Source organism: Magnolia sinica, chromosome 6, assembly GCF_029962835.1.
Source record: "Magnolia sinica isolate HGM2019 chromosome 6, MsV1, whole genome shotgun sequence".
Taxonomy (NCBI): Eukaryota; Viridiplantae; Streptophyta; class Magnoliopsida; order Magnoliales; family Magnoliaceae; genus Magnolia; species Magnolia sinica.
The window spans coordinates 42,156,534-42,300,712 of record NC_080578.1 but is presented as its reverse complement, the minus strand read 5'-3'; the positions used below and the strand labels follow the sequence as shown (position 1 = coordinate 42,300,712).

The 144,179-nt window shown below is 39.7% G+C and overlaps 2 protein-coding genes and 4 long non-coding RNA genes across 6 annotated transcripts; 2 read left to right on the top strand and 4 right to left on the bottom strand.

The window, feature by feature from the left end:
• Window positions 1–25,925: 25,925 nt before the first annotated feature.
• LOC131248705 (soluble inorganic pyrophosphatase) lies at window positions 25,926–46,141 on the bottom strand. Its single transcript, XM_058249111.1, has 8 exons — window positions 45,990–46,141; window positions 36,444–36,574; window positions 35,938–35,966; window positions 34,730–34,795; window positions 33,988–34,095; window positions 33,607–33,793; window positions 33,426–33,507; window positions 25,926–26,230 (listed from the first exon to the last, which is right to left on the bottom strand). Exons 2-8 carry the CDS (start codon window positions 36,568–36,570, stop codon window positions 26,188–26,190), a joined length of 642 nt encoding a protein of 213 aa, XP_058105094.1. The 5' UTR covers window positions 36,571–36,574; window positions 45,990–46,141; the 3' UTR covers window positions 25,926–26,187.
• Window positions 46,142–82,029: 35,888 nt separating this feature from the next.
• Window positions 82,030–82,724, bottom strand: LOC131248704 (uncharacterized). The gene is made up of 2 exons (XR_009172355.1): window positions 82,477–82,724; window positions 82,030–82,383 (listed from the first exon to the last, which is right to left on the bottom strand). It is a non-coding gene; the product is annotated as an uncharacterized LOC131248704 (long non-coding RNA).
• A 4,222-nt stretch (window positions 82,725–86,946) lies between these two features.
• On the bottom strand, window positions 86,947–88,293 carry LOC131250002 (uncharacterized). Its single transcript, XR_009172964.1, has 2 exons — window positions 87,526–88,293; window positions 86,947–87,326 (listed from the first exon to the last, which is right to left on the bottom strand). It is a non-coding gene; the product is annotated as an uncharacterized LOC131250002 (long non-coding RNA).
• A 37,668-nt stretch (window positions 88,294–125,961) lies between these two features.
• Window positions 125,962–128,602, bottom strand: LOC131250001 (beta-amyrin 28-monooxygenase-like). The gene is made up of 3 exons (XM_058250699.1): window positions 127,651–128,602; window positions 126,347–126,534; window positions 125,962–126,261 (listed from the first exon to the last, which is right to left on the bottom strand). The coding sequence occupies exons 1-3, from the start codon at window positions 128,600–128,602 to the stop codon at window positions 125,962–125,964; spliced, it is 1,440 nt and encodes a 479-aa protein (XP_058106682.1).
• A 2,331-nt stretch (window positions 128,603–130,933) lies between these two features.
• On the top strand, window positions 130,934–131,436 carry LOC131250000 (uncharacterized). The gene is made up of 2 exons (XR_009172963.1): window positions 130,934–131,038; window positions 131,277–131,436. It is a non-coding gene; the product is annotated as an uncharacterized LOC131250000 (long non-coding RNA).
• Window positions 131,437–131,687: 251 nt separating this feature from the next.
• LOC131249999 (uncharacterized) lies at window positions 131,688–132,609 on the top strand. Its single transcript, XR_009172962.1, has 2 exons — window positions 131,688–132,490; window positions 132,580–132,609. It is a non-coding gene; the product is annotated as an uncharacterized LOC131249999 (long non-coding RNA).
• The last annotated feature ends 11,570 nt before the right edge of the window (window positions 132,610–144,179 follow it).

The following is a 144,179-nucleotide window of genomic DNA, read 5'->3' as shown; positions in this document are numbered from 1 at the left end:
GAAAGGACTACAAAACTTGATTATCTAGGAAATGATAACTTAAATCTTGAAGGAAAATGATAAAAATCTACTTACAAGAGAGTTGAAATTATGGGTTGGCCGAATCAAGCATCGGCAGACTGAAGAAGAAGAAATGAAAAAATGAACAATTTGGAGTTTTTGCCCCCTTTTTTCAATCCACACGAAATTTGGCTAGCCTGAGCACATGCTCGGCTGCTGAATTTCTCAGTCAGCAACAGGTTGGAAAAAAAATCCCCAAAAATTATTATTTTTTCAATTATTATTATTTTTCATTTTTCTTTTCATGCATAACCTATTTTCAAATAAACAGAGAATATATGCAAAGAAGAAAAAAATAAAGATAAAATAATTATTTAACAATACATAGTCCAATATCATGCTTCAAGTTTGAAAACTTAACACTGTCAAGCGGCTTAGTCAGAATATCTGCAAGCTGCTTCTCAGTTTGAATGTATTCAAACATGATAGTCTTATCTTCGACTAATTCTTGAATGTAATGATATCTTATGTTAATATGCTTTGTACGAGAATGTTGAATTGGATTTTTAGAGATATTTATTGTACTAGAATTATCACAATGTAAGGTCATTGTATCTTGTAAAATTCCATAATCAGCTAGCATTCTTTTCATCCACATTAGCTGAGTGCAAGCATTCCCTGTAGCAATATATTCAGCCTCTGTAGTGGAAAGGGATACGAAATTCTATTTCTTGCTTAGCCATAATACTAGGCAGTTTCCAACATAGAAACATCCACCACTAGTAAATTTTCTATCATCCAAATTACATGTCTAGTCTGCATTAGTATAATTAGCGATTTGCATAGACATATCATTTGGATACCATAAGCCTACGTTAACAGAACTTGTAACATATCTGATTATCTGTTAAACAATGGATAAATGACATTCCTTAGGGTCAAATTGATATCTAGCACAAATGCCAACACTGAACGAAATATCAGTTCTACTAGCAGTTAAATAAAGAAGACTACTAATCATATTGCAATATAAACGAGAGTTAATACTTTTACCTGAATCATCTTTTGAAAATTTTACCATTTTCAAAACCAAATCTCTTTACTAGGTTCAATGCATTTTGGTCTGAGAGATGAATTTGTCATCTTCAAGCTATTTGACTTGTAATCCAGGGAAATAGTTTAGTTCGCCGACCATACTCATTTCAAATTTAGATTTCATAAGATCTGTAAACTCAGTAGAATGATTAGCACACATAGATCCATAGATAATATCGTCAACATAAATTTGAACAATCAGGATATCATCATTATATTTCTTGACAAGTAGGGTTTTGTCAATACTATTCATCATAAAATTATGACTAAGTAAGAATTTAGTCAATTTCTCATACCATGCTTTGGGGGCTTATTTTAAACCATAAAGAGCCTTTTCAAGATGGTAAACATTGAAAATATAGTCAACATAAATTTGAACAATTAGAATATCATCATTATATTTCCTGACAAGTAGGGTTTTGTTAATACTACCCATCACAAAATTATGACTAAGTAAGAATTTAGTCAATTTCTCATACTATGCTTTGGGGGCTTGTTTTAAACCATAAAGAGCTTTTTTTAAGATGGTAAACATTGAAAGTGCCCTTGTTTGTCAATGTACGTGAGCATTAAGTTGGTCAATTTAAGTGAACTTTTAGAAGAAGACATCAAGACCAAGCCTCAATAGAAGATGAAAGCTTTGTTCAAGATCAAACCTGTCAGCCATAGCCTCATCATCCCACAAACAAACCCTAGTAGGTATATGACCCCAAATAATCCCAACTTACCCTTTAAAATGAATTAAAACATCTTATGGTAGAGTTGATATATATAGCACTAAGAGTATAAAGGGAAGAAAGAAACAAAATCTGAAAAATCACAAGTCCTGGTCGAGTGCATCGAACTGCAATCAAGGGAGTCTTCAATCCATCGAACATCACTCAATAGCATCGAATGATCACCCATTCTGTCTAGCAATGAAATGAAAGATATGTTGTAGATCTTGATAGCATCAACTGCTATTCGATATCATTGAAGTCCATTCTTCGATAATTTCAAATGGCCCTCGATTACTTGGACCTTAAAATTCTTCCAAAGAAACAAAAAATACTCTAGTGCTCCTCGATGACATCGAAGCCCACTCGATGTTATTGAAAATAAGTTATCGATAGAATTGAAGTCAATTCGATAGAATCGAAACTTAGTTTTTTCCAGCAAGTTTTTTAAAGAAAAATCTATTTTGTTCAAGTTCATCGAATACCATTCGATATCATCGAAATTCAAACCTTAATAAATCGAAGGGGTCCCGATAGAATCGAACATATGACAAAACTGTCCAGCAACCTTTGTGTATAAAACAAAAGAAAATCTTAATAGAATCGAGTGTCCCTCAATGAATAGAAGTGCACATCAATATCATCGAAAGATGCTTGATTAAAAACAACCAGAATTTATTCTACTCTCAAATGAATATATTAAGTAGAGAGTCGATGTAATCGAAGGTACTTCGATGGTATCGAAATTCAAATTTTAATAACATCGAACACCCTTCGATAGCATCAACAATTTCAAAATTCTACCCGTTTTTTAACCGTTGGGATTTTACTTTATAAAAACACAAGTGTTGCTCTTGGTAAAATGAGCTAGAATCCAAGAGAGTTTGAGTCTGTTATTCCAAGATCTATCTACCCTCTTACTCACTCTCACCTTCACATTAGAGTTCGTCATTCAATCCCTTGCTTGAGCTTCAACTCATATCATATATGATTGGATCGAATTATGAACTCTAACATTCATGAAGTTTCCAACTAATTATAATATCTTTGGAACTTCTGAATGCCTAGCTCATAAGAACCTTCTCTACTGATTTAAAGTCCATTATTTAAATAAAGAAGATAAAAAACCCTAAACCTCATAACCTCAGAGACTTCGCAAAAACATCTTTAGCAGGTTGCAGTTCAAGGCAGCTGTAGTTTCTTCGTCATCATCGAAGATCTTCACACTGTGCGAGAACGAGACTCACCAACTTACTTTGTAAGTAGTTAGAGTCTAAAGTGTCTGAATCCCTTTCCTTGTGTAGGATCGAGATTCAGAGTTTGAGTGACAAACTTGCTAAGTCCTAGTTGTAGGCCTCCAACGGGAGAATACGTTGTATCCTTGTGTAGGACGTGTAGCCTTACGTAGGTTGTGCCTTGTGTAGGCTTAGGTTGCCTTATGTAGGCTCCCAGTGTTGTGTCCTTGTGTAGGACATGTAGCCTTACATAGGTTGTGCCTTGTGTAGGCTCCTAGTGTTGTGTCCTTGTGTAGGACATGTAGCCTTATGTAGGTTGTGCCTTGTGTAGGCTTGGGTTGCCTTGTGTAGGCTCCTAATGTTGAGTCCTTAGGTAGGACGTGTCGCCTTGTGTAGGCATCTAGGAACCTTGTGTAGGTGTCCTAGTTTAACCTTATGTAAGTTGTGAGGGTTCATGGTTAACTTGATTTAAAACCATTGATAGTGAAATCTGGTACACTTTAGGAGAGAGTGCGTCCGCTGGGAGTGGAGTAGGTAAGTAGCTGAACCACTATACATGATTGTGTTTGGGATTGTTTTGAGTACATTTACCTAATTATGCTTATGTTCGTCATATGTTTACATTGATGCATGATTTTGTTTATGTATAAGTATTGATGGAAGTCACATCCCACACACAATACACACTATCCTTATAGGCTTTGATTTTACACATGTATCTTGTATAAGCCTATGTGAATTGGACCCTCTATTGGCTTGGAAGCTATAGAGTTACTTTACCGTACTTCCCTGTTTGTAAAAGTTAGGCATAGGTTGTTATTAATAGATAACAAATTTTGAAAAAGCCCTATTCACCCCCCTCTAGGACAATTAGTCATACTTCATACTTCAGTACTAACGATTCTACCGCAATTGCAATTGATCGGGAAGTTTGGGATATTCAAAATCCTTTAGTTATTCAACATAAACTTCCTCACTTAAATCACCATTTAAAAAAGTATTTTTTACATCCATTTGATATATTTTAATTTTTTTATAACATATAATGGAAATAAATAATCTAATTGATTCAAGACGTGCACTTGGCGCAAAAGCTTCATTATAATTAATACCTTCAATCTGTGTATAACCTTGTACAACCAATTGTGCCTTATTTCTTATAATATTCCCCATTTCATCAGTTTTATTTTTGAAAAGTCACTTGGTTCCAATCACATGTTTGTCAGAAGGTCTGGCAACCAGATACCATACATTGTTTCTAACAAATTAATTTAATTCATCTTGCATGGCCAATATCCAACTTTCATCAACAAGTGCCTCATTTACATTACTCAGTTCAATCTGAGACGTAAAGCAAACATGATTACATATATTTTCAAGCTATCTTCTGGTCCGAACACCAGTGTGAGGGTTACTAAGTATTTGATCAGTCAGATGATCTTTGACTAACCTTAACTCAGTACTATCTGATTTAGATGAGGATTCTAATTGATTAACCAAGTTGATATCATCATCATCTTGATTAAGATTGGGTGTGATCGGTTGATCATCTATTACAACATTTATCGGTTCTTGTATAACCCCAGTTCTTTTGTTTAGTACCGAGTGTGTTTGATTGTTTAAAACATAACCTATGAATATTTCATTATTGTTTTTGGCTTCAAATTTTCAAGATCACATAAAATAAAACAGTTGTTTACAAAAGTTCAAAAATATTTAACAGTGGGATTTTTGTTAAACCATAGTTCATAAGTTGTTTTGTTTCTAGTTGTTCTAATATAAACACGATTAATTACATAACATGTAATAATAACAGTTTCAACCCATACATATTTAGGTAAATTCATGTTATTTAGCATTACACTAGCCATTTTTGTAAACTTCTATTTTTTCTTTCAACAACTCCATTTTGCTGAGGTGTTTTTGGAACAGAAAATTCTTGTAGTATTCCATGGTCATTGCAGTATTTTTAAAAATTGCTATTTTCAAATTCAGTTCCATTATCACTTCTAATTCTGATCACAGATAGTTCATTTTAAGTCTGGATGCGTTTTATAAGTTTTCTGACTTCGTCAAGAGCATCTGACTTTTCTCTTAAAAAAAGGCTAACTAAGAGTATCTACTATAGTCATCAACTAAAATCAAAAAATATTTCTTTCTGCCCCTACTCTCCATTCTACTTGGTTCGACTAAATCCATTTGGAGTAGTTCAAGAGGTCTTGATGTGGCTAAGGAGTTCACTTTCTTGTGACTACTTTTAATTTGCTTGCCTATCTGACAGACATCATATACTTTATTTTCCGTCTTTTTTAAATTTAGGTACGTGTTACGCCCCAGACTTGGTAATCGGACTCACAAGGAACCCGATGGCCGGTTCTAGCCGCAACAGCCTCCGTTGTACCCCATTCTCGGCTCCTGAGGCAGGTTCTGATCCTGGAATCCTACAAGGAGGATTTTCATAATAGTATAATTATTTTCAATGCGAGCAGACACAAGATCACAACAAGTACATCTGAGAATAACAAAGGCACACATCGCAAAATCCACTATAAATTTGAACTTTTATAAGTTTACATCAGGAACAAAAGAACATACATAAGGTAATAAGAAAAGAGAGAGAAATCAGCAACACTGGAGTCCTCACTGCTCAACTCTACTCTACGCCCTGCTGCTACAACGCCTGCCTAGAATCTCCTGCATGCATCAATCGTGCATAAGCTTATAGAAGCTTAGAGGGTGGTGAAAGTGTGTGTTAATGATACACAGAAGAATAGTAGGAGGTACAAGGAAAGAAACATGCTTAATGAGAATATCACCAGCCTTACTAAGGCCTATCATGAATACCATGTAATGAGTACTGGAAGCCATACCAAGGCAATGCATGAAGGGGCTTACACAGCCAATGCTAATGCAATGCAAGTAATGCCAGTGCTCATAACCAAACCATATTTCAAGTATATTTCCAATCATAAGGAAATCACCGGGGTCCATTACACTTCCAAATGACTACCGCTCTTACAGACCCCGCACAATCAAACGAGCGCAAGAGACCTCACTACCCGCCTGTGGACAGCCAATCACCAACAAGGCTTGAAGGTAGTTGACCCATTTATGAGCTGGTTAGACTCAGCCTAGCAATGCCTCCTCACACCAGGCAGGTAAGGCCACACCCCTATCCAATCAACTACACAATAGTAGGAGTCGCAGCCTAACGGTATAAGGCTCTCGTGCGCTCATAGTTTTCACTTGGTAACGGCGTTGGAGCAAATCCTTGGTACCATGGAAGTTTTGAGAATTTCACCCATAGACATCATATGCACCTGGTATGCTCAACTAATATTTTCGGTGTTCACACATACAGCCATTCACGAATATCCCTGTGGAGGTAAGGCCTTGATGAAGCAAGGGCGGATACCCACATGCGATGCAATGCCAGATGCATGAATCACATAATCACCCATGCATCAATCCCAAGCATCCATCGAGCTCCATAGGGGAAAACTCCATCCCTCGAGGAGATACCACCATGTCCTACACAATGGCACAACCATGGCCAATCACACCACAACCAAGCATGCATATGATGCATATGAGAGTGGGCCATGAAGATGAATAGGGGTGCCAATGAGGTGAAGATGAACTCTCTACCTAACCATAAAGGGTCTAGGTCCTTAACCAATCTCTCATAAGGAATACAACCTCTAGTGGGGGCCTATTTACCTGGGGTAGCCCACGAGACTAAGCATACAAGCTACGGGCCTAAATAATATAGAGATTGTTCTAGCAAGAGATTAAGGTGGGCATTTAACCACACTTAGAGGAGGTCCAAAATGGGGACATTCGACCACCATTTCTTCAAGGCATAACCAACCATAATCCATATAGCTACAAGGCCCAAGGACCACATCCAAACCACATACATAAGCCCCACATAAAGGCATGAGAAAAAGGGTCCAATACTACCTTCAACAATATGGGCCTAAGGAGGGGAATCAAGGCCCAAGGCCCAAGTCCCAATGGCCATAGGACTCATACATTTATCTGACCTTAATGGGCAGCCCATGAGCACTAAAAAAAACATGGCCTAAAAATGATTTTAAGTTGGGTGAAATGGGCCCCACTACATCAGCCCAATAACTAGCGATTTAAGTGGGCAACCAAGGGCCCAATACCACCCTTAACTCAGCCCATAAGTCAATGAAAATGGTGGAATGGAACCCCAACATATGGCTGGCCAAGGTGGGACGTTCCAGCCCAACCTGGGCCCACAAGGAAGTCCCAAAAATCTAGTATGTGTTTAGGTCCCACAAATGGTTATCAATGGGTGGCCTAATAATGCATCAATTAAGCCCAAGAGAGTACTAAAATATAAAGGGGCAGCAAATACCCAAATCCCTCAATGTGGTGGGTCCCTCATCCAATGAAAATCTAGCCGTACAATGTACATTTTGTGCCCAATGGCTAGTCTTTCAGTCCACCTAGTTTCCTGGTCCTATTGAGGCCCAGAAACTTGTCTAAATGTGTGTGAATTATTTCTAAAAGGACCAGCATTACTTATAGGGGGCCCCACCAAATAGAGGAAGGGATTTTGGCGCCCAAACTAAGTTGGCCTACTGCTGGAATGTGGGCCCAGCTACAGCCCATGGCATGGGCGTCCCAAGGGGTGGGACGGTCTAAGGCCTTACGGCCCCGCCAACCACATGCAACAAGGTGGGCTCCACATGTCCCAAGTGGGCCCCACATGGGACGTCCACCTAGGGTGGACCCTCCCATATGGGCCACTCTGAATGGGAGAACGGCCTGGATGAAACATACATCATGGTGGGCCTGCACGCTGGGACGGCCAGCCCCATGCTGGACGTCCTGCATGGACTGTTGGTCCAGCTCAATGGGCCCCTCAATCATGGCCCAACGGGCCTCTATAACATGGCCCAATGGGCCTCTATACCGTCAGATGGTGGGCCCCAAAAATCATACACAAAGTCAAATGGGCTGGGGCCCAAAAACTCCTATCATAGCAATGAGGACAGCAAGGTTCAAAGGGAAATTCTGCAATTGCATGTTACTGTCCTAAATTTGGGCACTCCATTGGAGTGGGTCTAGGGCCTCTAAAATTCTGAAAATTGAGGGCCAAGGTCCCTCATCATATATACAACAAGATGGAGTCCAGAAAAGTAGCCCACCTATAGAAGAAATGTTTATGAATTAAAGCTTTTATCAGATTACATTGCTGGACAGCACAGCAGAAAATTAAAGTAGTGTTGTCCCTGATTTGAACACCCCAAAGGGGTGGGCCCAAGTTCTCCAAAATTTGGGGAAAATTAATTATAACCTTCCCATACAAGTGCACTACAAGGTAGGGTCCACAAACGTGGCCCACCATTACAAAAACTATTTTGTATTTATGGATTTCTAAACTGCAATGTTGCTAGACAGTCCAGAAAATCTGGACTGTCCACCCCACTTGGGCCACTCCTTTGGGACCTCAATCAAGGTCAGATGGAGGTAAAATTTGGGGTACATCTAGGTGGGGTCCACACCTTTAAGAAAAGTATATTAAATGGGAGAAATAGTCCCCTAATCAGTCCAAAAATCTGACCCAAAACCCACGAGAAACTGTCCAGAAATTTTCTGGACAGCAACATGCTAATGAAATAAACCGAGTATATGCATCTAAATGGGACAACAAGTCATCACCATCCATGGAGTGGACTGCCATGGGCGTCCACCCCACTTGGACGGTCTGGATATTTCCAAGCCAAATGCTGGGCCACACACCTCAGAAAAATAAGTGATTATTAAGAGAAGAGAGAGAATCAACCACCAGAGAAGGGGCTCTGCCACATTGAGGCCCTTCCCTTCCTCACAAACCACACATCTCACTATATTGATGATATTACAAGATCTACCCGTGCATGCATCTTTAGATCAAAATCCAATGGTGGAGATGCCATCTTCACCAAGGATCAAGGGTCTAGATGACCTAAGGATCCTTCTAACTAAGAAAAGAAATCATGGTGGGGTCCATGGAGAATGGCCCCCCCCCCCCATGAGTTATGCATGCACAAAAGGATGGACCAATGGCCACATCCAGGAAGACATGGGGCCTCCACCATCATTTAATGAGCCCCACATGCTTCAAACATAAGGTGAAGAGAAGAAATAAGAAGAAGGAATGTAGATCCTAAGATTCTAAGTACATACACACCCACCTACAAGGTCTTCAAGTAAACACCTCCAGGATGGTCTTCAAGCTCCAAGGTACATGGATCTAAGGTTAAGATCTTTCTTTAAGGGTTAGATAGGAGATTATATGAGTGAAAGTGAGATGGAATAATGGAGGAAATTTGCTGGAGAAGAAGAGAAGAAAGAGGGAGAGAGAGAGAGAGAGAGGTGAGAGGGAAAAAGAGGGGATTTTAAGGCAAGAAATGATGAGTTTCTCCTAGAGAAGGGAAAAATCTGAATTTTTCTAGAAAAGAGGGGCGAAATGCATCATAGTTTTTCTAAGAAAGAGAGCAATCATTGCCTAGGTTTAGGCAAGTCCATCATACTAGCTATTAAAAAAAGGTGTAGGGTAGCTTGTAGGTTAAGCTAGGTAATGATGGGATTCCAGGGTGGGTGTCACCTAGGAAAACGTACATAAGCACCAAGTGGGTCCCGCATTATGATCAATGGCCCAAATAATACGCGGTTTACAACTTTTGATGGACACGCCGGATTCACGCACGAGACGCAACGTTGGAACCACAACGACGAAGCGGACAAGATGGCACAGGTTTCGGCTTACTCCAAATCGGGTCTACGTGACCGGACTTAAGGATGACTGCAAACACTATCCGATGGTCGTGGGTCACCAAAATTCAACCGGTAAGATCGTGGGACCAAGATGAACGAGATGCATACTCACACACATACATGCACACATGCGAACTCGAGTCGGGTCTTATAGTAAGTCACGTGAGTGATCTCTTTTGCTCAATTTATATAGATCTTTATTGTTTACATGTCCAAGACATTGATGTCATAGTTCAGTCTTATCTGTTTGGACCATGTAACATGAATGATTTGTTGAGCAAGAGTCATCAAAGACATAACAATTTTAAGATGTTCTGCGACTATTAAATATTACATGTCGTTTCTCATTAATTATCTCACATCATGATCTGAAAATTTTACACTATGTTTGTTAACACAGATCCGAGATATGCTTAGAAGATTATGTTTTAGCCCTTCAACATATAAAATATTTTCAAAGAGAGGTAAGTTGGGAAGTTGTACATTACCTTGGCCACTAATTTTACAATTGCTTCCATCTCCAAATGTAACTAATCCGCCATTAATTTGGTTGATATTTGAGAGTATAGCTTTATCACTTATTATGTGTCTCGAACATCCACTATCCAGGTACCATCTTGAATGGCTACTTACTTTGAAAGTTGTGTGGATAATAAGACACTTAACCTTTGGAACCCATTTCATTACGGTTCTAGGTTTAGGAGGATCTCTTGCTTTTTTTGTATTTACGAATTAAGATTTCCCCTGCTTCTATATACCTTATTCTTACTAGAGTTAGATTTCAATAGCTCTTTTAGAAAGTCCATAATTTTATTAGCTAAAGGAAGATTACTATTATTATTCCTCTAACATTTGAGGTATTTGACACTATTTTTTATAATGGAGACTTGAAAGGGTTTTGAATTTTTGAAGCAATTCTTTTTATAGTTTAACTCTTTTAAAGTTTCTGCTTTAGAGTTTAATGACTCTCCTTTTACAAAAGTAGGAGTAGAATCCTTCAATTTCAAAGAGTTATTTTTAATATAACTCAGTCCAGACTTGTCACCACATCGCCGAGATGAGGTTAACAGTTTTTCAAGTTTCTGGTCATCTTGGGTATATTTCCAAGTGTCCTTTAAACTCTGAAGGGAGGAAACTTCAAATTTTAATTTCTCATTTTTAGATTTAAGTTTTTACAATTCAGAAAATTTTAAGCTATCGAACTTAGTTTTTTCAAAACAATTTTAAAAATGAGATTTTTCTAAAACAACATTTTCAAGTTCTAATTATAATTTAACATAATTCTCTTTTTAAATTTTCAGTTTAGCGACAATCGTACAACTTTCTCCGTATAGGGCATCATAAGCATCTTGAAGATCATCTTCATTTTTAGAGTCACTTTTAGTTTTTCATAATCAGAATTTCACAGTCATCTGAAGAAGCGATTTTGGCTATAGTCATAAAAGGCTTTTAATTCATTTGTATTTTCCTAGTCTGATTCATCAGTTTAGTTTTAGATTCAGATGATTCATCCCAAGTAGCTATCATGCCTTTTCTTTTAGATTTATCCTTTTTAGGATATTTAGAAGCTAGATGCCCATATTCAAAATAGTTAGAACATTGGGTGTCTTTTGTTTTAGATTTCCAATAGTTTAAATTTCATTTTCTTTAGTCAAACGGTTTTTTAAAATCTATTCTTTTCTTATTTTTAAAAATTCTATAGAATTTCTTTACCAACATAGTCATATCATCTTCGTTTTCTTTAATATCAGAATTTACATTAGAATCCTTTGAATTAGATTTAGAAGATTTAAGAGCAATGAACTTGATCTTAGGAGCTTTGAAATTCAGCTCGTAAGTTTGAAGAGAACCAACTAACTCCTCAACCTTCATAGTAACTGTGCCCCTCAATTCCTATATAGCAGTAACTTTCGAATTAAACCTTTCAGGAAGTGATCGCAATATTTTTGTGCAAACCTTGCTTTCAGGGATTCCATCTCCAAGACCCCACATGGAATTCACTTTTCGGAATAGTTGTTCAAAAAGTATAAGCGGTTTCTTTCATGGATGTGGTTCCATCTTCGGCTACTACTTCCATCATAGGAGGGATCCACTTTGTCACAGTGGCTTGCCCCACACTTTCATCAATGGATTTGAGGAAAATCCTCATCCTGGCTTTCCAATATGAATAGTTTGAGCCATTAAAGGGAGGTGGCCTGGTAATGGATAAACTATCAAAGTTTGACATTTTATAACTCTGGATCTAGCTCAAGGAGGTAAATTCCCAAAAAAGGAGCAACTCTCTCTGATACTACTTGAAAAGTCGAGCTATCGATGTCCTAAAGGGGTGGTGAATAGGACAATGCCAAATAATCAAAATAAAAGTGGAGTATATAAAGAATACAAAATCTCAATCCCTCAAGTATTGAAACCTTGATTCCAAGTAATTCGTATGACAACTTTCACCTAAAATATTAGGTAGGACAACCTTATTTCACGAATGTCTTTAAAATCAATCTTTTAAACTAGTAAGAGAAAAATAAATACAACCACCACAAGAATGAAATAAATAACATTCACCACAAAAAAAAGAAATAAACATTCACCACAAGGCACAAGGGGTTATAGTGGTTTGGTGCTTAAAATAACCACACCTACTCCACTCCTAAAATTACTACCCTTGTAATTTTGGCTTTCACTATAACAATATTTTCAGGGTTCACGTTAACAACCTTATACAGTTCCTTGTAATTTTCACGGGCTCACCACAATAAAATCCCTTTTGTAATTTTCATGGGCTATCGCAAACAAAAACCTACTTTGTGATTTTCACCAGCTATCACAAATCAACCCACTGAGATTTTCACAAGCTATCTCAGAAAAACCCAAATGAAACAAAATAATAGAGTACTTATCTTAATCAAATGTAGATTCAAAAACGTGGTAGAAGCTTGTAGCAGAAGAACTTCTTTCTTGATGTAGACTATGCAGTATTCACTCAATAGAAAGAGTATAGGATTCTATAGTATTTTAGAAATGAAAAATCCAAATACTACTAATTCAATTCTCTTAAATCTCAAGAGGAGTATAGACTATTCTTTAAAGTAAGATTGAAATAATCTTGAGAAAGGGAATTGAATAAGCTTAAAAAGGATTTATAAGTACCACACAATTAGTTTGCCAAGAACCTGAGCTTCTCTCTCACTTGAAGAAGGTTTATAGTGATTTTTCGTTGTAGTTTAGAATGAGAGAAGGCATATATTTATAGCCAAAGAGCTTGAAAATTTGACTAGCCTAATAATAAGTTCAGCTGGCTGGATCTCACCAAATTTATTCTAATGGCCATCAAATTACACGGGATAAGATTTGTCCAAAATTCGGCTGGCCAAATTTTTGCGAATTCCAAAAGATTACAACGCTTGAATTTGACTTGAACTTCACTCGGGCTGGCCGAATCAAAAGTTAGGCTGGCCGAATTCCAACAAATTTTGATTTTTTAGCCCGAACTTGAAGTTAGGTTAGCCGAGGAAGTTAGGCTGTTCGAACTCCAGAGAAAATATACTTATTCGATAAAAAAGGGGGTAGCGGCCCTTCTTTAGGAAGGAAGGCTAAGAGAAAAAGGCTCAGCCTAAAGCCATAAAGGAAAGAAAAGGTCAGTGCCTGGTTGCAGGTCGCGCCTAAAGGAAGCTCTTATGTTCCTACGCGTGTACTTACCACTTGCGGTCTTTTAGGGAAGACTAAAATAGGTCTATCTAGAATCTTTCTATTATAGATAGTCTCTCCTAATGCTTAAGCCCCCCTTTTTAATAGAGGAGCTAAAATAGGTATATCTGGCTTCATATCTTTCTACATTACCCTTGGAGTCCCGCTTGGTTTTAAATATCCATTTACAACCAATTGACCTTATTCTAGAGAGAAACTCAACAAGATCTCATACTTTATTGTCCCTCATGAATTTCTACTCATCTTTCATGACATCAAACCGACGAGAAGGATCAACACTTTGTTTGACTTGTGTAAAGGATTCAGGATCCTTTTCCACCCCTATGTCAAAATCGTGCTCCTGTAAGTATACGATGTAATCGTCTCGATATACAGGCCTTCTCTCTTTTTGAGATCTTCTCAATGGTTCAGCTTATTGGGTGTGATTTTGATTTTGATTTTCCTCATCAGTAGGTTGTACGTGAGGTTCAACGTAGTGTTCTGCAGTGACTGCAGGGTCAACTACAACATTTACATCCACGTGATCTTGAGTGATTGTGACTGAAGTCACAGTCCTTTGTTCCTCAAATACAAAGTTTCTAATGTTCGTGCTCCCACTATTTTTAGTGTCTTCAATGAATCTGACACTCCCAGTCTCAAGAATCCTGATAGAGTGGGAATAACAGTAGAATCAATAACCCTTTAATCTTTTTAAATATCCAATAAAGAAATAGCTTATAGTTCTAAGATCAAGTTTCTTTTCATGCGGGTTATAGATTTTGGCCTCAGCAGGATAACTCCAAACATGTAGATATCAGAGACTTGGTTTTCTCCTATTCCACAACTCAAAAGGGGTTTTGCTTACTACTTTGCTAGGGACCCTGTTAAGTATATGAACTGCGGTTTTGATCACATCATCCCACAGAGATTCTAACAATGTCAAATTACTAAATATGCTTCACACCATATCTATAAGGGTACGATTACGCGTTTCATCCACACCATTCTGCTCTGGAGTACCAGACATAGTGTACTGGGCGACAATGCCACAATCTTGTAGGTATTTAGTGAATGGCCCTGAATTGCAACTTGATTCATCATATCTACCACAGTATTCACCACCACAGTCAAACTTGACAATTTTAATCCTTTTATCCAGTTAATTTTTAACTTCGACCCTATAGATTTTAAAAGTATCCAGGGCATCTGATTTCTCGCTGATTAGGTAGAGGTACCTAAAATGATAGTAGTCATTTATAAAGGTAATAAAATATTTGTGTCCACTCCAGGAGGCTGTAGGGAATGGTCCACAAATGTCTGTATGTATCACCTCTAAGAGTCCTATACTCCTTGTTGCACCTTTCTTTCTAGTTCTGATTTGTTTTCCTTTTATGCAACAATGCACACTTTATAGTCTGAGAAGTCAAGAGAATGAAGAATTCCTTCTTCTACAAGCCTGTCTAATCTCTCACGAGATATTTGACATAATCGTTTGTGCCACAACATGGAGGAATTCTCATGGCCTAGTATTTGTTTAGATCCTGTTTTATTTCCATGCAAGGTATTAACATTATAGCCGTATGAGGCAATCAAGTCTAATTGGTATAGGTTGTTCATCATAAAGCTGGTGGCAAATTTAATCAAATTAAAGTAAATACTGAATCCTTTATTCTTAAATTGAAACGAATATCCCAATTTATACAAACGATAAATAGAAACTAAATTACACCTTATAGAAGGCACATAAAATATATCTACTAAATCCAGTAAATAACCAGACTCTAACTTAAGCCTATAGACTCCAATTACATCTACGTCAACCTTGACACTATTACCTAGGTATACTGAGCGCTCTACATCAGTTGGTGGTCTGGCCTATAACATTTCCTACATAAAAGTACATATGTGAATAATAGTTCCCGAATCTATCCACCAAAAATTCGCCGACGCATCGGTCAAATTAGATTCAAAACAGACGAGAACAGAATGATTACCTTTCTTTATGATCAATTTCCTATACTTTTCGTAGTCTTTCTTTAGATGGCCTGCCTTTTTGCAAAAGAAGCATTTATTGCTTTTGGCCCCGTTTGTGGTTCGATCCATTACTAGATTGATTCTCATAGTTTCCTAAGAATCCATTATTAAAACCTTGGTTCCTTTTTTTCCCCTTTTGCCCATGCACATGCCCTTGCCCTGAGGTCACCATGTTTATATTATGTATTGCGCCTAACTACCTAATCCTATCCTCCTCTTGAGCATACTGAGAAATCAATTTATCTAATGTTTACATGTCTTTTAGAGTGTTATAGTTTACTAGGAATGTACCATATTGAAGAGGTAAGTTGTTCATGATCAAGTGAATCATTTGGTCATCAGTGAGTACAAGGCCTAGAGAGCGGATCTTAGATAAAACTTCAATCTGCTCTATAATGTATTCATCGATATTTCCTTTTTCATCGTAAGATGAGCGAGTTAATTTATTCACGAGAAAGCTCACTTCAGCTTTATCCGATTTCTTGTATCGGTTTCCCATTTCAGGAAGGCTTTGACCTTATCTACTTTAGTCATGGTACCTATCATGGTACCTGTCATGGACTCGAAAATCAAATACTTTATGATTTTTAGGCACATTTCATTCAATCTAAACCATGCCTCACAACAATTAATCTCTGATTCAGAGGTATTATCAGATGGTTTAGGAGGTTCTGGTTTCACTAGGGCAAGGTCTAATGTTCATAACCCTAAGTGTAGGGTCGCGATATAGTAATAATCTCGATAAGACCAAGGTCGAATCCACAGGGACTAATCGTGTGCGTTTTTAAAATTAACTCAAAATAGAACTAGAAGATGTAAAACTAATTCTAAAGTGATTGAGAGAGTAATTGTGAATTAAGTAATTAAAACTAAGAATTTAAAGGTGGGAACTAAGGTGCCAAGGATCCACTTGTAGTGATCAGGGAGCCCTCTTGCTTAATTTAAGTAACACAATTAGAATTGGAGTCATATCCTATCCAATTGGAAAATACATCAATAAAACTAAATCTGAACTTCCATTGACCTAATTCTCAATGAAGGAAAACTATGATAATCGGCAGGGATTCCATCACCAAACCATGCCTAGGAGACAATAACAAACAACAGGATTTACCAATCACATAATCTTAAAGCAGGAGAATTGTGAAGATTAGGAAGGATTCCATCACCCTACCATGCCCAAGGGACAACGGTGAACACCAGGACTTACTAATTTTACAATCTCAAATCAGGAAAAGAATATACTCAAAGCTATTACAGATTTACTATAATTTGAGTCACAATAAACCATTAAAAACTGAAAGTATTCCTTAAATATCAAATTAGAATCCATGGAGTTCAACATAAACATGAATAAAAGCAATAGAAACATCCCATAATGCTATAAGTTTTACCTCTTAGCTCTAACTAAGAGGTTTAGCCAACCATAGACATGTTGGATTTAAAACCCTAGAAGAAAGCATAAAAACAACAAAGGAAGAAGAAGAAAAACTCTTGGCGACGACTTCTCCACCCTTTTGTTCCTCTGTTTAAACCTTAGAAGATGCTTAAAAACATCCTAGGGAGTTCTATTTATAATCATGGAACTCCAACTTTCGTACCTAGTTGGAAAACTCTAGAAACTGCTTTAAATTTATGCAGTTTGCTAAAATAGACTTCACTCTATGCAGTTTCTCAAAATAGATTTCACTCTGCGTAATTTCACAAAATGACCCAGAGTTTCAGAATATGCTTTTTCAAGACGATTTCAGGATTCCTTTCCTTCACTTCAAGTCTTTGATTCTCTTCATTCCTCACTTGGTTTTCTTAGATCTTTGACATGTAAATTCTTCAATCGTAGTCTCCTAAGATCCACCCCTTGCCTTGGTAATTCTTAAGCATCAAATCTATACTTTTAGCACCCATTTAAATCCAACCTCTTAAATTCACCTTGCAACACAAACATGGGTAAACTCGAACATTAAGCATTATCATGTTCATAAAACCAAGATATAAATGGGGGATAATATGCAATATTTGACCCTCAATATCCAATTGAAGGCAAACCAGGACAACGTCAATGGATTCCTTCCAATGAATATAATTAGATCCGGTCAGGGCAAGAACGTGATGCGCATGAGTTGGAATTGAGACTGAAATGGAAGAGATATGTACTCACATTAGTGCATTATTTCATAAAACAATTCATGAAGATAAACAAATATTAGGAAAAACTAATTAATTCAGTTGTAAAGGGAGGCATCAACTAAATTATTCAGGGTGAAGATAGGCCCAACCATCACATCCTGGCGAGGATTTGTCACATCATCATCATTCTTTCTGTGGGAAGTAATGACAATATGTTAGTGACCCTCCTGAACATGAAGCTAAGCGATATCAATTATGTAAATCTTAGACACTCAATACCTATGGGTAAAATAAGTTTTTCAGCATTACATTACTGACACCATTTGCTCCACCCATTCATGTCTTTACTAAACGATGATCGTTTGTGTTTTCATCACCATCTACATGCAACCCAAACACAACTGTATGCGATCCTCTAAATCCTAAAAATTGCAAGTCTGTAGTTGTAAAAAATTTCACCGATTGAGGTCACTATGGTGGATAACATAACCGAATCCAATTCTACAAATACAGACTTAGGATTGTGATTATAATCCTGCCCTCAATGGATTATATTTAAATAAGTCTAATACAGCCCACAAGATGGTCAGTATTGATCATTGGAAAATAGAGGAACTTTAAAGAGAAACAAACAGATACATTTCACTCTCTATGATCCAATGGTCTATGTTAAGTCCTTAAGGATGAGTAATGGGCCCATAACTGAGCCAAATTAAGACTCGATATAATCTGTTCATCATCAATGAGCATTATAAGTCTGGACTTTAACACTTACATGATAGATGGTTGGCATAGAATAATTCAGATGGATGGTTAGATACTCGTATCAGTGTCCATTAGATGGACAGTCCAGACCTAATACTAAAGCTCCGCATGATTAATGGTTCATATAATTTTATTGTCTATTTAGCTAATGAAATAGATTATATGCTCATTGTGAACTAAACATATGGTCTAGATCAAGGAAACATATCTAAAAATTGTTCCCAAGAGAGGCCCCGATGAAGACTTCAAGTGATGTGATGATCAGGCCTACTAACAATCTCAATTGAATTTGAGCTTGATGGTCTGAAAGGATGGGCTGTAACCAAGATGCATACGTATTTCCTTCTGATGAGGCCCACTGTGTTATGAGAACATGGTCGAATGGACCAAGATGTGTTAAATGGGCCCATAATTAGGGTAGGCCCAACAAATCCAACAGGATTAAGGTGGATCCCGATTGCGGGTCCAGAAGGCGGACCCGAATCAATAGCAATCGGGTTCGATAACCCAATAGAATAAAAAAAAAAAGGAATAGATCCCGTTCTCGACCGAAAGGGGTAGGAAACCCTAGTGTCCTATTACAGCCGCCCTTCACCCTCTCTATGCCTAGGAGTCGCCTCTACTGAGAAAAATCATCGCCGATGCGACCACATGCAGGACTCCAGCACCCTTGACGCTCGTATAACCAGTTTTGAGTTGATGTGGATGAAAGGATGATCGAAATCCATGGTTGTGGTGATGGAGACGCACGACTGGCGACTGACTATAGATACAATAGTCATAAAGAGGGTTTTGAAAAGAGAAAGGGCAATAGACAATGCCGGTGGTGACTTAGCATCTACGGCTACCTCCAATGATGACACAGGTAAGGGTATGAAAACACTAATAATGATCGGATTTGAAACCTAAAATCTCCAATTTGGGATTATCGGATTCGAAATCTGAGCTCTGAAATTTGAAATCCAAAAATCCGAAATCCCCAATTTGATTTGGGATTGGAAAGACCGAAATTCCCAATCTGGGATTCTGGAGTCGGAATATGAAAATCCCAATAATACTAGATTTAGGGTTCAATTTTGAAATTCAAAACATGATTGGATTCAGGAACTAAAATTCTAATTCGATTTTGGCAATCAAATCTCTAATATCTACTTTCGGAATTGAATCCCTAACTGCTGGAGTAGATCATCCATATCATATGCACAATGGCTCTGATACTAACTGTTAGATTTTCCTAATCTGCAGAATTAGCCCAAGGACCTTGCTGTGGATAGAATATGGTAATCAAAAGAGGAAGAGAACATACCTATCTGAGAGGCCATAACTGAATAAATAGAATACCAGGATCTTCCTCTCCTTACATCCGAATATAGAAGATTAGATGGGACTTGCATTTCTATGATGGTGTAGGATCGGGGACCTAGCCTCATTATATAGCTGATGGGGTGAAGAGAGTTTGAAACCTATCAAAACTCTCTTCCCACGGCTCCACACATTCGTATCCTAGTAGTACTCAAATAGTTGTGCGTATCACAGCTATAGCACTCCAACCCCTTACGTGGAATGTTCCAGATTTATCACAACGCAGTGGGATCCACTGGTATACCCGATTTCGTCATCCAGCCTTAGGACAATTTAGACCGTTGATCGATGAGGCCCACATCATATAAATCTTACACGTAGATCCAAATTACAGCCAAGATTATTAGCTACTTGATTAACGCTATATATTACACTATATAATGTTACCAACTGGCAAAAAGTAAAGTATTACACTAAAAAATGTAATTGACTTGCAAAAAGGTAGAGTGATTAAACTAAGGAATGCAAAAGACGAGTAATTCAAAGGATAATTGAAATATATATTGGGTTTGATTGGGTTGGTATGAGACACATTGCTTTATTGAATTCCTTTGCTATTTATAACCTTAACCCTACCATATGAATGCTTCTATTGTTTCGATAGTTGCTATAATTGTTTTAGCACTACTGATCTTCTAGATGTTTTCCACATTCTGACGGTTTTTGTAATCGTTTCAGCACTACACAACCTTCTGGAGACTTCATTGTCACTTATCCTAGTAACCGCTCCAGGCCTCCTTGCTGACTCGACCACATTCCACTCGGCCACTCAGTTGAGCTCTTGGATGACTATCGACTACTTGATCGAACTCTTAAATGACCATTGGCCTCTTGACCGACCTCCTAGATGACTATCGACTACTTAATTGACCTCCCAGGTGAATATCGGCTGCTTGTCAAACTCCTGAATGAATATTGACCGCTTGGTTGGCTGTTTGGTTTGCTTTTGAATTCATCTCAACTGCTCCCTGTCTTATCATCCTATCAGCTATGATTCCATAAAAAAAATACTTCAAGCATTCTTAAAGATCTTTAGCCTACAATATCTTTTCATTACTATAACACATATCCTTTCCAATTGAGTTTCTTAAGAATAGTTAAGAGTACGATACAACATTGCCCCCACATCGCTTTACCTTTTGTAAAAGGTGAAGACGATGTTAATTCATTATTTGACGCAATAAATGTGATTGATGGGTCGTGTAAAAGCATCAATTTCGGCCATCTTAATCAAAAAACATCAAAATTGACTGACTTGGCCAAACTCATCCATCTTGGTCGAAAGACAACAAATTTAGCCGTTTTGGTCAAACTCGGCTATCTTGATTGAAAAAAGCAAATTCAGCCATCTCGGTTGAACTCGGCTATCATGATCGAAAAAAGATAAATTCAACCATTTTGGTCGAACTCGGTCATCCTGATTAAAGAACGACAAAATCGACCGTGACAATGGAGATTGTTGATTAGTCCATTCCGAATAAGGCTTACGGTTGACCAATGTAGTAATACATCCGCGAACTTGGCCTACTACTTCCTGAACCATTTAAATAATTTAGTTGCGATCCACTCGTGGATCATGACCTAATTGGTTTGGTCCCTCTTGAAATAATGGATTCCTAGGAAATTGCTGGAGATTTTGCCCTACTGGTAAGCCCTGATTCCGAACTTTAGAAATAAAATTCCTAGCCTCCCGCTTTAGTCGGCTGAATTCAGAAAGTGGCGAAGCATTTCATATTTCCTAAACTATAATTGGTGGTGGATTCCGCTATGGGGGAGGCATTGGTGGCGGGTGGATTGCATTGCCAATAGAACTTCCTTCGATATTATATTGTATTACCGTAGGTGTTCTTTCGGCCATCATATCCATTAATTGATGCATGTCCTTAGTCTACCTAGCCATGTATCTGTTAGTATTCTCAGTCTAAATATGAAATTGCTCGGCTTGTGCTCTTTCATATTCTTGAAAATGTTGGATACTCAATTTTACATCTCGAAGTACGACTGTTATTTCTTTAAGAAGAACGGTCTGAGAGGTAAAAGCCCCTTCATGATTCCTAGTATTGAGTGTCAAACTACTATTCAAATTTAATACTTTAGGGGCCGCTTGAACCGACACATCCTCGGTTGGAAGTGGTGTGGTTAGTATGGAAGGTTCAATCCCAACGATTCAGTTACTCCTATTATTCATTAATCCAATTGGCAATATTGCAGCGATAAATTAAAGATAGGGTCTCACCGGGTGTGCCGAGAGATATTGTGGCTTGGTTTCCGATTCTAGTCATGTGATAAGTGCAGGCGTGCCAGAATTAACTTTGCTGCTCAATTCAAATTGAACAACTATGACACCAAGCGCCGAGATAGGCAGATATGTAGTATATGACTGAGATCGAATGAGATAGATTGATTATTTAGCCACTCGCTCAATATGTAAATCGAATTATGCGATATTCAGAGGATATGATTTGTTTTCTGATGATTGCTATAACCATTTTAGCACTATTGATCTTTTAGATGCTTTCCACATTCTATCAGTTGTTCTAACTTTTTCAACACTACATTACCTTCTGAAGACTTTCTTGTCATTGTCCTATTAACTGTTCCAAGCTTCCTTATTGACTCAACCACATTCCACTTAACTGCTCGGTCGAGCTTGTGGGTGACTATCGGCTGCTTGATCAATCTCCTGAATGACTATTGATCCCTTGATGAACTACTTGATTTGCTTTTGAATTCTTCTCTCAAGTGCTCCGTCTCGTCATCCCGTAAAAAGGTACTTCAAGCATTCTTGAAGATATTTACCCTGCAATATTATTCCCTTACTATAACACATGTTATTTCCAATTGAGTTTTCCAAGAATAGACATGAATATGGTATAACACCAAATGGCATGATTTTTGCACATTTGTCTTGCCCCAAGCTATATTAACGAATGAACGGTCGAGATCGATGATAAGTCATGCTTACATCCTCGTTATAAATTATTTTTAAAAGATCTCGAGATGTTGTTAACATCGTTTTGACAAATTATTTTTAAATATGTGTATATGTAGAGGTGGGCATTGGTCCGGATCGGATCGGATTGGATCCAACTCGATCTAAACCGAAATCTCAGTGGTTTGATCTGAACCTGATTCGATCCGGGACTGAGTCCGAGCCACCTAAATCGGACCAATCTGATGTGTGGTTGGCCTGACCCGAACCGGGTCCGACTCGGCCAGGGGAACCGAGTCGGATCGGATTAGGTATGATTCGGATTACATGAATTTAATTCAACTCCTTCATATGGTGTGGTCCACTTCAGCCTTTAATATGCCTTCTTTTTGTACTCAATGCCTAAAATGATATGTCAAAATGGATGAACGACTTAGATAAAACATATACATCAAGGTGGGCCCCACATATCTCTAATGAACTTTCCATCCAACGTATCAATGTTTTTATTGGATTGTGTATCGTGCTCTGCACGAAATCGTGGTAACTTACTTTTCATGCAAGCACAACTTGCACTGGGATTGATGTTACCGAGTTCTATAGGCTTGAACATGGGGTATGTGTTATATCCAAACCGTCCATCCATTTGGCGAGCTCGTCTTAAGGCTTGAGATGAAAAATAAGACAGATCTAACTATCAAGTGGACCACAGGAAATGTTTAACAGTGAAAATCATTCTCTGCTGCTATTTGTGGTGTGGTCCAGATGATCTTTGGATATTATCCATTTTTTGGATTACCCTCTACAATGATCTCTAAAAATATATGAACAGTGTAGATATAATAAACACATCACTGTGGGGTGCATATAACTTTGATCTTATTTAAACCGTTCGTACAACTCGGAGCTCGAGGAGCGTCAGTTTCGTCTTTGCACGCTAGCTAGCATAGCTAGTTAGCTACGAAAGCAGATTGCGTACTATGTAACTCAATTCACTAAGTAAACTCTATGGGGTCCACCGTGATTTGTATATTTTACCTACTCCGTCCATCCATTTTAGCGGATAATTTTATGGTTTCCTTCCAAAAATGAGATACATCCAAATCTCAAGTGCACCTCACCACCTCACCACGGGAAATAGTGTGAATTGAAATTCTACTGTTGAAAATTTCTTGGGGCCAACAGAAGTTGTGGATCAAGCTGATATTTGTTTTTACTTTCATCCATGTCTACGTAATCTTATGAGCAGGTTGGATGACAAATAAAAATCACTGTGTGCCCTAGTAAGGTTTCAACGGTGGAAGTCATTATTCGCATTGTTTCTTATAGTGTGGTCCACTTGAGCTTTGAGAATACTTCTCTTTTAGACTCAACCACTAAAATGATCTCGAAAAACGGATGTACAGCGTGGATAACCCAATACATTCATGTTAGGCCCAGCCGAGTTTACTCTGTACGATAGAAGCGTAACGAATAACTCACTACACAATCCTATTTCCCTACTTCCTAGTTCCTAGGCTAATGCCGTAGCTAGAGTGTGCTACTGGTATTGATGCTGATGGTTGGCTACTCCTTTATTCAGTGATCTGTGGGCCCCACCATAATGTATGTATTACATCGACACCGTTCATTCATTTTTACGGATCATTTTAAGTCTTGATACAAAATATCAGAGGTATAAAAATCTCAGGTGGACCACACCACAGGAAAACAATAATGATTGGATATCCTCCATTAAAATCCTCCTAAGGTTCTGGATCGGGTCGAATTTGATCAGATCGGGTCCATTCAGATCAGGTTTCGGATCGAATTTGATCGAATCGGGTCCATTCGGATCAAGTTTCGCATTGGATCAGGCCAGATTGACCACGATCCGATCTTGATCCGAAAATCATCCAGATCTGAAATGTCTAATTCGATCCGCCCCGATCCAGACCGTCGGTTCGGTTAGGATCGGGTCGGATCCACCGGATCAGATCCATTTTGCCCAGCTCTATGTATATGGTGAGTTATTTAAATTTTAAAATAAATGTTGGTTTGGTATTGCGACGACTTTGGTGATAAATTTGTGGAAAATTAAAACCTGCGAGAAGACTTTAAAATCTGGCGATGCAATAAATACCGTTCACATTAGTTGGTCTCCTGGATCTAATAGCTGATAACGAAAGGACCCATTGCATAATGCAGATGGAAGTTGATACAGTAGATCCAGAAGGACCTGAATATGGTAGAGCTATTGGTCAAGATTATATGTGGAAGGGTTATACACAAGTCTTAGCTGTCCAACTAATGGGCCTCAACATAGATACACACACCCATCACAGATCTTTACTTTCCAGCATTATGTGTTAGCCATTGACTATTTTTCTTTCCCCTCTCGATTTGAAGGATGGCTAAGATCATCTGCACACCATATCTTGAATCAATTTGAATCTGGTCCCACTAGATTGACAATCCTGATTGAAAGATAAACCTGCCACGCGTAATGTAACAATATGGCTCTACCATTTCCCGGCTCTAAGGCATCATCTCCCATTACAGCGGGCCCCTTCAATTGGGCCAATGGAAACAAAGCACTGAAACTGTAAACCAATCCTTGCGTGTGAGATGATACAGTGGAGCCAGAAGAACGGGAATAGGGTAAGGCCATTTCTCTAGTGGCTGGGTGATTTGCAAATCAGGTCCAGGTCCACCCACATGCAGGTCTGTAGCATGGACGGTTGATGTCTAAAAAATCACACATATTAGACCATACCGTCCATCTGATCTTGGACCATAAACCAACGGTGATAAACAACTAATGGTCAAATATGCAAGGATAAAATGCACTAAAATAAACGGATAGGATCCTCGCAAGGGTTTTATTCTAAAACCTAACCCACCAAAGGGTTAGGTTTTCAAGAGCAAGGCGAGTTTCTGACCATACCCATTTTTCGTTTTGGTCGTCCATCATGGCCCAGCCATTGGAAGGTTGGTGAACATCCAATCAGTGCGACCTTTTGCCGATGGTGAGCTCAAAACTTCCATATCAGGTGTTGGCATTTCCTTTGCAGAGCCTTAAAAACCCATTGTCCTTTCCTTATAAATTGATCCAAACTGGCGAAAAGGTGGACCTTCTCTTTGTGGCAATTCCGCCAATTCCCCATTTTTGGATGGCCAAAAAGAATTCAGAGAGACAATCGCTGCAAATCTTGAACCTTGGCCCATCTGCGGGCTGGTTCAAACTAATTGACAGATTCACTAATTTCATCAATCATGTGATGTAGTTGTTATAACAAACGTATCTACTAATACAAGTAGTCGAAACTAGTGATTATATTTGTTTGGAACTCAATAAAACAGCCATCAAAATCCAAAACACAATTCAGTTGCGAAAAAGCTTAAGTCTCTCTCTCTTTCCCCAAATTCATAGGGAATTATTATAAAAGACTAATAAAATCCCATCTTATTGCCTTAGGCTTTGCAAAATATATTGAGCATACAGATCCCTGCACCACAGCAAAAAAAAATAATAAATAATAATAATAATAATTGTAAATATATACTTAGATAAAGGTACATAACAAGCAAGAAACGGCACATCTGTCGCATGTACAGATGTAAGAAATGGGCCAAAATGATATTTTGATTGGTTCACAGATGGGTTGATCTCACCCGTTGTTTCATGCTTCCCATGTCTGCATGCTGCCTCCAATGCGCATGGCTCACTCTGTGTGACTATTCACTAATGTGGACAGACGTGTGGATGAGATCAGGTGTCACGCAATGTTAGGCCTTCACTTCGAACATTACACTGATTCGAAACTCAGGTGGGCCTCACCATAGAAAGCAGTTTGCCTAAAACCTCTAAATTCATGTGGCGTGGTCCACCTGAGTTTCTGAATAGCATGATTTTCAAAGAGGCCTTCATCTTGATGAGAAGAGTCGTATGAATGGATTGGATGGCATATATAAACTACAGTTGGCCCCTGCACAACCAACAGGAGGCGTCCCATCCCAATTCTTATGGTGTGGCCTACCTGAGTGTTGGACCAATCTAACTTTTGGTTTCCAAGGTGAACATTTGGCAGTTCACCTATGGAAGGCATGGATCTCATGCATGTTCTCCCTTGACGTGGTGCTCGGTTTGTTGCAGGCATGCCCTCTATGATATGTAGGCCAAGGTGTGCAAAAACGGTTATATATTGGCCGTAACAGCCAATACATAATGCGTTACGGGGTCGTAATGGTGACCCCCTCAATTTTTGACACATAACGGCCATTACGGGCCCCCATAATTGTCAAGGCGTAACGGTCAGAAAACAGTCAATTTTTTTTTTTGGCTTTTTAAGTTCCTATTTTTCACATTTTTTAATATTTCTCTTCCAAATTCTTGCTAAAACATTCTATTGCAAATTCCGACCACTCTTAGCTTGCAATTGAGGATAATAAAAAAGTTATTTTAAGGATTTTGTTGATTCGAAAATCCATGGGCCATTTTCTGAAAAATCTTCAAAAATAGGTTATTTATACATTTTCTTTCAATGTATTTCTGTTTTAATGGTTGAATACGATATATTAATCATAATAGAACATATTAATGTGCATTTAACAAATTATGCTAATGATTTTAATTTTTTTTATTTTTTATTTTTGAATTTTAGAACTATTTTCAGCCAATTTTTAAAAATTACGAAAAATCTTTTTTGTTTTCAATGTAGTTCTTTTTTGATGGTTGAATATAGTGTGTTAATCATATTAGAACATATTAAAGTGCATTTAACAGATTATGCTAGTGATTTTATATTTTGAATTTTTTTTATTTTCAGACTATTTTCGACCAATTTTTTAAAATTACGAAAAATCATTTTTTTTTCAATGTATTTTTGTTTTAATGGTTGAATATAATGTGTTAATCATATTAAAACATATCAATGTGCATTTAAAAGATTATGCTAGTGATTATATATATATATATATATATATATATATTTTCGGCCAATTTTTAAAATTTACGAAAAATCATTTTTTTCAATGTATTTCTGTTTTGATGGTTGAATATGATGTGTTAATTATATTAGCACATATTAAAGTGCATTTAACAGATTATGCTAGTGATTTTATATTTTTATTTTTATTTTTTAATTTTCGAACCATTTTTTACCAATTTTTAAAAATTACGAAAAATCATTTTTGCAATGTATTTCTGTTTTGATGGTTGAATATGATATGTTAATCATATTAGAACATATTAATGTGCATTTAACAAATTATGCTAGTTATTTTATATTTTATATATATTTTTTTCTTTTTTAGTGATTATATATATATATATATATATATATATATATATATATATATATATATATATATATATATATATATATATATATATATATATTCTATTTTCGAACTATTTTTGCTAATTTTTAAAATTTATGAAATTTTTTTTTTTCAATGTATTTTTGTTTTGATGGTTGAATATGATGTGTTCATCATATTAGAACATATTAAAGTGCATTTAATAGATTATGTTACTGATTTTATATATATTTTTTAAATTTTTTATTTTCGAACTATTTTTGGCTAATTTTTAAAAATTACGAAAAATCATTTTTTTTTCAATATATTTCTGTTTTAATGGTTGAATACGATGTATTAATCATATTAGAACATAATAATGTACATTTAACAGATTATGCTAGTGATTTTATCTTTTTTTAAATTATTTTTTATTTTTAGATTAGTGACTTTATGTTTATATTTTCTTATTTTGGACAGGTTTTGGAGCTTCTTAGGGTTTAAAACATAAATTCATCTTCATTAATTAGATTTAGAAGTTTGAACCTTATGTTATTAATCTATTTACATTAAGTTTCGAGATTTAAATTAATTCATTCATTCTCTTATAAAAAGTAAAAACTGTATATAAACTTAGATAATCGAGTAGACTCTTACATAGGTCATATATGCGTAAGGAAATTTCTTGATTTGGCCAACAAGGAAGTGAAGATATTGGATGACAACATTATCAAGGGTAGGTGGTACTAGACACCAAATGAAGCACAACTATTGTGAGAGACTAATAACTGGTGGAATTATGCGTCTCAAATAACATTTGGCACATCGAAATGGTCAGTTGCGGGATGTACTAGAGTACCAAAAGAGATAATGATCTTAATGCAAGCCAGTTTGGATGACTAGAAGGGTAAATGTGTTGTTGGACAGAAGAAGAAATATGAGATTTTAGAGGCGGCCCGACAGGAGGTGTTTAGTCCTGAATATATGAGCATTCGTGATGAAGAAATTATTGATTCTGACTAAGATTTAGATCGGGAAGTAACTATAGTTAGGAGAGAGAGCTTGAATCTTACTCATGAAGAGGAAGAACGTGGACGCATGTTTGGCGCGATGGGGTCAATACGTGATACGGGGGACATTGAGAGTAGGAGTAGGAGTGCGACTGCATCTGCAAATAGGGGAGGGTAAGTTGGGTGGATTACGACGTATGTTTGGGAGCCGACGAGAAGCATCTTCACGTGATGCTCTTATACATTTGGACGAAGAAGTAAATGAGCCCAAGAGACTCTCTATTGATCCAATCTTGTTTAGGAAAAATTCAACTAAATAAAAGAAGATAAAACAAATGTTGAGTAGAACTTCTATTGAGAAGCTAAGTAGGCAGCAGCAAAGTTATTTATACATGCCAACATACCTCCCAACGCGGCCAATTCTCCATATTGGTAGGTGGTAATTGATGCAGAAGCAGAAGCAGGTGAAGGAATTAAAGCTCCCACGGCTAGGGAGATTAGGGGAAAATGGACATATGCAGAATATGCGGATGTTAAAGTATACATGACTACATTTAAACCCATATGGTAGGCTAGAGGATGCACGATCATATGTGATGGTTGGACTGGCTCAACCAAACGCAACATGATCAACTTCATGGTGTACTGTCACTTGGGAACTATGTACCATAAGTCAATTGATGCCTTGATCGAAATAAAAAATTCTAATTATATTTTTGGACTAATGGATAAAGTGGTGGATGAGATTGGAGGGGAGAATGTGGTGCGAATTGTGACAGATAACAAAGTATCATATAAGGTTACAGGACATAAGTTGATAATAAAGAGACCATATATATTTTGGTCACCATGTACTGCTCATTGTATTGATCTTATATTAAAAGATATTAGGAAGAATAAGAGTGTTAGGGAAATGGTCGAAAAGGCAAGCCAAGTGACGATATTTATTTACAACCATAATCAAGTAATGGCAATAATAAAGAAGCTCACGAAGGGATGAGAATTGCCGATGCCTGCAGCGACTAGATTCACAACAAACTTTATAACCTTGGAGAGTTTATATCAACATAGGGGAGAGTTGAGTGAGATGTTCGCTTTCCGAGATTAGCTCAACACAAAACATGGAAAGAAGACTTCAGGAACACCGGTTGAAGTTGTGAACACCATACGGGGCAATAAATATTAGAAAAAGGTCAATAGGATCCTAACGGTGATGGAGCCACTAATAAGGGTACTCATCTCATTGAAATCGATGAAGTACCTACCATAGGCTTCCTCTATGATGCCATGGATAAGGCAAAGTTGGCAATTCAACTTGATTATACAAGCTGGGAGTCTTACATGATCTTCATGCAGCAGGTTACTACATAAACCCTAGGTACTGATATGCCCAATCATTTGTTGAGGATAATGAAGTTTGTGTTAGGCTAAATAATGTGATAAAGATATAGCCTGACTTCAACGGGCTCTCTTCTGAAAGCTTGGCACGGCATCCGCATTGGCTCCTAAGGAGCCCCTATCTGGAGATTAGCTCTTCGGGCTGTTTGGTGGACTGTTTGGGAAGAGAGATAGCAGATGTTTTAGAAATGAATCGCATTCAGCTATGTCCCAAGTTCGCAGAGTCAATCAGTACATCATTGAATGGGCGTCTAGTGTAGACAAGCTAAAAGGATGTAATCTTTTGTTTCTTAGCATCTAGTTGATCCGCTATGTCAGCGGCCCTAGCCTAATGTTTTTTGTTTTTCCCTTTTCTCTTGTTTTTTTCCCCTTCTTTTAAATATAATTTGCGTTACCCTTCCAAAAAAAAAAAAAGAAAAAGATCAGAGCCTGACTTAGATATGCAAATAAATGCGTTGAATAAATTAGATACATTTGAAAATCGCCACGGTAACTTTGGAGATGCTCTTAAACAGCATACAGTATCTAGGTTACAACCGGCTGAATGGTGAATGGATCTCGGAGAAAGTACGAAGGCTCTTTAAAAAATTGCATTAAAAGTTTTGAGCCAGACAACATCTTTTTCTACCTGCGAAAGGAATTGGAGTTGTTTTGCATTTATTCATTCAAAGAATATGAATAGATTGCAGATTAGGATGTTGGATAGACTTATCTTTATGCACTACAACATGCAGTTAAGAATGCGACAACATCATATGAGCATTACAGCCGCCGGTAACAGGAACTATTGTCCAATAAACTTAGACAATATTTATGATGAGGACAACCCGCTTCTACTTTGTTTAGAAGCAATGGAAAAACATATTGAAGAGGATGGTGAAGAATTGGAAGTTGATGACCCAATAATACACACAGCATAGCAAGATAATCGTATAATTATGTTGGACCCAGAAAGAGAGGCAACTTTCATTTAAAGTCCGACTCAAGTTCAATGGAAGAGTACGAGTAGTACTAGCAGCCCAACCGAGTTGGATGATGGTGATGATGCCCCTGGTGCTGGTGTTCGCCTTTCTGGTGTTGCTGCTGGCACTTCTGGTATTACTCAGCACACCATACAGTCGTCTACAGATTGTGAAGCTGATGAACATCGATAAGGAGGTACACGAGATCAGACTTATGAGTGTACTAAGTCACAATACAGCCAGCAGGAGGAGGCTGGGTCTAGTGGTGCACCAGGAGGTCTGGAACATCAACAGGCCCATAGTCTCGAGCATTATGATGGATATTCTTATGGCTAATGAGATTATGGTTATAATGAGCATGTTCCGTCACATTCATGTTGGAGTAGTCCTCCTGATCCGTATTCATATGATTATAGATATCCAGATCTTTCTCAATCTTAGGATTCCCAACAACCTGAGTACGAGCAACAGTACGGCTATTCGACGGGCACTGGTGGATATCCTTACTCGAGGTCGAAGTTGTTGCCTAGTCCAGATCAGTCATTCTCTGGTTTCGTTGACCTGGTCTTTTCCTCTGGCACTAGATATCATGGATATGCAACACTTATTCCACAGCAACAGCTTGATGATGACGATGACATGGAGGTGGAGGTTGAGCAACCACAACAAAGCAGATATTCATTTTGGTGGTGAGTCACCGTGCGAGTGACTGAGTGATGACTCGTGATTTTTATTAAGGTAAGTATTGCTATATACCCATTAGTTTATTACCCACACATTCACCAAGCAAGCAGAAGCAAACACACACTTGACAGTTGACACTGCCGAACTTGTACTTAAAATAACTCCCCTGACAACTAATCAAGTAATTCTTACTCAAGTTGCAGAAGAGTATATCATATACTACTAATTTTTATTTTTATTTTTATTCTTGACTTAAGGATGACAGGAGACATGAATCACAGGATAGGAGGAGAAGTTTCTAATATGTTGAAGACTTTAAAATGGAATGAACATTGTAATTTATGTAGGTCTAGACTCTGGAGACCTCACTCCTTAGGTATGTTAATAACTTAATAATAATATAGAATAAATTACGAAAAATAATTGCAAACACCTACACATGTAAGATATTTTGATATTAAATTCATTCTAATATACCTATCATTGATGTTAAATAGTTGGAAAATTAAATACATGAGTTTTGCAGGCAATTCCAGGTTGTCAAGTTCACAAATTCATTAGACGGCCCGATACAACTTCTCACCAACGAGTGGACTATTACACCACCATAAACATGTTCAAAATTATAAATGAATGCATATTTGGAATATTTAGAATATTCCGAATTTTTTGAATATTTTTCCAGATTTTTTTTTTACAAAAAATAATAAAAATATTCGACCGTTACAGGCCCCATATCAGCCGATACTGGGCGTATCCATATTGGTAACGGTGGGGACCGTTACGCCCACCATTACCGCTATGGAACACCTTGACGTAGGCTGGCTAGTGTGGTTCTCTAAATTACACCAAAACGTTTTCGTAGACGTTGGGGCTCTTTATAGAACAACGAGTTATGTGCATGAACAATATCCTCAAATCTCCAGCTTCTATAAATGGGGCAGATGGATTCAGGATTAGGACTGTTGATCTAGTGGGCCACAACTTGGATCGGTGACACCCCAAGAATCTCCCAGGTTGGTAGATCATCACCCTCCAATGTTTGGCAACTTTTGCACTGAATCTGGACTGCTGTTGTATCTTCTTATTATCCATATATTTCCAAGCCCCTGAGGGCAGGAATTTTTCCTTAGGGAGACTTTTGGGGAATCCTCCGTCCATGGTGGGTCCGCAAGAGATCTGAATTGCTGAGATGTAGGCCCCACTCAAACAAAAATAATGCCTGTGCATATAATTTCTCTTTCCTAAATTGCCCTTGGCTCCCTTTAATGGGGGATCTTTGTTAGCTAAAGCCACCAAAGTATCTTCATTTCCAATATAATTCAGTGACAGGTAAGAGATCAACTTACATGGAGTACTGTATGGCATCAATTGCAAGTTTTGAATGCAAAAAGTCGTCGACAGCCACTGCTTTATTTTCGTTCTTCTTATCTGAATTGCATTGTCAAGAAAACCTAACTTCCCGTTGCAATGATGCATCTCAACCTTAGCTGACCGCAAGAAAAATCATGTATTACTAAATGAGGATACAGTCTTCGAAAAAGCGACGGATCTCAGCAAGACGATGGGGAGCGAGCTCATTGATGTCGGTGTAGTGCCGGTACTCTGGGTCATCAGCACACACTGCAATGATCTTATCATCTTTCTCTCCCTGATCGATCATGGGCATGAGCCCGATTGCCCTGGCTCGAAGAAAACAACCGGGAAGGACTGGTTCCTGTCCAAGATGCCAATTTACAAATTAATTAGTACATTTGTGCGGCACATGTAACCCAGATGACACAATCATAATAGTAATTCAGCCGGGTACGGGACTTCAAAGGAAGATCTGAATCTGATGCAGACAGTCTGATAGAACATTTTATCCAAGATAAATGGTGGATGGGTAGGAGGTGAAGGTGTTCAAATTACCTGCATGAGGACTAAAACATCCATTGGGTCATTGTCTTCACATAGCGTGCGTGGGATGAAGCCATAGTTATGAGGGTAGACCACTGATGAATATAAGACCCGATCAACCTGTACTTCCATTTCAAAAAGATCTACATACATAAGAGAAGATGTGCATATGCGAAGGAAAGATTAATGAAATACAAGTGCCCAAATATGCTAGAATTGAAGAGAAAGTGCTAAGGTGATTCACACAACTGGTTGAGTGCCCACCTATGCCTAGTCACCAATTCCCAACATTCCAACACCCCAAAAACTGCACCCTGCATTTGGGTGCTTGACTGCTCATCATGTGACCATTATAATTTTCCTAGCCCCACATGGCAGCTTTCATCCATGGTTTTTGACTTGGAGACTCAGACTGACTCATTCAATCCTGAGTCGAGTGGCAACTCGTTCGAGTCGGGTGTGTTGTCCAAGTTGGGTATATTTTCAAGGGTGACTTGTGGTATTCAACCGGATTGGAATTGACCAAGTGTGAGTTGGCTCATAGTCTCTGTAGACTCGGATGAGTCACATCCGACTCAAACAAGTCAGCAATCCATGCTTAAACCCTCATTCAAAGACGAGCAGGAACTGCACTGAAACTTGTAGAGATAACAAAAAGAACTACATGAGGTAGTTTCCCTTCACCTCTCCTTCTTGAGGAGACTCAGAATTTATTGTTATTTTCATATGAATTAAAAATGGTATCTACAAATACCTTTATCAGCCCAGTTTTCTTGTCGAGTTCATACTTGACCTTACTTCCTTTTGTGATCTCCACAACCTATAAAAGATGAATAAAAGTTCATGTAGCAACTGCCTTCGTTTGCAGTGGTATATTTTGGAAGAAGAGAATGAATCAAGTCAATCTTATGTTTTCCATTTATGTATGTCCCTTAATCAAGCTTTTTTTTCCTTTCCAGTTCTTTTGGCGGCTTTTGTTGCCATGTATTACTCAAACTAATAACAGCTTAGCCTTATATGTTACGGTATTAATAAACGGTAGCAAAACATTCTTTCTTTCAAATAAAAGGGTAGGTTACCAAATCACCCTTTCCTATTGAAGTTAAGAATAAATATTTAAAATGCAAGGTTTCAGAGAGAGATTCACCTTGATTGTAAAAAGAGAAATTATAGGGCTACAAACTTATGATGTGTCGGCATGTGAAAAAGTATCCTGATGTGCTACTTTGAACGCTAGAACATCAGTTTTAAATATCATCTGATACAAGTTGGCATCATTTGAGTCATATTAGTTTCAGTCCGAAACAATTAGAGTCAGCACACTGATAGAGGAGCATGTCAGACTGAGTCAGAGCGAATTGGAGCGAGTCATACCAGTTTTGGTCCTGAAACTGATATGTAAATCCATGGTCTGTACAAGTGGAGCCCATGGTTCATTGAGCCCATCGGTTGATATGATGGGGCCAATCATGGATGGGAAATGCTCCAAAAATCTCCAGAATGGAAGATACCGAGAATTCTATCCACAGCTTTCAAATAGATGGTTAAGAAATAAATTGCACAGTTTCTATAAAAGGAAAGGCCAAAGATTGGATGGCTAGGATCTTTCAATCTGGAAGAATTTTCTGGCAAGCCTGACAAACGGTCTGGATGGAAGAACCGGGGCCCCACTTGTATGGACTGTGCACATCAGGACACATCATACCCAGACCAATGAGGAGATTTAGGCCTGATAATTCCCTTTTCTAAAATATGACAATACCCTTCCTATTAATTCCTGTAACTAGGGATGAAGACTGATGTTCCCACTGCAAAACGGGGGCTTTTCAAATAATTCAAGATGTGATTGCCGAATTCCAGGTATACTAGGCATCTCTTTCTAAATCTTCGCAGGTTCTTAAATCTTACTACCTGCAATCTTAGAGCTCGAACACTGAGTCTACATTTGAACCGAGTACTTACACAATTGAATACTGTAGGAGCTCCAGGTCCTGCATACATTGTTACAAGATCAGTCGCAGTGTCATTTAAATACCATAGCTCAAAACCCTGAAAACTCGCCAGTCAGGTCGGTCAACTCGAACAAGTCTTACATTGATTTGACTTATTATATCATATAATATGTAATCAACGAATATAGGTGGTGAATAAATATTTAAAATCATTAACTATATAAATTAATCCAATGAAAAGAACAGGTTCTGCTTGTGGAATCCTGGTAACAGGGTTGTGCTTCTAAAGCACCGACGAAGGTTAAATTCTTACGGACTGCCTATTGTTTTTGTTACTAAAACACTCCTGACTGGGCAGCCAAGTTGTCGAGTTGAGATCGAGTTTCTCAGAGACTCAGCTCAAAATCTCGTCAGGTCAAGTTGCCTCAGCCAAGTTTTGAGTTGAGTCAGCAAGTTTTAGAACTGTTAAATAAAACTCAAACATCTGAATCACCAAGACAGCCATAAGGAATGTACCTATCTCAAGATCATGCCATGGATGTGCAGCAACAGATCTTCTTGACAAGGATGAGAGAATCCTTTCGTTCAGTTTTGGAACGTGACGGTGCTGCGTAGAAGCTTCAGCCTCGTTTTGTTCACTCATATTGCTGACAAAAAGAACAAACATAGGGATCAGCCTTCCAAATGATAACCCGCCAACAACAAATGAGGGGGCTACTTTCAATACTAAAAATTAATGTGCTTGAACTTGTAAATCAACTTGCGTATCGTCATAATCAGGGATGCAAAAGATATCCAACCAATTTTTTAAATACATACTTCTCTAAACAACTTTCAAATAGAAAATGGATTTTTTTTAGGGAATATAGTGTTTCCATGGAAATTGGATTTTTTTTTTTTTACATGGTTTGGTAATGCAGGGGCATTTTCACACCGGGCTCAAGTGGGGTGGATTGTGGGATGCGGGGGCACACTTGGAGTGGGCAGTACGCGGAACCCATGGATTTGGGGCCCACGAGGAGGGTTCAACCAAAGACCTAACCCATGGATGTGGGGCCTGGGCTTTGAGATAAATGGATTAATTCACCATGATCCATCAGTTCGAGCTTTTAGAGCAAGTGGTTAATTGTGCTGCATCAAATTGGTATTAAAGCGAGAGGTCTTGTGTTCAAGCCTCATTAGTGGGGATGATTAATGTAGAGGCATTTTCACACCGGGCTCGAGTGGGGTGGCCTGTGGGATGCGGGGGTACACTCGAGGTGGGTGGCCAGCAGAACCCATCGATTTGGAGCCCACGAGGGGGTGGAAGCCATGGATTTGAGGCCTATGACAAGGGTTCCACCGAGGACCTAACCCATGGATGTGGGGTCTGGGCTAATGAGATAAAGGGGTTAATTTACCATGCTCTATCAATTCAAGCTTTTAGAGCAAGTGGTTAATTGTCCCGCATGATTTGGGTATTTTCATTAAGGGGTGAAAATCTTGATCCATGGGCAAACAATTTCCATAAAAGCTTGGACTTTGTATTCTTTCTAAAAACTTGGGATGCGCCCTTGTATGGAAACTTCTTTCTTCACCTTCTTGAATCCTAACTCTCTCATCCCTTTTCTCCTCCCTCCCAAGGTCCCTTACACTCCCAATGCCCCCTTCACCAAAGCTCTCTCTCCCTGTCCTCACCGGAATCACTATCTCTTTCATGCTCGAGCTCTCCCTCCCTCTACCTCATCACCAAATTGGTTTGAAGGTTTGCTTTTCAGCTTTTTAATCCGTAGCCTTTGGTTAGATTTACAACACTTTCTCTGTTGTTTTACGATCCATTGAAATGGTATGGCCAAGAGATTGAGATCATGGCCTTGGAGATTTCCAAACTGCTCAAGTTTGTGGGACCTATGTACATGGGCTACCCAAGTCTTTGCACAAAATATTTGTGCTTTCAATTCTAACAAGTTGGGCCCAAGTTTCTATGATCTAGTCCACTAGTGCGCATTGTCACATCATGGATGGACCATGATGCAAGAATCTCTTGATAAGACATTCATAACCTTTTGACGTGGCCTGCAAATAAACAGGACATGTAGAAGTTGGCGCAGCCACTGTCCATTGAGCAAATCTTGCACACATGCAAACATCTATACCATATTGGTGTGTCCTTCATCACAAAACTTCATCACAAATTCAATGTTCGAAATTTGTTAAACACTATTATCATGGATTGACAACTTATCCAAGTGGTATTTGACTCTCCGAGTTGACTTAGTGATGAGGACATCACGTCACGTATAACCTTACGTATGTATCAGAGAAGGAACCGGGCCGCGCCGATTTTCCTATGATTAGGTGAGTACCCATCATGCTGAAGACCCCATGTGCATGTGCGAGCACCTGGAAGACCCCATACTGAGAAGATGCACATGGGTTGCTTTATGGAGTGATCCAGACCGTTAGACCGGAGGGACGCGGCGATCAAACCATTGGATCACATGGATAACATGATCGGGCCATTGATCGTTGATCGTCCACATCAGTTTTAGAATTTATCATATTTTAAGATTTAATTTTTGATTATTTTATATTTGGACACATTATAAGCGTTTTAGTTCATTTTATTTAGACTAGGGCTATTTTTGTTAAAGTTCACAAGATAAGAGAGATTTTTGTAATTTTTGAAACTTCTTGAATCTATAAAAAGAGGAGGGCATGTGATCTCTCCCTCATTGAATTTCGTGATAATAAATAAATAAATAAATAAGAGGAAGAAAAGCCCTTGCTTTCTTCTACCATCTTCATGCGATTTGGAAGGAAGATTGGTGCAAGACTAATCTTAATCAACGGAGGTGCGAGGTCTCCATCTATCCCCACACAATCTTCTCTTTTTTTCAGATTCTTAATTTTCCCATCCCAAATCTTCGTCTTCTCCCAAACCCAATTTTCCCATAGCCATCCACAATCCAAACTCTAACCCTAAACCTAAATTTCCTAATTTTCTACTTTCCCAAATTACCCAAACTTTAATTTTCCCCAAACTTTAATTTTCACCCTAGGTTGTATTAGGTTTCCTATTTTGAAATAGACTATACCCTGTGTTAATTAAATGTCCCTATATCCATTAGATCTTAGTTTCTTTTTATTTAATAATCTTGTGTTACGATGTTGGTAGCTTAGGTCAAGATTATCCATGATTTTCTTTTGATTTTCATGATATTTGTGATGAATATAGCAACGTTTGTGTTTTTTGGTTAAATATCTTATTCGGTTATTTGATCTCACATGTTATGTAGTTCATGCATTGGCCCTGCATCACTTGGCTCGGTAAAGTCCAACCTAGCAAATGGATCCACTCATAACAACATTCCTATATGATTTTTGATAGAATTGGGAAGCATTAATCGCAAGCAAGATACAAAGTTCTTCAGCAACACTAGTCGGCATTGAAAATTTGACCAACTTGTAGGACCGAAAGAGGCGATCTGAGTCATCGAGTCTTCGATCCATGATTATTATAGATCCATGGAATTTTTCTGTTGTCATCCGAACTCCAGAAACGCTTTTTCCTTGGAATTCCCTTTCCAAGAATAAAAAAACAATCAATGGAAGCAAAATTCCAACAAAATTTCCTTAACACAAGCCCTAAGAGTTAATGAAACATACTTTTTCTTTCGAGTTGTTCATTGAATTAATCCCTGAGAACGATTTGGAAACATAAAATAAAACAAGAATGAGAGTTACCGGAGCTAGGAGTTTCTCTAATGAAAGCCGAGAGATAGAAAGTTCAAACAAGAAATCCTCTCTGATTTCGTACTCATCAATTTACAAGTTGAAAATGCTCCCCTACATACGTATTAGCCCTTGGTATACCATATATGGTGGTTATTTTATATTCCATCAGAGATGCACATTACAAGTTGAAAATGCTCCCTTGCGTACGTATTAGCCCTTGGTATACCATATATGGTAGTTATTTTATATTCCATTAGAGATGCACATTATGTGGAAGTCTAAGGTGCCATTTGGTAAACTGAAAAATAAGGTCTGAAAATTAATTCAGTTGCTGAAAGCTTACTCTGCTAAATTTAAATACTTATATGTACTGAAAAATTGGTTTGGTAATTTGTCTGGAAAAACTTCTAATATCTGAAAATAAGTATTTTTTTCAAAAAAAAAATTGTTTGGTAAAAACAAACCAAATATGTTTGAAAATTAGCAATTTGTCATATTTGCCCCTATTGTCTCAATTTTTTATTATTATTATTTTTTTTTCACAAAAAACTGTTTGGTAAAAACAAACCAAATATGTTTGAAAATTAACAATTTGTCATATTTGCCCCTAGTCTCAATTTTTATTTATTTATTTTTTATTTTTTATTTTTTATTTTGAGAATATGCGACAAAACATGCTATTGCCTTGCCACCAAATTTGGCACACCTATGCCCTAATCACATACATCACTCAAACATGACCCCTCAATTAATGGACACCTCAAACATAACCGTCATATGGTCACATAGATCTGTATGAATGGAAAAACTAAATATAGCTTGATCCAAAACTTCTGAGCCCCTCAAGAAGTTTTCAATGGTAAGCTTTCAATCCCCACTACTTCTTGTGGTTTCAATGGTAAGCTTTCAATCCCCACTACTTCTTGTGGTGTGGTCCACTAGAGGCTTCAATCTGCCTCATTTTTGGCTCATGCCCTACAATTATTTGTCAAAATGGAGGACATCGTGGATAAAACATATACATCATGGCGGGCCCCATAGATCCCCTGACAAGACCGTTTGTCTCTAGCTACCCAATCTGCAAATTGCCTGTGACCCCGCACATAGAAATTTTGGTGCCCGAGGCTGTGTGCGGCCCACAAAGATGCACATGACAAATCCACTCCGTCCATCTCTTTCGCAAGTCCACAATAGGACAAGAATTTAAAATTCAGGCAGATCTAAAGCTCGTGTGAGCAAGACTAGATGAAACAGTGGGGATTGAACACCTGTGGTGACAAACGTTTTGTATCAGTATGATATTTGTGCCTAACAGTGTGGATTGAACGACTGGGGTGACAAAAGTTGTCTAAGTGTGAAATTTGTGCCTACAATTTATCTGAGTGGTAATAACCTTATGAATGGTTTGGATGGCATATAAACATCATGGCCAGCTTCAGGAAGGTTTCAATGTTGGACGTTTCCCTTCCCACAATTTCTTTTGGCATTGGACAAATTGAGCTTTGAATCTATCTCATTTTTGGGTTCATAGCCTAAAATGATCTTTCAAAATGGATGGACAACATGGATAAAACCCATACATCACGGTGGGAACCGCAGAGCTCTGCCTAGATGGATTAACGTCCAGGTGTTGGTGGATCCGGGTTTCACAAGAGTAGATTAGGTGAGACCTTGGATCCACTAAGGTGGGTGTGACCCCTAATTGTATTGAAAGCTCATTTTAAGGCATGATCCAAAAAAATAAAGCAATTCCAAATTCCAGATGGACCAAAGTACAGGAAACAATGGTGATTGACCATTAAAAACTTCTTGTGGGCCACAAAAGATTTGGATTAAGATGATATTTGTGTGGTCTCTTCATCTAGGTGTTTTTTACCTTATCAACAGGTTGGATGGCAAATAAGCATTCCAGTGGAATTAACGAAGTTTTTAATGGTGAGGATTCAATTATGACCATTTCTTGTGGTGTGGTCCACCTAAGATTTTAATCAGCTTCATTTTTTGGATCATGTCTTAAAATGAGCTTTCAAAATGGTTGGACTGTGTGGATTTAAGTCACATACATCACTGTGAGCCCCACAGTCAGGGGTCCCACCCACCTCTGGATTCAGGGTATCACCTAATCTGCTCCCAAGTTTCACGAACACGAACTGCATGTTGCCAGCGACTTGCTATTAGACGGTGCTCTATGGGCCCCACCATAATGTATGTGTTTTATCCACACCGTCCATCCATTTTGCTAGATTATTTTAGTGCATGAAATTAAAAATGATGCGGATCCAAATCTCAGGCCGACCACACTATAGGAAACAGTGGTGATTGAACGCCCACCATTAAAAATTTCTTGGGGCCACAAAAGTTTTGGATCAAGTTGATATTTTGTCTTTTCCCTTCATCCATGTTTGTATGACCTAATCAACAGATTGGATGGCAAATAGACATTACAGTCAGCAATAAGAAGTTTTTAATGGTAAGCGTTCAATCGCCATTGTTTTCCTGTGGTGTGGTCCACGTGAGATATAAATCTGCCTTGTTTTTGGGTTCATGCACTAAAATAATTATCCAAAATGGATGGTCGGCATAGATAAAATGCATACATCATAGGGGGTCCAACAAAGCACCATCCACTAGCCATGCGTACATAGGCAATCCGTGTTCAAATTGTTGTGCAACGCACTACCAAGAGCCCTTTTTAGTTGAAAACATCATGTTTTGTGGGCCCTACCATGATATATATGTGTTATATGCAAACCATCCATCAATTTGGTGAGATTATTTTAGGGCATAAGCCCAAAAATGAGGCAAATCCAAAGTTTAAGCGGACCACACCACATAGAGTAAAGGGATTGGACGTCTACCTTTTGAACATTTTGGGGACCATAGAAGTTGTAGATCAATTTGATATTTATGTTTTCCTTTCATCCAGGTCTGTGTGACCTTATGAATAGTATGGATGGAAAATAAACATCATGGTGGGTCCTACAAAGGCTTAGAGAAAGAAAAAGATTGAAATCTCACCTTCAAATCAAAGGTAGATTAACATGAAGAAACGATTTAAGAAGGAATTGGCCTCCGGATACTTAGGGATTTTTTTCTCGAGCGGGAGAAAATCCTGCAACGTTTTGAATATCTTCAAAGGTAATCTTACCAATTTTAAAAGTTGACAGGGATATTTTGGTCAAAATTCAACCAAAATTTTAAAGGAAATGACTTGCCGTATTCCTCTATAAGTTTTAAGCCAAGTTGTGGTGGCTGGAAAAAAAATTATTAAATTTTAAGTGATTTTCCCAATTAAGAACTGAATGTCTTTTGGTTACCAAACAGTCTGAATTACCAAAATTACTGCAAATGACATTTTTCAGTAATAAGTTACAAAATTAAGTTCTACCAAACGCACCCTAAATCATAACTTCCCCAAACTCGATCCATTGAAGCACTTAGTCTTCTCTTCAACGACATGGTTTGGACTCAAAGATGGCCTTAAGATATACAATACCCAGATACTTCATAGGAGGTCACTTATCCACTTCATATAATGTCCCATACTTCAATTTTGTGTAAAATCTGCATCCCCATCTATGCCACAACCATGGTAAATCCGACCGTGACATATATACTCAAATCATGTCCTCAAGTGCATTAGCAAAGTCTATAACACTCCACGAACACTTAAAATCGTTGACCTCCATACCATGAACTAACATAATAACTCAGTCTTTGCCGATCCACTTGTGATGCAAGTTGGAAATAGTACACATTGTGACATCAAATCACAAACAACTCACTAAACTAACAAGCTTGTCCACATGAAAAGGGCAAAAGGAAAAACCACACCTTTGAAGCCACTTAAGTATGGCCTGCAGGGGAGGTACTCCTCACCGGAGGTGATTAATGCGTATTTCACACTAGGCTCGAGTGGGGTAGCCTGTGGGATGCAAGGACACACTCGGGGTGGGCGGCCCGTGTGAGGCGGTACCCATGTGATTTGGGGCCCACAGGGGGGGGGGGGGGAGGTTTCGGCCGAGGTCCTAACCCATGAGATGTGAGGTCTGGGCTATGAGATAAAGGGATTAATTCCTCATACTCTAACAGTTCGATCTTTTAGAGCAAGTGGTTAATTGTCCTGCATTACACTATAACTGCATTTCTTCCATACGGTAAAATTCTACAAACGGGCAGCATTTTTCATTTGTTTCCCAAAGGCAACATTGGAAACTTGTAGTAAATTTTCTATATCAGAAGCCAATCACAAAGTCATAATTGACAAATGCTACGACCCTATTTGGAAAACGAATAAAAATGAGTTCATCTCATTTTAGTTAAGAGTCATTATGTATTAGAGATATTGATCTTTGATACATAATAACTGTTAACATGAACTCATTATGTGCTAGAGATCTAGATCTCTACTACATAATTATTGTCAACTAAAATGTGATGAACTCATTTTTAGGTGTCTACCAAACAGGACGTAAATATCTAAAATGCAAAACAAGGCTAAAACAGAAGTGTGCGAAGTGAAATCATAGGGAAAATGTAAGTGGAAGACAATGTAACGCATTGAAATTTAAAATATGAATTGTAATGAAAACCAGAGGAGGTGGACCAAGGAGGCATCTCTAACCAAAACCAAAAGCTTCACACACTACTCAAAAAATCTCAACAGCCATTAGCAACACAAGTATCTTGAGAAAAAAGGACAAATAGCATAACACAACAAATTCGGGAGAACATTTCTTCTCCCCTTGGAGTGTAGAAGTTACCATCTCACAAATACAAGTGGTTAACTATACATCCATATGTTCGGCCCAACCATGAGTCGGCGACTGACGAGATATTCCCTTGATCCAATGATCCTAACCATCCAATCAGTGAAATTTAACCCATTGCCTAGAAACCATTTGCAAACTATTTCTTTTCTTTTCTTTTCTTCAACTGTCCATTTCGTATGCCAACAATTAGGCAGTTTGGATTTCCCAATCAATGTGGTCATTTCTCTAATGCCATTTCATGGTTAGACCCACTGAATGACCAGTCTGGATCTCAGGGACCAAACCATAGAGGCCCATATATTTATCACATTACGAGGAGAAAAAAGATGTAACAACTATACCCATGAAATTCAAAGTAATCGAATGAATCAACAAATATTGGTAATATAGATCAACTAAAAGTAAATGGATTGCACAACAGAACATACAAACATACTCTGATGATCATCAGATTATAAATTCATTCGCATATAAAACCATATCAAAGTAGAATTTCACACTCCCATCATGAGAAATGGTCATTTGAGAGAGCCGTAAATTGTAAGTAGACAGTGATACATTCCACTTGGGGCCCATTTGTTCATCAATTAGTATGGTAACGTATAGGAAATGTGCAATAATTACAAATTGCTTTACCTGTCTCCATCTTATGTATTTTGCTTAGTAGTGGTAAAATCGTAATGATGACACTTTTAGATTACTTTAATGTCAAATCATCACCAAAATACCCTGATGTTGCCATTTGGATTTGAGATTTTCATAGAAATAACATGAAAAGTGTAATGATTACAAATTCCTTTGCCGCCTAAACACATTTGCATATGACCTGCCTTTCCCATGTTTTTTTTACAGTGGTAAATTCGTAATGATAACCCATTTCATTTTCATTACTGGGCTAATTGACGAAACAAATAGAACATTAGGAATTATCAGTCTGTTAATTTTTTTTAGTGATTGTATAGAATCCTAAAGTAATATACTAATATGTGACTAGGAATTCATACATTTTTTTTTCTTTTATTTTTAAAATTTTTTTAACATCTGATCATTTTCATGGTTGCATATTGTTTGTAGAAATGCCTCAGAAAGCGCCAAACACAAATGCCCCACAGGTGCGCAAGATCTACGCCATTCACTGACCCAGGCCCCAAGGAGAATGTGCCCTCTAGCCCAAAACTTTAGGTCAGTCAACTCATCAGGCGAATTACATAAGAAGAATAATCAACGGTCCACATTCATTGTAAGTGTTTGGCACGCATGAGCAGTGGTCAGGCCTGACCCTTTTTTAATCTAGAGCACATTCACCAGATGATCTGCTCGATGGACGGCATAGATCTCTCACAGGCATAACTCTTCGTAACGTGAATCATTAAAATAGCCAAAGAAAAGAGGCTGAGATCTTCTCAACATAAGATTTGAACACAGTCGCAAGATTCCAAGCAACGGCAGAAAAGATCAACAGCTAAAAATCAGCTTTCGAAACAAAAGAACGGTTCCGATCTATAGATGAAGTCCAAGGAGAGAGAAAAAGGAATCAGCTTTAAAAGATGAAAAGAAGAAAGGAAAATAATACCTGCTTGGGAGGAGAGAAATGAAACTATTGAAGATGCTCGGTCAGGTAGAGATGGAGGGAGGGGGGCGTTATAATATAAGTTGGCTGATTCAGCAATCGATCGGTAACACGTGGACACGTCGAATAGATTTAAGCAGGAAGCGAAACGTGGACCGCTGACCCTACCGGCAGGGTGGAGCCAGGTTGATTAGGAAATGGTCTCGCAGCTGCTGATAAAAAGTCTCCAACACCTGTTATACCCAGCTGCGTAAAACACCCAAGCTCTGTGGGCCTACCATGTTTGATATGTAAATCCACTCCGTCCATCAGGTAGATCTCTTGTTTCAACCCTACACTCACATAAGCCTATCGATGGCATTCCGTTCCATTATTTTTACTGTTGTTTGGACTGCCTTGGTTGTGGATCTTGCTGATCTTTTGTACAAAATCCTAGAATTGAGGATAGATCATGATGGACGTAGAGGATTCTATGTATACAACATGGTGGACCCACAAGCTAGGGTGTTTTACGCAGCTGTTGCAGACGATTCCGGTCCCGAGTCTAGCAGCATGTGGCGTTATGGTATCTTTCAAAGTCGTGGTCCCGCGGGCAATCTGAAGACGAGTGTACAATTTTTGCCAATGAAGTCGTGGGACCCACCTCTTATGATTCTGCTCTGTCGGACCGGAATCGTGTGTGGCACGAATTTTACCCAGTGCGTCAAATACCTAGTCTCCGTGGAGCCCACAAGTTTGTATATGTAAATCTGCTCCGCCTATCAGGTGAAAAACTTCATTTTAACCGTACATACAAAATACCACCTATATAAAAGTCTCCTATGAGCTACACCAATCAAAAGAATGTAAAATGCTCCTAGAACCTCTAAGTTCATGCAGTGTGGCCCCACCTGAACTTTGGATCACGTTAATTTTTATATAATTACTTCATCCTGATGATATACACCTGATCAACTGGTTTGATGAAATATGCACATAATAGCAGACCCACATACAAACCTTTGGTTGGCAACCCATCCCCATTATTCCATATGGTGTGTACGCCCACTTGAGTTGTGCATCTCTCTGAATTTTCTCCATTATCTAGAATCGAGGATAGAACCTGATGGACGGAGTGGATTTTACATTTTCAACAATGTGGGCCCAGAGACAGGTGTTGGAGAGGATGCCGGTCCGCTCCGGCTGGGGTCAGCTCACTGGACAATGGGAGTACCGTGGTAGCTAGCTCAGCATTGTTAGGTGAACGCGGATTAGGTGCGACCCCGGATCGACCCATGTGCGATGTATTTGTTGTATACACACCGTCCATCTGTTTTTCCAGCTCACTTTGGGGCTTAGTCCCAAAAATGAACCCGATCTAAATCTCAGGTGGACCACACCACAGGAAATAATGGTCATTGAAAGCCCACCATTAAAAACTTTCTTAGGATCCACCGTAATATTCATTCCACCCTAATATTCATTTTCCATCCAACCTGTTGATAAGGTCACACAGACCTGGATGAATCGGAAAGCACAAATAGCAGCTTGATCGGTGTTCTGATTAGGCTGCCGTGTTTCACAAATCGAGGTTGGTCCCACAGTCTGCGCCGCACTTACCTGTCTGGATCCACCTCATCCGCGTTCTAATTAGGTTGTGGTGTTTCACCTACCGCACGCGGGACACACGTACAGCAATCTGAACCACCAAAATAGTTGGGCCCCCTTTGGATGGTGAGATTCAAGCAATAGATGGACCTTAACTCTCTGATTTATTTTGTTAGAGTCCAACCATTTCAGTCCCAACTGTCTGTTTGATAGCCGAGACCTGATGGTTAGGATCATTCGATTGGTGGGATTTTCGGGATTTGTTCATTTGGACCGTAGGAATGATTCGGTAGAGCCGTCCCCACTGACCATCTATACGCCCTCCCTCCCTCATAGATCATTGCAGAATACATTATGGCATTCAACGCCTATAAAGGGCCGCACAATCATAAAAGAAACAAATCAATCCAACCAACTAAACGACTTTAGAGGCTTTCGGTGGTGGTCTAAATGTATGGTGTGAGCGATTGGTTCTACGTAAGTTTTGGAAGCCCCGTCATCACTTATGCTGGTTGCATAGGGGTGTACATAGAGTCGAACGAGTTGAGCTGGCCTCAGCTCGACTCGGCTTGGCCACTGGCTGACCTCAGCTCGAACTCGGCTCAGCTTGGTTCTCAAGTCTAACTGGCCAGCTCGGCTCGGTTTGGTCAGCAACTCTGGCCAACTTGGGCCGAGTTCGAGCCAAGATTGAGCCGAGTTCGCCATTGAGGCATTTCCACAAACACCTGAACTGCAACTTCAAAATCTCACTGTTTTACAAACAGAGGCATTGGTTTTACAGGTATTTTATCAAACACCTTCTAAACAATATAAAAACCAAAGAAAAACAAAGAGAAAAAAGATATTTGTTTCATGTACATACCTTCCTTGCCACCAGCTACATTTCATTGAGTCATTTTATCAAACAGTTGGTGAACAACATCAATGGCAAAGTAACCAAGTCACCGAACTGGTTCGATCTGAGTTCGATTCGAGTTGGATTCGAGTCGAGTCAAGCTAGGGCCTGCTCTAACTCGGCTCGAACTCATTTCGAGCTCAAAAAATCAACTCGACTCGGCTCGAACTCAACTTCGAACCAAGTCGAATCAAGTTTTTTCGAGTTGAGTCAAGCGAGTTAACCGAGCTATCTCAGTTTATGTACACCCCTATGGTTGGATCGCATAAAACAACAAATTGAACCACATTATGGGAAAAAATAAAAAACCACCACCCAAAATTTTGTTATGGCACACCTACTCCACATGTATAGTCACTCGAACCCGCAATCTCATTGAAACACAACCTATTTACCACTGAGTCGTGGAACTGGACCCACTTTGGGGTGACTTTTAAGAGTAACAGGGATGTGATGAAAACATAACAATGGCCCCCACACGTAAAGCTAAAAACAAACTAAGCTAGCTTGAAAGCTTGGATTAGATTGGTTTGAAAAAGCTTGGATTGATTCGAATAGAAGTTCAAACCAAACCAAGCCTTGGAATCAAGTTCGTTTAAGAAAACAAACCAAGCTCAAATCAGGACCGTATTGGTTCAGCTCGACTCGAAGCTTGGCTAAAACAATGGTTGAGGCGAGACCATGGCTAAGGTTAAGGAAACTGCTGACATCACGATCGAGGTTATTGAGATAGTTTCAGCCGAGGAGGGCCGTATTGGTACAGTGGATTCTTCGATGATGAGCAGTAAACAGGAATTAGCTTGGTACAAGAGATTGCAATGTGCCTAAGTGCACCAATTCAATCAGACCATGCTGAGGATGTTGCAATCTTACCAAGCTAGGCTAATGGAAGAATTGGAGGAACGAGATTCTGCTTACTTTGCCAAGGAGATGGGTGTCCCACACGACCTCGCATTCCTCGATGGACAAATCGTCCTTTAGGCACGATTGAAGGCAAGTTGCAGTGCCAAGAAAGTAGCTGAGGGTGAAGTCTCTTTAACCACCCTTTGTGTCGATCAATTGCTCAATCTCTTGCCACTCATCATCGAAAATGGAGCTAGTCGGGCTCCATTTAAGGAAAAAGGGTGAAATAGAGATGCAGGCCCTCCTCGAAGAGTTCGAGAGGATAAAAATTTAGGTTACTCTACCGTTTTTAAGCTTTTTGTGTCTATTTTAATTTTGTTGCAATGCGGTCAATGACCGGCAAGGCAATGGATGAAATCCAATCCCAAATAAAAACTTAAGGGAAATGACATACTTTTCTTTCAACAATGCCATTTGACTTTAATAGTACCTTAGTTGTTGGCCTAGCCTTTGTATTCTAATACGGAAGTGCAGTACTTAGCCATCCCTCATCCGTACATGCCATACCTCGGCCACAATGACTATGTTGCTTCTTTCAAGGAAATCCCACTTATTCCTCTACTTTCCCCACGATCCTAGAAATTGTTCATTGCAGTGGCCTTCAGTCTCAGGTACCCAACTGTCACACTGTACCCCATGCACATTAATTGTTGAATTTTCCATTTATAAAAGCATCCCTTAGATTTCAAAATGCACCACAACCAAACTTAAACCAAAACTTCAGCCACCATTATTTTAGCCTTCATGTATTTCTTTTTTCTATTGATTAAAATCATTGAAGAAATATTCGCAGAAGGGCTCGACTACTTGTCCCGCTCTTCCTTTTTACGTGACCCTCATTCCTTCTTAAGGGAGGCTGCTGATTTTTCCGAAGATCACCGACCTCCCCAGGAGATCTTGAATATTCTTTTGAAACTCCGACAACTTGGAGAAGAATATTCCCAGGCTGATTGAGAGCTTGAGCATTGCATTACTTCTTTATCACATCTGTCAACTCTTAGTGTTGAATGCAGAGCTCTGCCGGCCCTCCATGAAGCGGCTTAGAAGAACAAATTGCACTAGACCTGTGAACATAACTTTAATGAGGAGATGTTGCGGTTGTTGAAGATCGCATGCAATAATCTATTTGCTGACTTGGTCGAGACCCATCGGGTTTACCCGGGCCATGATTAGCCTGAAAATGAGGAACTAGTTGCATTCATCGAGTCCCAGATAGCGCTTTATCGGGACCGTACGAAATCCGGGTCCTCGACCAGCTTCTTACATAGAACGACTGCTCCTCTGCAGAGCTCATGAGCCAGCATGCTTCATGGACCAAGAGGTGAAAATTAGTGAGGGAGACAAAAGCCTTAGCCGCAAAAAGATTCGAAGAGCTCAAGTCAGCTCACTTGTAGCTCAACGGCTTGATATACCAAATCATTTCCCCATTTTTTGTACTTATTTTGATTATCCTATAATCAACTAGGCCTTGTTTCAGGGCTTTTATTCAAACCAACTACTTATTTCACTAACTTGGCTTGGCTCATTTCCTGATGACTTCTCGTAGTGAAGGAAAGCGATGTTTCAAGAAGTGGCAATTTATAGGAGCCCTTGCGATATTCTTGTCCATATCTTTCAAGACATAGGCTCCTCACTTGAGGATTTGCTTGATAACATATGGCCTTTCCCAAGTGGGTGACCATTTCTTACCCAATGCTTGGTCTTTCTAGCCGATAGGTAGTACCATTTTCCAAACCATAATGCCTATACTAAAAGACATACCTTTCACTCTTTTTGTTATATGCTCGTGCCACGGTTACTTTGTTGGCAATGATCAAGTCCAAAGCTCTAATATGGACCTTATCCAACTTCTCGAGCTCAACAAACACTGCCTCTGTGAACTCTGGAGGTGTTAACTGAGCTTGATATGTAGTTCGCAGTGATGGGACCACAATTTCTAAGGGCAAGATTGCATCGTGTTCATAAGTTAATGTGAATGAACTAACGCCAATATTGGTATGAGGTGACATTCTGTAAGCCCATAGAGCCTCCGACAGTTTGGTATGTCATTCTTAAGAATTTTCTCGAATCATTTTCCTCAGGATATTATTGATTACCTTATTCCTAGCCTTAGCCTAGCTTATATGGGGTCAAATGCAAAATTTGGATGCCATATCTATGGGTCATTGCCCGTACTTCCTTGGCCAAGAAAGTGGCACCTCGGTCCATAGTAATAGACTCTGGTATCCCAAAATAGTGGATAATATTAGTTTCAATAAAACCAATAATTTATGTGTGGCCAATTTTCCTCATAGGTTTGCATCTACCTACTTAGTAAAGTAATCGGTCGCTACGATGATGAATGAATCCATGTGAGTTGATGGTGGGTGAATCTATCCGATCAAATCGATCACACATCCTCAAAATGGCCATAACTTTATTATGGTATGTATCATGGTTGCGGGCACATGCTAGACTGGTCCATTTTTCTAGCAAGCCTCATAGCCCTTTGCATACTAGATGCAATTAGCCATCATTTTTTGTCAAAAATAGTTATAACATTTGAGCGTGAGCTTCATCTTTCTCCCTGCCTGATGGGCCGTACATATCCCTTCGTAGACCCCTTCCATGACAAACATAACTTTTTTCTTTAATAAGCACCAAAGTAAAACTCTATCAACTCCTTTTTCGATACAGTTTATTATCGACCATCACATAATTTGCGGCCGACCTTGGTGTACTCCTGTTAGTCTTAATATGAGTGCTCTGCAAATTGCCCATGAGAGGAGCCCTCCAATCATCGTCCTCTACTTCTATTTGACACACTTCCATCACATTCTCCCTCTAAAATACAGAGGGACAAAGATTTCTTTTAAATGAAGATTGTTTGACCGACCGATCCTCTTAAGACTTCAAGTCCTGCGGCTAACTATGTCATTTTGTTGGCATCTGCGTTATGTTCCTTATTTACATGCATGAACTTGACCTCTTGAAATTGGTTGAGTAACTAGACCGTTAAGGCATAATATGATAATAAGGATGGGTTGGTGCGCTTAAACAATCTTGCCATTTGATTTATCACAAATTGTGAATCTCTTATAAAGGTCACATTTTTCACTTGTAGTTCCAATAGAAATTCTAGGTCAATTATTAGAGCTTCATATTTGGCATGATTATTAGTACATTCGAAATCTAGTTGGAATGCAAATTCCTGCTGATTTCCATTATGGGCGATCAAAATGACTCCGGCCCCAGACAGATCATGTGTCCTTGACCCATCGAAGATTAATTTCCACGACGTGGGTTGCACATAATACAAATCGAGGATACTTGGGGGAATTTGCTCCTCAAGATCCGAAGGATGGTCAGCTAAGAAGTCAACTATGGCTCGACCTTTCACTGCTTTCTGTGGCATGTAATGTAGATCAAATTCAGATAAAGCCAAAACTCATTTTCCAATTCGGCCACTTAAAATTGGTCAATTTAACATATATTTCATTAAATCGGTAACTACTATTACATTTACTCTCTTGGCCAATAAGTAATGCCTCAACTTAATGGTCATGAAATACAATGACAAGCATAATTTCTCCATGGTTGAATATCATCTTTGGGCATCGAGTAGCGTCTAACTCAAGTAATAAACTGCCCGCTCCTTTTGCATGTCGTCATCTTGTGCTAGAAGAGCTCCAATCAACTCCACTAAGGCTGCAACATATAGCATGAGCGGTCTCCCTTTGATAGGAGGCATCAACACAAGCAACTTCATTAGATATTCCTTGATTCTACCAAAAGCCAGTTGATGCTCCGCTTCCCAAACAAATTCGATTCCCTGTTTCAACTTCGATAGTGAAGAGAAGATGTTAGTTTTTTTTTTCACAGCTAGATATAAACCTCCTTAAGAAATTGACATGGCCCAAGAATTTTTGTAGTTCGGCCTTGTTTCTTGGTGGCCGCACATTAATCAAGGCCTAATCCTTGTTCCGATTGACTTTGATTCCTCTTTGATATTCTAAGAAACCCAAGAAATTATCAGTCGAGATACCAAAAGCACATTTCAAAGGGTTCATTTTCAATTTATAGAGCCTCATCCATTCAAAGGACTTGCGCAAGTGGGCCAGTTGCTTATTTACAACAGTCAACTTGACCACCACATTGTCCACATAGACCTCCATAAAGCATTCGATCATATCATGGAAAATGACATTCATTTCCTTTTGGTATGTGGCCCCTGCATTCTTTAATCCAAAGGGCATCACTAACCAACAATATGTTCCCAAAGGCCCTGAACATCTGAATGTCATTTTCGGCACATCGTCTAATGCTATATAAATTTGATTATATCTAGAATGCTCATCTAAAAAAGACAATCTCTCATGTCTAGCAGTTTGATTAATGAGCTGATCGGCCACTGGCATGGTGTATTAATCCTTTGGCATAACCAGGTTTAGATTTCTAAAGTCAATACATACCCTTAACTTCCCATTTTTTATTACCAGGACCACATTTGACATCCATTTTACATATTTGATTGGTCAGATGAAACCAACTTCTAGGAGTCGCTCGATCTACTCCTTGATCTTAAGGGTGACTTCGGTCATTATTTGCCTAAGCGGCTACTTGTATGGTCGATAACCTTCTTTCGTGGGTAATCTATGCTCAACCAGGGATCAATCCAGCCATGACATTTTATGGTAATCCTACGTAAAGTAGTCGACAAACTCCAAAAGTAACTTTGTTAACTCCTCCTCAGGGGGTTGCAAAAGTTGCTTATGAACATTGGCTTCGAGTCATGATTTATCCCCAGGTTGATCTCAACCAGCAGGTCCTGGACTTGTGATCGAATATCTTCTTCTTTTTTTGATGCTTCTTCAAACTTGAAACTGTCTCCCTCGGCTGATTCTTCTGACTCGGCCAAATTCACAAAACAACTTTCATCAGATTCCTTTAGGGTCTTTTCAAGCCCTATTATTCTGGCCATAAAGTCGGCCCCACTCACTTCATTCCTTGATGTCCTGATAATGGGACCTCCTCGATGATATAATGAGAGGTCGGCCTATATATGACAATATCCTTCAGCAAGGCGTCATTGGCTCGGGTAACTTCCGAAATAGCTTGCACAATGCTGTCTCAGTCCGTTTTTACCATGATCCCCATAGGGCGGCTGAGCTTATTTCTCCCAGTGAATCTGATAGGTCCTACTTCTTCACCATAGTAATAAGCTTCATTAGCATTCGACATGGCTAAGAAAGGTTTGTTGTCAGCCAAGATTAGCTCGACCATGTCCTGGTTCTAAAAAATTACAAACTGGCGAAGAGAAGATGGGATGCATGTAAAAGAATGAATCTAATCTCTTCCCAATAACGCATTGTAGCTCGACGAAGTGTCTACTACGAAAAATGGCACCAAAACTGTCTTGGTACCCGTGGTCAGATCAACTAGAAAGACACTGTGTGTATTCATGATGTGGCCATCAAAATTACTAATGGTCACTTATGACGGGATCAAATCAGTCGTTGTCTTCCCCAACTTGACCATCATTCTCCTCAATAACAAATTCACTGCAGCCCCATTATCAACCAAAATTATGGTAATAGGACATCCATCTAGATGAGCCAATATGTACAATGGCTTAAGGTTCTGTGTCATGTCGCCGGTGGGTTTGTCGATAATCACCCTTTTGGATGCACCCTTGGGCGTAACAGTGACCATGTCGACGTGTGATGCTTTGTCAACATTAGCCTCATTTTCCTTGCCTTCTTTGAATAGGAAAGAAGCATTTTGTATGATTACTAGAGGAATATATTCTTCTACGTCTCTAGACATTGTGTTTGGTTGAGTGGGCCTTACTTGACAGCTGGACAACAATGTAAAAACCATATTACAATGAACGTTACTAGCGATAACGAACTAAACACAATTTTACCACATGAACTTTGCCCCCCTAGTGTTTCAGATTCGATTTCTTCGATCTGACTAGGGTATTCATTACCTGTGAGTTCGTTCGAGAGATTAATAGCCAAAAAACTCTTCAGAGTATCGGCGGTTAACACGAATTCGCTAGGTAGCCATTCCTCTGTCGGAAAGCAGTCTTCGCTGAGATAGTCTGATAAGTTACTGCAACTATCTTCCTCTTTGAAGTCCCCTGATTGAGCCGTATTATTGAGGGCATTTGGGTCTTTCTATGTCGCAACTAGTAGTACAACTTTAATCATGTTTACTGTTAATTGCTTATTGAGAATGGGAACCTTCTAAAAAGGACAGGGCATTTTAGCTTCTGATCGAGGGAGTGTCTCTTCCCACTCCATTTTCCTTCTTGCGACAGCTCTCTGTCTTTGACATTGACCCTTTTGGGTCTTTGTCAAAGCTTAAGTATCGCTAGAAACTTAGGATGACTCATTTCCATATCCCCTCTTGTGTAGTAGGAGGTTTGACCATCTTTGACAAGGGTGGTCCCCATCGCACTGATTGGAGGCCAATTGTATCGGATGATAACAGTTGAGACCGTTATTGTAATCCTTCCTTCCCTTTCTAGGGGTGTTCTCTAACCGGAATGTCATTTCTCGAGCACATAGGTCACAGACTCGAGGACTTTAATGCCTTCTTCTGATGGTGATTGACCGATCATCTTGAGGACAAGGAATCTAGTGCCGTCCTTGTGCAGGTCGGCCAGACATTCTCTACTAATCATTCGAGCTGAGATCAAGCTTCGATTTCAAATGATCCTTTACATTGGCGGTGACTATGTTCACATCCATATTAGCTGGAAATGGATCAGTGTCAATCAACATTGCCTCTTTATCCTTTTATGGGAACTTCAATAGCCTACGGTCCATATGGTCCTGAATGATGTTCTTTAAAACAAAATATTTGTTAGTCAAGTGGGACTGAGTTCCATGCCATATGTAGTACTCGATCCTCTATAAGTCATCAGCCGGAGGTACTTTATGATCTCTAGAAACTTTAATAAATTTTTCAGCCAACAAGAAATTGAGTAACTCCGAGAGCAATTGTGAGAGATGGAGAGAAAACTTTAGAAGCAGCGTGGGGTGGATCTCTCATCCACCAAGTTCAGGGACCTCTATCCCTTTCCTGATGCAAAGGTACTTTTGGGCTTTGAGGTACCAAAAATTTTAAAAATATGATGATACAGGATGTCCTATATACCATCTAAGGGCATTTTATGGAGAGCTTAATGTCATGGCACGTAATGATGGAGCGTTGATCCACTTGTTTCAAAATTCCTTGAAAGGCGGTGCATTAGATTGGTACATGTCACTGAACTACTGTCGAATTAAAACTTAGGAACAACTTTCTCAAGCATTCATTGATCTTTTTGCATACAATCTTAATATAATGCCCAAAAGAGCGGTTCTTGCTACCTTAAGGGAAATGGATGATGAGTCATTGTTAGCTTAAATTGGATGGTGGCGGGCCATGGCCACTAGAATGAGACACCAATCGACTACAGGGAGCAAATCTCAATGATCATCCACTCGGCAAAGCCAAGTATCTCTGGATACCTTGTCTCACATCTATATGCCAACTTTACTCAACTAATTGGCACCGAGAAACAAGTCGATGCCAAAATAAGGGCTGGAAAGATATCCCCTTGGTGGCCTCATTAGGCCTCCTCTGTACATCCAATAGATAAGGGAATGCTTATTGAATGTGAGAATGCTAATTGAATCTTATTGCCTCTACCAAAGATGTACCATTCCCCCCTTAGCAAGAACAATATTAACAACAATAATAATAACAACCAAGATGGAACCCACAGTACCCCAATCATGGGTGGCAAATGGGCGTGGTCCAGGTGCGTAGGTAGTTCACACTAATAAATCGAACTTACAGTGAAATTCTAACCATGACAATCTAAGGGTAACTTCTTACCCCACTGCCACTTAGGCCCCCACCAAATCCTTTACCACCAATCTTTAATGAGAACGAGTATTGTGCATACCATCAAGTCAAGTGTCACATAACAAATCATTGTTTCACCTTAAAATGCGTGGTCCAAAACTTGATCGATCAAGGAAGAATTTCAATCGAGGCCTGTGATGTGGTGTTGAACAATATAGAATCCCTTGCCACAACATCAAGCAGGTCCCAGTACATCAAGCACCCATACCATCAATATCATTAGGGAAGAATCTCCTCTCCATCTTGTCCAATTCGTCCATATCATTAACTCTCATTCGGAGCTTGAATCCCTCATCCTACAAGGGGCACCCCCAACCAATCTAATCTTTATGCCCCTAAATATACAAGGGGCATTACCGATCAGTCCAATCTTTGCGCCCTCAATCAAGGAGAAAATCTCCCTACTCTAGCAATCAACTAGGGGTATACCCTGTCTATCTCAGCTTCAATCAACCAAGGGCACACCCTGCCAATCTTAGCTTCAATCAACTAAGGGCACATCCTGCTTGTCTCAGCTTCAATCAACTAGGGGCATACCCTGTCAATCTCAGCTTCAATCAATCAGGGGCACACCTTACCGGTCTTAGCTTCAACCAACCAGGGGCACACACTGCCTATCTTAGCATCAATCAATTAGGGAGATAACTTCCCTGCTCCAACAATCAACCAGGGGCACATCCTGCCCATTTCAGCATCAATCAATCAAGGGGACAACTTCCTCACTTCAACAATCAACTAAGGGCAAAAGTCCCCACCATCTGGACACAACAACGAGAGACAAAAGGATCCTATCCTCCCATCCATAGACATACAATATTGTGATGAGGACATCCTACATTGCGGTCTTAAATTCAAGAATGCGAATTACATTCCTCTTGCATGTCCCATCAGATCAAACTACATCTTCCCTCCTAACAAGCACCAATTCTTCTACTACCAGCTCGAATATCAAGACTCGATCCCAGTCATTAAGGATCGAAAGAATGTGAACAGAAGAAGACTAGGATATCAACATCCTCGAGGCAAGAAACCAAGGCATAGGGGCACCAGAAGAAAACAAGGTCATTAAAAGGAGGGCAATCCTTTCACCTACATATTAATCCCATCCGATGATATAGAGGACTCGGACAAAGGGGATGAATTGCTCCCGACTAAATGGGCTACAATCTTGGCCCCACTCGAACTAGAAGAACTCGAGGAGCTGCAATCCATCGAGGATGAACCAAGAGATATCACATCCAACACTGACCTGGAGCTCAACCCTAAACTCATCCTGATGTTTGGGCATAACAATGGGGGCTCATCTACTGATCCCTTCGGCCTTGCCTCCTAAGGGGATGGAGTGCGAGACAGTAACAAGTTTGTATCCTGCAGATGATAATAAAAGTTCATGTGAATAGCACTTGTCTCCTCGAGCTAGATCAGGCAACCCCTGCTTTGTCTTACCATCTCGCTCAGGGTCCCTTATAGCAAAAAACTCCAAAAAATTAGAATTTTTAAAAATCTAAAACACCAAATATTTCAAAACTAAAAAAATCAGATATTTACAAAATTTCAAAAATAAAAAAATTTCAAAACCAAAAAAAATAAAAATCAAGAACGCTTTTAAAAAATCACAAGCAATAAAGTGCTGAGTTTATCTGTCAAAGAACTTGAGTATGAAGTTAACGTATGTGATCTCGATCTAGAGTCGAACTTTGAACCCTAAGGGTTAGTACAAAGTCGATGACAGGGAAGATGATGAATCAACTCTTGAACTAGAGGGTCTCCTCAGAAATTTCAAAACCAAAAGCCAATGTTATCCTCAAAATTTTGAAATTGTAAACCTAGGATCTCCGAAAACTCTTAAGGAAGTGCGCATTAAGAATCCTTTTCCCTAGAAAATGAGCAGAGAATGATTGAATTCTTAAAGCCATGATTTCCTAATCTTGGATCATATAAAGAATTCTTTGGATTCTATCAAAAACTTATCAACAAAGTCAAAAATGAAGCCTGCCAAGTAGAAGCTACGAAGACCATTCCACGTCAGAAAGTACTTCAAGTATCAAGAGAGCACACATTAGATCCATGTGTGTGCTTCAAAACTCTATAACTTGGCAAAGTCTTAGACAACCTCTATGCAGGATATTGACATCAGTGAAACAGACAACCTAACATCATTTAACAGTCATTAGTTCGTACTCAGGATGATCAATTACTTCACAAAAAGTAATTAGAGCCAGATTCCCACATCTCGCACGACAACGCACGTGAAAAACATTATCATCAGCCGCTACAGGATCCCACACACTGTCATCATCGACAATGGGATGCTAAAGATAGGCGAGTCCCTTGAGAAGCTCAAGCTCAAACGACATGGGGTCACTTTCGTATGCACTTTGGGCCAATTAGACGTCTATACACACAACTATGGGTGAAACTCTTTACAAGCTAACTTATGAAGCAGAAGCAATCCTATAAGTTTAAGTTGAAATCTCACGAAAATTGAAGCTGAGGAAAGAAAGTTATATTGGGCTTACAATAAGTACCACCGCATCTATTAGACTCAAGGGGCAAGTTCAGAGCTTACATGAGGTGGCCTATTGAGACTCGAATATTGCATTTTTTCCCTTATTTATATCTTGGTTTTATGAACATGATAATGCTTAATGCTATATTTTATACATGTTTGTGTTGTTGGGTGAGTTTAAGAGCTTAGATTGAAAATAATGTTAAAAGCATGGATTTGATGCTCAAGAATCACCAAGGCAAAGAATGGATCTTTGGAGACCAAGATTGAAGATTTCAAGATCCCAAGATTCAAGAAAACCAAGTGGAGAAGGAAGGAAATCAGAAGAACAAAGTGCTGAAATTCACTTTAATATTTGTGGCATCGACCACTGTTTGATGAAATCGAAGACATCATTCAATGACATCGAATTTTCACAGGAAAATCAAGTTGATTGCTGGACATAATTAGATGCAATTCTCGATGAATCGAAGTCATGTTCGATGACTCGAAGAAGATGCTCGATGACATTGAAGTCAGTTCGATGGCATCAAATTTATTGAAGAAATTGAAGCAACTCGCTGGACTGTTTTGGACACATCCTCGATGGATCAAAGACCCTTCGATGGCATCGAAGGACTTTTCGATGACATTGAAGGAAGGTTCGATGACACAGAGACTTACGTAGTGTTAAAGGAGAAAAGACACAACTTTTGGATTTAAACCCTTTCGATGACATCAAAGGCTGTTTGATGACATCGAACCGTTATGCAGATTTTACGCGTACCACATAAATTTAAGGCGGTTTTGGGAATCTATGCAGACAAGGCTATAAATATGGGTTTCCTAAAGACTTCTGGGGATATCTACGAGTTTTAGAGAACTCTCAAGTTTCATAGTTTTAGAAATTATTTTTCTTTACAAGTCTTTAGATCTTTATTAAAAAAAAATTGCCTTCTTATTGCTTTCTATTTGCCATTAGTTATGTTTTTCTAGTTCCCTCTAGCCCAAGATAGAAGGGAAGCACCAGGGTTTAATGATTCTTTAAGTTATGATGATTGATTTTTTTTTAATGATGAGATAAATGGTGTACGCATCTTATCAATTATCTAGGTTTAGGTTTTTGATCCATCATGTGAGATCGATATGGTGGATGCTTAGGCTTAACCTAGATTAATTAGATTTCTTAGATGGAAAATATTCTTAACCTACTACATTATTTGATTCATATCTCATGGTATTGAATGCTTAAAATCATTGGCGCTTGATAATATATGTTAATGGTGCTAATCCATGATTCTCTAATCTCTTATATCATTTACTAAAAATATTTGAACTGTTTTATTTTCGATTAGGCCGACCATAGTGCTCAGATCCTAATTGTGTTATCAAAGTTATTATGATTTATAGATTATTAACCTGTGTGGAACTTTGAAGTCTGGGTATTGTTTTTAATTTAATTGAATTCCATTTAAAAGTCATACCTTCAAAACTTTCAAAATCATTGCATTTGTTTAGTTTCCATTACTTAGTTTTGCATTTGATTTTTTTTTTCATTCTCCTAAACCATCTCTCTGTGGGATCGACTCTGTATTCACAGGATACTACTTATGAACCTCTGCACTTGAAGGCAAACAAACATGGCCCAATGATGAGAAGAGTTCTTTTGGAAGGCACCCTTTGACTGACCAACCTGGGGTGAAGACCTTCCGGAGCCCATCAATGTCGATAATAAGTAAGCTTACCTAACCATGTTAAGATTTACAATATTAAAGCTGAAGTCAATTGACCCAAGATGGTCATCCCGAGAATCACTCCCTCATGTCATCAAATAAGTGCTTCAAAAAGAAGTGTTAAAGAACAAAAAAGAAAAGAGAAAAAGAAGAAACGAGGACAAAATAAGAGCGCGTGGTCCGAGATAGCAAAAAATGAAAAGACAATAAGAAATGAGGACAAAATAAGAGCATGCAGTCCAAGAAAGTAAAAAAAAAGAGAGAGAGAGAGAAAAAAAAAAGGAAAACCAAGAAAAGAAAACAAATCTGACCTAAGAATCCCTTCCCCACTTACATCCCCTCAGAATGATCTTAGCTCAAGTTAACGACTTTGCCATCGTGACTCAAAGACAAGGAAGGAAGAGCTTCCAGTTGGCCGACAAGGATGGAAGTTTAATCCCTCCATCGCTGTAGAAATTTTTTTGTTAAGAAAAGAAATTTAAAAAACAGAAAAAAGAAAAGAGCATGCCTAAGAAAAATGGGCGAAGTGAAAAACTGAAAGGGTGCTTCAAGTAAAAACAGCGGGCATGTAGTAGACTTAGTGAAAATTCGAAAGGGAGTCAAGGGTAAAAATAGCAAACCTGCCAAGGGACAGGCAAGATCAAATACCCAGAATGTGGTGAAAACCTGAAAGGGCGCCATAGGCAAAAATAACGAGCAAGCCGAACGTAGCGAAAGCCTGAAAGGGCGTTGCTGGCAACAATGGTTGAAGAAAAAAGTAGGTATATGAAAGATCCAAGGCAATATGAAAATTCAATAGATGCAAAGATGACAGGAATGAGTTGATAATTCTTTTAAGCTCTTCCCAAATCCTAGAGGCAGGATATATCATTGAGCACTACCTTAAAGGGATTGGGACCCCTGGTTAACAATTAAAAAATTGATTATGACATAAAATTTTCAAAAGTTTTCTGATTCCTACATCTATGTGTATAAGTACAAATCACCCAAATCCCAGTTGAGTCAACGTTCTGATTCCTACATCTACGGGTATAAGTACAAATCACGTATACACAGACAACACATAGCATAAAATTTTCAAAAGCTTTCTTTTCATTTCATCATATATTTTCTTTACATGCATGTCTTTCCTTTGCTTACAAAGACCAAGCAATAAACTCTCGGTTCTCATCAGAATCCCTAAAAGGTAAGTATCTCTCTCCCTGATCCAATACAGTAATCCTCTTATTAAAAGTGCTCTCTCCTCATAGGTACACAAAGAAATTTCACTTGCTGGCACAAGCCAATGTGTAAAATTGGGCAGTTAACATGCCATAAAATCACCGTGTTAATCAAGAGAACATCAAGAGCCAAACACAGCGAGGAAAGGATTCTCCCAATAAAAATTGGCATTGATCGCAACCGTCGATTCAGGATCTGATGGACCAGGTAATTTTTAAAAACTTCACAATTATCCCAATAAAAATCAGCATCGATCGCGACTGTCGATTCATGATACGATGGACTGGATCCTTTTCAAAATCTCAAAAACACCAGCATCAATCATGACTATTAACTCGTGATTCGATGGATTGGATCCCAATAAAAATCAGCATCAATTACGACTGTCGATTCGCGATCCGATGGACTGGATCATTTTCAAAAGACCAAAATACCAGCATTAGTCGCGACTATCAATTCATGGTCCAATTGACTAGATTCTTTCCAAAAACTAGCGCAATCGTTGATTCAAGATTTGATGGACTGGATCCTTTTCATAAACCCAAAATACCAGCATCGATCATGACTATTGATTCATGATTCAATGGATTGGATTCTTTCAATAAAAATCAACATCGATCTTGACTGTCAAATCACAATCCGATGGACCAGATCATATTTCAAAAACATAAAAACATCTCCCTGGAGAGAATAAAATAATGGGACGACGAATCTGACTAATCATAGATCAAAATCTTGACCACAACAACGTGGGGCGACAGATCCGATCAATTATAGATCAAAATCTTGACCATAAACTAGTGGCACGACGGATTCGGTCGATCAAAGATCAGAATCTTACAGGACGGCAGACTTGATTGGTCATTGATTGAAATCATGACCGCTATCCATGGACAGACCTGCATCGTTCATAAAAGCCGAAGTTGATCACAACCAACCTTCCAGATCAACCCAAAAAAAAAAAAAAACAATCAAGTCTGATTATCCTGTGAGATGATGGAACTGATCAACCATCTCTGATCGAACTCTTGATCACAACTACTAATCAGATTTGCATCAAATGAATCATCCCCAACAGATCTTAGTCCCAATTGCAACAACCAAAATCTAAGTAATAAAATACAACATCTTCAAAATCCATGAATCTCCATCTACGTCAATCACCATCACAACTAGCATGTGCATTAACCTCTCGCATATTTTCAATGAAAACCAGTTTACTCGAAGTCCCATAGGCATCCTTAGTGGAGACGTCTAGGAGATGAACACATTTCAAAATCATCTTGCAATAAAACCCCCACGGAGTGTTACTCCCCAGAGTGCGGTGACTTTCAAAACCACAAAACATTTGCATAATAAAGCATCAAACTTTCAAGGCACTAAGAGATCTTCCATATCTCTAGGTGGGAGTCAGCGCAAAATCAAATAAGATCTGATATCTCGCGGTTTTCCTGGTGATCATCGAATCTGAATGCCCATCAAAATACAATTGGATTGAAATCCAGTGTTAGCTCCCTTGTATCAAATGTTAATGCTAAGACTTGTCTAAAGAAATCATCAAAATGACGAAAAAGAAAAATTGTAACCTAAGTGTTAATACTAGAAGATTGCATGGAAAGAGGTCACCCGCACATACTTAGGCATAGATGCTTATGGAATTTGATCGAGTCAAAGTCGACATAATGAGTTCTTTGTAAGGCCGTAGAAAGCGCAAGGTAGCTAACCACTTTGACGATCAGATAATATAAGTACTCCTTAGGTGATCTGGGAAACGACATACAATCTAGTACCGAGTCAATATCCTTATAAGGCCCCCAAAATCGCAACAGATCTACTGTACCTTTTCAATGTTAGTACCGATCATAAGTTGAAATGGTTGCGATTGGCGGCCGCACAGGGAAAATCAAAATATTTTCCTTAAACCCTCGAGATATGTATGAGTTATTTATTTCCAAGCAACCAGCTGACACAAAGATAAAGGAAGGCAACAAATTCAGATCGCAATTCATGACTGACTAGCAAAGTCGGGATGTCCACACGCTTTGGCATTCGGTTGCATACAACCTTTGCCAAAGAGGGGCATTTGCAGAAACCCCACTCTAGTTCCATAAGCTGATAGAGTTTGAACGGATTAATGAACAACCGAACCCTGAACCTAAACCCTAACCCTAAAAGCCTAAACCCCAGGAAACCTATCCTAAACCTTAAACGCATCCCATCCAACCCAATTAACCCATTCAATCCAGTTAGCCTAACCCTAAACCCTATGAACTCAAAACCCTAGAGTTTTGAGTCAACTTGATGAGTCAACTCACTCAGTCAACTCACTGAGTCAACTCACCCGGTTAGCTTACTTAAACCCATAACCCAGTTAACTCACCTACTCAAACCTAAAACTAAGCCCAAACCCAAGCCCAATCGTAGAAAATGGTCAAAACTTCAAAGAAGTAGCCCTCACAATAGAGCTTTCACACACTTGGAGGATGCTGCTTGCCAAAGCAGGGAGTCCAAGTGGGGACTGGTGGCAACCTGGGCAGTATCCCTCAAGCATGTGGGTTAATCCTTTTTTAAACCTTAAGTATGCGGTTGAGGTGCATTTAATTCGATGCCCATCACCTTATCTAAAATTACACTTTTACCATCTCATCCAACCCATGAGATGATGTCATGTGGCAATCTCCAATCTCAGCCATTCAAACACATTTTACCCCTAGGGCCATTAGGAATTACCAGAAAACCAAGGTTAGAGGCTATAAATAGCTCCCTCCGTTCTTGTTTCAAGCATCCACTCTCATTCCCAACAATCCATTTCCCTCCTTAAGCATCCCCTAGCCCTAGCCATTCCTCCACTAAGGATAGTGAAAGTGAGAGAGAGAGAGAGAGAGAGAGAGAGAGAGAGAGAGAGAGAGAGAGAGAGAGAGAGAGAGAGAGAGAGAGAGTCTAGCCCTATCCTAGCCTAGCCTATCCAGAGTCCAAGTCTCCTGAGCCACCCAAGTTTAAATATGTTCCACTCAATCTATCCCTGTGACAATACTATTCATCCTACTATTCAAGCCTCTATCAGTTTCATCAAATCAGTGCATCAACATTGTGCAATATTCTTTCCCTTCTCAACCCCCTGCTCCTCATATATATTAGCATCATAGTGCATTTCATCATTTTCACGCATTTGAATAGAGGGTGTATGCTCTGTGGCTTGCCGATATAATCGGATCTTGCCCATCAGAAACTTTAGTCAGTTAGCTGTTGTTTAGTATATACATCGCATTCCATTAATCGGATCACACTCATCATAAATTTGAATCAATCAATCACTATTATCATTGCATCGCATTACATTTTCTGTACGCGAGAACTACCCTTATTCTTCAGAAGTTAGTCAGATCTTCTGAAGTAAAGACCGTACATCTATACGGGTAGAGTGGGCACCTAACACTTTTCCTCTCTATAACTGTGGTTCCCTACTTGGAATATCTGGAACGTAAACTTATGAGTCATTTTAGGGTTAAGAATTTTCGGGTTCTCAATTTTAAGCGTTTCTACGAGTTCTAACGGATTGTAGAATCGTATTAATTCGTTAGTGGCGACTCTAATCAAATATTACACCTTTTACCCTATCACAAAAGCCCTCGAGCGAGGCAACCAAGTGAAAATGAGATAAATCTCTCATACCCTCAAGGAATCCGCTCTGTCCAGTATCCACACGCTATAAGTTGAATACAATAGCGTATTTGATATTCCGCCACTATAAGTTCAATACAACGGCGGATATAAGATTGTCGTTGTATGTATTTAGATGATTTTCGCCACTAAATGGATGCCATTATAGAATAGTTTTCAGTAGGGGTGTACACTGAGTCGAATCGAGTTGAGCTGGCCTCATCTCGACTTGGCTCGGCCACTAGATGACTGTAGCTTGAACTCGGCTTGATTCGGTCCTTGAGCCTAACTGGCCGCTTGGCTCGGTTCCTTCAGCAGATCGGGCTAGTTCGAGCCGAGTTCGAGCTAAAATCGAGCCTATGCGGTATTTTCACAAACACATGCAATGCACTTTCAATTTCTCACTGTATGTAAAACAACAATAGTTGCTTACAAGTATTTCATCAAACACCTTATAGGCAACATCAAAATCTAGAAAAAAATGGTATTTATTTAATATACATACCTTCCTTGCCACTAGCCGACACTTTGTTGAGTCATTTCATCAAACACTTGGTGAGCAACATCAATATCAGAGTAACCGAGTCACCGAACTAGTTTGATTCGAGTTCAATTCAAGTTGGGGTTCGATCTAAGTTGAGTCGTGCACGGGTAAGCTCAAACTCGGTTCAAAATTTTTTCGAGCTAAAAAAATCAGCTCTACCCGGCTTGAACTCAGCTCTGAACCGAGTTGAATCAGGCCTTTTTCGAGTCGAGTCGAGGAGCTAACCAAAATAACTCGGTTCGTGTACACCCCAACTATTCAGAGCCGAATATATCCGCGGCTGGATGTTCTCAACGCCCCGTATATTAAGATATTCAGCGGCAGATATATCCACGGTCCACGGCTAAAAGTTATTCTACAGCGGGCGAAAAGGATCGCCACTCTATGTTGACGACATACAGGGGCAGAAATGTCCACCGCAAAAATCTCGGAACAATGGCAGATAAAGTCCAACCAGCTAATTATAGCGGTGGATTTTCATATATTTCATTGCTGTAGTGTTTTTACAGAGAAATTGGTCCAACCGGCTCTTTGATACATGTATTTGTTTGTAACAATCATGGATTTCTTATGATTCCAAAGAATCACTTTTGTTAGGCAATGATAGCCATCTCATTCATGGCCTGGAAAAGGGTCAGCGCTACCAAATAAGACCATATCAAGGATAATCAACTATAAATTTTGCATGGTAATGGTCCGTGGACTTAACAGACGGTTCAGATCCATCGATTGATTGTCGAAGTGAACCAGTGCAATGAAAGTGACCTCATCTAAAATCCAGCACATTTCTATACCATATGTTTGAATTTTACCTATTGATCGGCGTCATGTTTAAATGATCCAAACCCTTCATATTATAAGCCGCACCTTGGATGGGGTATGACTAGAATACCTTTACCTTTTGAGCATACACACTTTCACCTTTGAATGACCAAAGAGTTGAAATACTTCAATCCGTACAATTATTTTACTACCCCATCGATAGTGATGATGATAATTCAGATTATTTATATGATTGAAAAAGATCCAAATCCAATGGCTAAAGTCCAAGCATATAATATAAATAATACGTAGGGATGTATTCTACCAAACGACAGAGACGTGTTTGGAATGCCCCAAGTACCTTAAAAAAAAATCACCTGCAGAGATGCACGCGGGGAATTGTAATATTGTAAAAAGCCATCTCGTATACTGGGCATCCGGTATATATCCCAAAATTACACTTGTTAGACATTTCTATCCATTGATCAGTGGCCACTAAAACAATGGTAGATAATGATAATTGTCAATGGTCAAAAGAGATAGATAAGATTCTTGGATATGATTTTTGAAACATAATCAATCCTTATCACGGCACAATGGATGAATGAACTCGATTGATGAGTGGCCTCGACTGCATTGCATGTCGCATATTTCCTACTAGTCTATCCATCTGTGTATTTATATATAAATTTTTAAATATGTTAAGGAACTTGGGTTCATGTACAGGAAAAACTACTGTCACTGCTTTTTCACATTTTTAGTTTTTAATATATTTTTTTTCTATTTTTAAATCAATAAAAAGAGAGGGCTTGCTATAATATTTAAGATCCCCACCAATTACTGTACCATAGGTTGGGATTTTCACCGTGGGTCTGGGTCATCTTAAAATGATCTGAATCGGTTATGATGGGCCTCACCTTGAATGAAGGATAGCTATAATGAACTCTTAGTTTAGAGTATTTGTTTGTTTAATCATTTAACTTTTTCCTTTTGAATATACATTCTAGACCTTAATGATGAAAGGGTCGAAATGTTTTAATATTGGAGATTTTTTTTTTTTCATTTCTCTTGTATATATATACTCCACATGGACGAAGATAAAATCTTTGGTTTGGATCCAACCGAAAGTAATCTTTGGAGATGCATTCGATCAAACCAAGAAGTCTAGGGCTGTGAATGGGCCGGCGGCTCGTTGGGTTTTAGGCCTGGCTCGCCTTAGGCAGGACTTGGGCTGGAGTATGTTGCCCGGGGCCAGGCTCAGGTTTAAAATTCAAGCCTTCTATTGATCGGGCCAAGCTTGGACCATATACAACAGCCTCTCTGCTCGGCCTGGATGGATAATGATTCTTAATGGTGGTTGGTGATCACGGCTCATGGGCCCACTGAAATGTTCATGTGAAATTCATATTAAAAGTTACCGTATGTTAGATTCAAGTCCCAAAAATCAGCCCCATCCTTTTATTCAGGTGTTCTATCAAGGTGGATCATATATTGGAAATAGTGTATTTGACTCATCTGAATCACAATATAAGCCTAAGTTTTGGGCTTCATAACTAAAATTTTGGTGTGAAATCTAATGGTTGGAGTGAATTTCATGTAATTATCACGGCAGGTTCTGTAAAAATTAAAAGTTGGATGCCTCTCTCTTAACTGTTTCCTTTCGCATGACCCACTTGAATAACAAGTTAGCTTGATTTTTTTTTTCTTGGGATTAAAGTAAAATTACACGTCTAATAGTCGAAGTGGATTTCGAATATGCCTGAAGGTTGGCCCGCAAAAATTCAAGGGTGACCTCCTCCTTCAATTGTATCAAATATTAAAAATAGTAATAACTCGGTGAGACCTAGGTCGAGTCTACATGGAATGGGGGACACAATCTAGAATTAATATAAGCCTAATGGTTTATTTAGGTTTTTAATCCAGCAAGATAAAATTGATTTTAAACAATAATAATAAAAGACTAAAGATCAAGAATCTATTTATAGCAATCACAATATCAATTTACTGATTTAAGGTATATCATAATTGGAATCGAAGTCATATTCTATCTAATCGAAATATAATTTAGTTAAACCATTCATAACCACCAATAAGAATATGATTTCAATTGAATGATTCTCTCCTAAAGCACTCGAACATCAATCACATGGAACTAAAAGCATCCAGTTCACCCTTAGGCGTCACTGGGTCAATCAATTATATAGATTGATTTCTCTAATTCAGGCTAAACAAATTTTAAATCAGAATATTCATTGCACCCGGAGTGCACAACGAATCTAGGAATAAATAACTCAAAGGCTTAAAGTAAATTCAAACCAAATCAACTCTACTTTCATCATTCAAAATAATCTCATTTAATCAAATAAACAAAATACTAAAATTAAACTACAAGTTTCATCCCTTAGCCTTAATTAAGAGATTAGCTTAACAAGACTAACATTTTACAAGAACAACTAAAAGATCTACTAGAACCCGTGAAGAAATCGAAGAGAAGAACGTTGTCGGCACTCCACTTAAGCATTCTCTCCCTTTTCAAACCCTAGAAGATGATTTGGAACATCCTAGGGACTCCAATTTATAGTTTTGGAACTTCAACTTTTATACCACCTCAGAAGAATTGGAAACCGACTTTGAATTACGCAGCTATCGCAACTTCAATGGCATGAATTCCCATTGAAGAGTCCAAAAACTATCCAGCAACGAACTTTTAAAATTGTGTATTTTCTTGATGTCATAGAACCTCCTTCGATGGTATCGAACACTCCTTCGATGACATCGAAGAGTACACAAATATGTCCAACAACCAAATTCAGAAATTCATGATTTTTACGATGGGATTGAGGGTAGCTTCGATGACATCTAACTCACTTCAATGGCATCGAAGCTGTCATTGATGGCATCAAAAGGTCGATCTCTGCACTTATTATTTTTTGCACTTCAAGTCTTCGATTTTTTTCTCACTTGGTTTTCTTGGATATTGGACTCTTAAATTCTTCAATATTGACCTCCATAGATCCAATTCTTCACTTGGTATTTCTTTGAACATCAAATCATTGCTTTAAGCATTCTTTTCTCCTTAGCTTCCAAAATTACCTCGCAAGAGAAAACATGTGTAATTAGATTAATTAAATGCTTCCATATTCATAAAACTAAGGTATAACAAGAAAAATATACAATATTTCACACTTAACACACCCCCCAACTAGCATTTTGCTAGCCCAAGCAAAACATGTGAAACACTAATCTGCAAAATTTCTAACTTTAAACTCTCTCTTCGAAAACAACATTTTGTGCAAATGTATATATATGAGTAAAGTTCAAAGATAGAAGAATGAATATTGACAATCTAGAACTTAATATCACTAGTGAACTTCTAAACTAAATTCTCTTTTATCAATCAATTGATAGAATGAATTCAAACATCAAGTTCCTAATATGCTTAGTGGTATCCAACTTATAATCCATAAAAGCTAACCTTCTTTCCAAATTATTAATCATAATCATTACTTCAAAGTGGGCAGATCAAGACAAGTTACTGATTTCGAACCTTTCTCTTTTTCACTTGTTGTTCTAGCTTTTGATTTTTCATTAATGGCTTTTACATGATTTATTTATTGTTCTTTTTCCCTCTTTTTCATTGATTTCTCATTAAACATATACAATAAGTAACCATTTTCAATTATTTTCTAGCTAGTTTTTTACTTCTCAAGGTAGATAAGGATCTCTAGTCTTTGTTTCTAACACTTTTAAGTAATCATCAAGCTAAAATTAAGATTTCAAGTTAATCTTTACATAATTTAAGTCAGGTGTGTATTGTGAACTAAACTCAATCAGTGTTTAAACTTTCTATTAATCAATTTATTAGAAGAATCTATTCAAAATTTACTAATTAGCTAGACTCTAGATTTTCAAAGATTATTTTATATCTCATCATAATACTCGAAACATTCAAATACACATAATATCAATTTTCAAAATGAGTTTTGAAACTGAAAATTTTGAATTTTTTTTTTTGGCTCAATAACTAAAAAAATACTGATTAGATCTATATAATCTCACCCCAACCTAAAATCTACATTGTCCTCAATGTAAGAGATCTGCAATAAACTCAACATGCGACAACAGAAAGAATAGAGGAATGAGTTAGAGAGATTGTAGCGTCCTGATTTCCAGGTAACCAATTACACACACACCTAGATATATACATCTACCCCACGAGAAACATAGTGAGATATTAAACATAACGGATCAATGCAAATGGATTAAGTAAATAAATTTTGGGGATGAAATTATGCTTAAGGGGGGTATATTGTAACACCCTGAACTTTTCAATACTCAAGTATTGAAAGTTCTCGAATGTTACCATGAAATCTAACTTAATAAGTACATATGTATGATGCCAATCTAACTATCCTAACCTTACATTTATTATCTAACACGAATCTGACAGACAAACCCACTGATATCTCCGAGCTCCCTCAGAAAACCCAAATTGAAATAAAAGTAAATCAGTACTTATCTTCGATTGGCGAGTCAAAGTTGTAGCTGTAGCAGTGATCTTCTTCTTAGGATATTGATGAAGTCTTATATGAGTTCAATGTAAGGGTCAAATATTGCATATTATCTCCCCAATTTATTACTTGGTTTTATGAACATGATAATGCTTAATATTCTATTTTATTCATGTTTGTGTTACAAGGTCAATTTAAGAGCTTAGATTGAAAAGGGTGCTAAAAGTATGGATTTGATGCTCAAGAATCACCAAGGCAAGGGATAGATCTTAGGAGACCAAGATTGAAGAATTTACATGCTAAAGATCCAAGAAAACCAAGTGAGGAATGAAGAGAATCAAATATTTGAAGTGAAAAAAAATGAATCCTGAAATTGTCCTGAAGAAGCATATTTTGAAACTTTGGGTCATTCTGTTAAATTATGCAGAGTGAAGACTATTTTCGGAAACTATATAAATTTGAGGCGATTTTTAGAGTTTTCCAATTAGGTGTGAAAGTTGGAGTTCCACAACTATAAATAGGACCCTCTAGGATGTTCCTAGGCATCTTCTAAGGTTTGTGGAGTGGAGCAAAAGTGTGGAGAAGCCGTCGCTAAGAGTTTTTCTTCCCTTTCCTTAGTTGTTTTTATGCTTTTCTTAAGAGATTCTAGTTCAATCATGTCTATGGTTGGCTAAACCTTTTAGATAGGGCTAAGAGGTGAAGCTTGTAGCGTGATGGGATGTTTACTATTGCTTTGATTCATGTTTAAGTTGAACTATCTTTGATTCTAGTTTGATTATAAGAAATACTTTCAGTTTTTAATGGTTTGTTGTGACTTAAATTACAATAGATCTGCGATAGCTTTGAGTATGTTCTTTTCATGTATTGAGATTGTGAAATTAGGAAATCTTGTTGTTCACCATCGTCCCATGGGCATGGTTGGGTGATGAAATCCTTCTAATCTTCATAATTCTCTTAAGATTAGTTGTGAGATTGGTAAATCCTATTGTTTGCCTTGTCTCATGGGCATGGTTTTGTGATGGAATCACTTCCAGTTCTCACACCTCTCATCCATTGAGAATTAGGTCAAAAGAAGTTCAGATTTGGTTTTACTGAAATATCTTCCAATTGGATAAGATGGGACTCTGATTCCAATTGCGTCATTAAATCAAGAATAGATCTCCCTGATCTCTACAAGTGGATCCTTGGAAACCTTATTTTCCCACCTTTGAATTTCTTAAGTTTTTTATTCTCTCACAATTACTCTCTATACTTCCAGATTTAAGTTTTCATCTTTTTCTAGTTCTTCTTCTAGTTGCTTTCAGAATACTCACGAGATCAGTCCTTGTGGATTCGACCTCGGTCTCACCGAGATTATTACTACATCGCGACCCTACACTTGGGGTTGTGAACATTCAACTCAAAAGAATATAGGGATCTATATAGTATTCAATATAAAACAAGTACCCTAGGTGCTGCAAATTCAATTCTCTGGATCTCAAGTAGAGAGTTTGGATTACTCTATTAAAAATAGTTAAAGTGACTCGAGAAGAGAATTAAAATAAGCTAAAACAGAAGATTAGAATTATGCTCAACAAGCTTAAGAGGAGCCTGACTTTCTCACTTGAAAACATAGATTTTCTCACAAACTTTCGTTATATAAATAAATGAGAGAAGCCCTCCATTTATAGCCAAATGATTTGAAAATTTGGTTGGCTCGAGTGTCAATTCGGCAGCTGGATTCTAATGATTTCATTCCAACAGCACTCGAAATTTGTGGGATAAGATCTTTTAAAAATTCGTTTGGCCCAGCCTAAGTTTGGCTGACGAAACCTCCAGTTCGGTTGGCCGACAAAGGGTTCGGCTGGCCTAATATGCCTGAAATCTGAAAACATGTCATTGCTGGAAACTTGACCGAACAAGTCCGGGTTGGCCGAACTGTAACGCCCCGAAAATCGACACCTGAGTACAGAGACCCTGATCCTGAGTTCCCGGGTGTTAACCCAATGAGAATGCACATATCACCTCATTCAGATTCACATTCATTCCATACACGGATAATCAGAGTAACGTAATTCACATAGAGGATCCAAAGCGAAGTAGAGATAATGAATGATTCAGAAATATAGGATTAACAGTTAAAAATACAATTCCAATAGTGGTGATTGCCCAAAATAGGAATTATACAAGCCACAATGAACATATAATAAAGTTTACACATAAAGCATGTCCGATCGGGGACTTTAACATATACATACATAAAAGTAAAATAGAAGCAAGGTCTTTCAGTTTCGCTCGATGCTCCCAAAGCATCACGATGAAAGTGCAAGCCGATACAAGCCTACCTGCTGGAGGCCTTGATAGAACCTGCATCAACAAAAATGCCTGGTTAGTGTTTTAAAACACCGTCTCAGGTGGGAGTGAGTAGCTAACTCAGTGGTTCCATTAGTTCCAAGTATAATTGTTATCAACCCAATCAACATAGGTAATGATAAAATAAGAAATCAAACATTTCCTAAATACTCTTGTTAAATGGACGAATGAGATTATGTAATGATGCATATACCTTTCAATCCAATACTCCCTCACAAGTAACTTCAACGCCTCATTCGTAAATGCCAATACTCTTTTATCACATGACCACAATGCCCAAGTCGCTACAGCCTAAACTAATGCGATGAATGTTCATATTAGTCGAGTAATTATTAAGTTCTATTCATCCAGCATATTGATGAAGTTAGGAAGCCAACGTTATATCATGAGTCCTTATCTAAATCATGTGGCTCGTTGCTGCACGTAGTGAATCCTCACCAGTGTCCCTTGATCTAAATTTAGGTATTGCACGTTTATCTTACAAATCATCGATTCCAAAAGTATGACATGGTACCCAAATGTATGAGAATCAACTCGGTATGACTCGTCACCCAAATACCAAGTATGATCACTCAGTTCCAAGGTGCGGGCTTGTCACATAAAGTTAACATGCATAAAGGAAAGGGTTCGTCATGCAATTCTGTTCATGCTCGGGTCGTTCAAATGGTACTCTGACATAGAAACATCGGCCGGGTAATTTGATGGGGGAAGTTCGAACTACAATCTCTTACCTCCATTAATGCTCACTGGTCACTATGGGGAGGCTCGTCACCCCAGCATAGGCCAACAGCTCGAACACAGTGTCGCATACCACCATGCTCGGCTCATGAGTCCTAGTGGGATCTTATCGCACTAACGGTTATTAATGGACTTATCCAATGAGAATGATGTAACTTAGATTCTATTTAGTCATGTCGTACATTGTAAACATACATAATTAATCAGCTAGTGACTAATTTGATCGACCTAGGAGAACCCCGGCGCAATCGACATTGGGTGCAAGCATCCCATGTAGTCCATCTACTGTCGGTCATTCATGTACGACCCGAGTCGATCGAACAAGCCGAGGGCGGCCACCTTAACTTGGGTCACCTTTTTAATTAAGGCGGTTAGCCAACTGACCCAACATCATAGCAATCCTAAGTATCGCTATGGACTAAATAATATATCATGCAATTGTAGCGTATGTTTTACTACACAACCAACTAGGCATTTCATCGAACATATAAGCATCCATAGGGTACTACATTCAGGAAAGCATTAAATCAAATATGTGAGCATGCATAAAGTAATATAATCATTTAAGTATTAAATTGAGCACATGAACATCGACAAAGCAATACATTCTACCACTCAAGCATTTCATCAAACATTTGAGCATCCATATCCAACAAATAGCATATGTTGTAATAAATTTAAAATGTTAACATATTAGCATACACCATTTATCTACAAGCAACTAATTATTAATTGAGACCCTTAAGGGTCAATAAAAAAAACCTAGAAATAATGGTCCGCACCTTATGACGATTCGCTCAGCTCATGGTGCTCGTAGGGTTCGGGTGTTAGGGAAAGATCGTCGAAAGGCCTGAATAAGCATACAAGCTTGTGAGATTAGGGATAAACAACTATTGAACCCTAGATTACAAGTGAGATTCAACACTTACCCCCAATCGTTGCTGGGAAAGCTCCGACGACGGCTCCGGTTACAGCGAGGCGACTAGAGAGAGAGGATGAGAGGGTGAATGTGCACTAACACACACACCCCAAGCTCTCTCTCTTATCCTTTCTCCTCTTTCTCTTCTCCCTTCCCCCCTTTCTCTCTTGCTCTAAGGCATGAAATTCGTATGGGAGGAGGGGGTGTCCAAACAAGGGCCTTATATAGTGTCAAAATTGGTGAAAATGGCCATAAGGGCTGAGTTTTTACTATCCTAGACTTAGGGGAGTGTGTTTCTATCCTTTGGGGGGCCCACTATGGTGCGTATGAGTCGACACCCATCGTTGGATAGTTGGCCCTAGTGATGATCTACGCATAGACATAATCGGCCTGCCATTTGGATATGTCGATCGACGGGTATGATTAAAAGTCTGTTCGACGGTCACCGATGGTTGATCGGGGCCGCGACTATACGGATATGTGCAAGATATTAGTTTAGATTGCTGCCTTAAATTTGGTCATGATCTAACGGTTTGAAAGCCACAACTTGGGCAAAGACTGAACGCAGATAAGTTACTTAAGTTCTTAGTTAATTTAAAGAATATTTGCATGACTCATGCATTGACCTTGCAAGTCCAAGTTGAGCGATTCGAGTTACGATCTCGACTCAATGTCTCGCGATAGACGTCAAGCCCACTAAGATGAATGTATTTCTATAGCCTCGGGTTTAGTGGCCCACTAACGAGCAGTGTAGAACTTGTTTGGATAATCATGACATTTCTATAATGAATTGGGTATTGATATTTCTTGTGTGCAATGATTAGAGTTTGGATTAAATAAGTTCATAGTGTGCCCTATTTGTAATTTGTAGAAAAAACGATTCGATCCTAATAACCCTAAGCAGTTGGTTCTTAGGCTAAAGGAGTAACTGGATTGATTTGGTTTGTTAATTAAGATCTGACCCCTAGTTGTCTTAGCTTTTTGTAAGTCTTTATTTAGTTACGGATATCTCGATTAGTCAATGATAGGTCGGCTAGATTTGGACCCTACGTGAACAAATCCTAAGGCTAATCTCAATGTTTAAGTGATCGGGTGGATTCGTTGGCTTCTTACCGTTGATTAATCAGATCTGTGCACTTCTTTACCGGTATCACTCATGTATAGGCTCATTTCGAGTGTCAAGGGCTAATAAGCGACAACGTAGGCTAGTCATATCAAAAGTTTTTAAGAGTTTTTAGAAATTCAAAATAGCAAAAATCCAGGACGTTACATGAATGGTCATGTTCGGCTGGTCGAACATGCCGTTAAAAATCTTGTTTAATCTGTAAAGTGGCCTGAAACATGTAGGGTTAGCCGAAGACAGTTAGGCTGGCCGAACCAGATGACGGGCTGGTCTAACTTAAGTGTATTCTAACATAAAAGATGATCATTAAGACACTATGAAAATACACCTAACCTAAGGTCAATCTAAGGTTATACCACTTGATGGTTGATTCATACGGAGTGTTTTGATATTTGAACCATGAACTTTCATGACTTGAGATGTTGAGTCTTTCCGGAGACGTTTGATCAAGTCGATGTTATATCTTTATGAGTTATCAAAGAGAATTTTCATAAGAGCTTGCGATCCTTTTAGGACTAAGAAATTTGACAACTAAATTGTGCTTGAGTATAAGCACTTATAGTAATGCCCCGATTTTCAAAACCTGAGTATACAACTCATTTTTTGAAAACCCAAGTGTTAACCTTTAAAGATAGTTAAATTCTATTTTTTTCTTTTTTAGAGTTAGCAGTTTAGCGGAAGAGAAACAAATCAAGCATAAGGAAATTTGCATACACATTCAAAATGTACGAGTGGCTGCCCAAATGACTTATACAAACCAATGTCTCAATACTTACAATTACAGAATGAAATAATTTAGTAGTTGAAACAAAGTAAATTGTAACTAGTCTTGAGCTACAAAATCACGTAGCTTCTCTTGGTAGATACAGCCATGCATTCCCAATAATTGTACCCTATTCCTCATCAATCGGGACATGAATATCATTTAAGCCACATGCCTACCTGTACGGTTATATATTCGATGAATGAGTGACCAGCTCATTTTGAATTCCCCTCAAGATTACACACCACCGCATTAGTCAAGTATAGTTTTAAATAACAAGCCATTCAAAACAATACATGATGTAGTTTTATTTAAATGCATGGATGCGTGAGTGCACATCAACCTAGGGATGCTCATCCAATTGGAATTTGGGCGAAGCCAATGCATATGGCCGATCACAAGCATAAGCACATCACGTGTGTACATCACATACAAGCATAGTGACCAAGCTCAATGTACATCACGTATGTGGGCCGATAGTCGATGGTCTAGGAGCTAGCGAAACGATACCACGCTAGGGCACGTGCTATAGCATCCTGAATTAGCCACCTGTTATCACCCGTATGCTATGAATGCTTGATTAGCCCAACTGTTATTATTTCGATCACAACCAGCCGATTTAAGAAAGCTCAAAGATCACTATGGGGGGCTCATCACCCAGCATAGGACGACAGCTTGAGCATATTGTCCCATCTACCATCCTTGGCTCATGAGACTCCAATGTTATGATGTTTAATGGAACCTCATCGACTAGTGGCCAATCATAATTCAACATTTAGAACTTACTATCATATGATTGTACAAAAATAATACATGAAACCCACATAGGGCAAATATCAAATTAAAGCCATATAGGGTAAATACCAAAACTAAACCACATATGTCAAATATCAAATCAAAGCCATATAGGGCAAATACCAAATCAATGCGATAAAAGATCATCTTCAAAATCCACATAGGCACAACAATCCATGGATGGTAGGCCCACATCAATATTCCACTTAACTCATCTTTCAAGTAGCCACTAGGTCAAAGGTCCATTATAATCACAATCAATCAAGTTACATCCCAAGTCTGGATGTACAATGTAAGTGGGGTTCTCCACTGATAGATGTACCAATTCAAGTTTCACAGAAATCCACAAGTAATCTACAAGCATGAGAGAATATATAAGTGCAATATATAGATGTTTATGCAGGACAAATATTGAGCACATAATTTAGAATCAATTCTAACAAATAACATAAGTAACTATGAAATAGAGATATCAATTATCAACTGAAATTAAAATGAAAGCTATCACTTAAGCTAACAGGGAAGTGGAAAGCTCAAGGGGAAGAAATTATCACTTTACGAGTTGAATCGCCAACTAATGTTGATAGGAAGCGTGCTTTCCCTAAGACTCGGATCCTACCATGAATTATAAATCATATGGTTAGATTAATTTTTTACAAACTATCTACGGTTAGGATCAATGTTAGGGTCTTAATTATGTTATTTAGTGGACTTTGACCTACCATCCAACCTAAGGTTGAGATTTTGGAAAATATAAGATTCATACTTATAGTGTCTAGGTAGATAATTAAATCTAAATTTCCACACAAGAGCGCAGAGAGTTTATTCCTTAGCGGAAGTTGGATGCGGCCCATCTCAATATCCAACGAGTTAACTTGGGTGAGTTGAGTTGACATATCCGCCACACTTCTTCTTTCCTTCTCCCTCTTCTTTCTTTCTTCTACTTCTTTCTTTCTTTTTTATTCACTGATCATCCTCTCTCTACAAAACACACCCAACAAATCTAGACCCAACCCACTTTAATCTCAACAATGGATCAAGCTCAACTAACTCAGTGAGTTGTTAACCTGGCAGCCCGAAGCTTGAAGGGACCCCTTAACTCTTCTCTTCTCCTTCCCCCTTTTTTCTCTCTTATGGCCTGACTAGACGGGTCTAACCTTAGCCCAAACTAAACTTAACTTGACTCGACGAGTTTTAGCTGAGTCAACTTAGCAACACTTCATCTCCTTTCCCTCTATCTTCTCTTCCTTTTTTTGCCCTTTCTTTCTTTCCTTCCCTTTTCTCTGATTTTTTGCATCATGTGGCATGTGGTGGACGCAGAACTCGCCCCGACCTGACAGCAAGTCGAGAGAGCCCGACTCGGCAGTAGGGTCTGTATCTTAGCCCATACTGTTTCGTAGGCTTCCGCAGTCCTCCTGGTCGAATTCCAGCGACCCACGACGTGTAGATAGCAGTTGCACGTGACCTTGAGTTGTATCCCGTATTCTAGAGTCAGCCCGACCCAAGACTTATACCCTTGTGACCGTGCCGTCGCAGCGGTCCGATGCCGTGTATTACGCACCGAGGCGATACCCAGGCCAGGAGATGTGGGCCCGCGTTCAGTTCGAGAAAAATGCCGCTCGTTGCGAATACCGAGGGAATTTCTACAATACATCACATCAATCCATCAATCAATGTCTAGTACACAAACTTACCTTGCCCATCCCTTTCCCATTCCCCAAGTCAACTCTCTCTTACACAACCCATACCCATCCCATTCATTTCTTACCACAAGTCAACAAGCACCATGCCCTCTCATCCCATCCCTCCATCTCACCACTCCTCTCTCTCTCTCTCTCATTTTCTCACTCCATTTCATGCTACCAAAGAGAGGAATCGTCCAAACTAGCTCCATGAGAGAGCTTTGTGTGGCCCACTTCCTATCTCCCAATCCTACCATCCTAAGTCCATCTCAACTGTTGAAATTGTTTCTTTAGAGCTCTAGCATGCATTGGCAGAAGAAGGAAGAAGAGATCTTGAGGTGGGTGATTTTTATGTGATTTTGATTATTAGAGGGCCCACTTGTTGTGGGACCCACTTGATGTATGCATTGTATAGGGAGGGCCCAATAGTGGTGGGGTCCCTCCCCTTCATGTTTCTCTCTCTCTCTCTCTCTCTCTCTCTCTCTCTCTCCCCTTCCAAGTATTGTGGCCGCCATTGTGACATATGGTTCATGTATTCTATCTAGGCCGCCCATGGGCCACCATGGTGCACGTGTGAATCCATGCCATTCAGCACCTTGGTGTGGGGCCACCTTGTTGTATATAGCTAGTGGGCCACGTGTATGTGGACCCCACCTTAATGGAAGTGCGGCCATGGAGCGTCTAGTAGCTGAGGTTGCTGGACCCCATGTAGCTGGTGACACTGGATGGAAAGAAAACCTCCCTCCCCCTTCTTTTTTATAATAATAATTATTATTAAATCATTATTAAAATATAATATTATATTTTATATGATGATGGGCCCGTGTGGGGTGGGAGCCACCTTGACATTATATGTTTTATCCCAGCCGTCCATCATCTCACTACCAGAAAATTAGGTAAAGGCTACGGGTAAAAACCATAACTAAAGGTCTATGGCTACGGTTAAAGTTCGTACCACGACCGTAGCCATAGGTTTAAAAGCTATGGCTACGGATTAAATTCGTAGCCATATAAACAATGGATACAGATTAAATCCGTAGCCGTTGCTTCTGTAGCGCTAAAGTATTTATAACTATAGATTATATTTGTAGCTAAAAGTTGAGCAAGAACTGTAGCAATAGGCTTAAATTAACAACAACTACGGTTTTCATATAAAAGGCTATGGTTCATAGCCGTAGCTATTGAAACTATTGGTATAGATTAAAGCCGTAGCAATATTGTCCGTATCTTAAAATTATAAATAGTTACGGATTATATCTGTAGCTAAAAGTAGAATGAGGAGCGTAGCAAAAACTAAAATTAGCAAGAGCTACGGTTTTCAACAAAGGGCTACGGTTAATAGCCGTAGCTAATGCCTATTGTTAATAAAAAAATTTAAATAGTAATGGTAGCTCTTACGATTGTAGTACACGTTGATAACTCATATAAGCTAATATAGATAAATACTTCATGACTAAATCAATCATTTATTCAATCAAACCCAATCATTCATTTCCATTCACAAAAGTACAATACCAACATAATAGTTATATGTCTATTTAAAGTTCTCATTAATAGCAAGATCCAATGCCTTCTCGCAGCCAAATAACTTCTCAACAATTGCAAGTGAAAACTCCATGGATGTGCATCTACTGGTTATCAATTTGCCATCAACTAACACCCTATTCTTCGCTTCACTTTGATCCAAAAGCTTACTGCACATGGATGATCATATACTTGTTTGATCTGAAGGAGAATAAATGTTATACGCTGCCAGTCGTTCTTTTAGCTCGAGCACCTCATCATCTTCCTCTTCACTATCAACGGCAGTCGGCATTTTCTGTGGAAAGACCCAAACCAAAAAGGCAATGAGAAGTCCACAAAAACAGGGAGATACTTGGGAAATAAGAAGTTTCAGGATTTGCAAGTACACCTTTCTAGCACGAGCCTTCTTCGGAGCTCCCCTACCTTTGGGTTTTGCCCCCTTGGAAACATGTCCTACAGAGAGAAAGATATAACATGCATTGAGATGAATGAAATCTTCAAGATGGGAAAAAAATGGTAACTGACAATCCACCCATTTCGGGTTTCAATTTCTATGCTGCCGAATGGCGTGTACGTCCAAACACACCAATTGGGTTTCAATTTCTATGTTGCCGATTGGCGTGTACGTCCAAACACTGGCTTACTAACAAAGATGATTTTTTATTCATCGAAAAAGAATGATGCCTACCAGTTTCAGCTATGGTACTAACTGATGCTAAAGATTCAACAACAGTATCTGCTTCATTGGCTTTCTTGGTGTTGTTCTTTCTTGGTTTCTTTCCAACTTGTCTAGAAGCCTTAGCGAGAGGCTTGCCTGCCCTGCCCTCCATCTGTTCTGTCACCTCCTCCACCTGGGCTTCTTCCTTCTCATGCTCCTGCATCGATTGAAAATCAGACAAGAAAGACCCAAAAAAAAAAAAGAAAAAAATGGAAAGTCATGTCCTCAAAATTGGGATGAGACGAGACACACATCAAGTGCCGTAATGAAAGCATCAAGATCTTTCATCCACAGAGACTTTGGAGTTTCCTTCTTCAATTCCTCCACCTCCATTTCTTGCTTTCCCTTTTCAGCCAACAACTCTTGAACCTTTTCCAGCTTCAAGGTTCCAATCGGCATCGACAGTAGATACTCGTAATCACTTCCTCTTGCAACTCTTCCCACCTCCGATGTCTCTTCATTTTCTTCTGTTTCTATTGCATCACCTATATCAATGCCTTTGGTTTTAGGGAACGGTGTGAAACCCTTTTACTGCAACTCGAGGACTAGATCCGGTCTTTTCCTGTTACTCAGAATAATTTCTCGTTCTACCACCCCAATGATGAATCTGACTTTTTTAGACAATCTCAACAGCTTTATTTCAAGATTACCTAACATTACTTTCTGCATGAAAGTAGTAAGTCAATACTACCATCTTCTCAATTACCAAAAAGAAAAAATGGGGGGCCTAGATCAAAGCTCACCTTTCTCTTTACATAGAACTCAAGTCTTAAATGAAAGAATTCTTCAAGAACTGCAAGAAAAGAAGGCACAGTGATGAGAAAGCATATATAGATTTAAGAAATTCTCTAAACTAATTAGCTGTATGCACCTCAACTTTCTATTGTGAACTGTTTCATGAAGTAGCTGTCAGGAAGTATTCAAAACTTCTTTTATGTTTTCTTTTTCTCATAGATTGGCACATCCAAACAACTGATATGTTGCTGAGTTGCAGTTGCCGATTTCTTTTGGGTTGCAGGGCTGAGAAAAATGAGAATGGAGAGGCGGCTGATAACTGAAAGGCATGAGCATGGGAGTAACAATAAATAAATCTTAGTAATGTAGCTAGTGAAAGAAGACTTGCCTGTATATGGTCAAGCCATAAAGTAAGGCCAACAAGAGCTGCACCAGTAGACAGCTTCCTAAAATCAGCTCCCCAGTCCTTGTCTACCACCTTGCATCATGGAAAAGATAACAAGGTGTCCATAAGACAAGCTAATGTGCACAAAACAATAATGATAGGATCATAATACAATGGAAATGAGAAATTACCAAGGATGGCTTTCCAATTTGTCATGGTTATGAGTGTTCTAATCAGGACTCAGAAGGTAAAGAAGTTGGGCTTGACAATCATCTGATGAGGCAGCATGTACACGCCACATGTGGCAGCATGGCACAATAGGTCTGAGATCCGATCCATCCATCAGGACTTCAGCAGCCTCATAGGGATCACACAACTAAAAAACAATTGAAGAATCATTCATTTGTATTGCCACTGCATCCCATAAAGAAACAGAAAGCACTACATATTAGATGAAGTTTAATATGTCAACAGGAAACCCAATCTGAAGGAGGACTCGAAGACCATCTTCTTTCTATAAAAGATACAAGAAAGACAAGGCATATGATCCATACTTGCAAGCCTATGGGAATGACGCTAGATGTGCCTGAAGTGGGGTGCAGTTTACAACCTGCATTATGGAAAAGAAACAGTTAGTCCCAACGTATAAAATATCCTCTCAAACAGGGTATGTACTGCCCAATGCAAGCCATTTTTGTCCATTAATAATACAGGTGTGCCAGCCCGATACAGGCCTGATATAGCGCAATACGACCCAGTTTTGGTGGTGACTGATACAGTACACCAAAACAGATTTTCGAAGTTACTCCACCCTCAATGATTTTATCCTAGGCTAAAGGGTATCACTTGTTTAAGATGAATCAGGAATTCTACAGAAGAATCACCCAAATTAAGGGCGCATAAGTTGGAAGGTTCGATGTTCTCCAATCCAAGCAAATGTATGCTAATAAAGACAAATGGATGTTCCTTCATGACAACAATGCATCTAGATATCCAAAGGACCAGCCATTGTGTTGAGAGATCTATCTGTCCTTGCCCTCCAAGATTCTAGAACAGATGTCGCACAAACCAACATCCACAGATCACATTACATTGCAAATGAGCTATTATAGCTGATATTTTAATTGTTTTGATGTATCATCACCATGTCACTTGTACAATAGATGAGTAGGCCCACAACACCTTTGTCATACAACTCTCCCACCTCTAAAAGAAAGCCAAAAAAGGCCCCAAGTTCAGAATATAAAAAAGGAAAAAGAAAAAGAAAAAAATAAGAGAAGCCTTGAAACAACTCATATTGCCTACTTAATAGGGTTCGCAGATTGGGTACTACCTCCACCAGGTCCTAGTAGGGACATTCAGCTACTTAAAATACCAACTAAATTTATGGAAAATACACGAAACAAATCGAAACCCAGTGAAATTCGAAGGTTGGGAATAGCTTACCTCCAAAAATCTCAACATGGTTTGCAAAGTAGATATTATTTTCAGCTAAACCACCTGCAACCAGCAAACCAAGCAAATGCATTTCTTTTTACAATGCAACAAAAAGGAGTGGGAGTTACCATGATTGATCGAACTTCATATACAACAAACCCACAACCTGCCAAGAAAAAACCACAACCAGTTAAACTAGCAATCAAGGTTATTATGATCGCTTGAGGGAAGAGAAGAATGATGAACTTGGTATTTCCTCATAGAAAGAAAGAGAACTCAAAGATGGGGTTGCAACAAATCATCCCATTACTCCTGATACTGTTCATAGATACCCAAACTATGATGGAAACATTCATCAATTTAGTTTCCTTTCATTACATGAAGCTTAGTCAGAAGAAAAAAAAAAGATCACTCAAGTTTAGGCCTAATTGGTGAAGCTGACCTGAGGATGATTTCCATCAAACAAAGAATGTTAATTTTCTCAAGTAATTTCTTCTCATTCTCAACTAACGCAGGCTGTGCACTAAGAGCAGCGCTATGGACATGGTAGAGTTCTTGATAACAAACCAAATCACCAGCATTAAATGCCTGAAGTATATAATAAAGCCACTCCACTTTCGTCCCCAAAAGACTTTTTATCTGCAGTCATTTAGAAAGCAAACTAGTTATATATACAATATCCAATTATCCATGTTTGTCTGCATATTGCATACACATGAACATGGTACATATGCATACATAAACACATCTAAACCTACATAAATGGGCTATGCATAAATGCATGTGGACGTATACAAGTTTATACATACATACAGAGAGAGAGAGAGAGAGAGAGAGAGAGAGAGAGAGAGATCATGGATGAATATGTACCTGCATAAATAAATACAACAAAAATAGAGCAATTCCCTCTCTATTCGACCATGCATTAAATTATACATCAATACATCATCATGCAAAATTGTAAATGTATCTTTGCACATGTAGAGATGGCAAAAATAAAAAGAAGAAGAAGAAGAAGAAGAAGAAGAATGAAGGGCATGTAAATAGAAATCAAATTGATTGCAACTAAATAATACAAGTGGATAAGAAAGAAGAAAAAAAAATCAGCTAGTGCTAATTGAAACTCCTACCACAATGCAGTGCAAGAACTTCTTCAACTCCCCAACCTGTCTAAAGGCCTCAAAAGTCAAAACCCACGGCGCGAAGAACCCATAACCCATTCCAACAAGAACACTTCCAATGATACTGAGAATCAACCAAGACCAAACAGTGGGGGCAGAGCAAACAGGAAGGCAAATTTGAGAACCACATCAAACCGTTTAGTCCTGCACAACCGAACCGTCAATCAGTGGACCCTCCTTCTAAATAGGACCTCTCATCCCATTGTTGAGAACACCAACCCAAGAATGCTACATTCATTACATGATTCTGTTTTGTCTTCTGAGTTTTAGCCCAATGGTTTTTTTTTTTGGTAGAATCAATTTAGGTTGTATGTTCTCGCGACTGTGATACTCCTGATCCAACATGAACTGACTATTTAGGCAACATTTGGATGCACTATCCAATAAAATTATAATAATAAGTTCAATAAAGTGGAAATGACCAAATTGCAATTATTTAGTATTCATATTCAATAAAGTAGAAGTCCGCTATCAAAAGCAGAAATAAGTAGGCTGGATATCTACCAAGATGACTTTAGAAAAACATGGAACTGGAAGATGTGCAGAAATGAATCTACTCGATGTGCAGTCTCATGAACATATAAAAACCTGCCTCCATACACCTCGCCATACTACATAGACATGGAACAGGAAGATCCCCGTCATCCATAAAATCAACTTACTTTGTACCTGCCTTGGTCGAGAAAGAAGGACATAGTCTCAACTTCTAATCAGATGGGCCATGCATGTATTTTGAATGTAGGCTGTTTTTCATTTCCTTAGATGCCATTTTGATGAACTGCCTACCACACATGTACACCATGCTTGTGAGTAAGTAGTGTGAGTAAAAATCCAAGAGTATCTTTAAAAAGCCATTGAAAAAAAAAAGACCTCTGAGAGACTTAAAGCAAAAGTCCCATTAGAAGTAGGAATAAGTAGACCAAAAAATAAAAGAAAAAGCCAATGAATTGTTTGGTATTATTGGCAAATCAAATCACTTACTTGAAGAAACATAAGCTTGAGGACAACACCCAAGTTCCAGCATTCATGCATGGTTATTGGGGTGAGAGGGTTCCGTGTCTTAGCATATACTTGTCCCAACACCATTCTTGTAGAGGCAAAGGCAACATGGCATATGTAAGAATGGAGATGAAGCATAAAAAATAGCCACAATTTTAAATCAAAGGTGATACCACCATTAACGTGCCTTAACTCAATAATCAGATTGTTACACTCATCAGGCAAAGGCAACCATGAACATGAAATTCACTTCAAACCAAACTCATTAGGTAAAGAACATAAAAAAAACCCAAATCATAAAGTACATCAATATAATTAAAAAGAAAAAAACATCAAATTGCATAGAATCATGGATTTATAGCAGTCCAAAATATGACTAAGAACATGAAATTACCATTGAGAGCAGATCATGAGCTAATAAAAACCAAGTACAAAATGCATTAATAGAGGAAAGAACCATCAAGATGCACATAATTAGGGATTTACGTCGGTCCAAGAGACAACCATGAGTAAGAATATGAGCTTTGAAAACAAAACAATGAGCTAAAAACCATGGATATTTGGCTTCATGGTAAGATGATTTGGACAGTCCAGCTAATTTGCACCAACAGAGATAGCTGTCAGTCCAAAAATGCTTACAGGGCCAATACATTTTTTTTTCTTTTGTCAAGCAATGGATGTCCCACTTGAAAGGAATTTGATTACATTATGTTTGCATTTGCAATGTGCAAAATGGAGATTTCTGATGTGGTTAGCCATAACAAAGCATTTTCCTATTTACCCTTAGGCCATGATGAATGTTCATTTCTCACCAACAACTCCATATCTCTTTTTACTGAATCACTCATAGCACAAATGGATAGTAGGGTTAAAACAACATTTTTATACAAGCACTTTCTAAAATTTCTAAGTGGGATGGGAAGTTCTTAAAAGAAACCAAAAAACAAAAAACAAAAATAAAAAACAAAAACAAAAACAAAAACAAAGAAAAATTTTTTAAAAAAAAGGAAAAAAAATCATGCTGCATACTGTAGAGTGCAGACATCCAAATGCTATTTTGGGCAAAGGAAAAACCAATGTATCGGACCATCCAAACACTAAATTAAAGATCATCAAACATGTTAGCAATTATGAGCATTGACAAGCTTGCACATATTACAAAAATGAATAAATTGGGACTGCATCACATTAAGGAAAGCCCTTCAAAATGTACCACAGAACAATAACAAAAATACCACAGTACCTTGCTACGACAAAAATATTCGTGGCCAATTACAAAAGCAACGGTACTTTCCATACACAATTATTGAATCACCTCCCTTGATCATGACACACTTTTCCCAAAACCATAGCTTATCAAAACAATTGAATTGCATAGGCATAGGATATTCTATTGGAACCATAATTTTATTTCTCAAAGCAACTGGTTGATTTTAATAAACCTTTGTAATTAATTGCATGCTCATAGCATCTGTAAGAGTTTTGTGTTCTTATTGCCAAGCCCAAGCTTGCATAAAAGAGTGTTTCCTTAGCATAGTAGCTAGCATGCTAAGGCAACTCGTCCCTGCTCCCTGGGCCATATTTTCAATTCCATAAGTCCACAAATGCATTACAACTTACTTCAGTGGTTACACTTCCACATGTTTGGAGGAGGAGGTAGGGTATATACTTGAAGGTGGTGGCTGTATAACCATATATGCATGTTTTAAGCTTGCTAGTGTTGTGCATATAAAGCATGCACCTGCCCAACAAAACCCACTTGCAATTCAAATCTATGCAACAACAAACTCAAAACCTATGATAACTACTCTAATATATATTTGAAATATTAATGGAAAGAAGTTGCGATAAATATATAAGAGGTGCATGCCTGTGCAACATGGGCTTTGTGAATTTTTTCAAACAGTTGGCATCCCTTCCTCCACATGTTCTTGTCCTTAGACACTAGATTGATGTTAGTGAAGAAACGATCAATTGGCTCGGGATCAAACCATGCCACAACCCACAACACCATATTAAGCTTCACAATAGGGTACACCATGCATTTTCCAAGGGAAATCCCCCTCTACATCATCATACAACAAATTTACAGATAAATTTTAGAAACTCTAATCTCAACATTCGATTTCAGTAAACAAAGTATAAATTAAAAAATAATAATCAAAAACCCCTAAATCTAAACATCCGAAATTTGGAAACAAACAACAAAAAATTGATTGAAAATTGTTTCTACATAAACTAACCTTTCCTTAAAGAGCTTGTTTGGTGCTCTACCTGTGACTTTTGCGACAAGTAGCAGAGAGAGCTCTGCTTTCAGATCTATCAGCGGAAAGGGGTTTTAGATTTTTTGTCAGTGGGAGTGAGAGAGGGGTTCCGAATCTTTTAGTAGAGAGGTTTTAGATCCTTCACGACTGGGAGTGCAACAACTCAAAATCATCCATTGATAAAGAGGAGTTTGTGAGATCGAGTGAGAGGGGATGGTTAGGGAGAGAAGAGGAGTTCGTGAGATGGGAGATCGAGAGAGAGAGAAAAGGAGTACGGGAGCTTGAGAGAGAGAGAGAGAGAGAAGAGGCGCGGGAGATCGAGAGAGAGAAAGGGGCGGATGTAATAGGGAATAGGGTTGAGTGGAGGGAAATGAATGTTTCGTGAGAGGGGGAAAAGAAAAAGGCAGCGCAGTTTTTCGCATTTTTGCCTGCTACAGTCCTGCTACAGTTTTTAACCGTAACTAAAAGCCAATATGACCATAGCTATTGAACAATCCGTAATGGGCTCTCTATGGTTCATATTTGATGGGATCTGGATGGACGACCTTGTCAAGGGCTTTGTGGGGTCCGTCCTGATGCAATCGATATATCCACTCCGTCCATTAATTTTGTAATTTTTTTTAAGGGAATGAAGCCAACATCTAGGCAAATCGAAGGTCTAATTGAACCACACCATCAATCAATGGATTAATTTCCACTCTTCCCTACCGTGTGGTCCACTTATGCTTTTGATCTACTTCTTTTTTGGGTTCTTGCCTTAAAATACTCTTAAAAAATGGATAGACGTATTAGATGGAGTACACACATTTTAATGGGCTTCATAGAGTCCCTTATGAGGTATCCAAGGTTGTATGTACGCCTGATAGAGTTAACTTTTATCTACGGTTTGGACAGTTTTAGCTATGGTTTTAAGCCGTAGCAAATGAGCTACGGTTTATAGTCGTAGCAAAAAACCAGAATAGTCCAAAGCCTTTGGTCATTTTTTTGGTAGTGTCTGGACGGTGGGTGGTCACCTAATTTATGTGAGATATACCCACACCGTCCAAACATTAAAAGATGCTTTCCTTTTATTATTTTATTATTTTTTTCTTCTCTCATGGTACATGGAATGGGATAGATCTAAATTTCATGTGGGCCCATCAATAAGGTATGTATTATATCTGCATCGTCCATCTGGATGGTGGGGAACCACTGCGATTTATGTATTTCATCTCACCGTCCATCTGGACGGTGGGGACCTCATGATAAATATGCTTTATTCACGACGTCCATCTATGTGGACCACGCCAACTGAATAAGCTGTTGTATCTGACGTCACAAGCTCCGTGGGGCCCACTGATGTACGTATTGTATTCCATACCGTCCATCAGTGTGGACTCCACTGTGATGCATTTATTATCTACACCGTCCGTCTGGACAGTGCTGTGAGGGCCACCGTGATGTATGAGTCTTATCCACGCCGTCCAGATGGTTGGACGGTGGGACCCACCATTGATGTATTTATTCTATATCCATGCTGTCTATCAGGTGGACCACGCTGCAAACAGTAAGGATGAACGTCCACCATTGAAACCCTTTTGGGAGTGTAGAAGTTTTGGATTTATGTGAAATTTATTTTTCCTCTTAGTTCAGGCCTTTGTGATCTTATCAATAGATTGGAAAATAAATGTTGTGGTGGGCCCTGTGGATTTTAAACAGTGGAAATCGTTATCTCCATCGCTATTTAGGGTGTGGTCCAGATGATCTTTTGATATGATTCATTTTTGAGTAAATGATCTCTAAAAATAGATGTATAGTGTAGATAGTTCACCTAGAATGATGGGCCTGATTAGATGTATTTGAGGCCACCTATTGTGTATTTGAGGCCCATTGGTGCGGCCCATTGGTGCGGCCCACTTGATGTATATGAGGCTCATTTGGTGTGGCTCATTAAGCGGCCCATTGTGATATATGTTAGGCCCATGTCATGCGGCCCATTGTGATGTGTATTAGGCTCATGTCATGCGGCCCATTGTGATGTGTATTAGGCCCTTGGGTTGTGATTCTTGTGATGTATCTGAGGCCCATGTGCATGACCCACCTGTTGTGTATATGAGGCCCATGAGTGAGGCCCATTGTGATGTGTTCGAGGCCCATGTGATGGGGCCCACCATGACGTGTATTAGGCCCATGTGATGCGGCCCATACTGATGTGTATTCGGTGCATTATTGTGGCCCATTGCGATGTATATGAGGCCCTGAGATGTGGCCCATTGTGATGTATATGCGGCCCATGAGTGAGACCTATTGCGATGTATATTAGGCCTTTGTGTGACGCCATGGGCCCACGAAACGTTTAGCTCTATGTGGGCCACTCCTTGGGAACAATGATGGTTGAATGTCCACATTGATGGGCGATGATGGTTAAATGTCCAGATTGTAACCTTTCATTAGGCCTTGTTAGGCCAATTCTCACCGATTCTGATTGTCGAGGCTGATTTCGATTGTTGATATCGATTCCAATTATCGAGGCCGATTGTTGAAGCCGATTCCGATTCCGATTGTCGAGGTTGATTGTTGAGGCCGATCCCAATTTTGATTATTGAGGCCGATTCTGATTGTTGAGGCTGATTATTGAGGTCGATTCCAATTGTCGAGATCGATTTTAATTATCAAGGCTAATTATCGAGGTCGATTTTGATTATCGAGGTCAATTATCGAAGCTGATTCTAATTGTCAAGGTCGATTGTTGAGGCCAATTATCGAAGCCGTTTTCGATTGTCAAGGCCGATTATTGAGGCTGATTCTGATTTCGATTATCGAGGGCGATTCCGATTATCGATACCGATTCTGATTGTAGAGGCCGATTGTTGAAGTCGATTCCGATTCTGATTGTCGAGGCCAATTCCAATTGTCGATACCGATTCCGATTGTCGAGGCCGATTCCGATTGTCGATACTGATTTCGATTATCAAGACCAATTCCGATTATCGAGGTTGATTGTTGAGGCCGATATCGATTTCGATTATCGAGGCTGATTCTGATTATCGATACTAATTTCGATTGTCGATGCTGATTCCGATTGTCGAGGCCGATTGTTGAGGCCGATTTCGATTCCGATTGTCAAGGCCAATTGTTAAGGCCGATTTCGATTTCGATTGTCGAGGCTGATTATCGAGGTCAATTTTGATTGTCGATACCGACGAGGTCGATTGTCAAGACCGATTCTGATTCCGATTATCGAGGCTGATTATCAAGGCTGATTCCGATTGTCGAGGCTGATTATCGAAGCCGATTCCGTTTATCGAGGACGATTGTTGAGGCCGATTCTGATTTCGATTGTCGAGGCTGATTGTTGAGGCCGATTCCGATTTCGATTGTCAATACTAATTTTGATTGTCAAGGCCGATTCCAATTATCAAGGTCGATTGTTGAGGCCGATTCCGATTATCAAGGCCGATTGTCGAGGTCGATTATCGTGGCTGATTCTGATTGTCGAGGCTGATTCTGATAGTCCAAGTCGATTGTCGAGGCTGATTCCGATTGTTGAGGTCGATTCTAATTGTCGAGGCCAATTCTAATTGTCGAGGCCGATTGTCGAGGCCAAATATCGAGGCCGATTGTCGTGGCCTAATGTGATGTATATGAGGCCTATGTGATGAGGCCCATTGTGGTACATTTAAGGGCCAAGCGATGGAGCCCATTGTGATGTATATTAGGCCCATGTGAAAGGCCCATTGTGATGTGTATTAAGCTCTTGAGTGAGTCCCATGGTGTTGTATATTTGGCCCTTGTGTGAGGCCATGGGTCCACTATATGATAGGCTCTATGTGGGCCATTCCTTGGGGCAATGTTGATTAAATGTCCACATTGTCGAGGTCGATTGTCGATACCGGTTATTGATACCGATTATGAGCATGTGACAACATAGCATCATGATACATGCCCATACGCATCATCTGCATGTTTGTTATGAGATGTGGTTGACCATTGCATATATCATTGGGTAGGTTGTTATGAGACTCCCTGATAGGCGGAGGTTATCTCACATGAGTGCACGGTATACGTAGGATTGATGCATGACTGGATTATATGACTCATGCATCTTGCATTGTGTGTTGTGATTACTGTATGCCCTAACGACATCAGGGCCGTAGCCTCCACAGGCATGTCATGGATGGCCAGATGAGATACTAGAAATCTGTTACTAGTATCGGGCTGCCATAGATGGCCCTAGGTGAAAATCCCTAAACCCTCTTAGTACTAGAGGATGCCGCAACGTCTAGACTGAGTGGATATATATGCGCGCATGAGGGCCGTATACTAATAGGCCGCGTCTCCCTCTATGTCATGGTTGGTTGGGAGGGGGTGTGTGTAACACCCCATACTTTCAGTACTCGGGTGTTACCTTTTAAACCCACACTTAACTAAAAATTACTTGGGTTAACTAAAACGTGAACTCGACATACGCAGGATGGGGATTCTTGTCGACATTAAAGTCATCCATCAGGGTCTCCAGGAGCTAGAATACTCCCTATGACAATCGGGAAGGTGAGACCACTCGAACACTCAAAGATTGAAGCCATTATGCTAGTTAATTCTGATGCAACACACTTGTCACCAACACTTTAGAATTCGTTAGCGACAAACAAAGCCTTCATCATAACTAATACCCTATATTAAATGTTAAAAAAGTCTATCAGGCCCACCTGATCAACGGATCTCAACATATGGGCAACTGACAGCCTAAGGATTTATGTAACGGGCCACCTAGGGCTCACTATCAACCCAAAGTGAACCAGGATCCCTGGGTAATGTCCCCCAATACAAATGAACAGAGTAGATCATGGTAATCACATTTCAGTGGGCCCCTACACAATGCATGTACACAAAAAGTGCTTGGGCACGAGGTGTACTAAACCCAATGGCTCGGTCAAACTAGCTATGACCGAGCATTTCTCAAATATCTTCCTGCCCTTCCTCTCTCTGTTTCAAACCGACCCACTTCAAACCTATAAGTGGGCCACCACGATCGTTTTCTGAGCATTCTAAACTTTTCAAATCCTTCATGGAACCCACATCATCAAAACGGTATAGCAGTTTCACCCGTGGTATTCGGAGAAAGGAGATTAAATGCCACCATCCATCTTAGCCTAAAAACCGTCCGACCAAGAACCTGCGTTGTGAAGAGAGAGAGAGAACCGCCCTTCCTCTCTGGGAAGGACAAATCTCAGCCGTTCACAGTGAGGACGATCACAACCGTCCATCCCTCTCTCCCTAGACTATAAAAAGGGCACACTGTAGCCCTTGAATCCATGCCAGGGAGGAAGAAGAAAGAGAGTAAGAAACAGGGAGCCGACCCTCTGGTTCAACATAAGTAAAAAAAAAATGGCAGTAACTGGCCCTGTCAAACACTCTCACCTCGTTCCTTTACCTTCCTCTTTTCTTGTAAGTTGTAGGTATTACGTTCCTGGACCGAGACCAAGCCAAGAAATGGCTGAGTTCTGGGTCGGGGCTGTGTCAGGAAACATGCCAAACAATGGCTGTCTTTCCATCTTAGGAACCAGCCAAGCAATGGCCCGGGTTTCATGCCAATATTAGGCCATAGTTAGGGTCGAAATCCAGCCAAATAATGGCTGAGATCATGACCAAAACAAAGCCAGAAACCAGCGTTGTTCAGTCCAATCCCAACCCAGACAATGACTGTGGGATGGACTGAGAGGCCTGCTAAGCAAAGGGACCATGTTTTGGTCGGAACTGAGCCAATGCATGGCGCTGTTGCAGTGAGGAAACCGACCCCTTGTTGCAGCACCTGTTTCGGGCAAAGACCCGGCCAAACAATGGCCGAGCATCGGTCCAAGAACAGGGAGAGACGAAGCTCTATTTGGAGCTGAGACCGGATCATCCAGCAGGCCACCTCTGATCGTCCATCAGGCCACATGATCGGCTCTGTTGGAGCTGAAATCGGGCCAAAGCCATGACCAAATAATGGTCGTGCATTGGCCGAACTTAGCTTTGTTTTGAGCCAGGAACCGGCCAAGTTGATGGCCATACAAATGACCATAGGGATGGACTGATACCACCCTCATGCGGGCCCGGATCTGCCGTCTATCAGGCCTTGATAGTGGCCATGGGTTGGCCGCTGATGGACAGTGAAACCAGCCCTCTGATGGGTTATGCTTAAACCGGAGACGGTCCTCCAAAGACTGCCGCATTAGGGGCCATCCATGCACGTTACATGCTGGTGGGCTGGTCTTAGGCTCTGCAAAAATTGCAGGTGGGCCTCACCCAACGTTAACGGGCTGCACCTTGCATTTGGGCTAGGTGCTGATCAATGATTTGGTCTTCCTTCAAACCAGGTGGACCCCACCATATAAAGGTTATGGGTCGCATTAAGCCACCACGGTCTAGCATCCTTGTTGGTGGGCGGCACCAAGCTCCAGGTGGGCCGTACGTCAGGGGCCGTCCAAAGTCAGGACATGGTCCACTTTGATGCGTATCCACACCGTCTACCTGTGTGGCCAGCTAGGTGGGACCCACCCTGCACCTGGTACACTATGGGACGTAGGGTCCACCAATCACATGGGACCCACCTGTGAAGGAAATACACGGTGCATGTCAACACCAAAACGTTGAAACAGAGGACGCCGAATGCTCCTCTGCTAATCAATTCACGTAAACTCGTTGCAAAAAGTTGAGATCTCATCAGCTATGATGAGTCTAGGAAATCCAAATGGTCCACATGAAGCAGCACCTCACAAAACCCCTTGGTTTTAAATTTTACTTTAAACCGAAACTTCGGTGGGCCACAAGGAATGCAAACAGTTTCTTCCTTTAAATTGAAATTATTCTTTCTATGGCCCACCAGAATCTTAGATCATAGTGAAAACTCACGTCTTAAGGTTTCTTGGGATTCTACATCTTATGGACCGTTCGGATTTGACACCCATGTTTACGCGGGACCCACCAAGCCTAGGTATATCGTATACATATATGTATGTGTGGGCTGCACCTCGTGGGAGCCCACCACTGATGGGCGTACTGCATCTAGGCGGTCTGCCCATTCAATGGATCATCCAAATGATGGTGGGCTGTACGAATGTTGTGGGCCACCCTACTGCATATCCACACCGTCCACTGTCTTGCCGGGTTGAGAGAAATCCATCTGCACTGTCCAGAAGATCTGAGGGTGGTTGCTGGACGCTTCAACGGTCCATAAATAAGTGTGTATATTATGTAAAATATACGATATACGTGATGCTATACTATATAGGGTATACATATATATGATGCATGGGTGGATGTAAACGTGGTGGGCCCCACATGGGACCCACACGTGAAGTAAATTGACGGTGCATGCATGCACCAGGGAGTGAAGACATAATATATCAGTTCACGTAAGCCACTGCAAAATGTCGAGATCTCCCCATGGCTGATGAATCTGGAAAATCTGAATGGTCCACTTGGAGCAGAACCTCATAAAACCCCCTGGTTCCCATTTTTACCTTGAACCAAAACTTGGGTGGGCCATGATTAATGCAAACAGTTTCTTCCCTTGAAAGTGCATTTATCTTTGCTATGGCCCACCAGAATCTTAGATCAGGATGAAGATTTACCTCCTAGGGTTTCTTGGGATTCCACATCTTATGGACCGTTTGGATTTGACACCCATGTCACAAATATGAAGGTGCGCAGGTGCCTGGGTGCCTAGGTAGGCGTGCCTCATATATTTATGCATGGTGAGTCCTGCACGTGTGGAACCCCATTGTGCACACTGAATATAAACCGTCTAAGGTCGGGATGCAGTGCGCCTGGACACACATCCACACCGTCCACACAGAACTCGTGTGATACATGTATAATATACATATATATGTACATATGTACACTAGGTTACAAATATCATATACATGATGTATACAGGGATACACTATGTGATGTACATGAGATAGAAGTAGTGTGCTAGCTCACCCATATGACGGTGGGCCATGTATGTGGGCCCCACCATGATATAAATGCTTGTCTGCACAGTCCATGCAATGGACCCCACCAACTAAATAACAGTATATTACGCCCACTTATTGGGACAAGTATTATTAGGCTTGTACCCTCTCAAATAAAACCCAAACCATCATGATTTGGGCCATTCGACCAACCATGGCGTCCTAGAATCTTAGAACTTATTAGCTAATGTAAGGAATTTCTCTCGGAATCTGTTCAAGTGACGCAGAGACGCTAGCTTCTTGAGAGGGCTCACACCAAAGGATGCCCTATAACTTGTCTGGTGATGATTCTTCCCCTTGAGCTTTCCATCTTCTCATCAGCTTAAGTTATAGTTGTTATTTAAATTCATAATTGATATCTCTCTTTATAATCACATGTGTTAGCTAGTGAAAATTGAATTGTTGTATTATATGCTTTATGATTATCCTGTATAACTGTTCGTGCTTGTGGATTGCTTATGGAGCTTAAACTGGTACATTAGTGGGAAATTCCCACATATGAATGTACACCCATACTTGGGATGTAACTTGACAAGTTGTGATCGTAATGGACCTTCGCCTTGGTGGTTATTGAGTGGTGGTCTAGATGGACCATTGATGTGGGCCTACCATCCAGGGTTGTTGTGCCCAATGGTTTTTAAGGATGGTCTTTATCGTATGGTTTTGATATCGGCCCTATGTGGCCTACTTTGATATCACCCTATGTGGCTTTATTCTAGTATTTTCCTATATGGGTTCGATATTTTATTCTGTGCAACCATGCGATGGTAAGCCCCATATGTTGTAATGTGATTGGTCACTAGTCGATGGGGTTCCATTAAACATCCTAAGGTGGTAGTCTCATGGGCCGGGGATGGTGGCAATGGGATACTATGCCCGAGCCGTCGGCCTACGCTGGGCCATGTGCTCCCCGTAGTGACCTTTGAGCTTACCTAAATTGGCTGGTTGTAAATGGATTAATAATGACTTGACTAATCATGCATACATGAAATATTTCGATGACTTGGATCACTCTGCCCTGCGATTACGCTACGTGTTGTGCTTATGACTAGTCATGCGATGATGATATTGACTCTAATTATCATGCCCTGCGATTACGCTGCATGTTGCGCTGATAACCAGTCTTATCCCTAGGTGACGACCTCAATGTCCGTCCGGATGTTTTTCCCAGGACATTGCCCATCTGGATGTTTTACCCGGGGCACAGACCGTTTGGATGTTTTACCCGGGTCGATCATTACATTCATACATCCATGCATCTAACAAGACTGCATTTACTCTGTTTTGGTTTCTGTATGTTTTATACTATTTCTTACCTAATGCGGCGGTATGTAATCTTGAGGGAAATTCACACTGAGTTGGCCACTCATCCATCAAATATAAAACCGTACAGGTAGTACAGGTGGCTTAAGTGATATGCATGTTCAAACTTGATAAGGAGCAGGGTACGATCACCAGGAATGCTTGACTGTATGCTTGGAGGAGCTGTGTGATCTTGCGGCTTATATTTATATGCTTTCTATAATTTTCTCATACATTAGATCATGTAATTCTTGTATTTGTAAATTTTAGAGACATTGGTTGGTATAAGTCATTATGTGCATATTTGAATGATAATGAAATTTTTCTTTATGTCGATTTGTCCACACTACGCTCATTTGCTTACTCTGATGAAAGAAAAAATATATGTACTCGAATTTGACCATCTTTTAAGGTTAACACTCGAATTTTTAGGAAACGGGTCATGTACTTGGGTCCTGAAAAGTCGGGGCGTTACAGTGTGACCTTACTTGCCTAAGTGAGAGGGCAATATCTAGGTTGAGTTTGACCAGCTTGAGGAATGGGTCCGCTATCGACGAGCCGGGCCCGATATTGGCAGGCGGATAGTGAGGTCTCTTCCACTTACCTAATTGTGTGCTTGGATAGGGGCGGCAAGCTAACGTAGAGTGTAATAGACCCAGGTGATGATCCCAAAGATGTACAGTACTAATTTGTGGAGTAGGAGTTGCATATTCAGCATTATATTCATTCATTCACTATCCACTTGGGCTGGTGGTGCACAACTAATTGTTATGTGTACTTTCGTAATGGCCAGGATTTCTGTTAGGGCGTGCGACTAACCTGAGATCAAGAGCTTAACACATTGAGTCTATCTATCTAAATTTAGGTATAAGATTGATTTCGATAGAAGTTCTTTATGATAGGCCCCATAGCCTGCGATACCACGTACTATTATCCCGACTTCACACTGCAGCTTGGTCATTTCATTTGCACTAAATATTGCATATTGCATTACATCCTCGGCATATGGCATTTTGGGTTGCTATGTTTCTGCATTTATATAACCTAGATGAGGCTGATGGTATTCATAGTTCTTTTGAATTGCATATTGTATTGTATCCTCGATATCTGATATCTGATCCATTATGTTTCCGCATTACATAGCCGATTTACATTACTTTCTCAGTATATGACATTGGCTTATTATGTCTTTTTATCTCATATCCTGGATGAGGTTGATGATATTTTATGGACTTGTCAGTATTTCCGCTTACTTTGATATTTGCGTGCTTGGCACTTACCTTGTGCACACACTTATACCACCCTCTAAGCTTTCTATAAGCTTATGCATGATAGATGCGTGCAGGTGATGTTATGTTACAGCAGCATTGAGCTTGGAGCATGCAGCGGTCTTCTGGAGTTTTGATTTTCAATTTATGTATTTCCCTTTCAGCTTTATGTATTCAAATATTTATATTAGCGGATATGTGATGATGATGTTGCCTTTGTGATTTGGGTAAACTTGTGGTTATGCTTCTGATGAGATAAATGTACGTTGGAAAATCCTCCTTGTAGGATCCCAGGATTGGAATCTGGCGTATGCACACTGGGAGCCGAGAATGGGGTACTACGGAAGCTGTCGGCACCGGATTCAGCAACCGAAAATTTTGTGAGCCCGGTTTCTGAGTTGGGGTGTGACATAGGGTGCTGCATAACCAAATTCTCTCTCTCCCTTTCTTTATGTTTCTTCTCTTTTCTTCTTCTTCCTCTTTTTCTTTTTCCCTTATGTTTGCACCACTGGAAATGCCCACCAAGAAGCCTGGTTAATGGATCAGCAAGTTGACTCGACTCGCCAACTACTTCCTCTCCTTCTCTTACGTTGCTTACCCCCTCTCCTTCTTTGTCTTTCCATTCTCTTTCTTCTCTTTTCGAGCATGCTCCACAAGGTTTGGACAAGGCTAGACACGACGCAGTCCACCTACACTTGAACCATTTTGTAACACCCCGGTTTCCAAAAACCTGAGTGTTAATAGATCAGAAAACTAGCGAAATACCAAAATCAGAGTGCAATAGTATAAGCAAGCAAAGATGGTATCATATAATCTGAATATTTGACCCACTCAGCTGGGGGCCATAATTACAAAATTCATAAGTTTTAAAGCACCAAAACAGCTATAAAGAAATACTACGTCTACTGATTAAGCTTAAAATATTCAGCCGCTTTCTGCTGTGGATCATCTTCATAATATCCATCTTCAGATCCTACCATCATGCCCTCAGGGCCGGTGCTACCACCATCTCCATCTATGCCTGCATACTCTATACCGTTGGATATTGGATAAATGAGTGGCCAGCTTAGTGTGAATTTCCCTCGCAGACAGCCGCCTTAGCAATGATAGTTTAAAGAAAAAGTAATGAAACATTCCAAAGCAGATAGGATGCAATCTTATTAAAATACATGGATGTATGAATGCACATTGACCTGGGGATGCTCATCTAGTTGGACTTGGGCTTGTCACCCATGCATCAGACTAGTCACCAGCGTAACATATCTCGTACAACATGGTGCCAAGTCATCAAAATGGGTCGATAGTCGGTGGTCTGGGAGCTAGCGAAATGATAACCCAATGAACCCGAGGGCACATGCTACAACATCCAGAATTACCCACCCGTCATTTCCAATATGCTATGAATACATGATTAGCCAAACCATTATTATTCCAGTTACAATCACCCAATTTAAGTAACTCAATGGTCACTACGGGGGGCTCGTCACCCTGTGTAGGCCGACAGATCGGGCATAGTGTCCCATGACCACCGTCACCAGCTCATGAGGTTTCCCACCTTAGGATGTTTAATAGAATCCCTCCACAAGTAGTTGGTTAAAAATAACTTCAAGTCGAGGGTCCTATTTCCCACATCATCTGTCTGGTTGCATCCCAAGTGTGGCTCACATGCACTAGTGAAATTTTTTCACGAATAATGCTGTGAATTGAATCTTATGGGTGACTCACAACAATTCAATTAACATGCAAAGGTACGTAAAATGAAATAATGGCAATAGAATTTGTAACGAGGCATCATGAAATTAAAGTACGAACTATTAAGTAATGCGATGTTAAAATGTGGAAATCAATGATCATTGCATGTGAACAACATTTACGAATTATCAACTAGTATGTGGACCTAGCATGTAACCCATATTTCATGTGAACGTGGTTTATCAATCATGGATCAGGATGGGACCGCTAATCAAATTTTAACACAAATAATCAGAACCTTAAACTAGTGAGTATGATTTAGATGGATATTATGTTTGGACTAACTTAGAGATGGAAAGCCCAAGGGGAAAAGTCATCACCTGGCGGTTCATAGCTTGTCCCTTGATTCGGATTTTTGCGGTTATCTAATAGTCCAACACCATATGATTGATTCCCTAGAATTATTTCCAACCCACGAGTTTGTATTAGATAGTGTTCTTAAGACTAATAATCTATTTGCGCCATAACAAGTGAGTAAGATTGTAAGGACCTTTTAACATGTGAATTGGGCCAAATTTAGCCTAACGGTCAAGGCTCGAACTGGGCTTGGTTTGGCCCAGTCTTTGTCATACCATCAAGGTCCATTCTGTTTGACCCAAATGGATCTGGGCTTATCGGACTGGCCCTATTATGCGGCCCCAATGGGACTGGGCCGACTGGCCTAGCCCATTTGTGTGGCTGGCTTGGCACATGCCCCCTATTACGTTGGCCTAGATTTGGGCTGATTTTAGCCTGTTTCTAGGACTGATTTCGGCCTAGTTCCAGGGCTGATTTCAGCCCAGCACATGGCCCAAGCTAGTGATTACCCTTGGCCCACACCACGACCCAAAATTAGGCTGATCTCCGCCCACCCTTTTGGTTGGAACTCACCTTGATCTCAGTCCAGTTCTGAGGCTAGTTTCAGCCCAGAACGTGGGCTGATTTCGGCCCACTTCACGCATCAACTGAAGGCCGATTTCACGGCCCACTAAAGGTCATTTTTAGTCCTGGTCACGACCTAACTAAAGGCCATTTTCCACCTAGGTCTGGGACTGTTCTTGGCCCTCAACACAGCTTGGCTTAGTGGCTGGGCCCCAGCAAATGAATGGTCAGAAATGAGCTTGGTTATGTTAGCCTCTTCTGCATATCAGAAGGTGGCAACAACACCCATGTTGCAATAATGTAAATGTTCTTCACAGCTCATTGAGTTGGATCTGAGCCAGCCCAGCACATCTTTTGCTCGGCCCACATCTCAGCTGAAAGTCTGGCTCGGTCCAGAGCTTTTGTTGGAAGTCTAGATCGGCCTAGGACATCGCCTTATGAACCGGCTGGATGACATAAATATCACGGTAGGCCGGGAATGTTTCGATGGCGGTGTTTCCATTCCCATTGCTTCCTCCAGTTCTTGGGCTCACATGACCTTGTTCTGGTGAAACTGATGGATGTCTAGCTCGGCCTAGAACATATGATGGACGTCTCTCAGATGATTATAGCCATCTGATGAAATGGACACTAATGACCAGTGATCCATCATCATCTATTTTCATTGACTGTGTAGCTAATGGAGATGGGGCGCTCGGCCCTACCTGAACCTTGAGCTTGTTGGGTTAGACCAGCAAGTAACCCAGTTGCTGTAATGGCTTGGGATCGGCCTACACAGTGAGTTAACTCAATATTACGCTGAGTCTGGGAGACTGCAAGAGTCTACTTAAGCTCGGGCTGACTTGGCAACTGGTGTAACCGCACTCCTTCCTCCCTCTCACACTCTTTCTTAGCTCTCCCTCTCTTTCTATGTAGTGCTTCTATTCTGCACTAACCCAACTCGGCCTGAGCTAGAACGGTCCAGGTTGGTGCGGTGCGACATCGAGTCCACACTCCACCTCTCTTTCTATCTTTCTCTCTCTTTATCTCTCTTTCTCTCTTAACGAACTTGAGGTGAGAATCCTGAGATAAATGGCCTGTCTTTATAGGGCTGAGGCACGTGTGAACGGCCCATTCAACGACCATGATTCGGTGGCCGATTGCATGCATTTTTCTCAGTTTTTTGCATGCATGGAGTCCATCCATCACTAGGGATGGGTTCCTGTTGCTATGACCCCACAGGAAAAACATATTTTTATCTTCAGTGGGGCCCATGTCATGATGGTGGGTTTTCGGCTCAACGAGGAAGATGATGCAGCCGATCATGGCCGATTTTTGTTCACTGTGTATTTCCTTGATCTAGTCTATTTGAATGGATCAGATAGGACCCTTGATCACAGTGGGGCCCATTTTACCACCCACCATCATCGTTTGCTCACATCAGGTGATATTTTCGGCTCCATCCAAATTTCTCACGAGATGGGACGTCTCTGACGAGAGAGCAGTTGCAGCCTTAGAGGGGATGGATAAGATCCTTCCATGGAGCCCGGAGGACTGCTTGGATCATGCCAGCTGGGATTTCCAAAGAAGGAAATGTCTACCATGCCGACCGATGCTATAGGCGGTTGCCTATCCATTTCTGGTAGTGAATAAAAAGTGTGGATTTCTACCCCAAGGGATGACTGGGATCGAGGGAGAGCTGTTGACGCAGATTGCTTACATGGAGGACTCTACAATGGCTAGATTTCGGAGGACATTGATGCCCTTTCAAGACTGCCTGTTGTACGTACACAAGCACATATGCATGGGGCATTTCGGACGACATGGTTTTGGTCGTCCAGATCTCACCAACATGATGAACGACCTGGATTCCTTGGATAGTGATCGAAGGTGGGCCACAATTCGCTTGAATGTGCGTTGCCCGGTCCTGTTCACTATAGAGGGAGGATGGGAGGGAAATCCAGCTTTTATGAAAGCTCATTGGGTTAGCGTCCATTTGACTGACCCGACGGCCTAGTGTACATCATGCACATAGGCCCGTGGTGCACGTGCACTCTATGTGGACCCCACCGTGGCAGGATCTTGCAATCCATGCCGACCATCCTCCTTGGCGGTCCCACTTGAGGTGTTTAGCCATTGATCGGGACGATCTAACGCTTGGGTGGTTCCCAAGCTATGATTTGAGATTATTTAGGATTTTCCAACAATCTAAGGGCCAGATTGCTCTGAGTTTGAGTATTAATGGTTCAAAGAGTCCTAGCCCTCCTAAGGGACTCTGGTGTCAAGTCTTAGGCGTTAATGGGTAGTTTTGATACGTAGGTCTACCCTTGTCTTGGTTTTGGTTTGAATCTAGGCTTACCATCATATTAGCAAGGTTTATTAATAACACCCATGTACTAAAGATGTGGGGTGTTACGGTCTACTACCTAAAAAAATCATCCTCGAAATTACCTGAGGCGTGTTGTTGAATAGGTGAGGGTATTTCTCCTTGACCTTTGCTTCCCACTCCCAAGTGGCCTCTTCTTCTCCATGATGCGATTAAAGGACCTTGACTAGTGGTATTATCTTCATTCTCAGGACCTACTCCTTGCGATCAAGAATGCGGATAGGTTCCTTGGTGTAAGAAGTGTCGTCTGTAAGTTCAACCTGCTCCCAGCTTACAATATGTGACTCATCTGGCGTATACTTCTTTAACATGAATACGTGAAAGACATTGTGGATATTGGCCAGTGCAGTTGGTAGCGCAAGGCGGTATGTTACAGCTCTCACGCGATCTAAGATCTCAAAAGGTCCAATGAAACGAGGTGCTAACTTTCCCTTATGTCCGAACCTCATCAAGCCCTTCATAGGCGAAACCTTCAGAAATACGTGATCGCCCGTTACAAACTCCAAGTCACGATGATGATTATCTGCATAGCCCTTTTGCCTGCTCTAGGCGGCGTGAAGTCATTTCTGAATAACATGGATCACCTAAGTGGTAACCTAGATGAGCTCAGGCTGAGCTCCAGCCAAAAGGGTGGGCCAAGATTAGCCCAAGTTTGGGTTGTGGTGTGGGCCGAGGGCAGTCACTAGCTTGGGCCATGTGCTAGGCTGAAATCAACCTTGGAATTGGGCCGAAATCAGTCCTAGAAATGGGCTGAAATCAGCCCAAATCTAGGCCAAAGTAATAAGGGGCCCGTGCCAAGCTAGCCGCACAAATGGGCCAGGCCAGTCGGCCCAGTCCCATTGGGGCCGCACAATAGGGCCAGTCTGTTAAGTCTAGATCCATTTGGACCAGACAGAATGGACCTTGATGGTATGACACAGATTGGGCCAAACTAGGCCCAGTTCGAGCCTTGACTGTTGGGCCAAATCTGGCCTAATTCACATGTTAAAACCTTACAAGCTTACTCATTTGCTATGGCTCAAATAGATTATTGGTCTTGAGAACACTATCTAATACAAACTCTTGGGTTGGAAATAATTCTAGGGAATCAATCATATGATGTTGGACCATTAGATAACTGCAGAAATCTAAATCAAGGGAGAAGCTATGAACCACCAGTTGATGACTTTTCCCCATGGGCTTTCCATCTCTAAGTTAGTCCAAACATAGTATCCATCTAAATCATACTCACTAGTTTAAGGTTCTTATTATTCTTATTAAAATTCGATAAGTGGTCCTATCCTAATCCGTGATTGATAAACCACGTTCACATGAAATATGAGTTACATGCTTGGTTCACATAATAGTTGATAATTCATAAATGTTGTTCACATGCAATGATAATTGATTTCCATGTTTTAACATCGCATTACTTGATGTTCATACTTTAATTTCATGATGCCTCATTACAAATTCTATTGCCATTATTTCATTTTACATACCTTTACACGTTAATTGAAGTATTGTGAGTCACCCATAAGATTCAATTCACAGCATTATTCGTGGAAAAATTTCATTAGTGCATGTAAGCCACACTTGGGATGAAATCAAACAGATGATGTGGGAAATAAGACCCTCGACTTGTAGTTATTTTTAACCAACTAGTTGTGGAGGGATTCTATTAAACATCCTAAGGTGGGAAACCTCATAAGCCGGTGATGGTGGTCATGGGACACTATGCCCGAGCTGTCGGCCTACGCTGGGTGATGAGACCTCTGCAGTGACCATTGAGTTACTTAAATTGGCTGATTGTAACTGGAATAATAATGGTTTGGCTAATCATGCATTCATAACATATTGGCAATGACGGGTGGTTAATTCTGGATGCTGTAGCACGTGCACTCGGGTTCATTGGGATATGTATCATTTCGCTAGCTCCTAGACTACCGACTATCGACCTATTTTGATGACTTGGTACCATGTTGTACAAGATATGCTAAGCTGGTGACCAGTCTTATGCATGGGTGATGAGCCCAAGTTCGACTGGGCAAGCATCCCCAGGTCGATGTGCATTCATACATCCATGCATTTTAATAAGATTACATCCTATCTGTTTTGGAATGTTTCATTGCTTTTTCTTTAAACTATGTTTGCTAAGGCGGCGGTGTATAATCTCGAGGGGAATTCACACTGAGCTAGCCACTCGTTCATAGAATATCCAACCGTACAAAGTATGCGGGTGTAGATGGAGAAGATGGTAGCACCGGACCTGAGGGTTCGATGGCGGGATCTGAAGACGGATATTATGAAGATGAGCCGCAACAGGAAGCGGCTGAATATTTTAGGCTTAATCAGTAGATGCATTATTTCTTTATAGCTGTTTTGGTACTTTGAAACTTATGAATTTTGTTATTATGGCCCCATCTGAGAGGGCCAAATATTTGGATTATATGATACCATCTTTGCTTGCTTATGCTATCGCACTCTGATTTTGGTATTTTGCTAGTTTTCTGATCTATTAACACTCGGGTTTCTAGAATTAGTCTCGTACTCGGGTTCTGGAAACCGGGGTATTACACATTTCTCACTAGGGACGTCTCTGCTCCTTCCTTTAATCTACTTCTTGCAAATGATCCTAATGGACCCTAGGAAGCTTCTAGATGAGGTTTATCAAAGCTTGGGGGAGGTTTAGGTGGTGGTTTTGAAGGAGGAAGAAAAATGTCATTTTTCTCCTTCCAGCCACAAGGAATGGAGATGGACCCTAAGACACTTGATTTCTCTCTTATGTAGGGTACCTCAAACAATCCTAGATCATCGGATTGGGAATAAATGGCTTGGATGACGTTGTTTTACAACGTCCTCCAAATGCAACTGGTAAAGCCAAAACTGGCCGTAGTTTTGCTTTGCCATGGATGGAAGCCCTAACTTAGGGAAATCAGAGGCTAAAATCTATCTAAACGGATGGCTAGGATGGATGGACACAAAGGCACGCAGATTGCCAACTTGTTACACCAAAAATGGAATTTTCATTTTCGAAAAACACCGCACTCACTGCTCCATTACGCCCATTGCAGTGGGCATGCACATGTGCATGAACTCACACAGATGACAAGGTTTTGGTTAGCGGAGGGTTCTCCATCAGATGGACGGTTTGGATTTTTGAGCTGGGCAGTGAAGGTGGATCATGATCGAAGCAAACGGATGACGTCTATTCACTAGCGGGAAAAATCAAAAGAAGAAGAGGAATTTTCCTCTTTGGCATCGGGTTAAACCCAATTTGACCAGGGTCATGGTCCAGTGCACCTTGAGTGCACCTCCTCTAGTGCACACGAAATGGCTGTGGGGCCCACAGAGATGTTTTTGAGAAATCCACTCCATCCATGATTCTGTGGGCTCATCTGGGTCATCTGACCGAAGATAAGGCAAATAAAAAGCTTAGATGGGCCATACCAACTGAATCATGATCTTTAACTGTCAATTAATGTCGTTCCAGCGGTCAGATTAATCCCAATCTGAACATCAACTGTTAAAATGGCCCTGGGGCCTATTTAAATGAGTCTCAATGGTATATTCAATTACCAGAAGCTGAGGTAAGGATGATCAAATAGTGGGTTGTGAACTTGAGTGTTGTAGGCCTGACAATAATGGATCTGGCGAATTTGATCTAAATTTGAAGTTGACTTAAGGTTAAGGCCTTCCATAGCCCTCATTGAACAATTTTAGTGGTTTCTAAGATTGTGTAATTGCAACCTAAAGATTTATTTTATAATCCAATGGTTGGATTAGGGAAATCATGTATTAGAGCGATCGATAGGATGTTGTGGATATAATGAATGGTGGATCTGGTGGTTAAGACTTCTAATTCTAAGGTTGTCAATTAGATTTGTTGATCTATGAAACTAAAATCCTAAAAATAGGTTTCTCTAACGATGTATTGGTCCATCTTGAATAGTAACGGGTGGATAGCTTGATATATGGGTGGCGATTGTTTTCAATGATCGGATTTAGACTAGAATAGTTGTGAATGTTCGATTAAGCTAGGTTTGTATTTATACAAACTTAGGTTAGACAGTAACACCCAAGTATTGAAAAGTATGGGGTGTTACATATATGAATCAATGGTTTAATGATTTAATTGTCAAATCAACGGTCATATTTGTATGTTAACAAATAATAGTTTATTAAATGATGAGATTAAGTATGAAAATAATTCTATTGGTATAATACTTTAAAGGGAACCCAACACGAACGAAAACTAAGAAGCAGTCAACTAATCAAAGAGGAATGTATCTAGGAAACTCAAGATAAATAGAACTTTTTGCTAAGTAACACTACACTAGGATGGTTTTTCCAGCATGCATTCATCGTGCATTCATGAATCTTATGATATAAGATGCTTTTGTGATATATGCCATTATTTGAGATATGATGTTGATAATGAACACCTGAGAACTTGAGGATAGACGTCCCTTAAATTCTCGGGCAGAGTTCCCAACTGGACCCAAGTTAGTACCAATAGGGCATCCTCCCAAGGCTGTAAGCCAGGGCTGTGGAAGGAGTCTAGTTAGCTCTACAATTGACTACTTATTACTAGATTACAAGTTCACACTATAGGCGAGAGAAACCATTCTACTAGGAGCGTTATTCTTCTCCACGCGTGTGACCCGGGAGAATCTAGGTTAAATGGGTGTTGACAGGCCAGAAGCTATGTGTAGCCATGGCCCTAATGATCTGAGTATGGATTTTTTTTATGAGAATTGACATACTATTGATATTCTTATGAACATGATATGTATTGAATCATGTAATTTATTATTACTTATTGGGCTTTTAGCTCATAGTGTTGTTTATGAAAAATCATCCAAGGAAAGGTATGGTAGAGGAGTTTCTATGAAGATGACTTAGCCGAACACTTGACTAGAAAGTCAAGGGAGGATGAGATCACTTAGTCCCTAGTTATTAGTTTATTTTATGAATGGAGAATGAGTTTAGGCCTTAGGGTCATTTAATATTTAAGAATAATTTTAATTTTGATTATATACTCTGAAGTTTTCATGAAAAATAGTATTGTGGTTTGATTGATGATGTAATATAATAGGTAATACTTGGGACCCAATACCTGAATTGATAAAATTTAGATATCTAAGGTTGGGGTGTTACCGTTTGGTATCAGCGCCGTAGTTATAGAAAGAACACTAAGCCTAAGGGTGGCAGTTCATGTCTCAAAATAAGGGACTAGGGCTTGCACAACCCTAATTGTAAATCTTGTTACATGACATGTAGAAAAAAAACTAGGAGAGTATTTTAAAAAATAGCATTAGGATTGAACTCCCTTACTAATGATGTCATCCGCTTCGGCCTCAACCACGCCACTAGTTGAGCCAAACCCAACATTAAATGACGTAGTCAGAATCCTTGGGACAATGGCTAATCTTTTCAATCAGCAATGTAAGCAAACCATAGGGCACAGTCTGATCCTGAAGAAAAGGAAGTTATAGAATACGACAGGACTGGGAGCCTGGTAAAAGAGTTCAAGTGATTGTTTGTAACATCCCGTACTTTCCAGTACTTGAATGTTACAATGTATTCTAATTTTATGTAAATACAAGCATAGCTTAAGTGAACATTCACATTCATTCTGGCTTGATAAATCTAATCATTGAAAACAATCCTCATCCGTCACTACACCAAAACAGCGAAAAAAGGATGGTCCAAAACCATCTCAAATGACCAAAAAGGACGGTCATGGACCGTCACATGGTCCGTTAAATTTTGACGTGTCGTATTTCTTAAAGGACGGTCGAAAACCGTCATTCTTATTGATGAAAAAAGGATAGTCATGGACCGTCCGACGGTCGTGGACCGTCTCTGATGAGCGTTCAAAGGATGGCCATGGACCGTCCTTTAAAAGGACGGTCATGGACCGTCCTTAAAAAGGGCTGTCATGGACCGTCTCTTATGAGCCTTCAAAGGATGGCCATAGACCATCCTTTAAAAGGACGGTCATGGACCGTCCTTAAAAAGGACTGTCATGAACCGTCTCTTATGAGCTTTCAAAGGACGGCCATGGACCGTCCTTTAAAAGGACGGTCATGGACCATCCTTAAAAAGGACTGTCATGGACTGTCTCTTAAAAGGACGGCCATGGACCGTCCTTTAAAAGGACGGTCATAAACCGTCCCTTATGAGCCTTCAAAGCTCATTTTCAAATTTGAGAGGGTTAATATACACCTGTTATAATATATTTCATCATATTCTTTCTGATATACACTTGTTATATAATATATTTCATCATATTCACATTCACATCCATGTAAACCCAAACTACATAAATCCAGCATAAAACTACATTCATCCAAACATAAACTACATCCATCCATCTAAACACAAACAATCTTATCCACATTACATTCATCCACGCATAAATACATATAAGTTTAACATCATAAAAAAAAAAAAAAGGAAAAAAATCAGCAACAATTTTCTTTTTGTGTCTTTCATCTAAAAAAATAATTTTAAACCAACAAAACATTATAATTCAGAATCATCAAGAATTGCATAAACTTTTTCCAAAAAAGTGGGTACTTTTTAAAAATAAAACTGATCATTAAAATAAAACTAATGCAAGCAAATAATGCAAAAAAGTGTTTCAATTCAAGTTAATAGAAACAACAACAAAAATTAAAGCTTTGTAAAAAGGGGCATGTGTTAAAAGGGATACATTCTTGTTTGTTGCCATGTGATTGGGCTACAATTCAAGTTAATAGAAACAACAACAAAAATTAAAGCTTTGTAAAAAAGGGGCATGTGTTAAAAGGGATACATTCTTGTTTCTTGCCATGTGATTGTGCTACATTATTACAACAATTGGGTTCGGGTTCGGGAATGGGTTTAGGTTTGGGTTTTCAAGTTTAGCTTTAGGTTAGGGAGTAGAGATTAGGATTAGGTGTAGGTCTAGGTTTAGGGATTTAAGAATACATTTAGGTTTTAGGTTTAGGTTTAGGTTTAGGTTAGGCAGTTGAGATTGGGATTAGGTGTAGGTCTAGGTTTAGGGATTTGAGAATACATTTAGGTTTTAGGTTTAGGTTTAGGTTATAGGTTTAGGTTTATGTTTAGGTTTAGGTTTTAGGTTATAGGTTATAGGTTATAGGTTAAGGTTTAGGTTATATGTTTTGGTTTAGGTTTAGGTTAAGCTTTAGGAGGTTATAGGTTTGGGTAAAGGTTTAGGTTATAGTATATAGGTTATAGCTTTAGGGAATTGAGAATAGGTTAAGGTTAAGGTTTAGGTTTAGGAAATTGGGTCCGGGTTCGGGATCAGGTTCAGGTTTGGGTTTTCAAGTTTAGGTTTAAGTTTAGATTAGGGAGTTGAGATTAGGATTAGGTGTAGGTTTAAGTTTAAGGATTTGAGAATACATTTCGGTTTTAGGTTTAGGTTTAGGTTTTAGGCTTAGGTTTAAGTTATAGGTTTAGGTGATAAGTGCAGGTTATAGGTTTAGGTTTAGGTTAGGTTATAGGTTAAGGTTTAGGGAATTGAGAATAGGTTAAGGTTTAGGTTTAGGAAATCGGGATCGGGTTTAGGTTTGGGTTTTCAAGTTTAGGTTTAGGTTTAGGTTTAGGTTAGGGAGTTGAGAATAAGATTAGGTGTAGGTTTAGGTTTAGGGATTTGAGAATACATTTAGGTTTTAGGTTTAGGTTTAGGTTTAGGTTTAGGTTATAAGCTATAGGTTTAGGGAATTGAGACTAGGTTAATGTTTAGGTTTAGGAAATCGGGTTCGGGTTTAGGTTTGGGTTTTCAAGTTTAGGTTTAGGTTTAGGTTAGAGAGTTGAGATTAGGGTTAGGTGTAGGTTTAGGTTTAGGGATTTGAGAATACATTTAGGTTTTAGGTTTAGGTTTAGGTTATAGGATATAGGTTTAGGTTTAGGTTTAGGTTTATGTTTTGGTTATAAGCTATAGGTTTAGGGAATTGAGAATAGGTTAAGGTTTAGGTTTAGGAAATTGGGTTCGGGTTCGAGATCGGGTTTAGGTTTGGGTTTTCAAGTTTAGGTTTAGGTTTAGGTTAGGGAATTGAGATTAGGATTAGGTGTAGGTTTAGGTTTAGGGATTTGAGAATACATTTAGGTTTTAAGTTTAGGTTTAGGATATAGGTTATAGGTTTAGGTTTAGGTTTAGGTTAAGGTATAGGTTTAGGTGTCAGTTTAAGTTATAAGCTATAGGTTTAGGGAATTGAGAATAGGTTAAGGTTTAGGTTTAGGAAATCGGGTTCGGGTTCGGGTTTAGGTTTGGGTTTTCAAGTTTAGGTTTAGGTTTAGGTTAGAGAGTTGAGATTAAGATTAGGTGTAGGTTTAGGTTTAGGGATTTGAGAATACATTTAGGTTTTAGGTTTAGGTTTAGGTTATAGGTTATTGGTTTAGGTTTAGGTTTAGGTTAAGCTATAGGTTTAGGTTTCAGTTTAGGTTATAAGCTATAGATTTAGGGAATTGAGAATAGGTTAAGGTTTAGGTTTAGGAAATCGGGTTCGGGTTTGGGATCGGGTTTAGGTTTGGGTTTTCAAGTTTAGGTTTAGGTTTAGGTTAGGGAGTTGAGATTAGGATTAGGTGTAGGTTTAGGTTTAGGGATTTGAGAATACATTTAGGTTTTAGGTTTAGGTTTAGATTATAGGTTATAGGTTTAGGTTTAGGTTTAGGTTTAGGTTTAGGTATAGGTTTAGGTTATAAGCTATATGTTTAGAGAATTGAGAATAGGTTAAGGTTTAGGTTTAGGAAATCGAGTTCGGGTTCGGGAACGGGTTTAGGTTTGGGTTTTCAAGTTTAGGTTTAGGTTTATGTTAGGGAGTTGAGATTAGGATTAGGTGTAGGTTTAGGTTTAGGGATTTGAGAATACATTAAGTTTTAGGTTTAGGTTTAGGTTTAGGTTATAGGTTTAGGTTTAGGTTTAGGTTATAAGCTATAGGTTTAGGAAATCGGGGTTGGGTTCGGGATTGGGTTTATGTTTGGGTTTTCAAGTTTAGGTTTAGGTTTAGGTTAGGGAGTTAAGATTAGGATTAGGTGTAGGTTTAGGTTTAGGGATTTGAGAATACATTAGGTTTTAGGATTAGGTTTAGGTTATAGGTTATAAGTTTAGGTTTAAGTTTAGGTTATAAGCTATAGGTTTAGGGAATTGAGAATAGGTTAATGTTTAGGTTTAGAAAATCGGGTTCGGGTTCGGGTTCGGGATCGGGTTTAGGTTTGGGTTTTCAAGTTTAGGTTTAGGTTTAGGTTAGGGAGTTGAGATTAGGATTAGGTGTTGGTTTAGGTTTAGGTTTAGGGATTTGAAAATACATTTAGGTTTTAGGTTTAGGTTTAGATTATAGGTTATAGGTTTAGGTTTAGGTTTAGGTTTAGGTTAAGGTATAGGTTTAGGTTTCAGTTTAGGTTATAAGCTATAGGTTTAGGGAATTGAGAATAGGTTAAGGTTTAGGTTTAGGAAATCAGGTTCGGGTTTGGGATCGGGTTTAGGTTTGGGTTTAGATCACAATTATCCAAGAGTATCTATGAACTGCTTAGAGCTATCAGAAGAGTTATGCCCATAACAAAAGAAGAAACTTGAAGTTCGTAAAAGGTGATCATGTCTTTTTGAAAGTATCTCCTATTAAGGGAGTCATGAGATTTGGGAAGAAAGGCAAGTTCACCCTACGCTTTATTAGGCCTTTCAAAATCTTCAAACCCATCAAACCTATTGCCTACAGACTAACCTTACCTGGGCAGCTTGCTGGTATTCACAATGTATTTCATGTATCTATGCTCTGTAAGTATGAGAGAGATCCATCCCATGTTATAAATTGGCAATCTTTAGATATTCGTGAAGACCCATCTTACGTTAAGAAACTGGTATGTGTACTAGACATGAAGGAACAAGTTTTGAGGAATAAGACGATTCCATTAGTTAAGATCCAGTGGGGACACCATGGTGAGGAAGAAGCTTTTTGGGAACTTTAAGTGGAGATAAAAGAAAAATATCCTGAGCTTTTCACTTAAGGTATGTAGAATTTCAGGACAAAATAACTTTAAGAGGGGAAGAATGTAATACACCGAACAAATTTTATGGGTAATTTTGTTTTTTATTTTTTAATTGAGATAAAATTTGACCATTGAGTGGATCATATGACTCTTAATTATGGATATAAGTCAATCTGTTCGACGAAACACCGATTCGAATCATGGATCATATGTCCATGGCATATTAAACGTAAACCCATCTTCGGATCACCAATTCAAATGCTATAATTAGTTCGAACAATGGACGGGTAGCTTAAATACATCAAATTGATCATCTTATTAAATGATCCATGCAATGTGTGCCGATCATCTTATTAATCATGCTATAATCTTTAGAATGGTATAATATATAATAAATTTTATTTAGAGTAGAATTTTAGATTTGAGGCCAAATGAATGAATGATCACAATTTATTGAAGTTATTAACTGATCTAGTAATCTAATTTTTGTCAAAATGCTTTCATATGAATCATCTTGAGTAGATCTATCATGTTATGTAATTTGATTGTATCATATATGCTTCAATCTTGTTACGTCATGCATATGTGTATAAGACATCATCATGACCATCCATTATCACATCTATCATGCATATTTGTACATTGACATTATTTTTTCCTATATATGTACATCATGATTTATGATTCTATACAGTTAAAATTTAGTATTTCATAGCCATTTGTGACATACATGAATGACACGTATACACACATCTATGCACCCTTATCCGGGATAACTATGGAATACCTAACCTAAATACACCCTCAAACCTATGAAGGGTCAAGATTAATATAATATAATCTAGTCATTCCTTAACTAAGAAACTAATTTTAGGAACCATATATAAAACTATCATTTGAAGAGATTAAATGGAAATGATTGCATGGTCTGTGAATGTGGAGCCTGCGTTGGTAGTGTAAGTTCACATCCTAGATAGCATCATAGTAGAGAGATATTTTCTTTATTTAAATGTAAAAAAGGAATGGAAAAAGCGTTTGAAAATTAGAAATCTTAAAAAGGAGACCAATACACATTCCTTAGCGTATACCAACTATCTCTTTATAAACAAACCTAAATCTAAGTGGACCCTACATCCTGACCCCAGATCCAGGCCATCCAATCACTAGCTTTCCAGCCCATAGTGGTATGACTCAAATTCTTGGATTTTTGAGCAAGTAGTATACTCACATTCTTAATAAGAATAGTAGACCATACAATGACGGTGGGCTAGGAATCCATCTGATTAAGGTAAGAGATTGAGTATAGGGCCTTCATTACTGGAACCTACACATGAATGGGAGAGATATAGTATACCTCATTCCTAGGGTAGAGATGTGGACATCACATGTTCCCACATATGGTACATGTGAACTTCACACCTCCCCATAAGGTAGGCCACACACTTTGATATGGAGTAGATAGATCACACTTTGATATGGAGTAGATAGATTTGTTCCACTGCCATATCAGAGTAGGATGGACCATTAAATATAGATCACTATCCATGATGGATCCCACAATTATAAAAACATTGCTTTTATTTTTAAAATTTTTTTTAGTTATCTAATAGTCTATATGATGTAATTCCTAGATCTAATTTATCTGAAACTATAGATATTAAAAATAATCTCTGATGAGGGACCCAAATCGTCAAATTTGGTGGGCTTTAATGATCATAGATTGATTAAATTATGAGCGTTGATATTAAACATCAATTCTCTATGAAATTAGTGTGTGTATCTGACATAAGGTCCAGTGTTAATGGGGACTATTGTGGTGGACCCAAGATCTACATCAACATAAGAATGAGGGACCATGGGTCCCAGTACAAAGACTCATTATTCCCTAGATGTAGAAATCCTTTAACTATGAAAATATTTTCCTTAATGTTATTATGTTCATTAAGTAAAATCAAAGGGTTGGATCATTGATTCAGGCATGTGGGCCGCAGTTTGGATATGGCATGAGTGTAGTATGGAATGTACCTCTTAGTACACTACACGATGAAATCCGCCCTAAGTAAGGGAGGATATTAAAAAATAAATAAAAAAATTAAGCGAGAGAGAGAGAGGACGCCTGACGCACGCCTGGGCCGGCTATCCCTCCCTACCAAGGGTCTATGACCCATGAAATCAGGTGGACCCTACTTTGGTAATCCAAACTGCTCATCTGCTGTCCTATTTTCATGATTTTTGGCTACATATGACAGCTATAAAACAAAGACTTAGTACAGGAAGGAATCACCTCCCAAGATTCATCAGGGGGACCTTAGGTAACATTTAAGGACAATTAATATTTTTATATACGTAACAGAGGGTGGGAAACACAATGAGTGGATAAGATTTACATAACACCGTGTGTGAACCTCACTTTAAAAGAAAACTTGGACAGCGTGAGTGTACTCATGCTAAATCTAAGAGAGATCTTAGGAGAGATTTGTTTGAACCAAATCAGGAAAAGGGCATTGGTCGTTCACGCGTCATGTGCACCTAGGTGTGGGGACGTTGACCCCAACGCACAGGTGGGTCCACATCACAGGTGGTAAATCCGGAAGCAGATTGGCTAGTGTACCTCACAACAGCTATATAGCTGCTGTATTGACATCAATGAGTTCTGTGGGGTCTGATCATGAGGTATGTGTTATATCCAAACCGTCCATCCATTTTTCGAGCTCATCTTAAGACTTGAGATAAAAAATAAGATAGATCTGACTATCTAGTGGACCACACTGAAAAAAATAGTGGTGGATTGAATGTCTACCATTGAAACCCTTTTTAGGGTCACAAAAGTTTTGGATCAATATGAAATTTGTTTTTCCTCTTCATTTAGGTTTTTGTGACCTTATAAACAGATTGGATGGAAAATAAATGTTATGGTGGGCCCTACAAATTGTTTAACAGTGAAAATCATTATCTCTGCTGCTATTTGTGGTGTGGTCCAGATGATCTTTGGATATGATTTATTTTTTGGATAATGCTCTAAAATGATCTCTAAGTATAGATGAACGGTGTAGATATAATAAATACATCAATGTGGGGCCATGTAACTTTGATCTCTTTTGAACCGTTCGTATAACTCGGAGCTCGAGGAGCGTCAGTGCTCGTCTTCTAGCGACACGTACCTACAACATCTATATAGCTAGTGTGTGGTACACCAGCCAATCTGCTTCCGGTAAATCAATACAGCTAAGACGACTATTCACAGTCTATTACCCATATGTACCACGTTCCATTATTTTTAACAATGATTTAGTGATGAAAATGATGGATAATGTAGGTAGTCCTGAATCATAATAGACCATGATAAGAATATTATGTGGACCCTAAGTAGTTGGCCATGTATTATTCAAGTGTGGGCGTTTCACACTATCCATGTATATCTGATTAGACACTCCACATCATCCATCATGGACCGCGAATAAATGCAGCATCTTGATTCAAGTTAATAATAGGTAGATCACTCTGTGGGATGGTGATCTTGATGTCAATATCAAACCATATGTGATTGAATTAAAATTAAAGAATCATACTTGATGATATAAATTTCGATCATAATCCAAGTGGGCCATTGGGTTTCAAACAAATATAAAACATATAATTTAATCCCAGTCTTAAACTCACTTAATTGATGATCAAAACTAAGGGTTCCTAAGACTTACGTGTAATGTGATTAGTGAATGGACCCAATTATTCATTTAAGATCTCAAGTGGGCCATTCTAAACCCAATATGATCTAACCTTGAGCTTGACCATAAGATCATGAAGTAGATTGATCCAAACTTTAGAAAATGGGTCAAAACTTATAATGAAATGATCTAAACCCCATGTATTAACAATCCTATTAATCAAAACAATCCATCAGGGGTCAAATTGATCAAAATGAAAGATTAAGTATATATACACTTTGATCTAATAGACCATACCTTAAATCAACGATTCTAATCAAAGTTTAATGGTCAGATTAGGAGGATCTTAATCCTATATGAGGATAAACCCAAAGTGAATGGTTGGGATTAGTAAATCATGAACTAAATGTGTGATATGGTAAAACCAAAGGTATGGATCAATGGATTGGTGATTTAATTGTCAAATCAACAATCATATTTGTATGTTAACAAATAATAGTTGATTAAATTATGAGATTAAGTATGAAAATAACCCTATTGGTATAATACTTAAAAGGGAACCCAACATGAGCAAAAATTGAGTAGTAAACTAATCAAAGAGTACTGTATTTAGGAAACTCAAGCTGAATAGAACTTTTTGGTAAGTAACACTACACCAGGATGGTTTCTCCTGCACGCATTCATCATGCATTCATGAATCTTATGATATAAGACGCTCGTATGATATATGCTATTATTTGAGATGTGATGTTGATAATAAACACCAAGCAATTCGAAGATAAACGTCCCTTAAATTCTTAGACAAAGTTCCCAATTGGGACCCAAGTTAGTACTAATAAGGCCTCATCCCAAAGCTGCAGCCCAGGGCTGGGGAAAGAGTCTAGTCAGCTCCAAAATGGACTACTCATTACTAGACTAAATGTTCACGATACAGGCGAGAGAAACCAATCCAGTAGGAGTGGTATTCTTCTTCATGCGTGAAACCTAGGAGAATCTAGGCTAAATGGGTACTAGCAGGTTGGAAGTTGTGTGCAGCCATGGCCCTGGTGATCTGAGTTGGATTTGTTTTTATGATAGTTTACATACTATTGATATTCTTATGAACATGATATGTATTGAATCATGCAATTTAATATTACTTAACTAGGGTTTTAGCTCATAGTGTCATTTATGAAAAAATATTTAGGGAAATGTATAGTAGAGTTGTCTTTGTGAAGACGACTTAGCCGAACACTTGACTAGAGAGCCAAGCGAGGACGAGATCACTTAATCCTTAGTTATCAATTTATTTTATGAATAGAGAATGAATTGAGGCCGTAGGGTCATTTAATATTTATGAACAATTTTAATTTTTATTATATGCCACGATGTCTTCATGAAAAATAGATATCCAAGGTTGGGGTGTTACACATACGATTTGATTCGATAGACCATATATCTTATAAAAACTTTAAAAATATTTCAATAAAAAATGGCATCAATCGTGGCCATCAATTCGTGATCCATTGGACTAAATCTCTTTCAAAAACTTTAAAAATATTTCAATAAAAATCAGCATCGATCATGGATGTACAATCATTATTTGATGGACCATATTTCCTACAAAAACTTTAATAATGTTTCAATTAAAAGCTGCATTGATCATGATCGTCGATTCGTTATCTGATGGACCACATCTCCTTTAAAACTTTAAAAAAATTCAATAAAAACTAGCTTCGATTGCGACCGTTCAAATGTGATATGATGGATCAAATCATCTTCCAAAATATTTCAATAATACTTATAGCCCCAATTATAACCATTGAAAACGGTTCAAATTCATTTAAAGCATCCCTAATGGAGCCTTGAACCGTGACAACTGGAATCTCAATGAGTCTAATCGCACCTTGAGACGATGGGACCGGTCCAACTCCCGAGCAGATCATAATCTTGATCACGGCTATTGGTTGGACTTACCTAAATAAAGTAAGATCCGCATCGTTACTGCTACAATATAAGAAGATGAACTAGATTACCAAGTCATTCTCCCTAGTAAGACCAAATCTTGATGACAAGTCATATCATCCCAAATGAGTCTGATCCCTTGACCAGATACAAAAAACAATAAGATAGAATCACTATCCCAAGGCTATATCCTAGCAAATCATATCCATGGTAGACCTATCAGATTGTAAGATGATAGATTAGATCTACCCTTAAAGCCCAAAGGAGAAGTGCTATCAATTAATAAGGACCGATCCAGACAAACTAGTCCCCTTTGCATATTTCGAATAAAAACTAGTTCGCCAAGAAACCCATGGGCATTCCCAATGGAGGCAACTAAACGAACTGGACTTATTTACAAAATCATTTACAATAAAACCTGCATGGAATATCACTCCTGAAGGTGGGGTGACATAAAGCCTTCTAAAAAATAGTTTCAAAATAGCACTAGGCTTTTGAGGCACTAAGAGGTCTTCCCTACTGAACCCTAGGAAAAACCTAGTCAAACCTAATTAACTCCCCCAGTCAACTCATTGAGTAAGTCTACCCAGCTAACCCACCATGTCATATTAAGTGCAAAGTCTACCCCGAACCAAGCCCATATGTCCAAGCCCATTCAAAATCTAGAGCAAACAAAAACCTAGCACTATTAAAAGCAAAATCAGCACACCTGCATGGGAGTGCACTTACCAAAGCAGGGATCCTCGTTTGACACTGGTGGCACCCTAGGTGCTGCCAGCCATGTGGAGCTCCCCTATTAGATTAGGGTCTCCATACATGTGCTCTATCTCCTTTTGTAATGACCAAACGAGTGATAATGTAAATTGACTTTAGAACCCTTTCCCCCTAACCAAAATAGCGAGCCATGCCATCTAAATCAACCCTGCAGATCTTGCCAAATGGTAATCTCAAATCCAGACCATCCAAGCCCTTTTAAACCTCAACTTGCCAAGAATTATAAGAAAATTGAGTTTGGGGTTATAAATAGCCCCCTCCCCCTCACATTTCCATCATCCCTTTCTTCATAGGAAATCTAGAAGACATCCATCCACCCTTAGCCATCTTAGTCATCTCATCCCTCTACTAAAGGGAGGAGAGGGTAGCAGGAGTGAGTCCAGCATAGGTCAACCTAATCTAGCCCAAAGCTTTATCCACCTGAGCCACCCCGAGCCTTGATTCAAGCCTCTTGATCCAACCCTTGCGACATTACCATCCATCCAACCGTCCATATTTCAATTAACTTCATCTATCTCAACATTAGCATTGTTCAAACATCGCATTGTGCCCTTAATCGACATGAGCGTATGCTCTGTGGCTTGTTGTTCACTTGCACCCAAAGTGCAAGGTTGCAAAGTAGCAATAATCTCGATGAGACAAGGGTCGAATCCACAACGACTATATTATGTGTGATTTTCTGAGTTGCTTTAGATTTAGAATCAGAGACTAAGCTAAATCTGTAAATTAAAAAAGATGTTGTTGTGAAGTGAGCTATCAATAGAATGGAAACTAAAGCGCCAATGATCCACTTGCGGTCATCTTAATGCATCATTACTTGATTTAATCAATACTTCAACTGGAATCGAAGTCCTAATATATCCAGTTGGATGATAGAATCGTTAAAACATCATAAAACAATTCCAACATAAATATGAACATTCATAGTAACAATCCATGTATAATAGTCTTATTGAATTGATTGTAGAGAGTTCAAAGCATCTACCATGCCCAATGGTAGATCAAGGAATTTTACTGATCAAACAATCACAAATTGAGTAGAAAGCATTCATGAAGTTCCTAAGCATCCATTGTGCCCGGAGTCGATGATAGATAAAAAAAAAATCCAAAAAAACCTCTATATTGAACCATAAACTATGAAATATCCAACATGAATATCATAAAAATTAAATAAAGTAAGAATAACATCAAAATAAACTACAAGCTTGGCCTCTGAGCTCTAGCTAAGAGATTAGCCAATCCTAGACATCATTGAAACTAAACTCTCAAACAAAACCATAAATACCAACTAGAAGAAGAAGATTAGAGAAGAAGAAGGGACTCCTTGAGCTTCCACTACTCCTTACACCATTCTTTTAACCCTAATTCGTGCTTAGGAGAACCTAGAAAACCAATATTTATATTCTTTGCAAGAATCGACTTTGAAACCGCTTCAATTTATGAAGCTTTACACAACTTCAGTCATCGAAGCCTTATCTTCAAGTTCAATTCGAATTTGAAAACTAACAGTAATCTTTTGCATAAGTCCTTCGATGAGATCGCTCGATCTTCGATGGAATTGAACTGGCTTTAATGTCATCGATCATGTGCTCGATGGGATCGAGAATCGTTCGAAATAGTCCAACGAGTATATCCCGAAATTCACGATAACTTCGATGTCATCAAACTGGCTTAGATGGCATCGGACTGAGCTTCGATGGATCAAAGGGGTCTTCAATGGGATCGAGAATTGTATCTTTTTGTCCAGTAACCAAACTTGATTTTCTCTAAATTTCTGATGTGATCGAGCCTCCTTGATGACATCAAACACTTACTTCGATGGCATCGAAGCTATGTTCGATATCATCAAACTGTCAAGTTCAGCAGTTCTAAATTTATGCACTTTGCAATCTCAATTTTCTTCTTTCTTCACTTGGTTTTCTTAGATCTTTGACTTTTGAAATCTTCAATCTTGACCACCTAAGATCCAATCCTTGCTTTGGTAATTCTTGAGCATCAAATCTAAGCTTTTGGCACCCGTTTCACTTTAAACTCTCAAAATCACCTCGCAAGAGAGAATAAGCGTAATAAGTTCAATTAAGCACATTAATCCTCATAAAACTAAATTACAACAAGGGAAAATTATGCAATATTTCACCCTCAATAGTTGCTGATATAATAAGATCCTGCCTGTCAGAAACTCTAGTCATTTAGTCTACGCATGACAAGTGAAAGAGTCAAGTTGGATTTATCTAGCTTAGGCTTACATCCTATCATAGGCATTGCATTTAACACCCCATCACACACAACATCACATACAAATTCCATTTCCTTGCACACATAGCACTCAACACCCGATCAATTCAAATATATGATTTACGACTCGCTAAGTTAATCAGTGTCCATCAGAAACTTGGAGCGGTTAGTTTATAACATAAGTGTGAGATTCAAGGGTAGATTTATCTAGCCTCAGCAATGACCTATCATAGGCATTGCATTTAACATAATATTACACACACCTCGCATCATTACTACACAAAAACTAATCCTAATTGTTAATAATTCGAGAGAAATGAAGTAGAGAACGTATGTTTGTATGGGCGGAGGGGGTGCCTAACACCTTCCCTCTCTACAACCGTGGTTTCTTATTAAGAATCTTCAACCGCAGATCAATGAGTCATTTTAGGATAGAGAATTCTCTAATTCAACCTAATGTTTCTACAAGATCTAGCCGGTAGTGGAATTGGATTAATCGGCTAGTGGCGACTTTAGTCAAACATAACCTCTTTTACAACCGCACCCAAACACCAACCCACCTCACATGAGCGTGATCTACCCAAGGTCCGACATCCACACCACCCGAGCGATTGCTCTTTTGCTTTACTCCAACCCATGCCCCCTCTATCCCATGCCCTCTCATCTTCTAAGCTTCAACCCCGGCCCCATCTCTCTCTCTCTCTCTCTCTCTCTCTCTCTCTCTCTCTCTTCTCTTTTAAGCTTTCAAATCTTCCAAACTCTTTGCCTCTCATCTCTCAAGACTAATATCTTCCTAATTCCTATCACTGCCTTCATATACAAGCCATTCTCATCTTATAAATATCAAACAACTGGACAAGTATGGAGCCTTACTACCCCAAGCCCTCAGGCTTAGATTGGGCTTGGGCCAACATAAAAATCTTAAGCTGGGCTCAGGTTGTACTCTTTTGGCCTGTCTAACATGACCCGAACTCGGGCCTATATTAAAAATACAGGTCGGATTTGGACAGAGCTTGGCCCGGCCCTAATCCGGCTTGTTGACACCCCTTTGGAGATGCCACCATGATGACATATCTACTAACAGGGCATTTAGATCTCAAATTACATAAGCTACTTATGTCTTAGGTAGCTTATCTTGATTTTTTTTTTACTTATTAAACTAAAGTAATTAAGTTACTTAGAAACAAAAAAATAAAAAAAATAATTAATCATAAACAAAACTTATCTCAAATAAGTTACTTATAGGTAAATCGAAAAGGGAACTTGTTCGGTGGGGTATCCAAACGGGCTCTAACAGTCCACAATTACCACCATTTATTTTCAGTAATACATGCCAGGTACAGTGTGCATCAACTATCACAGTACTCTTCTATAATATGGAAAAATTTGCCCCTTTATTATGGTCTCAAACATCCGATTTGTGACCGCGCGTCAAATAAGCGGTTAAAATGAAAAGAAGAAGAAGAAAAGCCAATGGTATAGATACAACAACAATGAAATGTTCCTTAACCAGAGAAAATTGTACAATCAATCTGAATTCAGGTACATACTACAGATGATAAAAACCACAAACCAAAAACAAAACTCATTCCATTCCCTCAATTCATTTGACCTAATACACTTGAAAGTTCTATTAATCTCTCCCACTCACATTCATGGTTGCCCGGTGCAAGATCCAAGCCGTCCATCAAGGGGACCTGACCATGTAGATGATCTGACCTATAAATGTGGCTGGTCCACTGATTAGGTTGGTCCCAACATATTAGAAGCGCACGAGCAAATTTACATCAGCCACCCAAAATTTATTAAACTGTGACCTAGCTACCTCATTAGTGGAGTGACTTATTTTGGGCCAGACGCCTACACAGGGGAACCCACGTGATGGACGCTCGGTTGCAGTGACCATGTAGATGGTCTACCTCATGGACGTTCGTAGGCTCCAAAAAACCCTAGCTAAGATAGTAATGGTAGCAGTAACCAGCAAACAGATGCTTTGATATTTGTAACAATAACAATGGTGGGCCACTGGGCCTATGATAGATGAGGTTGGAGGCGAACAGGAAGCCCTTTCACCGGCGCCGGCAACGGATCGACAGTGATCTTCTCATCAGGGAAAACTGCTTCCCATTTGAACCGTTTCACCACATTGTGCAAAAACACAAGTATTTCCAAACGAGCATACTCTTTCCCCGGGCACATTCGCGGGCCACCTCCGAATGGGACGAACGTGTAAGGTGTAGGACCGTCCCCTTCGAACCTCGACGGATCAAATTTCTCTGGATCTGGGAAGTAATTGGGGTTCTTGTGTGTTGAATTCACACTCCAATAAAACTACAGAAAATGTGCATAGATTAGTGGCTCAGATCAATCAAACTTGTTTGAAATTTTAAGTAGTAAATAAGTGGCCACAGCTTACCTTCCACCCTTTTGGTACACGGGAACCAGCGTAGGTGAAGTCCGATATGGACTTTCTGAAATTTCCTTGAACCGGCGGTGCGAGTCTCATTACTTCATTTGCAACATTCCATGAGTATTTCATCTTTTGTATGCCCTCCCAATCTAGATGATCTTTGGGTCCCTTCGATGCTGCAATTTCTCTTTGCTCTGAGGCCATGAAAATTCAATAAATCATGTTCCTTCATTGGTTTGTTTTTATTTATTAGGTGTTTGGTTGCACCAAATTTCACAAAATACCATGAAACTTTGCACTAAGTTAGGCTAATTAATCACGAAATACCATGACAAACACGCCCTTATTGTTATTATTATTTTTATTTTTAATATGGATGCAGCTAGAAATATTTGCCAAAGCATAATCCATGGCATGAGTATGGAAATGGACCCCATCCAAGGAAGGTGGCAAATGGGCTAAGCTGGGATGAACACTATCAATGTTTTCTAATGGGCCCACTATGATCCAGCCCACGAATGGCACGTTTACAGCCCTTCATCCAAGCCATCTTGGATGATGGTTGTTGTGGGCCAAGACTCTAATCTCATGGCCCAATACGTAGATGGGTCCTGCATTTTTAGGTTTAGGCCCAGTCCAAACTCGGATCAGGGCCATTATGGCACCATGAATTGAACTGATAAGTTGCATGCAACTCAGGACCTTGTCACATAAATCAAAGTCCATTACCAGAAAATTAGCTAACAACCAGCAGTTGGGACACTTCACTCCATAGCACTATTAAGAGTAAGCCATGTTGCAAGAATCATGCCGATCAGATAGATGATCCTAAACACATGATCAACGAGGCCAATTCCTCACAACCATCAATTTGTTACAAGCCATAGATCACATGGTTAGAATCATTAAACCAAAGTGTTACTTTGGAATCATAAGCAATACAAAGTACAAAGTAGGTTATATGGGGATTTATTGATCAAGATGATGGTTGGACCTATCCACTCAATCTTGGCTGTCCATTTTCCTTGGTATTGATTGAATGCTTTCAATCATTCAATTGACATGATTTTGCACCAAGAAATGTATGGTTCAAATTGACGGTTGGCATTCCTTAGATCATTCAAAAGGTTTGGGGACGTTGCTAACCACTCGATGAAGGTGTGGATCGTTAACAAAACCCAATTATTAAATATTGACATGAGTTGAGTCTCCGAGTCTACCCATCCGAGCTGGACACCGAGTTGAGTTGAGTTGTCGAGTTTTTTAACTACTCTACACGCTAATTAAAGGGAATTTCATGTGTTAATTACCTCTCAAAATCCCATAGTAGATGTTGGGCATTTCTGCAAGATACTTCATGAGAAATGCTACAGCACAGTTGGTAGTGTCATGACCACCAAAAAACAATGCTAGTATGTTATCAACCACCTCCTTCTCTGGCATAAACCGCCCGTTCTCATCGGCTGTAACAAGTAAATGTGATAATAGATCTTGGTTTGGCGAAGCAGTATTCTCCCCCAAAGCCGTTCTCCTCCGTTCGACCATTGCCCGAAGCTCTCCACGAATTGCATCTGCCGCTTTATTGGCCCAGTAATAAGTCGTCCCAGGGAAATTCAATGGCAATACTACGAGCCCCTTCAACAAGATATTGAATAGATCTGCAAGCTTTGAAATATGGTCCATGTCTTCGATGCTTGCGAAGAGACAGCATGCCAAAGAAAAGGTGTACATCTTTACAAGAGGGAAGACCGTCACCTCTCTCTTGCTTTCCCATTCAGTCTCCATATGCCGCCGCGTGACTGCATCCATGGTCCGAACATACCCCTGTAGAGCTTCGGGCTTGAGAAATGCCATAAGCAATTTACGGGTCTGCTTCGCCTCATCGCCTAATTTGTTGATGATGGATGATTGTAAGAGGTTCCGCACCGAACCAGGCCATGAAGACACAACAAGCTTGTTCTCATTGGAGAAAAGGAATTTGTGACCGTTGGGGCCGCAAAAGACGGCTGTTGGCTCTAGGAGAAGGGCAGTCTTGAAGATTTGGTCGGAGTACTTGTTCATCCTATCTTGAACAAAGCTTTCGGGTGTTCCGTTTTGGCCCGACCCAAGGAAGTCGAGTGTTTCACCAATGATGGGCCATCCATAGCTTCCGGGTGGGAGGTTTAGATCGGTGGCATGGTCTTTGTTTTTGTAGATTAGGAAGCAAAAGGTGAGTGCAATGGAGAGAGGTAGAAGGAAGAGGGAAAGGAAGAAGAGTTCCATGGCTGTTGAAGGCCCGAAGGTTTGAAGATGAAGATTCCATGAGATTGTTGTATTTAAAAATGGGCCATGATAGTGCAAGACGTATCGATGCAAAAGACCACAACCTTAGCCGAGAATATTCAAAGTCGTTAGCTGACCATTGACCTGGAAAACAATGCTTTTGTCCGTTGGTGAGGAAGTGTTGTACTAGAATCATGCGGCACGTATTCAATAAATATAGGGTCATGTTTCTTTGACATGACGAGGACCGTGATGCAAGGATCGATGAACGTTATGAGGTTGATCACCGTCCTCCTCAAGTATAACAACTTCGAATCCACGGAGCTTTTCTGAATTCCTCACGTAGACTTCTCAAACCCACTTGGAAAAAAAAAAAAAAAAACAAGAAAATAAAATAATACTCTAAAACATTATTGATGATTCAAATAAACGAGTCTACAACCATTTAAATAGGGATATCAAGACCCGGAAGAAGCTTGCGAATTAAACTATAACTAAAACTTTCTAAAATTCGTAACTTATTGGAAATAGTAAATTTACTATTTATATTAAGTATACTATGTGGCTTAATGGAATCTCACAAATTCAGCATGAGCAACTCGAAATGGGTAGGTTGGTTGGCTAAAGTAGCTTCTCCTACTCCAAAATCATATATGGTACGTTGAGTGTTCAGATGTTTTGGATCACCAGAGTCTTCAATTGAACCTTATCTGGTTCATCTTAGAAATGAAAGTGTCTGCGGCGACCCACTCTACATCATAGGAGCCCAAAACTCTGTGGCTTCTTTTATGAATGCTTTCGCTGTATTATTTTGTAGGCATGCTAATCCGACTCTTATTTGGTACTCTTTTGCGGAATCCTAATCCAATGCGGGGCCCATAGGACTGAGACCGTATTGGATCTTATTAGTTATTATCATTATTTTTTTATTTTATTTTAAAACATATGGATGGAATGGATTCAGTTAGGTGCCTCTCAGTGGACCCCACAAGGCCCAAGAGGTACGATAATCTATACGTATCGCAAACTACCGATTGATTTAACTTATTTTCTTACGCCAGAAGCCCTAAAAACTTCATTTCGCAGATCGCTGTTTCCCTCTCTCAATCTCCTCTCTCCCTTTTCCGGATCTCTCTCTCTCTCTCTCTCTCTCTCTCTCTCTCTCTCTCTCTCGATCTCCCTCTCCCTCGATCTCCCTCGATTTCCCTCTCCCTCTTCCGATCTTTCCGTCACGGTGCCGGATCGGGAGATTCGTTGGGTTCCGGTGTGTGGCCGCGCTCATCCTCGGTGTCGCCATCTTGCTGTCGGCGATCTTCTGGCTGAAAAAAGCGATGTGGGTACATGCCTAAACATGATGTAACTATATTTCATGGTTTGGCTTTAACATCTTATTCAGTCGATTCTATTTTAGTTGCACTGTCGCTAAGTTGATGTATTTGATCATATTGATGTTTCTGTTAAGCTTCCTACCCATGATTTTTAGATTTAGGTGGACACAGAACTATGATCATGTGTATCGACTACCACCAAAAATCAAGTATATAAACCATCTGCTCTATACCTGCGCACATCCCATCTCTCTGTCATGCTGAAGTGGCACACTTAGCATGTTGGTGTTTGACTGTACTTGTGTAGGGAGCATGCTAGCTTGACTGTTTGAAAAGCTTTTCTTCACAATGCAACCCAACCCACCTTGAAAAGCTCACATCTTTATAAGAGAGATTCAAAACGTAGGTCAGATGCTTGTAAGAATTTGGTATTAAAACCATTATTAGAAACCATCTGCAATTTAAATGGGATTCACAATGTAGAAGGCGAAAAGAACCACGGTACCTACTTATCACACGCACTTTTTGATGCGCACCTTACTCCTCTGGGCTGGGACCAGGTAATAAAATACCATGTGGCTTTTACAGTCTCCTGCAACCTGCAAACTTCTACTCACTACACCAAATTCATGTCTACATAAATATGTAAAATTATATAAGTAGAGCCAAATGTAAGAATAAAAGATAAAATAAAGGCTTTCAAGTTCTCTGAGCACCGTTTCGGTGCCTGTCTGCACAACAAAATCTTTAAGATGAATTTACCTTGTCAAAGGTTTTCAAGTTTTCTGAGCACCACGTCAGTGCATGTTTGCACAACAAAACCTTTAGGAAATGGATTTCCTTGTTACATAACTTTAAAATTGTCAGCCAACTAGAAAGGTGTCACCATTAAGTCTGACCTAAATGAACTTGCTTAAATATCCATCTGGCTACACTTGGAAGGATTGGGTGTCACAAGCACTTAATAGGTTGGACGTTAACCACTGTAAATCTCATGTTCTGTAGCCAATCCAAAGTAATCTTGCTTATCAGCCCAATATGCTGAAGGTTTGTTACTACTGATCTAGTCATAGGCAGATCTGATAAATCTAGGAGAATAGGACACCTGGTATTGTTTGCTTCCCTTATAATATTATTCATTAACAGCTGTACTTGCTGTGTGCTACAAATTCTCTCTTTGGCAAATTCTGTCAGCATCTTTGATCTAATTCACATTTTTCCATTAAGAAAAATGATTTTTGACGAGTTGAATTGTGCTGAACTTTCTTTGATTAGAAAAATTGGACACGTTCCATGATGCAATGTGATCTAGGCTGTCGACTTTTAATTCTCATTTGGCATCCTAGGTAAGATATGATGATGATAGTGAGATCCTTTTCTATTAGCTGAGGTGGGCGGTGCTGTGAATATTGCTACAGAGGTAGGGAAGTCTTTTGAGTTTGATAATTCTTCCATGGTAGGAGTATCTACTTCTTTTTTTCTTTTCTTTTCTCTTTTTTTTTTTTTAATTTTTTTTAAAAATGAAATCTTGTTTATAGCCTTTTCTAATATCTTCAGTAATTGCCTCATCTTATATATTTTTCGGCCAGTAATTTTCTTTCTCTAGCCTAGCCTTTGATTTGGTGGGGTTTCTTAATAAAGTTACATTACCTTTCTCATCCCTGCCCAATTACATAAAAGTAGGGCCCATGCAGACCGCTAATCTGACGTGGTCTGCAAGGGATCAGGTATATGATAATATTTGGAGAAGGCTGTTCTGTAATAAGTAATAACAAATCATATGTGAATTCATGATCTAGTCACTTGACACAGGCATCAAACTTTTGATATCACTAATCTAGTCACTTGGAGAAGTGTAGCAACCTCTGCAAATTTGGGAGTCTTGTACTCCAGCTGCTGCAGAGAATTCTATCAAGCTATTTCCACCATGGTCTTTAATGCAACCACCCACCCTGAGAAACCTGTGTTCCCAAATGGGCAAACATCAAAATCCAACATGCTGCAAACATCAATTTTATTTTATTTTTTTGTTCTGATGTCCATATATTGTTTGCCAATGTGGATTTTGACATGTGCACCCAACATGACATTTTTTAGATGTATGGAGTGTTGTTCAAGCACAAGTTTTATATTGGGTCATTGCTTCATTCTACTGATCTTTAACATTCAGTCCACATGTTTCTTCTTCATTATGTTTTACACAGCTGGGATTGCTTTGTCATAATGCATGATGTTGTTGGTTTTCATTTGTTGTAGGTCATGTGTCCTATATGCCTTTGCACGGGGATGGCAATGGCTAGCGAGCATGATCCTTGAATTGACCCCTTCAATTAGAGGTGCATTGCATCATTGTGTCTCTTGCCATCAGCTGAAAAATGAAAATGTCCTGTTAGTTGCATCTTCAAGCTGGTTGTAAGTGTTCCTGTACATAACTTATGGCGTACCTGAAAGAGTCATGTCTTTGCATATCTAGCATGCACTGATTAATGTTACTTAGATGTCCAAATCTTATGCTTACAATGCTTAGAAGATTGCTGACAGAAACATTGTACCTGCCCCGGTATGCATAAATCCTTTTGTATTATGAGAATAATACTTTTCGGCAACTGCAATTTTGTATTTTATCTAATGATCTTTCAACTACTACAGGCTGATGGCATAAGCTTGCATGAATCTCCTGTCTATTTGGCTACTGTTCTTGAGTACTTGGCAGCTGAGGTTTTTGAGCCGGCTGGGAATGCTGCTAGAGACAATAAGAAGTCCCACATCATTCCAAGGTTTGTTCTTTTGGCTGTCAGAAATGATGAGGAGCTTGGGAAAATTGGGTTGGGATGAATGCTTGGGCCCCACTATGTAATTCTTATCTAATGAATTTTTTGAAAATTTCTTCAAATTTGTAATTTTGGTTTTGGTGTTGGGACGGTCTTTGCAGCTTTCTTTTCTTTTTCTATATTTTTGTAAATAGAGTAGTCTTACTGTTGAGGTTTAGATGTATGTGCTTCAACAAGGATGCAATAGATGTTATCATTGGATCTCCATCAATGAAGTTTCTCTAGGTTTTAAAATTTGTTTTTTTTTTTTTTTAAAAAAAAACAGGGTTTAAAATTGTTCCTAAAATTGTCCATAAAATCTGACCGTTGGCACTAGAACGGTTTAAAGCCGTTCATAAAGTTCCGTTCCTAAAAATTGAAACAGTACCCAAAACGGTTCTGAACCGTTCCTGTTTTTCTGCGAGGCCTCAATTACGACGGTATGAAACCGCTCCTGAAGCATTTAGGAACGGTTTTAAACCGTTTCTAAATGACGATTTTGGTGTAGCACGACTCTTATTTGGTACCCTTTTGCGGAATCCTAATCCAATGCGGGGCCCATAGGACTGAGACTGGTCCATCAGTCTAATGGGTACCATGTGTACAACCTTTAACAACGAATGAATATGCTCTCTCTCTCTCTCTCTCTCGCATCCGTCACATACTCATGCAAGCCGTAGTGAGATTTCACACTCCCACGCTAATCTCACCCACGCACCAAGTAGTGGGATGAATCTGGTTCATTTTGGTGCGGAAAAAGCCTCACACAGTTGCTGTAAAACGAGAGAAGAGGCACTACGAAAGATTGTGTGGTCCGCAAGATTTTCTAGATTCCAGGTTCTAAAAGGAGCTTTCAAGGAGGGGAAAAAAAATGAAAGAAAAGAAGGCGTGACTGCACGGGCACATCAGGGGGAGGTGGATTGCGACTGCCACCAAGACGGACTCAGTCTTGTCAAGCGCGACTTGCTGTAACCAGCAGTGTGGGGGAGACCCTGACCATAGGAGCCCACCTACCTTGATGTATGCATTGTATGTCCACATTGTTCATCTGTTTTTCCATATTATTTTCAGTCATAGTGCGAAAATTAAAGAATATATAAATTTGAGGTGGACCACATCACAGGAAAAGGTGGTTATTGACCATTAGAAACCTTTTTTGACACAAAAGTTTTGGATCACGTTGATATTTATTTATTTTTCCCTTTCATCCATATCTTTCTAATGTTATCAACGGGTTGGATGGTCAATAAATATTATGTTGCACGCTAGGAATTTTTTAATAGTGGGCGTTCAAAGACCACTGTTTCATGTGGTGTGGTCCACCTGAAGTTTTTAACTACATGTTTTGGACTATACTAAAATAAGCTGGAAAAATAGATGGACGGTTTGGATATATAATGAATACATCCAGGTGGCCCCTACAGTGAGGATCTCACCCACATGCTGGTTCGGGGGCGCATCTAGTTGTAATATTTTGTAGAAGCAGACTACCAAATCGGCTGCAGAATCCAATAAAACCCAACAGTCATAATTATATATATATATATAATGGAGAGATTTTATGCAACCAAATAAAAAAACACCCAAATAAACAAAACCCAATTCACTGAAAGAGAGAAAGAACAAAACCAATTCTCAGAAACACTGAAAGAAAATTCAAAATACAAAATCCAGTACTTCAAACAACAAAAACGAAAACCCCAAAAGAAAAACCCAATTCACATTGACATGCAAAGAACAAAACCCAAAAATCAAAACCCTATTTACATAAACATGCAAAGAAAAAAAAACCCAAAATCCAAAACCCAATAAACAACATCTTCAACCAATAGAAGGGAAAAAACAAAACAAAAAACAAAAAATCAAGAACACCCAGATACGAAAAGGGAATAAAAACACACCCCAGAGGCCGATGGAAAAACCGAGTTGAAAATCCCTGTTGAAGACGAGTTGCCAGTATTCGGAGCTGGGAACAATGTCGAAGACAGCGACTCCTTAGGTCCAAAAAGCTCAGTCGATAGAGACGACGAAGACGATGACGAAACGCTAGATGGTTTTCTACCTCCACCCTCCATATTTATCAATCTTTCTCTCTCAACCAACAAAACTACCTCACCAGATATAGATAGAGACTTAGATTCTCTTCCACCAACCCTCCCAAACACCAGAAATCAAAGCAAAAAGAGCTAAGATTTCAAGAAAAATAGAAGCTGCAGAAATACACGTGAAGATTTGCAGAAATTATGCAATCCCACCCATGTGCATACATTTAAAGCTTCATTTCCCTCTCTCTCTCTCTCTCTCTCTCTCTCCCCTCTTTCTCTCAATATCTTTCTCTGAGAATCCAAATAGAGACGGGGAGAGAGAGAGAGAGAGAGCAGGAAGGGGCGACAGCAGTGGGCTAGAGATTAGAGAGTCCAAAAACCTTTAGGGTTTTTTTTAAAAGTAAAGGCATGGTTCGACGGTCTGGATTGACGGTTTGGATCTACGGTTTGGGTCACGGTTCAGATCAACGGTTCAGTTCAACGGTTCAGTTCGGTTCTACACAATCTTAAACCGGAACCAATTCTATCCAACGGTTCTCCAAATTTTTGAACCGGAACCGGAACCGGTGCTACTTAGAACTGGACCAAACCGGACCGATCCAACGTGAGGATCTCACCCACATGCTGGTTTGGGGGCGCAGCCAAGTCGCGCTCGGTCTTAGGGGGCTCTATCCGCCCACCGTGACGTAAATGTTTTATTCAGTGCGTGGCTTCGTGGATCCCCGGATCCAGCGTGATTGGTGGGACCTCTGACTGTGGGCCTCACAGTGATGTATGTGCCTTAAATCCACCTTGTATGGTTGAAAGCTCTTTTTAGAGTATCGTTCATTCTTGTGGCCGTCATTCCTTGTCAGAACCAATCAGAATAAGTTACATGTGATATGGATGAATTTGCATGGTGTTTTAAGATATGCAGAGATGTATGGAGAGAGTTTCTTGGTAACACAACTGCGGTGCATCAAGCAATGACACGTCATTGTTTAAACAGTCAATAGAGAAACTATCATGAAGAGGTTGTTACAAGGCAGATGGCAAAAGAAGAAATAGAGAAAAGAAAGAAGTGCCGAAAGGTTATAGCAACTGTCAGAATGTGGGAAGCATCTAAATAACCGAATTAAGGCTATAATAACGAAAGAATTCACTCAAAAGAATTTATCTCATACAAACCAAATCAAACCAAACATTATCTTCAATTATCCTTTCGATTACTAGTCAATTACATTCCTTAGTGTAATCATTTGTTTTTCCTTCTAAGTTCATTACATTTCTTAGTGTAATCCTTTACTTTCAACTTGCCATTTATATTCCATAGTATAATCTGTAACATTAATCAAGTAGATGATAATCTTAACTATAATTTGAGTCTACGCTTGCATGCTGGATTCAGTTCTGCATTAGAGAGGTGTTTTGTAGGAGTTCTTCATGACTAACTGTAAGAGTCCCTTTCTCATTTATGTTTATCTGCATTGAAAAGTCTTTTCATATGAAAGACAAAGGTGTAACCCATCATCAGAGGATGAACCCCACCCTCTGAATATCGTCTGATTCTATTTACACATTAAGTGAATGGCTGAATAGGCGACCAATCTCATCAGATCTTGGTCACTACGTGTTTGCCTATCTTAGCGCTTGGGGTCATAGTTGTTCAATTTGAGTTGAGCTGTAAATTCAATTATGGCATGCTCGCATTCCAACTACCAAAAACCAAGCAGCAACGGTTTTTAGGACGCCCTGTGGGACCCTGTCTCTAATTTGTTGGCGTAATATTGTCAATCAGAATTATGACTAGAAGAAGTACTCGAATTGCTGGGATTAAGCCCTTCACACTGACCGCACCACCTCCAGTCGAGGATGTGTCAGTTCAAACGACCCTTGAAGCTTTGAATATGAACAATTGTCTAATACTCAGAACTAGGTATCAAGAAGGGGCATCGACCTTTCGGACTGTTCTCCCAGACGAGATAGCGGTCATGCTTCGAGATGTACAATTGAGTATTTAGCATGTGTAAGGCTCGTATCCTAGCATCGTACCATACCCACTCCCGCAATCCTCCTCGTCGAATTTCGGCAACCAACTACCTGTAGACAGTGAATGCGCGTGACCCTAAATCACATTCCTAAGATTTGAGTTAACTCAACTCGAAACCTATATCCTAGCGACTGCACCATCGCCGCGGTTCCAATGCCGCGTCTTGCACACCAATGCGATACCTAGGCTAGGAGTAGTGGGCTTGCGTATATTTCGAGAAAACACTACGCAAAGAGGAATCTCTACCCATCCTTTCGCATCAACTAGACAAGTATAACCATCATTTCAACCCATGCCTCTCTTCCTATCAAGACAAGCAACCCATCCCTCTCTTACCAACAAGGCATGACAACCCATACCTCTCTCATCAAAAAGTCGACTCTCACGTCACTCCTCTTACACCACCATACCTTCCACCCCATCCTTTCTTACATACCCATCCCTCTCTCCTTACACCTCCCATCTTTCACTCATTCCATCTATTTCTCTACCATTCCCTAGCAACCACGAGAAGAAAAATCCTAAGGAGAGAAAAAGAAGACCCAAGCAAGACTCATCTCCCTACCACCCAATCTCACCATCCAACCATCCAAACTTCATCATCCACCATTGATAAGAGAGCTTAGGAGCTAAGGAGTTCAAGGAACCAAGAAGAACATCCATAAGTGGGTGATCTTAGGTTTAGATCTTGATTTTGATGCATGGGGCAAGTGGGGCCTACTGGTTAATGGTAGAGATCCCATTTTGGACCCAAGGTGTGGCCAATGGCCCACCAAGATTCATATGTTTATTCCATGATGGGGCTGTTCTCCATGGACTCCATCATGATGCTTATTTTGATAACCAACATATAGTGGTCATCTAGACCCTTGATCTTATGGTGGAGATGGTATCCCCACCTTGATTGCATATTTGTAGGCCCACATGTGGTGGGATCCGTTTAATGTATGTGTTGTAATGCTTAGAGGGGAGCTCATAGTGGCAGAGCTCCTCCTTCACACATACGCTCTCTCTCTCTCTCTCTCTCTCTCTCTCTCTCTCTCTCTCTCTCTCTCTGTTGATGGCCCACCTCGATGTATGAATTTTATCCAGGCTATCCATTTAGCGGACCAACCTGCTGTCCAAAACTGGGGCCCACCTCGCTGCCCCATCCAGTCGGCCCACCTTACTGCCTATTCTCGGGCAGGCCCTGATGTAGGGAAAACACAAATGTCAGCTTGGTTTTAAGTGGGGTGGTCCACTCACGTGGACCCCACCTTGATGTATGTACGGTATCCACATCGTCCAGTGCGCAGGGGCCACCTGGCTATCCGTTTTGGACAGGCATGGACGAAGGGAAAACACTAATATTAGCTTGATCAGCTGATGGTGGGTCATGTAAGTATTTTATCCTCATCCCACCATGATGTATTTTATCCACACTATCCAGAACCATCCAGCAGTTGGAACTATGGGACCCATCTATATGTGTTGTATCCTCACCATCTAGCAGATGGGACGGTGGGACCCACCCTGATGTGTATTTGATCCACACCGTCCATTGGTTGGATGCCCGGATAGGGCTAGCGGCCAGCATGGGCTGACCACCCAACAGGTAGGCCCACTAGCTAACTATAGAGGGCTGGAGCCCATCGTCGAAACCTACTGGGCCTCACCGTGATGTTTGTGGGAGGCCAAAAAGTCGGCCCGCTACCTAGGTGGCCCACATCCTATCATGCCCCAAACTCGGAAAACAGGCTCACAGAATTTTCAATCGCCGAATCCGGTGCTGACAGCCTTCGTAGTACCCCATTCTCAGCTCCCAGTACCCATACGACAGATTCCGATCCTGGGATCCTATAAGGAGGATTTTTAGTGTGATTTTTTTTTTGTAGATAAAGGAGCATAACCATAAGTGTACCCAGATCACAAAGGCAATGTCATCATTACATATCCACTAATATAAAAAAAAAACTTGAGTGCAATACATGAAGGGAAAATACAAGATAAATGTCAAAAGCTCCAGAAGCTCTGCCACATGCTCTTGCCTCAGCTCGACCGCTTCCTATCGTCACCTGCACGCATCTATCATAAATAAGCTTATAGAAAGCTTAGAGAGTGGTGTATGTGTGTGCGCAAGATGAGTGCCAAGCACATAAATATCAGCGTAAAAGGAATACTAGCAAGGCTATAAGTCATTCAATATCAGAGTATACAATACAGATTGGCTGTAATGCGGAGTCATAATGAGTCAAATATCAGATATTGAGGATACAATACAATATGCAATTCTTAAGAGCCACGAATACCATCAGCCTCATCTAGGCCATATAAATACAGAAACATAACAACCCAAATGCCATATGCCATGGATGTAATGCAATATGCAAATCCTGGCAAGTCCATAATACTATTAACCTTATTCAGACTATGCAATACAGAAGCATAGTAAACCAAATGCTATGAGCTGAGGATGCAATGCAATATGCGGTGCGAAAGGAATAACCCAACTGGAGTGTGAAGTCGGGATGATAGTACATAGTATCGCAAGCTGTGGGGTCCATCACAAGGGACTTCTATCCAAACCAGTCCCATACCTAAATTTGGATAGCTAGACTCAATGTGGTAAACTCCTGATCTTAGGTTGGTTGCGCGCTCTAACCGAAATCCTAACCATTGCAAAAGTACATATGACAAATTAGTTGCGCACCACCAGCCCAAGTGGATAGTGAATGAATGAATGAATGAATGAGTAAAATATTGAGTATACAACTCCTGCTCAATAATTCCACATATCAGTACCGTACATCTAGGGGATCATCACCAGGGTCTAGTACACTCTACGTCAGCTTGCCAACCCATCAAGCGCACAATACAATTGGGTAAGTGGAAGAGACCCCACTATCCACCTACCAATATCAGCTCGGATCTTCGATAGCGGACCCATTTATGAGCTGGTCAGACTCAACCTAATATTGCCTACTCCCTCAGGCGGGTAAGGCTACACCCCCTCCCAACCGACCACGACACAGTGAGAGACGCGACGTACTGGTATACGACCCTCATGCGCTCATATATATCCACTTGGTCTAGATGTTTGGGCGTCCCTTGGCCTTGAGGGTTTAGGAATTTCACCCAGGGACATCTATCACGCCCGTATGCTAGAATCAAACAATTTCGGTGTCCCATCTGACCATCCACTACATGCCTGTGGAGGTCGCGGCCCTGATGTCGCTAGGGCGTATGGTGGTCATATTATAAAATGTGAGATGCATGAGTCATACCATCTAGTCATGCATTAAACCTGTGCATACCGCGCGCTCATGTGGGGCAACACCGTCTTTCAGGGAGTCCCATAAACGATTAGCCCAATGGCACATGTGTAATGCCCCAGTTTTCAGAACCTGAGTACACGACTCGAATTTCAAGAGCCCAGGAGTTAGCTAAGGGTAATGGTAAATCAATGAGTAGATCAAAGTGCAAATAGTGAGAAAAAGAAACATAATATATATCTGAACCAACATATGAACAATAATCTGGCCCACTCAGCTAGGGGCCAGTTACAAAACCTCAAATTTCTAAGATCTCAAATGTACTTGAAATGAAATAAAGGGGCTAATCTACTGGTTTAGCCCAAAATAGGCGGCCGCCTCTTGCTACGGCTCCTCGTCATAAGTCTCTTCCTCGGCCGCAACCGCCTCCAAATTTGCCGCGTACTCATCGGGTCCTGTACTTATGTCCTCTGTATGGTTGAACATTGATGAATAAGTGACCAGCTTAGTGTGATCTCCTCTCAAGATTACACACCGCTACCCTAAGCAAAAAATAACATAAAAACATATAGACATTCTAAAACACAGTAGATGTAGTCTTGTTAAATGCATGGATGCGTGAATGAAATTATCGTCCCGGGTAAAACATCTAAATGGACACTGGGGTCGTCACCCATGTAATCATCGACCCGAGTAAAACATCCAAACGGTCTATGCCCTGGGTAAAACATCCAGACAGGAAAAAATGTATGATAACAACATATGATGGTTGGTGCCTCGGGCAAAACATCTAGACAGACGAATCTGTATGTTACGTATGACAACAATAGATGTTGGTCTGTGCTATGTATGCATGATTTTATTAGTTTAATTTCAACTAGCCAATTTAAATGAGCTCACGGTCACTACGGAGAGCGCATGGCCCAGCGTAGGCTGACGGCTCGGGCATAGCATCCCATGACTACCTTCCCCGGCCCATGAGGCTACTGTCTATGTGTAGTCCCCACCAACATGTGGTTAATCAACTTAACACCAAAACTCCCATGTCAGGGGCCTACTCACATCACAATTAGTCTGATTACACCCTAAGCACGGACTCTCATTTGGTTAGAACTTCCCATGGAGAGATTCCAACAACATGCATGTCATAACAACATAGATCATAATATAAAAAGGGAATGAAGAATAATACATATATTTCTATCAGTACACATAAGATACATAACATGAATGATCGGGTTATTTACCTAGGCAGCTCAAGGAAAACAGGAGTTTGGACAATAGTAAGTACGAGAATCATTATATTAAATAGATAGGTCAAGTGAATACAGTCTATTTCCACACATAGTTTATCATTAGTCTAACTAGCCACTAATTTAATAAAGCTAGTATTTCTAGTCTAGTTAGGGATGAAAAGCTTAAGGGGAACAAATCATCACCTGTAGGGTCGTGTTTGCGAACTCGGTCCAAGTCTTCTTACGGCCTGAGGTCACTCAAGGAATCTCCTGTAATCACAGTTTATATTTGTCAGGTATTCCTATGGTTTTGTCCAACCAACATCAGGGTTCGAAGAGACAAATAACAAAGCCTTTCAGGCTCGTGCTAGAGTGAACAGGCCCACCATATATTTATCTGACAAGGTGGCCCTACCAAGCTTAAGCCCCTCATTACTAGGGGCCAAACTAAGCCTCACACGTGGATCTCATACGCACCAGGTGGGCCTCATGAATGGGCTGCACTATCTACACCGTTTAGCTATTTTTAAGGGATCACTTTAGAGTATTACCCTAAAAGGATAAATTCTGTCTGAAAAGGTCATTTGGACCATATCACCAGTAGTAATGGTGATCATGATTTCCACTGTTGGAACCCCACAGGCCCCACCATGGTGTTTTATTTTCCATCTAGCCTGCTCATAGGGTCACCAGGACTTGTTTTAAGAGATCAAGCAATTGTCATTTTGTTCCAGAACTTTGGTGCTCCAAAAGGGTTTCAATAGTGGACATCCTACTCTCCACTGTTTATGGCAGCGCGGTCCATTTGATAACTAGATCTGTCTAATCTTTCTCCTCCACCCTTAGGACGAGCTCACCAAAGGGATGGACAGTTTGGATGTAGCACATACATCGGGCGGACCCACAGAACTTGCTGGCGTCGTACAGCAATCAGATGGGGTTCCCATCGTCCAGATGGATTGTGAGGATAGAATACATACATCGGGTGGGACCCACCTTCCAGGATGGAGTGGGTGGATAGGTACATGAGGTGGGTCCCACGTGGTGGACCATCCTCCTTGTAATAAGATATATTATATTATTATATAATACATGAGGTGGGTCCCACGTGGTGGACCACCTACTGCATATACAGGTGTATATTATATAACAAAATTTTATATTTCAAACATCCAGGGTCTGGACATCGGTTGATGGACGGTCTGGACAACGTGGCCCACCAACTGATGCAGGGTGCGGCCCACCTGCATTTCGTGAGGCCCATGGCTGGTGCAGCCCACCTGCACTTGTGCAGCGCCCATGACTGTTACAAGCTGAAAACGTTGGGTCTCAGTCCATGCTTCTGGGTTGATTTCCAGACCACCACGGGGGTTGATTTCGGCCCGCTGCTTGCGGCTGGGACCCAGTAATGGGCGGCTGGGATCATGCAACCCCTAGGTGGTTGGTCACCGATCTGCGGCGCCCCAATGAGACACATCTCAGGTGTGGCCCGCAGCTTAGTGAGGCCCATCTGCTACATGCAGTTCACAAAAATGAGGCTCACATTGAACTCCATGCACCGTCTTCAGCAAGGCCAACTGAGGCATGTTTCCAGCTGCATCAAGGTCCATTTGCGGCCTGGTTCTGGGTCATCTTTCCAGCCATGGATTGGCGTGGTTTTGACCCAAATTCCTGCCATTGTTCCCGAGGTAGGTCACCTTCATGTAGGGCCGTCATTTGGCCACTGCCTTAGCTCAGAACAGAGCCTGACGAAGGCCTGATTCTCGGTCCTAATCACAACTATTAAAAAAAAACTGGTGCAGGTGTTCTTAGGCCCGGATTTAGCTCAGAACTATGGCCATTGTTTGGTCCATATTTAGCTCAAAACAGAGCTTCAGTTGGGTCGGATTTTAGCCCAGAACATGGCCATCGGTTGGCTCAGTTCTAGTCCAAAACAGGGACCCAACAACTGTTTCCTCAGTCCGTCCCACAGCCATTGATTGGCTTTCCCTCTGAGCTGGTTTCGAAGCTCTACAGAGAGCTCAAAACAGGATTCAATGGGGCTCGTAATGCGGTCAGAAACGGGCCATTGCTTGGCTCGACCCAACATTACGGTGGCTGGACCGAACCCAGCCATTGCTTGGCTTGGTTTTGGTCTAGGCGAGCATCACCTTCACCTAGCTAAAGCTAAAAGGAAATGAAAATAACAAAGGAAAGACGTTTTACCTAGGATGACAGCTGCCTGTCCCACTTAAGCTGAAAACAGGGGGTCGGTCACCCTATTTCTTTCTCTCTTTCTTTCCACTCCCTTCCTCTCTCCTCTCTCTCTCTCTCTCCTTTTGCACCCATCCCAAGGGCTACAGGGCCCCATATTTATAGCCATGGAGGGAGGGGTTCCAATGGTTGGATGAGGCCCATCGGACGGTCAGTAGCCAACTTCCGGAAAGGGAAAGGTTCCCTCGTGCTTTCTTTGCAGCAGGTGGGTGTCTGCCTGTTTTTGGCAAAGGACAAAATGTTCCTTCAACGGCCAGATGGATGGGATTGCCTGGTCATTTCGATCTTAGGTCACCCAGGTGGTCACAGATGGGCCCACCATCTCAGCCGTACAGAGGATCCCGAACGGTCTCACATTATCTTTCTCGTCCCCATGCACGGGACCAAACCGCTATACAGTTTTGTTAAATGGGGCCCCACAAAGAGTTTGAACGGTCTAGATTTCTCAAAAAGTGGCCATGGTGGGCCACTTAGAGGTCCGAACATTGCTAGCTTGAATATGGGTTTGGCGGGAGAAAACCGTCATTTTTCTAAGTTTCGAGGGGAGCTCGGTCAAAGCTCCTTTGACCGATCCCTAGTTCCAGTGCACAGCGTGCACCGTGCATGGGGTGTACATGCACCTATGT

What these genes read in the sequence shown, in the direction of transcription:
- LOC131248705 (XM_058249111.1), bottom strand. Translation starts at nt 36,570, where the DNA reads ATGAGTGAACAAAACGAGGCTGAAGCTTCTACGCAGCACCGTCACGTT. An exon ending in AGAAAACTGGGCTGATAAAG is followed by an intron (nt 34,096 to 34,729) that starts GTATTTGTAGAT and finishes ATGGAAGTACAG; the next exon opens with GTTGATCGGGTCTTATATTC. An exon ending in GATGCCATACAGTACTCCAT is followed by an intron (nt 26,231 to 33,425) that starts GTAAGTTGATCT and finishes GCTGTGGTGCAG; the next exon opens with GGATCTGTATGCTCAATATA.
- LOC131250001 (XM_058250699.1), bottom strand. Translation starts at nt 128,602, where the DNA reads ATGGAACTCTTCTTCCTTTCCCTCTTCCTTCTACCTCTCTCCATTGCA. An exon ending in CTACTATGGGATTTTGAGAG is followed by an intron (nt 126,535 to 127,650) that starts GTAATTAACACA and finishes TCATGGCCTCAG; the next exon opens with AGCAAAGAGAAATTGCAGCA. An exon ending in GTGTACCAAAAGGGTGGAAG is followed by an intron (nt 126,262 to 126,346) that starts GTAAGCTGTGGC and finishes CATTTTCTGTAG; the next exon opens with TTTTATTGGAGTGTGAATTC.